Source organism: Dendrobates tinctorius, unplaced genomic scaffold (genome assembly GCF_039654945.1).
Source record: "Dendrobates tinctorius isolate UK_male_01 unplaced genomic scaffold, ASM3965494v1 ptg000256l, whole genome shotgun sequence".
NCBI lineage: Eukaryota > Metazoa > Chordata > Amphibia > Anura > Dendrobatidae > Dendrobates > Dendrobates tinctorius.
In genome coordinates this window covers 307,826-452,004 of record NW_027361923.1, presented here as the reverse complement: position 1 = coordinate 452,004, position 144,179 = coordinate 307,826, and the positions used below count along the sequence as shown (strand labels likewise).

General features: G+C 45.2%; 1 protein-coding gene across 1 annotated transcript; it reads left to right on the top strand.

Moving 5' to 3' along the window:
- The first annotated feature begins 61,929 nt into the window (after nt 1–61,929).
- Nucleotides 61,930–134,570, top strand: LOC141069055 (collagenase 3-like). The gene is made up of 10 exons (XM_073558354.1): nt 61,930–62,055; nt 65,198–65,427; nt 68,736–68,884; nt 68,963–69,088; nt 82,062–82,232; nt 101,142–101,681; nt 110,943–111,074; nt 114,691–114,850; nt 130,528–130,631; nt 133,537–134,570. The coding sequence occupies exons 1-10, from the start codon at nt 61,930–61,932 to the stop codon at nt 133,638–133,640; spliced, it is 1,842 nt and encodes a 613-aa protein (XP_073414455.1). The 3' UTR covers nt 133,641–134,570.
- Nucleotides 134,571–144,179: the final 9,609 nt, after the last annotated feature.

Genomic DNA, 144,179 nt, shown 5'->3' with positions numbered 1-144,179 from the left:
GCTACTGCCCTTATAACCAAGTGTATGGAGCTATGGGGCACTTACAAACCACAAGTCAATGGCTACCTGTAGTGCCGCCACAATGACATTTCAGAGCTAATCTACTTTTACTATCTTAAATTCATAATGGCTTCCTTTATACTAAGAGGAATTTTTTCTGTAACCTGCATTGGTTTTCTGTGCAAATGCAATAATAAAATAAATTGATAAAATATTCCTTTGAAACTCTCGAATCTGTATCTACACTTTAGTACTCCTGGGTCTCACCATCTGGCATGACGTGATGCTTCTGTACGCCGGCAGGTCCAAGTGTACCACAACAGTGTTGAGCTTGATAGGCTCCTTTAACCACCCAAGGTGCAGGATGTTCTCGCCACACTGGAAGGCCTAACCTAACCTCACAAGACAAGAGAAGCGATCACATTTTTTTGTGACAGCCTCAGCATTCTCAGAGCCCGCACTACACATAACACAGTGGGGGCGACGTACTGATCCTGTCTATTATTTATACAGTGTAAACTAATGAGCACTAAATGTTTCTGTGATTCATGCTGAATAATACGTAAATTGTCTCTTCAGGGAGGAACAGTACTAGAACTCTAGTCCCATCTAGTCCTCTGCATATTTAATTTCCCAGAGGAGCACGCAAGGCTTATAAGTCTGACATTAACCCCACAAATATTATCCCACTTGCCACCGCACCAGGGCAAGTGGGAAAAGCTGAGCAAAGAGCCAGAATTCTACTTCAGGACCAAGCAGAAACTATCAGAATTTCTCCTAAACGCTACAGAATTGTGAGTGTGACACCGGTGTTCTACTGTGTTAGGGAGTAGAGCAGGATTCTTTAGCTAGGATGCTATAGCAGCATGGCCTGATTATCGGAAGCCAGATAGGAAGTTAGAAGAGAGTAGTTTATAGGAATTTTTTATACTGTCTGTATTGAACTTTGCATTGCCATAGCTGGAGCACAGGTTGTGTAAAACACTCTAGCTACTCCTTCCTGTATCTATTATTGTATTATCATTGCAAGTCTTATTTTCTGACATAAAATCATTTGCCTTTTTAATAAAGCCGGTGTTTTGCTTCTGCTTCTTCGTCCACTGTAATGTATTTGAATCCTGCCTGGCGGTGTCGTTCAGTCACCGCTACACAGTGTAAGACCAAGATCAGATGGCCGTATTCCATGGTCCTTGTATGGAGCACAAAGCCCAGACTGATCGCCAGCCTCCTGACCTAGACTAAACCTCTTAGGCTGCTTTCACATCTGTCTTTTTTAATCCGGCACGATGCGGCGAAAAGTGTGAAAACCGGATCCGGAATTGGATCCATTTTTTTCACATAGAATGTAATGATCGCCGCATCGTGCCGGATAGACATACGGCACCTCCGTTTTTTGCCGGATATGGCAAACATGCGCCGTCCGGCGTCTGCAAAAAATGTTGCCTGCAACTTTTTTTGCAGCGCCGGAACGGCTTTTTAAACAGTGCATGCCCGGACACTGTGAGTTTTAACCCCACAAGTGCCCGGCGAATGCGCGTCTCTCTCTATCTCTTTCAGCGGCTGACTCTCTCGTCCCCCGGTGCTGTGCTGCAGCTCCTTTAAATGTTGTCCAAGACGGTCCAGCTTTTCGCCGCACACCGCTGGACCCAAGACACCGGATGTGTGAATGTAGCCTAAGTCATACACGAGACTGAAGAGCTGAGGTCAGGAGATCTGTGGATGATCCGGTTATTATACTCTGTACATGGACTGTGTAATGCTCTGTCAAAACCTGTGGTGTTATCAGGGGCTATTTTATTTTTCTTCTCATGGGGCTAAGATCTTACAGACAGGTACTTGCTAACTACTTGCCTGTTCTACCCGGCACTGTCTCTGAACATTCATTGACCGCTCTTGCCAGCAATTCAGCTGCTTCACATAAAAGAGCTGCTCTTTTTCTTCTAGGCTGCTCTTTGGGCGGTGTGTGACCACTGATGTCATGCTGATTAGCAGCCAGCTCCCCACAGTTAGGCCCCCTTTACATGTCTCATATTTCCGGTGCTAAAAAAAAGCACAAGTGAGGTCCGTGGTCTGTATCCATGTGTCAGTGTGACACCATCTGTGTGGCATTCATATGTCTGTGTGAACATGTCAGTGTGTATACATGTGTACCATCTTGGTGCTGTCCATGTGCTGCCCGTGTGCACCATCAGTGTGACAAGTACTGGAATAAAATGAAAATTACAAATGACAAATGTTTAGGTATTAGATATGCAAAGATAAAGATGATAGATAGATAGATAGATAGATAAATAGATAGATAGTGTGACAGGGACACTGGTGTCATACGTGAGGGTAGATGTGTGTCACAAAGGTTGCTTTCCTGCATGATGTGAAAGCCATAAGTTTTTTCTCCAGCATGCTATGTGCTGAGAGCATTCCAGTAGCTATATGGGTCTGTCTTTCATGGTGGGTAGGTCAGAGATGGGTGGGATGCCTACCCACCATATCTCCACCTGGAGGGTGTGGCTGGAGGGAGTTAAAGGGAATCTGTCACTTATTTTTTGGGCTATGAGATGCGGCCACCGCTATGAGGGGCTTATTTACAGTATTCTGTAATGCTGTAGATAAGCCTCCGATGTAACCTGAAAGAGAAGAAAAACGAGTTACATTATACTCACCCAGGGGCGGTCCGGGTCCGGTTCGAGTCCGGAGGGTGTCGCGGTCCGGTCCAGCGCCTCCCATATTGTAGCGATGATGTTCTCTTCTTTGCTTCCCAGCACAGGCGCACTGCTTTGCCCTGTTGAGGGCAGAGCAGAGTACTGCAGTGCGCAGGCGCTGGACCTCTTCCGGCTACATCGGGGGCTTTTATACAGCATTACAGAATGCTGCAGATAAGCCCCTGATGGCGGTAGCCATATCTCATAGCCCAAAAAATAGGTGACAGATTCAACTTTAAATGTCCAGCTAGTTTTTTTTTCTCAGTCTGTGCTGTGTGGAGGAAAGGAAGCCTCCATATTGAAGCTCCTGAGAGAGCTGCCACATGTGATGTCCCAGAAGTTACTGGGCAGGACTGTGTATGAACTGTTTACTTTGTTTTGAGCCAGAAAGGTGTTTTTCTGTTACCAGTTTGGGTTTTTTTGGTTTATGAAGTAATAAACCACCCATAGACTTTAACCAAACGTGGTGTTTCGGATACAGGCAACGTTCCAGAACACAGGTAGCAGCGGTAGATGAACCATGTGTCCTGGGTGAAAGTGGCTGCAGGATTGGAACAGCGGTCGGACAAAATGAAGGACCTACTCAAGCACCTGATCCTGAGCCAACAGCAGCAGCACCAGGTACAGCAGGAGACTAATAAACTCCTGATGTAGCAGATTCAACAACTACAAATGCAGATGGAACTCCTGGTGTGAGATGTCAGCAGCAGAGAAACCGGCCCTCCCCCTCATCAAGGTGATGACTCCTGCGTCTGGAAAGCGGCAAGACAAGTCATGTGACAGATGACCCAAGAGGATGCTAAAGAGGCATTTTTGACTGTGTTCGAGCGGGTGGCGGAGCGTGAGATCTACCACCAGAGCAGTGGGCAGAGGTACTGGCCCCGTATTTGACTAGTGAACCCCAGAAGGCCTATTATGATTTGACATTACAGGATGCCAAGTTGGAAACGGTGATATTGGCATGCTCAGGTGTCACTATATCTGTCGGAGCCCTAAGGGTTCATCACTGGCTGTATTATGGTGATAAACCTCCCCACTAACAAATGTTTGACTTGTTGCATTTGGTCCAGAAATGGTTTCAGCCGGAGTCCTCCACTCCAGCCCAGATGATCGAGCAGGTCGTCATAGACCGGTTTATTCACTCCCTCCCTTGGTTGCTGCAGACGTGGGTTGCCCAGGGAGACCCCCGGAATGTGGATGACCTGGTGGGCCTCGTAGAAAGGTACCAGGTGGTCAAGAGGTCCCTAAGGAAGCCAGGAGTGGTACATCTCCATACTGGGGTATCCAGCAGGAACCCAAGTCCCAAAAGAGTGGTAACAGAGCCACCACTGGGGGGAGTCCGAGGTCCCCAGGAGCCGCTGAGGGGCTACCAAAAGCTGCTGGTAAAGACCTAATCTTCTGGCGGTATGACAGTCCAGGATACATAGCGGCCTGTTGTCCTATGTCTTCCGAGCAGATGGACTGTAGCCTAAGCAGTCGTTGTTCGTATTATGCCTTCCCAGCCTGCAGTGTGGGCTTTCAGCCCAGAGAGAGGCCGCAGTCATGTCCCGTGACCATAAACGGAGTTCTGGTGTCAGGACTCTTGGACTCCAGGAGTTTGGTGACCCTGACAAGGGCCAAGCTTCCCCACCAGTTCATCACAGGGACACATGTGGGCATTTGCTGTATCCACAGGGATGCCAAAGACTACCCTGTTGCCAGAGTATTGATTAAAACGAGCCATGCTACGGGGTTCCATGAGGTTGGGGTAGTCAGAGACTTACTACACCCCATGATAATCAGGCGGGACTTCAGCCTGTTCTGGGACTTGTGGGGAAAAGCAGGGGTGCCCAGTGTATCAGGTAGGAGCCAGTGCAACCCTGATGAGTCCCCGTAGCAGTAGAGGATGAAGGAGTTCCCTTTGTGTGTCCTAGCTGGTGTTGAGGACAAACTGGTGACCAGTGAGGCCGAGGTTCCTGAGCTGGGAGTTTCTGGGAAAATTTCAGGATTGCTCAAATGAGAGATCTTACCCTAAAGGGGGCCTTTGAAAATGTGTCTGTGATTGATGGGGTTACTCAAGAGTCAGGGGCTGACACCCACACTTTGCAGTCAATAGCGAATTGTTGTATCGAGTGACTACACTGAGATGAGGTGAAATAGTGGAGCAGCTGTTGGTTCCAGGGCCATACCAGTGGAAGGTTCTAGACATGGCCCATTGGCATGTTTTGGGGGGACATCTGGGGGTGGAGAAAACACAGGAGAGAATATTGCAGAGGTTCTATTGGCTGGGATGTTAACAGGAGATCTTGAATTATTATAGGTCCTGCCCCACCTGCCAGATAACTGCTCCCTCATCTCACTTTCAAAGTCCTCTGGTCCCGTTACCGGTAACTCAGATCCAACTAGAGCAAATTGCTATGGATCTAGTAGGTCTTTTAGCAGTAACTAGAACTGATTGGGCCCCATAGCAAACTTTTAAATGGGGCTCCCTCAAAGACACACCCCCTTCAAGACATTCCCAGAGGTCCATGCGGCAGGCAGCTCTGCAGAGAGCTAATAGTCAGCGAGGGCTCAGGGAAGGGGCAGGACTGAACTAGTCTGAAGCAATACACTCTGTGACTGGCTGCAGGCAGGGAGGTGGGCCCAATATGTGCTTTGCTCCGCACAGCAGGCACAGAAATGCAGCGTAGGCTGCGAAATCATCGTGTACATTTTCCACCAGGGCTCCAGATCCTCTACACTACACGCACCGGGCCGGCAGACCCCCAAGACAGCGTTGGCCACCCACAGCACCTGCCGGAGCGCCGCAGTAATGTACTTAATTAAATTGCACTACTGGGTAGCGCAGGGGGCGGACACTGACAGCTTGGGGCCCCTGTGCAAGAAATGTGTCTGGGCCCCTCTCCTTTTATGGCGTCAAAGCTATAAATATATATATATATATTAATATTATATAGCCACACACATACATGTATATATATTACATAGTCTCCTTTATTATGTATATTGCTGTCCCTTACACAGTGCCCTCTCTTTTGTACAGTACCATCCCTTACATGTTGAATTATATAGAGCCCTGTTTTTTATTACATACCGTCCTGTCTTGTTTGCTGTATAATGCAATGATGGCTGATTGAGCATGGGAAAGCTTCCTTTATAATGGAGGAGCTTCCGTTTGGAAGCGGTGAATACCGCGTTCAGCCCTGCACACTTGCAACACTTCTATAAGCCCCATATTAGCCTTAGGCTGCCGGTCTCACCTGCACACCTGCAAGCTACTATTATATGCCCCATACGGGCCTTTTGCTACCAGTCTCAGTACAGACATTTTCTACAGGTATATTTTTACACTGGTCTCAGTACAGACATCTTCCACAGGCAAATTGCTTCAGCAATCCAGCGGGAACCTCTCCTCATTTCCTTATGGAAAATATTGCATCTAATTGAATTACCAGCACAGCACACCTTAAGGGTAGCTGGAAGCCTGCTATATGCCTACACCATATTTGGAAGCAGGAACTTAAAAAAAAATTTTTTTGCTCGTGGACATACGTTTGTTCATACTATATAGAGAGCATTCGGCCTGACGAAGGCCAAGTGTAGACCGAAACGTCTTTTTGTAGGACTGCACATAAATAAAAACTTCACTTAAAAAAGACAATTCAGTTGAGTGCCAAGTTACTTTATTATTACACAGGATCAGTGGGTCAGTGCAACAACAGAGGTAGCAGTGACAGCAGTAGTGGGAACTGGAACTGCAGGAAAAGACACAGCAGTTTAGACGGGCAGGTCGCTCATCATGTGGCAGATCATCGCATGGGCTGATGCCCTCAAATCCAGGGTGAAATGGCTGAGGGAACCCCCAAGCGCAGAGATTCTGAACAAGGAGGATGCTGAGGAACCGTATGATACAGTCCTACCCGGGAATGTGCTGAATAACCAGGAGAGAGGTACAAGGAAAGAGGAGGAGAAGCACTATGCAAAAGCTGATGTTGATGCTGTAATGAATATGGATGTGCTGTTTATGAAGAACAGTAAGGTTATGCATTTAAAAGTTGAAATGGACTGTGTCTCAATTTATGCAACACCAGACAGCGGGAGCTTCCAGCTGCTAAGAGGAGACCCCAACAATGCAGAAAGTGAAGCCACAGGTATGCTGAGTAATGGACATTGTTTCTATGTGACGGGAACCCAGGGCGTGAATACACAACCAGCCTCTGTCATGACTATGGCCCTGGCATTCCCTGACACTGCAATCGCTTCGGCGGTATCCTAATCCTGAAACCGTGTCAGCGGTACCTGTACCTATACCTGGTCTCTTGTCCTGGGGTGACCAGTCCTATGCCCACTGTCCCTACTCCTAGTGCAGCCAGCTCCAGAACTGTTTCCTGATATCTATGTGTGTGAACAAGAACCTCTCTTCAACATCGAAGTTGTCCATACAGTCTGGCAGTCTCCATATCTTGCTAGCCAGTGACCTTGGTCATGTCTCCCCGCCTCAGTGAACCTGGGATAAGCAGCTGCAGTATTGGTGCCTGCCCAGTAGTGGTACTTAATGACTACCTGCAGCACAGTCTGTCTCCACATCAGGAGCTCCAGAGAACACCAGGTAGCCGCTTAGTTACATCCCTTCGTAGGCAGATCCGGCCTTGTGGCACAGTGGGTCCACGAACCATGTGCGCCATCTGCGAGCATGACACTGAGTAAGATGAATGTAATATATATACCATTGATAGAGGCTTGCAAAGATGGGAGTGGAGATGAAGGCTTTAAAATGGGTGCTGATGGTAATTCCAGAGGAGGTCTAAACTGGTTATGGAGTCAGTAGAACATTGGTGACTTTTCTGCCCTCTGCTCCTAAGCACTTGGTGATCCCATTTTGTAGTTATGGGGTCTCCATTTTGTGGCTGAGTTGCTGCGATTCATTTCACCTCTTAAAAATATCACTTACAGGTGATGAAGGAAGATTTAAGAAGCAAGAAATGTCATGAATGGACTTGTTACACCGGTGGCTCCTATTACAGGACCACGCTGGTATCAGGGAGTTCTGCACCACCAGCCATTATGTCCCATGTTAATAAAGGTGGAAGGCATGTCGGGGGGCCAGACATTACACACCGGGGAACTGGATTTTATAAAACCTGAATTCAGTGAAGCTCTGTTGCGCTTCTCTAATGGACCTCAGTCCTGGTTCAAGAAGGATTCTTTTCTGTGTTTTCTCAGACTTTTTAAAGCTCTAATTGACTTTACCTTTTCTTTTACCGTATGGGAAGCAGTCTTAACAATGGTAGTCAAGGGCCAGCACATGCCACTATATGTCTTAACTTTCTGCTTTCATATCTGAATTAATTAAATTAACATGTAATTTCTTTAGTTTAGTTACTATTGTATTGTGTCCTTATAATGTACTAATTTAGCATTACTGTAATATAGTTTAGAAATGCAGAAGAAAGTGGAAGATGTATTGTCCATTGTACAGTTTACTTTTATTCCACTAGATGGCAAAATTGTGACTTAAAAGGGCTTTCTTCCGGAATAGAAAAAAAATCACAAAAGGAAATATCATTCTAAATAATATCCTAAATACATTTAAGTAGAAAATCAAAATTGTTTTGTCTTGAGAGGTAATCACTATTGAATTAAAATGGCCGGAAACATATACTGTATAAATTAAAACCTAAGTGCTAGCTCAGACCCAACGAGTGAGACAAACAATCCCTGCAGTTTATGTAAAATAGTGTAACTTTATTGAAGATAATTAAATGAAATGTCAGTACATGTACAACACATATTCTTGAAAAGTTGGGATGCTGTGTTAAATGTAAAGAAAATAAGAATATAATGATTAAATCTCTTATAGCCATATTTTATTCTCAACAGAACATAGGACACAAATCCCAAGGTGGACGTTGGACATTTCTTCATTTCATTTGGAAAAAAAGTACTTATTTGTTAGTGTTGTTTAACATGTTTAACATTTTTATAAATGATCTAGGTAAGGGAACTGAAGGCAAACTAATCTAATTGTAGGCGATGCATAGCTAGGAGGAATAGGTAACACTAGAGAAAGCAGAGAAAGGATTCAGAAGGATCTATATAAGCTTGAACAATGGGCAGTCACTAACAGAATGGTATCTAACATGGAGAAATGCCAGATTCTACATCTGGGCAAGGAATACAAAAATTACATCTATAGAATGGGAGGAATAGAACTAAGCAACAGCACGTGTGGAAAAGTCTTGGGTATACTAGTAGATCACAGACTGCACATGAGCCAACAGTGTGATTGTCACCGTCCCCGCTGGTACTTACCAGCACGATCCTGTGCCCAAGCACTTCCCGACTCCTCTGCGCGCCTCTGGGCACGCTCCTGCTCCCCAGCACGTCCCTGCTCCTGACATCCGGGGCTCCCGGCGTGTCGGTCCTGCGCGCTTGCGCACTGGCATCTCCTCCGGCGCACGAAATCCTGGGAGCTGTGACCCGGTGGCCCCGCCCCCAACATGGCGGCACCCACCGGGTATTTCTGCGCAGCGTCGGGCCAGGTAAGACGCCTGATTTTCGCACGCGGTGGCGCTGGGGTCCTTTGCTAGCGCTCGCCCTGCCCTCAGGCCCCAGTGCTTCTACCTTGTGCTCTCTGTCTGAGCTACTACTGTTTAACTCTTATGTCCCTGTCCTTCCTGCCTTGCTCTGTGTCCCTGCCATTTCCCCTGCATCTCACCCTCTTGTCCTGTCACCTCTGGCTGTCAGTTGGGTGGCTCCTGCTGTCCCATGTCTGTGTTGGCACCTGTCCTGCCATCCTGAGTCCTCTGTGTCCTCTGTATTATTACTACCTTCTGCATCTCTCTTGCAGCCTCCAGCTCCGCAATCCCTGAAGTCGTCTGTTCTTTAGTGGCACGGATTCCTCTCCGCTGCCTCTCCAGTGCTTAGCCCTAAGTCACCCCTTTGGCTACAGACGTTGCCGTTCCATCTCCCTTGGGCCTGCCCGTAACACTCCCTGTATAGGGGTGGTTCCACGTGGTCTGCTAGCCCTCGGGGGCTCTGGAGCCGTGACCCAGAGGGTCCACTTTCGGGTTCCCCCTAGCATCAAACACCGTAACAGTGATGCAGCAACAAAAAAGGCAAACACAGTTCTAGGATGTATTAAGAGACAAGAATAGAGTCTAGATCACGTAAAGTAATTATCTCCCTCTACTCCTCCTTGGTCAGGCCGCATCTGGAATACTGAGTCCAGTTCTGGTCTCCACCTTTTAAAAAAGACATTGAAAAGCTGGAGCAAGTTCAGAGAAGAGCTACCAGGATGGTGAGCTGACTGCAAAGTATTCTCTTTTAGGATCCATTAGAGGATTTGGGAATGTTTCGCTTGCAAAAAAAAAAAAAAGATTAAGAGGAGACTTAATAGCTGTCTACACATATCTGAAGGGAAGTCACAGTGATCGTCCTTATTCTCATTTGCACATGGAAACATGAGAAGCAATGGAATGAAACTGAAAGGGGGAAGACACACATTAGAAAACATTTTTTTACAGTGAGGGTGATCAATTAGTGGAACAGGCTGCCACAAGAGGTGGTGAGTTCTCCTTGAATGGAAGTCTTCAAACAGAGGCTGGACAAACATCTGTCTGAGCAGGTTTGGTGAATCCTGCATTGAGTATGGGGTTGGACACGATGACCCTGGAGGTCCCTTCTAACTCTAACATTCTATGATTCTATTTTGAAAAACAATGATGACAGCATATAACCTTATCCCATTTTTTTTTACAAAAACATGGAATAGTAAGTGGTACTAATGAAAAACAACTGGAGGGTCAGTTGTAATTTTACTATGAGGAACATTTTTCTGAAATTGATGACCTCTTACCATATGACAGATTGGTGATCTCTGACCATCTTTTCTTCTGAGAGACTCTGCCTCTCCAACATGTTGTTATTATGTAGGGTTGGTGGGCCGGACTGGGGGTGGTCCCTCTTTTACCACGCAGAGACGTAACAGAGACAATTTGGAGGCAAGTTTCGGGTGCAACAGGTCCAAGTTTTATTCTCCCGCCGTCCACCTGACGGCCTCTCAGCACACCGCAATTCTCTTCAAGGCCCTCCGATTACAATGCACATTACACACCGTACTCTTCACCAGAAACGTATATGTACGTACCGTCCCTGTCCCTGTCTGTTTAACGCTCCTGACAGGTCCGTCACTGTGGCCGCCTTAGGCTCGTAAACCAACAGTAATTTTACTGGTCAGACGTCTTCCTCAATGCGGTATGTTTTATCTCTGTGCCTCGTCTATATTGCGGTCTTCGTGTCAGGCCCACCCCCCTGACTTTCTCTCTCCTCAGTCCCCCTGGTTGGGTTTTCCTCACAGTACCACAACTGTCACAGTGTCATCGTCACTTGAGCTCCCCCTGGGGACTGAAACTTTCTGGAACCCTCCAGTCCAATTTATATCTTTCCCGGTTCCCTCTAACTCCGCCCCCCCATGACCAACGGTTTCTTAAGCCCTAAGCTGATGTCAAGTCCTGTGCTCACACTCCTCCCTGCCCTCTAATGGTCAATCAAAGGTAGTGCATGTCCACTACACTTTCCTAGCTGTTTCCCTACTGTAATAACTGACACCTGTCTAAACTGTGCAAACCTTCCTTTTGTGATGTGAGACTATGATAGATCTCCTGGAGTGGACCCGCTGGACCGTGGCAACGAACCCCCCACGGGCGAGCTGGCCAGGTGGACCACCCCCTATACAGGGAGTGTTTGGGGCAGGCCCGCAGGTAACTATCACCACGGCAGCTGGTACCTAGAGAGAGTACAGGAGGGCCGACAAGAGACCGGAGATGCAGGCGGGAGACCTCCTCTGGAACAGGAACACGGTTGGCGGGCAGATCGGGAGCACGGCCGAGACGGAAGGACGAGGACACCAACTAGACAACACAACCAGGGGACCGGGACAGACCGGAACGTGACCTTGACCTCCAGAACCTAGGAGAGAGGACAGGGGTAAGATGGGACAGCTTAGCGGCAGGAAGGAGACAGGAGTGCGCACAGGGACAGGGGCCAGAATCACTAAGCAGGGCATCAGTGATAATCAGGCACTGCCAGTAGGAAGAGGCGGCCTGATATAGGGTGTCGTAGCAGGACTTCCGGGTCATGGCCCCTCCCAGAGCTAGGAGGGGAGTGCACGCGACCTTAGGAGAGATAGGGAGCGCGCGTGCGCCTGACAACAGTGTGCGCGCGCCCCCGCTGCAGAGCAGGAAGCTGGCCTGGGGTGCGCGCCCGAAGAGACGCAGGAGATCGGGCAGAAGCAGGTGCCGGGTCCGTGCGATGGAGGAGGGAGGACCACTGACAGGATCGTGGGAGCCGGGACCATGGCGTGGAGACCACACGAGAGTGCGGCAGAGAAGCAGGTACAGGCGGGGGCCGCGGCGGTAGCAGCGTGACAGTACCTCCCTCCTTACGTGCCCCCCTCCGCAGAATGGAAAAAAACTTAGCCAAAATACGAGGAGCCTGAATATTCTCCTGAGGCTCCCAGGATCTCTCCTCGGGACCAAAGCCCTTCCAATCGACCAGAAAAAAGGTCCTCCCCTTTCGCTTCTTCATGGCCAAAATGTCTTTAACCTCAAACTCATCGTTCGCGGAGACAGGCGGCGACGACTGAGTGGCAGAGGTTTGGAAGCGATTGAGAATGACCGGCTTTAGAAGGGAGACATGAAAGGCATTAGGGATATGGAGTGAGGCGGGAAGTCATAGTTTGTAGGAGACGTCGTTAATACGAGCCAAGACCTTGAAGGGACCAATATAGCGAGGACCCAGTTTATGGGACGGGGTTGTGAGACGAATGAACCTGGAGGACAACCAAACCCTATCAACAGGGTGATATGGCGGAGAGTCCAAGCGCCTTTTGTCTGCATGTCTTTTTACCCTGTCGCGTGCTAACTCGAGAGCGGCCTTGGTCTCCTGCCAGATCCTGGAGAAATCCCCGGACAGAAGGTCAGCCGCCGGTACACCCGAGGCAGAGGGAACCGGAAGCGGTACACCAGGATGCTGCCCGTAGACGACAAAAAAAGTAGATTTACCAGAAGACTCGCTGACGTGATTGTTGTAGGCGAATTCTGCCCATGGGAGTAAGTCTGACCAGTCGTCCTGGTGGGCATTAGAAAAATGCCGGAGATAATTCACCAAATTCTGGTTAGTCTGCTCTGCTTGTCCATTGGACTGTGGATGATACGAAGAAGAGAAGTCAAGTGTGACATCCATAGACCTGCAAAGGGCTCTCCAGAAGCGAGAGGTAAATTGGACTCCTCTGTCCGAGACAATATGTTGGGGTAGACCATGGAGACGGAAGATGTGGTGAATGAAAACTTTTGCCAAGTCTGGTGCTGAAGGTAACCCGGGAAGAGAGATGAAATGTGCCATCTTTGAGAATCTGTCGACCACCACAAGGATGACGGTACAATCTGCAGACGTGGGTAAATCGGTAATAAAATCCATGGCAATGTGTCGCCAGGGGGACGATGGAACTGGAAGCGGATGTAAAAGACCGGAAGGCAACTGCTTGGGCACCTTGGTTTTAGCACAGGACCGACAGGAAGCGACGTAGTCTCGGACATCCAGGAGAAGAGTCGGCCACCAGTAGTAGCGGGAGACAAGGACACGTGTCTTCTTAAGGCCGGCATGGCCCGCAAGTTTGGAAGCGTGTCCCCAACGTAGGATGCGTCTTTGGTCCCTCTCTGGTACAAATGTCTTACCAGGTGGCGGCGACACGAGAGAGAGGGGTGCCACCGTGATGAGCCTGGATGGATCCAAGATATGCGTGGGTTCCTCCTCCACATCCACAGAAAGGAAGGACCTGGACAAAGCATCAGCCTTGAGGTTCTTGTCGCCGGGACGAAAGTGCAGCTCAAAATCGAATCGGCCGAAGAACAGGGACCACCTGGCCTGCCGAGGATTGAGTCTCTGTGCTGAACGAAGGTAAGCCAGGTTTTTATGATCCGTAAAGATTGTAAATGGATGTACGGCTCCCTCCAACAGGTGCCTCCATTCTTCCAGTGCTAACTTGATGGCAAGCAGTTCGCGATCTCCGATGGAGTAGTTTCGCTCCGAAGTGGAGAAGGACTTGGAGAAGAAACCGCAAGTAACCAGCCTACCAGAGGAAGATTTTTGAGACAGAACTGCTCCCGCCCCGGTTGCGGAGGCGTCCACATCGAGGATGAAAGGTTTGTTGGCCTCGGGGCGATGGAGCACGGGTGCCGTGGCAAAAGCTTGCTTCAGAGACATGAAGGCGTTCTCGGCTTCAGGAGACCAGACGTGCGGATTAGCTCCCTTACGGATCAAGGAGGAGATGGGACCAGTCAAAGAGGAAAAATGAGGAATAAACTGCCGATAGTAATTTGCGAAGCCCAGGAATCGCTGAATGGCCTTTACCCCATGGAGACGCGGCCAGTTAAGGACGGCAGATACCTTCTCCGGGTCCATGCGCAAGCCAGAGTCGGAGATGACGTATCCTAAGAACGGAAGTGAGGACTGTTCAAAGGCGCACTTCTTCAACTTAGCATACAGGCGATTCTCCCTTAAACGTAACAGTACTCGACGGACATCTCTCCTGTGGGAGGGCAGATCGGGAGAGAAGACAAGAATATCGTCCAGATATACGACCACACAGGAGTACAGAAGGTCTCAGAAGATGTCATTTACAAATTCTTGAAAGACTGCGGGGGCGTTGCACAATCCGAACGGCATGACAAGATACTCGTAGTGCCCATCCCAGGTGTTGAACGCGGTCTTCCATTCATCTCCGGAGCGAATGCGGATGAGATTGTAGGCTCCACGGATATCCAATTTGGAAAAGATCCGCGCCCCTCGCAGCCGATCGAATAACTCAGGGATGAGAGGTAGGGGGTATTTGTTCTTGATGGTGATCTCATTAAGACCCCAATAGTCGATACACGGGCGGAGGGACCCGTCCTTCTTCTTGACAAAAAAGAAACCTGCTCCAGCGGGTGAAGATGACTTCCGAATGAAGCCCCTGGCCAAATTCTCCTGCACGTATTCCGACATGGCTTGGGATTCGAGCGGACTCAACGGATAAATCCGCCCTCGGGGCGGGGTGGAACCTGGAACAAGCTCGATCGGGCAATCATATGGCCGGTGCGGAGGGAGAGTCTCTGCTTCCTTCTTGTCAAAGACGTCAGCAAAGGCCGCATAGGCCGGAGGCAGGTCCACAGGGCCCGAGGCAGGTAGCGAAGTCTTGAGAGGTTGTACTGGGAGAAGACATTTGGTCTGGCAAGGACGGCCCCAGCGAAGAAAGTCCCCAGAACGCCAATCCAGGATAGGTTCATGTGTCCTCAACCACGGAAGACCCAGGAGCAAGGTGTGGGACAGTGGCGGCAGCACGAAGAAAGCTATCCTCTCACGGTGCAGAGCCCCGATCTGTAAGTCAACTTCTTCGGTGACCAAAGTGACGGTCTCGCGCAGGGGAACACCGTCGACTGACGCTAACTGCTGAGGAACCTCCAAGGACCTGACAGGTATCCGCAATCTTTTTACCACCTCGAGTTGTATGAAGTTCCCTGCAGCCCCTGAGTCGATATAGGCCACCTCAGAAAAACGTTGAGAACCCAGGACAAACAAGACAGAGAGGGTCAAGGGTGGAGAGGTATCACAGACACCTAGGGAGGCCTCTCTTACCTGTCATAGGCGGAGGCGTTTCCCGGCCTCACTGGAGAGGAACGCCGAAGATGGGAGGCGCTGCCACAATAGAGACAAAGACCATGCGTTAGTCTCTCCTGGCGACGCAGCTCCGCTGGTCCGAGTCGATCCACCTGCATGGGCTCCGGAGCAGACGCCGTGGAGGAAGGACGCAGGTGAGGAGGACTGCGTGCGGAAGGGGAAAAACGAGAAGGCCTTCTCTCCCTGGCGGCTTCGCGGGAGCGCTCCTGGAAATGCAGGTCAATTCACGTTGCCAGAGAGATGAGGTCCTCCAAAGACGTCAGTGTGTCTCGCCCAGCCAACTCGTCTTTGATTCGAGCCGACAAGCCGCGCCAGAAAGCCCCCACCAGGGCCTCGTTGTTCCATCCAAGCTCAGAGGCCAACGTACGGAACTGGATGGCGTACTGCCCCACAGAGAGGGCACCCTGACGGAGGTTAAATAGGGACTCGGTAGCAGAAACCAGGCGGCCGGGCTCATCAAAGACTCTACGAAAAGTCTCTAAGAAGGTCGCAAGCTGGGAGACTATCAGGTCGTCACGCTCCCACAAGGGCTTTACCCAAGCCAGCGCCTCACCCTCCAAATGGGATACCACAAAGGCCACCTTGGCCCGGTCGGTAGGGTACTGCAGGGGCGTCAATTCAAAATGCAGCAGGCATTGATTAATGAACCCCCGACACAATTTGGGATCACCGCCATAATGCGGAGGTATGGCCAAACGGGGAGACGGGTGCGGAACTGCCGCCTGAGCAGGGGCTGCAGCAGCGGTCTGGAGAGCTGATAGGCAGTTATCCACCAAGGCTATATAGTTCAGAATGTGGGCCTGAGTGTCGCGCTGCTGGGCAATCTCCTGCTGGAGACCGGAGATCTGAGAGGCCATTCCTGGATCGGAGGTTTGCAAAGAGGAAAGACGGGACTCCATGGTTTTGAGGAATGACATGATCCTCGCCTGATTTTCTCGGAGGAACAAAAGTTCCTTCTGGGTCGGGGTCGGGGTACCAGCGGGATCCATGGCCTGATTATTCTGTGATGTGAGACTATGATAGATCTCCTGGAGTGGACCCGCTGGACCGTGGCAACGAACCCTCCACGGGCGAGCTGGCCAGGTGGACCACCCCCTATACAGGGAGTGTTTGGGGCAGGCCCGCAGGTAACTATCACCACGGCAGCTGGTACCCAGAGAGAGTACAGGAGGGCCGACAAGAGACCGGAGATGCAGGCGGGAGACCTCCTCTGGAACAGGAACACGGTTGGCGGGCAGATCGGGAGCACGGCCGAGACGGAAGGACGAGGACACCAACTAGACAACACAACCAGGGGACCGGGACAGACCGGAACGCGACCTTGACCTCCAGAACCTAGGAGAGAGGACAGGGGTAAGATGGGACAGCTTAGCGGCAGGAAGGAGACAGGAGTGCGCACAGGGACAGGGGCCAGAATCACTAAGCAGGGCATCAGTAATAATCAGGCACCGCCAGTAGGAAGAGGCGGCCTGATATAGGGTGTCGTAGCAGGACTTCCGGGTCATGGCCCCTCCCAGAGCTAGGAGGGGAGCGCGCGCGACTTTAGGAGAGATAGGGAGTGCGCGTGCGCCTGACAACAGTGTGCGCGCGCCCCCGCTGCGGAGCAGGAAGCTGGCCTGGGGTGCGCGCCCGACGAGGCGCAGGAGATCGGGCAGAAGTAGGCGCCGGGTCTGTGTGACGGAGGAGGGAGGACCGCCGACAGGATCGTGGGAGCCGGGACCGTGGCGTGGAGACCGCCCGAGAGTGTGGCAGAGGAGCAGGTACAGGCGGGGGCCGCGGCGGTAGCAGCGTGACACCTTTCTCTATTCTGACAAGTCCGTCCGTCTGTCAGGTCACCTTCCCTACACTCACCCTTCCTTTGTCTATTGTCGTCTTTGACAATCGTAATCCCTGCCTTCGCCGTTCTGAAGCTTACCCTACCTTCTGTTGTCGGACCAGCTGTTGGGCCAAACCCACCATCCGCAGGGGCCGAACCAAACCGAGAGCACCATGCTCCGAGCAGCCTACTGCTTCTCGCCGGCGCACACGCCACATGATAGCGTCTTTCAAATTGGCTAGGTACTCCAGGATTCTCTTTCCGGCGTGTACCTTCCCCTACGCTCCCCTTCTGTCACCTTCCACTATCCGGTACGCCATGATCGAGGTCTTACACCTACCAGATCATTGTCAGCATCTGCCTTCTTCCTTCAGGGGTGTCCGTGGTGTCAGGGACCTGACCTAGGACGACTGTCTTTCTCATGTCTTCCATCTCTTTGCCTTTCTTTTGGTTACACATCATGGTCGGCGTCTCGGTCTCCCAGACCTTCTCAACACATAGACCCCTTTGGATCTCACACTTCCCTTTGGTCGCTCAGACCAGGGGTGGAATTCAGCGGGTTCTCCCCGGTTCGGTGGAACCGGTTGTTATAAAAGCAGCCGGTTCCCCGAAACGGGGAGATCCAGAGCCGAGGTCCGGTCCTCTGATGTTGCTGGCGGTACTGCCTGCAGGCAAGGAGCAGAGGAGGACTCTTGCTCTGCTTCCTGCCGGATACCGCACGTGCATTGATACTTGACGTGCTGCTCTCTGTCTGCTAACTACTGGACAGAGCAGCACAGCACACCCCGGCGGCCCCCGGTGCCCGTGCACTGATTCCTGCGGCGCAGTGCGGCTTTAATTGGCGGGTAACTAGACTCTGGAGCTTTCTGGACTTGACTCGGGAGTTACTCGCCGCTGCGGCTGCCCAGTGAGCTGAGCGCCTGAGCCTGAGCCTGGACAGGAGGACACTAGTCTGTGTGTGGTGACCGTGGCACGCCGCCTGCCTGCCTCACCACGGGATTATTTACTCCAGTCTTCAGTTCAACTTCAGCCTGTGGTACACACAGGCCAACACCAGGTCAGTTGTATATGTGCAGTGCTGCTGCTTAATGGGGACCTGTGCTGTGCAGTGCTGCCTATTAGGGACCTGTGTGCCTGCCTATTGGGGGCCTGTGCTGTGCTGCCTACTAGGGACCTGTGCCTGCCTAATGGGGACCTGTGCTGCCTATTGGGGACCTGTGCCTGCCTATTGGGGACCTGTGCAGCACTGTGCTGCCTATTGGGGACCTGTGCCTGCCTTTTGGGGACCTGTGCTGCCTATTGGGGACGTGTGCTGCCTATAGGGAACAATGCTGCCTATTGGGGACCTGTGCTAGCTATTAGGGAACAATGCTGCCTATTGGGGACCTGTGCCTGCCTTTTGGGGACCTGTGCTGCCTATTGGGGACGTGTGCTGCCTATAGGGAACAAAGCTGCCTATTGGGGACCTGTGACTGCCTTTTGGGGACCTGTGCTGCCTATTGGGGACGTGTGCTGCCTATAGGGAACAATACTGCCCATTGGGGACCTGTGCCTGCCTATTAGGGAACAATGCTGCCTATTGGGGACCTGTGCTGCCTATTAGGGAACAATGCTGCCTATTGGGGACCTGTGCCTGCCTATTGGGGATTTGGCACTTTGTAGCTCTGATGTGATTTTGTAAGTACTATACATTAATAAATTATTATTACTCTGTCAATTATACTTGTGGTTGTGATATTTTCATGAACCATTCTTTTTGTGGTGTTCTAGTTGTGGAAATATGCCAATTTAACCCTGCAATTAAAATCATCATTGTTTGACATAGATGGGACTTGAGTAACACCAGTTTGCAGGAAGGGTATGGTGATTTTTACTTTTAATTTCCATTAGGACGCAGACATGTAGTGCACAGCCTGGCCAGCCAGACAGTCAAGTGAGACAGCTGCATAGAAATATATGCAGCTGTCACACTCGGGTCAGGAGAGCCGCTGGCCAGAATGTGCACTGTTCTGATCTCATTCCAATTTATTTTTTTTTCAACTGTTTGACTGCGCCCCTACTTGTATATGTTTGAGGAAAAGGTGCGTGTAAATGGGTTTGGCTTAATAATGGGTGTGGCTTAAAATGGGGGTGGCTTAAAATGGGGGTGGTTTTCCTACACACAAACACAGAAGCTGTTGTTAAAAATTTGAATCCCACCACTGGCTCCGACCCTCTCTTACCCATTTTTTTTTCTTTTTACTAGTGATTTAAAACCAACATATAATAAAACATAAACAAAGCAGATTTTCTCCCCCTTCCTTTGACCTGGACACTCCCTCTCTTCTTCATATCCCCGCTCTGTCAGGCTAACAAGTAAACGTAGACTATTCTGTAAGAGGAACATAGAAAAACAAAAATAGAAACCACAGATAAACAACATTTTTTTTTTTTAAATCTGAACGCGAACTGTCCTTATGACCTGCACAACGGTGTAACAAACTGCCGACAGTCCAATTCACTTTCCGGTGACTGGTAGCAAGGAATCCCCACAGCCGTGGAGCTCCTGGGATACAGAGAGTGTCCTACAGTTCTTCCTACCGGGGCTCGTGTTCTTCAGGCTCCGCGAGCACGGCTACTGCATAGTAGCCGCGGGGACAATGCTCCTTATAATAGGATACTAAGTCCCCCTCCAGCAAGGCCCGGCCATGATGGACAGAAGCAACGTTATATAAACCTTCTGGCTGGTCACACTGGCGTAGCGTGGGGGGGGCGGTGGGGCGGTCCGCCCCAGGCGGCATGTGTGTGGGGGCGGCGCGGCAGCAGCAATTCCACCCTGCAGTGCAGTGCAGCGGCGGGCAGGGAGCGATGCGATCACGGCAGCTCCGCTGCCTGCAAGAGTGAATAGCAGGAACGGAGCGGCAAGGGTCCGTCCTGCTTCCTGCCCGGAGGCCGCGCTTCCTGTTTCACACAGAGGAGCGCCGCTGAATGACGTCATCATTCAGCGGCCGCTGCTGTGTGAGGGAGGAAGCGCTGGCGATGCTGCGGACAGGTGAGAGGAGAGAGGTGGTGTCTTGTGTGTATGTATGTGTGTATGTATGTATGTATGTCTCTGTGTGTGTATGTCTGTGTGTATGATGGAGCAGGCAGTGATGGGAGTGATGGTCTAGAAGGCAGTGATGGGGTGAAGGAGCAGACAATGATGGGGGTGATGGAGAAGGCAGTGATGGGGTGATGGAGCAGACAATGATGGGGTGATGGAGCAGGCAGTGATGGGGTGATAGAGCAGACAATGATGGGGTGATGGAGCAGGCAATGATGGGGTGATGGAGCAGACAATTATGGGAGTGATGGAGCAGGCAGTGATGGGGTGATGGAGAAGGCAGTGATGGGGTGATGGTGAAGGCAATGATGGGAGTGATGGCGTGATGGAGCAGGCAATGATGGGGGTGATGGAGCAGGCAATGATGGGGTGATGGAGCAGACAATGATGGGAGTGATGGGGTGATGGAGCAGGCAATGATGGGAGTGATGGGGAGAAGGCAGTGATGGGGTGATGGAGAAGGCAGTGATGGGGAGAAGACAATGATGGGGTGATGGTCGAGAGGGCAATGATGGGGTTGTGGGTGAGAATGCAATGATGGTGGTGGTGGAAAGGGCAATAAATGGGGGTGGTGGAGGAGGAGGAAATGATGGAGGTGGTGGAATGGGCAATGATGGGAGTGGTGGGGGAGAAAGCAAAGATAGTGGTGGAGAAGAAAATGATGGAGGTGGGGGAGAGGACAATAATGGGATGCGAGGGGAGGAGGACAATGAGGGGTGTGGGGGATTGGGATATACATAATAAAGGAGACTATGTAATATATACCTGTATGTGTGTGTGTGTGGCTATATAACATCAATAATCTATATATATATGTATATATACACACACGTAGCTTTGACGCCATAAAAGGAGGGGGGCCCGGACACATTTCTTGCACAGGGACCCCAAGCTGTCAGTGTCCGCCCCCTGTCCGCCAAAATAATTTGTACTTTCTGGTTTTTTTTCTGTCACATTATTAAAAATTAGTATTAAAAAAAGCCATTAGGTCTTCATCCAGCATCATCAAGCTAATACATACATATAGAGAACTGCAAGAAGTTGAAAGTCTAGAAATTTAGAAATAATAGCAGAGTTAGTAGCAGACTAAAAATTAGATCTTTGAGTGTAGTGTGGGCTCTTCGGATGCTTCCGAATTATCAACGACCAAAGGGGTGGCAAATTTTTCGACCGCCCCGGGCGCCACAAACAGTTGCTACGCCACTGGCCGGTCATAAGATCTCGTATGAACCCGTATCCTCTGGGTATGTTCGTATACACGAGCCGTTCCAGGGATCGTGTGGCTGCCATGCCAGCCTCTCCTTTGGTATGAAGCAAGTTCCACACCTCCTGCTCCCGAGCTTTCTTTTTCTTTATAACCTCCGTGACCCAAACGGAGGGTCCGGCGTAGGCCCCAGAGTTCGATGGGCGGGACTTAACCGAGGGTGCCGGAGGAGCAGAGGAGGCGGATGATGCCTGTGGCCCAGCAGCCGCTGGGACCCGATGGCAAGCAGGGACAGCCGTATTCCTCGCCGAACGGGCCACAGGAACCGACACATAGGCCGCAGCCGGCTCCAACGTCGGCATAGCTGCGGCCGCAGGGTGGGCCGCAGCCGGGGCTTCAGCCGGAGCCGGTATAGCAGAAGTAACGGCCGGCTTCGGGGGATGTCACTTCTGGGAGGGGGGAAGCAACAGCGTCTTCTGGCGACAGGTTCCGCACCAGCGACACCTAGCATGGCGTCGCCAGGCGGGGTGGCTCTGGATTAGGGGCGGAGGCCCCGCTCAGCTCCGTGTAGACCGTAGGGCCTTCCCTGACCAGGCTCTCCGGGACACAGGATGCCGCGGGCTGCGGCTGAATGGTGGGGGCCGCTTGCGGAGCCACTGATGGGACCAGGGGAACTCTCACCTTCCCCGGCACCGTGGCCTCCGTCACGTTATCACGCGGCTCCTCCCGCAGTCTCCGCTCTTCACCCCGCCATCCGACAAGGCTAGCCTCCAGGCTCAAGAGCTCCATGGGCAGGTTCCCTGCTGGTATCTTCAGTGGCTGCTCTCGCTGGCTCCACAAAGGTTCCACTTCTCCGCTCAGCATCCAGCTTCCTGCCCGTGACTCTGAGGAAGACGTTTTCTGACATGACTCGACCTCCCGACGCCACCGCCACTCCAGGCGCCCGATGTCCCGACATCCACAGCGCCACATATCGTCCGATGGGCAGCACTCGAATGGCGCCAGACAGCCGCAGCCAAAATTTTCCTCTATGCAACTCCTTCTGCGGGGTGGGGCGTCAGCAGGCCTTTCCACCCACCTGTCAGGGTTCAGTATGTGGGGGCGTCGGCCTCCTGGTACATATTGCTATCCCCAGGGATACGTAGGAGGGGGCCCCAGTCCATTGGGGACAACAGCAAACACCTGGATCTCTCCTCTGCGCTGAAGTAGCACCGCCATCTTGCTCCGGACCTGGTCCTGCCCCGGATCCTCTGCTGGCAACGCAGATGCGCCACAGCGCTCCCAATTTGTAAACCACAGGTTGATAATTTGTAATACACAGGTGTTTATAATCCAAACAGTGCAGTCCAAGTCCGTGTCCATTCCTCAGAGGCACGCCTGCTGCAGAAGATATTGTATTAGCGGCGTTGATCCTGCCGACTACGCCAAGTGTAGGGTTGGTGGGCCGGACTGGGGGTTGGTCCCTCTTTTACCGCGTAGAGACGTAATATAGACAATTTGGAGGCAGGTTTCGGGTGCAACAGGTCCAAGTTTTATTCTCTCGCCGTCCACCTGACGGCCTCTCAGCACACCGCAATTCTCTTCAAGGCCCTCCGATTACAATACACATTACACACCGTACTCTTCACCAGAGATGTATATGTACGTACCGTCCCTTTCCGCTTATTGACGCCCCTGACAGGTCCGTCACTGTGGCCGCCTTAGGCCCGTAAACCAACAGTAATTTCAGACGTCTTCCTCAATACGGTATGTTTTATCTCTGTGCCTCGTCTATATTGCAGTCTTCCTGTCAGGACCACCCCCCTGACTTTCTCTCTCCTCAGTCCCCCTGGCTGGGTTTTCCTCACAGTGCCACAACTGTCACAGTGTCCTCGTCACTTGAGCTCGCCCTGGGGACTGGAACTTTCTGGAACCCTCCTATCCAATTTATATCTTTCCCGATTCCCTCTAACTCCGCCCCCCATGACCAACGGTTTCTTAAGCCCTAAGCTGATGTCAAGTCCTGTGCTCACACTCCTCCCTGCCCTCTAATGGTCAACCAAAGGTACTGCATGTCCACTACACTTTCCTAGCTGTTTCCCCACTGTAATAACTGACACCTGTCTAAACTGTGCAAACCTTCCTTTCTCTATTCTGACAAGTCCGTCCATCCGTCAGGTCACCTTCCTTACACTTATATACAGCCATGTTACTTAATTGAAAACGGACCCTCCAGTTGTTTATCATTAGTACTGCTTACTTTTCCAGTCTTTTGTTAACCGTATTCCAATTTTTTTATGTGCTGTCTTCAACTTTTACATAAGTTTATTTTTTTTAAATGAAATGACGAAAGGTCCAACGTTCACCTTCGAATCTGTTTTATATGTTCTATGGTGAATAAAATATGACTATAAGAATTGTACAAATCGTTGCATTCTTGTTTTCTTCACAGTGCCCCGACTTTTTTGGAGTTGAGGTTGTACATAAAAAAGAGCAAGATAAAGTAGCTAAAGCAATGGGACATTTTGTAGAACAGAAAAAGTTTAGCAGCAGAATAAAAAATGAATATGTAATTGCAATATGGTTATCAATCAATTCCACAGGGTATAATAATATTAAGGCCATAAATATACCAAATAGTACCATAATACAGAGTAAATTGTAGTATATTAACTAGCTTCATGTAAACAACAGGCTATATACTTAGCTGCTGCTGTGTAACTCTTGCCCAGTGCAAGTTTCGCCCTGCTTAATCAGGGGGTGTGCCAGGCGGGGGAAATATATAACTATTTTATAGTGTATTTTATCAAATGGAGAGAATTCAAGAGGATCATATGGACCCCAAATAGAATGCCTGCCTACCAGATTAAAAGAGGCAGAAAGATAGGCAGCTTGCAATACTGCTGCACATGTGTCATGTCGGACGCTGTTCACACCACTGCGTCCGGCAGGCAGAGGTAGTTCCACCTCCAGCCACTATAGCCTCAGTGGCGCCGGCTTGATCTTCAGGCTCTCGGGGGTTAATCCTGCTGGAGACCAGGCTGGATGGTTAGTCACGCCCACGGTCTTTAAATCGTCATGCTGGCCTATAGGCGTCGCCGATTATAGCTTGTGTTTCATACCAAGTGGTTCCGGTCTGGAGTGGAGGTGTTGCAGAGAGAGAGATTCGGATCTGGTGGCATATGATCCATTGTTATCCTTTCTCCTTCCCATATTTGTGTTTAGTTGTGCCCTGTTCACATTACTGTATAGTCCTGTGTGTATGCGGCGCAGTGCAGTTTAAGTTCTCCCTGTCTGTCATATTTGTGTGGGGGCTTTGGTGTTGTGACTCCTCACTGGGTGGAGGGTGGAGGGTTAAGTGCAGGGCTGAGCAGGAGATAAGGAAAGGGTGGAGGCTCAGGCATTTGCACCATCAGCAAAAACCCTGGGTTGAGGGTCAGACAGGGTTTCCCCTAGTTATAGGGACAGCACAGGGGCCCTGGGAGTTACAGCCTTAGTTGAACTAAGCCCCCCGTGACATTATAATCGGCCCACATTTTTTCAGGAGTCCATCGATCCATTAGAGTCCATAACCCGCCAGTTGGCGGCGCTGTCCATACAGGTCTCCGAGTTGAAAGGGGCAGTTCAGCAGCAGGCCCTGGTAGTAGCGAAGGTGCAAACGGCATCTGCAGGTATCGGTGCAGAGCCGAAGTTTCCGCTGCCAGAACGATTTTCAGGGGATCGCAGCAAATTTGTCGTATTTCGGGAGGCCTGCAAGTTATACTTCCGCATGCGGCCAATCTCCTCAGGTAATGAGGCCCAGCGGGTAGGGCTAGTGTTGTCATTACTGAGTGGTGACCCCCAAGCATGGGCATTTTCGTTACCAGCTGACTCTGCTACATTTCATTCTGTTGATAATGTTTTTTCTGCCCTCGGGCTCATTTACGATGATCCTGACCGACTAGCTCTAGCGGAATCTAAAATCCGCGCCCTCCGCCAGGGGAAGCGCTTGGCAGAGGACTATTGTTCGGAATTTCGCCGCTGGGCCGTAGACACACAGTGGAATGACCCAGCCCTGCGGAGCCAGTTTATTCATGGGGTATCAGGGAGGGTTAAACAAGCCCTCCTGATGTATGAGACTCCGGCATCGTTGGAGTCTGCCATGAGTTTGGTGATACGTATTGATCGCCGTTTTCGTCAGGGGGCACAGGAGACGCTACCTCTGGGGGAAAGCAGAGGTGCAAGTGTGGTTGAAGTTGATGAGTTCCCTGAACCTATGCAGATTGCTGGCATGGCACAGGTTAAGCGTCGCGCTCCGGGATTCCGGAAGCCCGGAGCATGTTTCTACTGTGGTAAAAGTGGTCATTATGTTAACGTTTGCCCGGTACTACCTAAGAGGGTCACATCGGCGGAAAACTGTTAAGCTCAGTGGGTATGGAGGAGACCCAACTGAGCGTATGCATATCCTCCATGATGGTATCTCAATGTATGCTCCCTGCCAAGGTTATTATCGCGGGCAGAGAGCTACCAATATCAGTATTTGTGGATAGCGGCTCCGCCACCAATCTCATAGATGAGAAGTTTGCACACACCGCCGGGTTTAAGATCGAAAAACTTCCTCACCCCATACAGGTGGTGACCATTAATGCTGTTCCCCTCCCTCAAGGGGAGATTACGGAGTTTGTGGCAGAGGTGAAACTCCACATTGGGGTCCTACATTCTGAGTCGGTTACATGTAGGGTCCTCCGTAATCTCCCAGCACAAATGGTCCTGGGTTTTCCATGGTTGTTCAGGCACAACCCGGTAATTGATTGGACAACTCAGGACATAGTACAATGGAGTGGTTTCTGCCAAGACAATTGCTTGGCCACATGTGTGTCCGCCGTGACGCCCAGCCTGCCGGAGGCTTTGCAGGATTTCGCGGATGTTTTCTCTGAGAAGGGTTGCTCAGAACTGCCTCCACATAGAGCCTATGACTGTGCGATTAGGTTAAAACCCGGGGCCAAATTACCTAAGGCCAGGATGTTTAATATTTCTGGTCCTGAGAGACAAGCTCTGAAAGACTACATCGCAGAGAGTCTGAGCAAAGGACACATCCGGCCTTCGTCCTCGCCTGTAGCCGCGGGGTTTTTCTTCATTAAGAAGAAAGATGGGGGGTTACGCCCGTGTCTGGATTTCCGAGAGTTAAACCAGATTACGATCCGTGATCCCTACCCAATGCCGTTAATCCCGGATTTGTTCAACCAGGTAGCGGGGGCGAAATGGTTTTCCAAGCTGGACCTCAGGGGGGCGTATAACCTCATAAGGGTCCGTCAGGGGGATGAGTGGAAGACGGCGTTTAACACTCCTGAGGGTCATTTTGAGAGTCTGGTTATGCCGTTTGGGTTGACCACCGCGCCTGCCGTTTTCCAACATTTTATTAATTATGTATTTGCTCATATCCTGGGGAGATTTGTGATTGTATACCTGGATGATACCCTCATTTATTCTAGCGATCGGGACACTCATTTGGAGCATGTCAGGCAGGTGTTACAGTTGCTCCGGGAGAACCAGCTCTACAGCTCTATGCTAAGCTGGAAAAATGTTTATTTTTTGTCCAGGAGTTGCCCTTTTTAGGATATATTGTGTCCGCAGCCGGGTTTAAAATGGACACCGCTAAGGTGCAAGCGGTGCTGCAATGGGAGAGGCCGGAGAGTCTGAAAGCACTCCAGCGGTTCCTTGGGTTTGCCAATTATTATAGGAAATTTATAAAACACTTTTCGACTATCGCCAAACCGCTCACGGACATGACAAAAAAGGGTGCCGATCTAGCGAACTGGCCTGAGGTGGCTATACGTGCATTTGAGCGTCTGAAGAATAGTTTTGCTTCAGCCCCCATTCTGGTGCAACCAGACGTGTCTAAACCTTTTGTGGTGGAGGTTGATGCGTCGGAGGTGGGAGTGGGGGCAGTACTGTCTCAAGGCTCGTCCTTGAGCGAGATGCATCCATGCGCCTACTTCTCCAAGAAGCTGTCGCCGGCCGAACGGAATTATGATATCGGCAACAGGGAGTTGTTGGCCATCAAATTGGCTTTTGAGGAATGGCGACACTTCTTGGAGGGGGCGGCTCACCAGGTCACAGTCATCACCGACCATAAGAATCTGCTATATCTGGAGTCGGCCAAGCGTCTGTCTCATAGGCAGGCCCGCTGGGCATTGTTTTTTACTCGTTTCAATTTTCTTGCGACTTACCATCCCGGGGCTAAAAACACCAAGGCGGATGCTTTGTCTAGGTGTTTTCCGGGGGGAGAACCTCGGGAAGAGCCGGTACCCATCCTCCAGAAAGGGGTAGTGGTCTCTGCTCTCACAACGGAGGTAGAGGCGGAGATTGCCGAGGCCCAAGAGGAGATACCACCAGGACTTCCTGCCAACAAATCATTTGTACCCCTGCATCTTCGGCTTAAGCTGTTGAAGGAACACCACGACTCGGTACTGGCTGGTCATCCAGGGGTGAGGGGCACCTTAGAGCTGGTATCGCGTCGTTTCTGGTGGCCCAAAATCCGGCAGGACGTGGTCTCATACGTGGCAGCTTGCATCACGTGCGCTAGGGCTAAGTCACCCCGTACCCGTCCTGCTGGCACGCTACAGCCTCTGGGGGTACCCAATAGGCCATGGACAGAAATCTCCATGGATTTCATCACTGACTTGCCAGCCTCGGCGGGGAACACGGTCATCCTGGTGGTGGTTGACCGTTTTTCAAAGATGGCGCATTTTGTGGCGTTGTCTTCATTGCCCAATGCTAAGACATTGGCTCAGGTATTTGTGAAGGAGGTGGTCAGACTCCACGGAGTACCGTCGGACATAGTATCTGATAGGGGTACGCAATTTGTGGCGAGGTTTTGGAAAGCTTTTTGCTCACGTTTGGGGATCAAGTTGTCACATTCATCGGCGTTTCATCCACAGTCTAATGGACAAACTGAGCGCATGAACCAAAATCTAGAACAGTATTTACGATGCTTTGTGTCCGACAACCAGGAGGAGTGGTCTACTTTCCTTCCTCTGGCCGAATTCGCGTTAAATAATCACCGCCAAGAGTCATCGGGAGAGTCTCCATTCTTTTGTGTGTACGGTGAACATCCTCAGTTTTATACCTTACGTCAGGGTGACTCGGGGGGTGTCCCGGAGGAGGATCAGCTAGGAGCCCAATTGTTGTCAGTCTGGAGGCGGGTGAAACAGCGTTTGTTGAGCATGAGTGCCAGGTACAAACGGGTGGCTGACAGTAGACGCATGCCAGGTCAGGACCTGTGTGTGGGTGAATGGGTGTGGTTAGCTACGAAGAACATAAAACTCAAAATTCCATCTTTAAAACTGGGTCCAAGGTTTATTGGGCCTTTTAGGATTTCTGCCATCATTAACCCAGTGGCTTATCGGTTGGAACTTCCCGCGGTGTACAAGATACACAACGTGTTTCACAGGGCTTTATTGAAAAAGGTGGTAGGCTTGGTGGACACGACGCCGATGCCATCTCCAGTCATGGTGGATGGCGATTTAGAGTTTGAGGTCGCCAAGGTAGTGGACTCTCGAGTAGTACGCCGTACTCTTCAGTATTTGGTGCACTGGCAGGGGTATGGTCCGGAGGAGAGGTCTTGGGTTCCAGCCTCAGACATACATGCGGATCGGCTGGTCAGTTCTTTTCACCGTCGTCATCCGGACAAGCCAGGTCCTATGAGTCTTGAGGGTCCGGAGGTCCCTCGTAGAAGACGGGGTAATGTCATGTCGGACGCTGTTCACACCACTGCGTCCGGCAGGCAGAGGTAGTTCCACCTCCAGCCACTATAGCCTCAGTGGCGCCGGCTTGATCTTCAGGCTCTCGGGGGTTAATCCTGCTGGAGACCAGGTTGGATGGTTAGTCACGCCCACGGTCTTTAAATAGTCATGCTGGCCTATGGGCGTCGCCGATTATAGCTTGTGTTTCATACCAAGTGGTTCTGGTCTGGAGTGGAGGTGTTGCAGAGAGAGAGATTCATATCTGGTGGCATATGATCCGTTGTTATCCTTTCTCCTTCCCATATTTGTGTTTAGTTGTGCCCTGTTCACATTACTGTATAGTCCTGTGTGTATGCGGCGCAGTGCAGTTTAAGTTCTCCCTGTCTGTCTGTTAAGTGCAGGGCTGAGCAGGAGATAAGGAAAGGGTGGAGGCTCAGGCATTTGCACCATCAGCAAAAACCCTGGGTTGAGGGTCAGACAGGGTTTCCCCTAGTTATAGGGACATCACAGGGGCCCCGGGAGTTACTGCCTTAGTTGAACTAAGCCCCCGGTGACAACATGTGACATCATGGCTTTTTCCTTCACTTCCCGTTTCCAGCCAGTGGAACGCAACCACGCCAGTAAAAATGACGTTGAAGTGGTGCATGCGTGGGTGCACCACAATGCTGTACTGCCATAATACCAGGAGGCTTAACAAATGTAAATGTGGTCAAAGAGGGTCACATCTGTGAACAAAGGCAAAGTACAAAGCGTACAATAGAATGAATGAATAATAAAACTAAAAGGTAGACCAATCAATACATTACAAATAAAACATAACAGACAATACATTTATAGAAAAGAATTACTATGTTAACATCGATATAGAAAAATCAAAATCATGAAAATAATACACTAAAATCTAACACAAACTGTAGATGCAAGGCTTATGTAAAACAACTAATTGATAAGCAAATATTGATTACAAAATATACGGTGATCAAATCCAAATGTTATACATTGATGTATTATGAACTAATAAAATGAAACATCAGTGATCAGCATTTTAACTTTACAGCGCTGGGGTCCTCGATTCAAATCCCACCAAGGACAACATCTGTAAGGAGTTTGTATGTTCTCTCCATGTTTGTATGGGTTTCCTCCTGTTTCCTCCCAGATTCCAAAGACTTACTGATAGGGAATTGAATTATTTTTTTGTATACTCAGAGATCCGCTTTAAAGAATCCCTCCTCCAATCAAAGTTTGTATCCTCTTAATATATTGCAGTCATCATATTATACAGCACTGTGTAATGACAACTGCTCATTTTACCTTTCTACCCAGATAATTATTCTCTTTACTCTGCTCTATGTAGAAACAGGAAGTCTCGTGCCTACATTTATCATTTCTCTCCTCAGTTTCTGATCCAGCTGCTTCCTTTTCTCCCCGCCATAGACTTTTGCAGTAACTGATGACTTGTGCAAACCAAATTGACCTCCTGTTTCCACATAGAGCTTAGAAGGATTCAGCTAGTCAGTTTATAATCACGTATTGTCATAAACCTAATGGAAAAGACAAGAATTATTTGAGTAGAAAGCAATTGTAAGTACATAGTGCTGTAAAATATGATGACTGCACTATATTTGGAGGATACAAACTTTGATGGGAGCAGGGGGGCTTCTTTAACATAATTTCTAATATAACTAGTTGACATTCTGTAGACACCCCGGCCCCTTGTACATCTTGGATGGATTCAGCCTTTCCCCCAAACAGAGTTACCTTCTCTCGTCGGGCCACAGCAGTCCAGGCAATTAAGAGTCCAGAGATGCAGCTGTATACCAACAGGGAAAATGTAACTTTTTAATGAACAGAGGATTATTTATTACTATTATTATTATTTATTTATATAGCAGGATGAAGGATGGACATAAAAGACAACTTTGTACACTGGACCTCCTTTTCTCGCCCTATTTGCTGCAATCTTACCCACAGCGGCCGCAGCAGACGAGGATCACAGTCGTCCATCCGCTGGAATCTGGGCGCCTGAGACACCTTCAGCAAAAGCCCCCCTAAGTCCAAAGGCCTTTGTTGCAGTTAGTCCCTTGGTGGTCTTTAGCCCGGAGCAACAGACCTCTCCTATCTGGGGTGTCTGGCAGTGCACCGTGTGTCTGCACGTGTGCACTGGTCAAAGATCTGGGCAGTTCTGGGGAAGCAACAGCTTCTTCCTTCCTTGTGGCTGCAGACTCAGCTCCTTGTTAACCATTGCTATCCCTAGCTCTTATGGCATTTAAAGGAGAACAGTACATTAAAATATAAGACAATTTGATTCACATGACATGACATAACACATTATAAAACATTACAGGATGTAAGTTGGGTACATAGAAAGTGCGCAGGGGGACCTGAGGGGACCTGCCTCCTCCTTACACCCTCACTAGTCTAATCCTACAGACAGGATCTCATTCATCTTGCCAATGGTTTGGTTTACATGAATCGAGTGACAGGTTCCCTTTAAAATTAATCTGTCACCAGATTTTACAATACAAAACTGTATATATTATTATATATAAGATGGAAATCAAAGACACAAAAATATAACATATATAAACCTATATATTTAGTACAATGAAGTACAAACGAAGATGGATCCAATGTGGTAAATCTATTATGAGTCAATATAAAGTCATAGACAGTATAGTGTACCCTCTTAAAGTATAAAAGAGGATGTGTATCAATGTATAAAGAAGCATATGTACCTGGAATAATATGGGTATCCGTATCCCTGATATGTGCCCACCCCGACGCGCATTTCGGTTTACCTTCATCAAGGGGTAGAGTGATCTAGGGTAAGCTGGAATAAATACACAGTCCCAGCCAATGAGAGGTGGTTAGGGTGTGTGGGTGGCATATGCGCCAAAAGACCCCGTGACACACGACCTGCGATGTCATAGTCAGATGATGCCGGGGCAACAGGAAAAGCAGGCAACAAAAGCCACCAAGGTGCAGTGAGCCCATGTACTGGACTCTACCCTACCAGATTCATTGGGGAGGAACAAATAAATGAGAATGTTCTATATAGATGAAGACAGACATTGTTGTGTTCCAAAAGCAACCACAAGATGGCTTTCGATCACAATGTATGAAGAGAGATATATAAATCTTTCAGACAGCACAGCATGAATTATATAATTATTTATAAATATAATGAAATGCAATGAGCTAAAGAAACTCATATAAAGAAATATAATAAATATGTGTGTGTGTGTTAATACGTGAATCATGAGATCTGATGGGGTGAATGAATATATGAGTATGTATAAATGAGAAACCGGTGAAAAAACGGTAAGATGTGTATACAAACACTATTGTGTGAAGTGGTAAGAGTGAATGGATAACCCAAATAAAATCCAGAGAAAACAAGAAAAATAATGATGATAAAAAGGTTTAAAATACTAATAATTATATTAAATATGAAAAACAAAGCAAAGTGTGACTGGGGAAAATCTGGTTTGAAAGCCAAGTCAATCTGTAAACACATGTTAATCTTTATATATATACAGGAAATAGCAGAAAAAAACTCCAGATGTATGAAAAAAAGAAAGAAATACATATGGGTGAATGCATACAGTATATAGAACATATTACACCAATAGCAGTAACACAAATTATATATAAAATAAATACAAACATGTAGGATGCAAGCACCAATGTGCCAGAAACGGGAAAAGTGCAAAAATATTCATAAGTGAAAATGGAGTACAGATAAATTGCAAAAACGTGCATATAAAGTGCATATGTACAATAATATAAAGAGGAGTGTGAACTAAGATTACAGAAAGTAAAAACAAAAAGTAAAAAAAAAGTAGAGAGTGTACAAAGTGTCTCTCTGAAAGCACAACAAGCGTGAGTGTGCATTTTCCCAATGAGTATGAAAAAAAACACAGAAGAGAAAAAGTAATGATACTCAGAAATGCACACAAGATGCAATATTACAAACCATGTATAAATGTGTAAGGTATCACAGAGGATACTACAAGACTGAATGTGCAATATCACTCAATAAATATGAATTATTTTTTAATAACCAAACAACAACCATATACACCTAATGGGGAAAACTTCCAAAAATGTAATGATACCCAAAAACAGAGGAAGTGCAAAACCCAAGTAAAATGGAAAAGTTTATTAATTCATTCGTTTATCATGTACGAGGGGCTGCTGATAAGTCTTTATAATAATAATAATAATCTTTATTTATATAGCGCCAACATATTCTGCAGCGTTTTACAGTTTAACAGTTTCAAAAGACAAGTCATAAGTAACAACGCTAACAATACAATAATTAAAGCAAAATAAGACGAAATAAGACGACCCTGCTCGTGAGAGCTTACAATCTACAATGAGATGAGGGAGATACAAAGTACAGGTGTGTATTTACAATTGTATATTTACAATGAAGGTCCAGCCATCTTGAGGGAGTGAAGGATGGATGGAGATAGTGAATGGGCTACACACGCACACTTACACATAGAATGACTTTGATTAGTGAACGTGATAGGCCGCTCTGAACAAGTGTGTTTTGAGGGAGCGCCTAAAACTGTGCAAATTGTTGATAGTCCTGAATTCTTGGGGTAGAGCATTCCAGAGGATAGGAGCAGCATGGGAGAAGTCTTGGAGTCGGGAGTGGGAGGTACGGATTCGAGCAGAGGTTAGTCGAAAGTCGTTTGCAGAGCACAGCGATCGGCTAGGCCGATAGACAGAAATGAGGGAAGAGATGTAAGGGGGTGCCGCACTGTGGAGAGCTTTGTGGGTGAGAACAAGTACTTTGAATTGGATCCTATAATGAATGGGCAGCCAATGTAAGGACTGGCGAAGAGCGGACGCGTCCGAGTACCGATTAGCCAGATGGACGATCCTGGCCGCTGCATTAAGTATGGACTGGAGAGGGGATAGTCGAGTGACAGGGAGGCCAATTAATAGAGCGTTGCAGTAATCCAGGCGGGAGTGGATCAATGCAACAGTGCGGGTTTTTGTTGTGTCCATAGTGAGAAAAGGGTGGATTCTAGAGATGTTCTTTAGGTGTAAGCGGCAAGAGCGGGCAAGAGATTGTATATGGGATGTGAAGGAGAGATTGGTGTCAAACATAACACCCAGACAGCGTGCCTGCTGCCGGGGTGTTATTGTGGTACCACCCACTGAGAGGGAAATGTCAGATTTAGGGAGGTTAGTAGACGGCGGGAGCAGAGGAAGTTCAGTTTTAGAGAGATTGAGTTTCAGATAGAGAGTGGACATGATATTGGAGACTGCGGACAGTCACTGGCGTTCTGTAGTACAGCGGGGGTAAGGTCGGGGGAAGATGTATATAGTTGTGTGTCATCAGCATAAAGATGGTACTGACAGCCAAATCTGCTGATGGTATGTCCAATTGGGGACATGTAGAGAGAGAAAAGAAGGGGGCCAAGGACTGAGCCCTGAGGTACCCCGACAGCAAGAGGAAGAGGAGATGAGGTGGAGGCAGAGAACAAAACACTGAAGGAGCGGTCAGAGAGATAGGAAGAGAACCAGGAGAGTGCAGTGTCCTTAATGCCTAGTGACTGAAGCCTAGAGAGTAGGAGATGGTGGTCAACAGTATCGAAAGCTGCAGATAGGTCAAGAAAAATGAGCAGAGAGTGGTCACTGTTACGTTTTGCTGTCAGAAGGTCATTGGTCACTTTGATGAGTGCAGTTTCAGTCGAATGTAGGGGGCGGAAGCCGGACTGTGAAGGGTCTAGAAGGGAGTGAGTGGAGAGGTAACGGGTAAGGCGGGAGTAAACTAGGCGTTCCAAAAGTTTAGAGATGAAGGGGAGATTGGAGACTGGTCTGTAGTTGTTTGTGCAGGATGGGTCGAGAGCGGGTTTCTTTAGTAATGGAGTAACAATGGCGTGTTTGAATGAGGATGGGAAAATGCCCGAGGAGAGGGAGAGATTAAGGATTGTAGTTAGGTGGGTTGTGACGACTGGAGAGAGAGACTGGAGGAGATGTGAGGGCATGGGGTCGGTAGTGCATGTAGTCAGATGAGAAGAAGATAGGAGTCTGGAGACTTCTTCTGTGATGGGATCAAATGTGGAAAGTGAGCCAGGGGAGATGCAGGAAGGGATGGGAGTCACAGCACTTGGTGGTTGAGAGCAGATTTCTTGACGGATATTATCTATTTTTTCTGTAAAGTGGGAGGCCAGGTCATCAGCACAAATGTCTGTGATAGGGGCTTGTGCTTTTGGCCTGAGGAGGGAGTGAAAAGTATCAAAAAGTTTCTTGGGGTTGTTGGCTAGTGAGGAGATCAGGGTGGTGAAGTAGGTCTGTTTGGTGAGGAAGGTCAGTGTTATAGGTTCTTAACATAAATTTGAAGTGGATGAAGTCTTCTGGTGTGCGGGTTTTTCTCCATAGGCGTTCAGCACTCCTAGAGCATCGCTGGAGAAGATGAGTTTGCGAAGTGAGCCAGGGCTGTTTTACTCTGTGTTTGGAGGTTCTGAGGGTGAGGGGAGCTACTTGGTCAAGGGTGCTTCTAAGAGTGTCATTGTAGTGATGAACAGCCAGATTAGGACAGGAAAAAGAGGAGATTGGGGACATTGATGAGTGTAGGGAATCTGAAAGTGTCTGAGGGTTAATAGCTTGTAGATTTCTGACTGTGTGGTAGGTAGGAGTGAGCTGGAGTGGGCGAGGATTTGTGAGCATGAAGGAGAGAATGTTGTGGTCAGAGAGTGGAAGCGGTGAGTTATTTAGGTGGGAGATTGAACAGAGCCGGCCGAAGACCAGATCAAGGGTGTTACCGTCCTTGTGTGTCTCAGAGGTTGAAAGCTGTGAGAGGCCTAGAGAGGTGGTTAGTGATAGAAGCTGGGATGCAGATGTGGAAGTAGGGCTGTTAATGGGGATGTTGAAGCCTCCCAGGATGAGGGTTGGAAGTTCTGAGGACATGAAGTGCGGCAGCAAGGCTGAAAAGTGGTCAAGGAATTGGGTGGGTGAGCCTGGGGGCTGGTATATGACCGCTACCCTGAGGGAGAGGGGACGGAAGAGCCTGATGGTGTGGACCTCAAAAGAAGGGAATAAGAGTGATGGAACTGGGGGGATGACCTGGAAAGTGCATTGTGGGGACAGGAGTATGCCGACTCCACCACCATGTTTGTTTGTGGGTCTCGGGGAGTAAGAGAATTGTAAGCCACCGTAGGAAATGGCAGCAGGAGAGACAGTGTCAGAATCCTGAATCCAGGTTTCAGTGAGGGCCAACAGACTAAGAGAGTTGTTCAGAAAGTAGTTGTGTAGGAATGGAATCTTGTTACAAGCAGACCGTGGATTCCAGAGGGCACAATTAAAAGATGGAGATGAGAGAGTGCAAGTAATGTTAATAAGATTATTATGGTTTCGATATGAGGTAGGGTAGGGGTTGAGGTTGGGGGATGGTGGACCAGGGTTGGGGGAGATGTCCCCTGAAATCAGTAGGAGTAGGAAGATAAAGAGCAAATAGTTGTTGGAGTTGTAAGTAGTTTTTTTCTGCGATGTGTTTGGGCAAGATGGGCTGAGGTTTCTCAGGAAGGTAAGGAGTGCATGGGAGCTGTACATGGGAAAGGGAAGTATAGAGGGGCTGATGTGTACGAGTCGTGATGGAGGGGGGATAGGGTGGTGAATGTGGATGGCAAGGGAACACAGGAGGATAAAAATAAAGCACATGGTTAAAGGGGAGAGCAAAGTGTGGGTTACCTGACTCCTGCCCTAACTGCCATGTATAACTGCCGTTTTGCTGGATGCTTAGCTTCTGTGATGCTTTGCTTATGGGATGCTTGCGTCCTGCACCCCACACTGCCTGCTTCCCCTTAGGAACTACTACATATATAGGCCACACTACAGGGTCAGGAGAGAGGGGTTGTGGGAGCTGGCTGGGTATAATTTGGCAGCTGGGGCCAGCACACCAGGGGATGGTTAGATGATCAAAGGCACTAGACCAAGATGTGTCAATATGCTATAGCACCTTCCACCTGATAAGATCTAGAAAGGCCCCAGTCAGGGATCTAAAGCAGTAAGTATTACATACAGTGCAACAAATGAATTATACCAAAGCTTTAGCAAGCACATTAAAATATGCAGCAAAATGGTAAAGCAGCAGACGTATGGAGTTGTACCATTTGGATATATTGCAGCAGAGAATAGAGGCAGCAGAGGTGGGAAGTTGTATCATTCAGGCTGCTTGCTAAGTCTTTGGCTTTACCCAGAAAGAAACAAGATTGGAAGATGAAACTTTACATTTATTCCACTGATGTCAACACACTTCTTACATTGGTATTCCAAGTTCTGTAAGCCTTGCAAAAAGAAGGATTTCTGTTGTGCCTCAAACCAGGCATCCGTAACAGCCATGGCATTAGAAATGGTGGGAAATTTGGTACCCTTGATGTGTTTCTTCAGGTTTGGAAACAGATGATAGTCGGAGGGAGCTAGATCTGGTGAATAAGGTGGGTGGTCAACCAGTTGGAAGCGCAGCTCCGCCAGTTTTGCCTTGGTCGCTTGTGCAGTGTGAGCGCAGGTGTTGCCTTGCAGGAACAAGATTCCTTTAGACTGCTTGCCAAGCCTTTTGGCCTTCAGAGCTGCCTTCAATTGGTCTAAAAGTTCTATGTAATACATTGCATTGATGGTGCAAGCCTTTTGAAGGTAGTCCACTAGCAGCACGCCCTCCTTATCCCAGAACACAGACAACATCACTTTAGTGGCTGATTTTTGCACCCTGAACTTCTTTGGAGGAGGAGAACCACTGTGCCTCCACTCTTTTGACTGCTCCTTGGTTTCAGGGTCATACAAATAAATCCATGTCTCGTCCATAGTGACCAGTCGATCCAGGAAGTTCATATCAGTCTGGAAATGCTGACAAATGGACCGGGAAGTTTTCACTCGCATGCTTTTCTGATCTATTGTCAAACATTTGGGGACCCACTTTGCAGATAGCTTCTTCATGTCCAGATGTTCATGGATAATTAACCCCTTCCTGACATCCGACGTACTATCCCGTCCACGGTACCCGGGCCCGTATGACCGTGGATGGGATAGTACGTCTACCGCGATCAGCGGCGCCCACGTGGTGAGCGCCGCTGATCGCGGCCGGGTGTCAGCTGATTATCACAGCTGACACCCGGCACTATGTGTCAGGGGCGGTCACGGACCGCCCCCGACACGTTAACCCCTTGCACACCGCGATCAAACATGATCGCGGTGTACCGGGAGTTAAAGGGAAGCATCGGCAGGGAGGGGGCTCCCTCCGTGCTTCCCTGAGCCCCCCACGGCAGCGCAATGTGCAGCGCTGCTGCGGGGGGTTCCTATCCTCCAGGCCCCCGAATCCAAGATGGCGACGGGGGCCTTCGGGGACCTGAGGAAGCTGGCTTCCTCAGTGCCTGCAAAGCGCAGGCAAGAGCAAGTCTTCTTCAATGCCTGTGACAGATTGCTGATCTGTCACAGTGATCTGTGATGTGACAGATCAGCGATCTGTCACAGGACAGTGATGTCCCACCTGGGACTATGTAATAAAGTAAAAAAAAAATTAAAAAAATGTAAAAATAAATTTAAAAAAATCGCCAAATAAATTAGTAAAAAAAAAAAAAAAATATTCCCCAATAAATTCATTTTTTGAAAATAATACTAAAAAAAAACAATAAAAGTACACATATTAGGTATCGCCGCATCCGTAACGACCTGCCCTATAAAACTGTCCCATTAGTTAACCCCTTTAGCGAACCCCTTAAAAAATAAAAATAAAAAACGAAGCAGAAAATAATGATTTATTATCATACCGCCAAACAAAAAGTGTAATAACGCGCGATCAAAAAGACGCATATAAATATCCATGGTACCGCTGAAAACGTCATCTTGTCCCGCAAAAAACAAGCCACCACACAGCATCATCAGCGAAAAAATAAAAAAGTTATAGCTCGCAGAATAAAGCGATGCAAAAATAATTATTTTTTATATAAAATAGTTTTCATTGCATAAAACCGACAAAACATAAAAAAACTACATAAATGAGGTATCGCTGTAACCGTACTGACCCAAAAAATAAAACCGCTTTATCAATTTTACCGCACGCGGAACGGTGTAAACGCACCCCCCCAAAAGAAATTTATGAAACGCTGGTTTTTGTTCATTCTGCGTCCCAAAAATCGGAATAAAAAGCGATCAAAAAATGTCACGTGCCCGAAAATGGTACCGATAAGAACGTCAACTCGTCCCGCAAAAAATAAGACCTCACATGACTCGGTGGGTCAAAATACGGAAAAATTATAGCTCTCAATATGTGGTGATGCAAAAACTATTTTTACAATAAAAAGCGTCTTTTAGCATGCCACAGCTGCCAAACATAAAAACCGCCACAAATAGTAAATCAAACCCCCCGTTATCACCCCCTTAGTTAGGGAAAAATAATAAAATAAAAAAAATGTATTTATTTCCATTTTTCCATTAGAGCTAGGGTTAGGGCCAGGGTTAGGGCTAGGGTTAGGGCCAGGGTTAGGGCTAGGGTTAGGGCTAGGGCTAGGGTTAGGGCTAGGGTTAGGGTTAGGGTTAGGGCTAGGGTTAGGGCTAGGGTTAGGGCTAGGGCTGAGATTAGGGTTAGGGGTGTGTTGGGGTTCGGGTTGGAGTTAGAATTGGGGGTTTCCACTGTTTGGGCACATCAGGGGCTCTCCAAATGCAACATTGCGTCTGATCTCAATTTCAGCCAATTCTGAGTTGAAAAAGTCATATGGTGCTCCTTCCCTTCCAAGCTCTGCCATGCGCCCAAACAGTGTTTTACCCCCACATGTAGGGTATCAGCCTACTCAGGACAAATTGCAAAACAATTTTTGGGGTCCAATTTCTCCTGTTACCCTTAGGAAAATAAAAATTTGGGGGCAAAAATATCATTTTTGTGGAAAAAAATGATTTTTTTATTTTCACGTCCGAGCGTTATAAACTTCTGTGAAGCACTTGGGGGTTCAAAGTGCTCACCACACATCTAGATAAGTTCCGTGAGGGGGTCTAGTGTCCAAAATGGGGTCACTTGTGGGGAGTTTCAATAGTTTAGGTACATCAGGGGCTCTCCAAACGCACATGACACCCGCAGACCATTCCATCAAAGTCTGCATTCCAAAATGTCACTACTTCCCTTCCGAGCCCTGACGTGTGTCCATACAGTAGTTTTCTCCCATATATGGGGTGTCAGCGTACTCATGACAAATTGGACAACAACTTTTGGGGTCCAATTTCTCCTGTTACCCTTGGGAAAATGAAAAAATTGGGGACTGATTGATCATGTTTGTGGAAAAAATACGATTTTTTTATTTTCATGCCCGGGCATTATAAACTTCTGTGAAGCCCTTGGGGGTTCAAAGTGCTCACCTCACTTCTAGATAAGTTCCTTAGGGGGTCTAGTTTCCAAAATGGGGTCATTTGTGGGGGGTTTCCACTGTTTAGGTACATTAGGGGCTCTCCAAAGGCAACATGACACCCGCAGACCATTCCATCAATGTCTGCATTCCAAAACGTCACTACTTCCCTTCCGAGCCCTGACGTGTGTCCATACAGTAGTTTTCTCCCACATATGGGGTGTCAGCGTACTCATGACAAATTGGACAACAACTTTTGGGGTCCAATTTCTCCTGTTACCCTTGGGAAAATGAAAAAATTGGGGACTAATTGATCATGTTTGTGGAAAAAATACGATTTTTTTATTTTCATGCCCGGGCATTATAAACTTCTGTGAAGCCCTTGGGGGTTCAAAGTGCTCACCTCACATCTAGATAAGTTCCTTAGGGGGTCTAGTTTCCAAAATGGGGTCATTTGTGGGGGGTTTCCACTGTTTAGGTACATTAGGGGCTCTCCAAAGGCAACATGACACCCGCAGACCATTCCATCAATGTCTGCATTCCAAAACGTCACTACTTCCCTTCCGAGCCCTGACGTGTGTCCATACAGTAGTTTTCTCCCACATATGGGGTGTCAGCGTACTCAGGACAAATTGGACAACAACTTTTGGGGTTCAATTTCTCCTGTTACCCTTGGGAAAATAAAAAAAATGGTGACTAAAAGATCATGTTTGTGGAAAAAATACGAATTTTTTATTTTCACGCCCGGGCGTTATAAACTTCTGTGAAGCACTGGGGGGTTCAAAGTGCTCACCACACATCTAGATAAATTCCTTGGGGGGTCTAGTTTACAAAATGGTGTCATTTGTGGGGGGTTTCCACTGTTTAGGTTCATCAGGGGTTTTTCAATCGCGACATGGTGTCCGATCTCAATTCCAGCCAAAAACGTCAAATGGCGCTGCTTCCCTTCCGAGCTCTGCCATGCGCCCAAATAGTGGTTTACCCCCACATGTGGGGTATCAGCGTACTCAGGACAAATTGCACAATAACTTTTAGGGTGCTGTTACCCTTGGAAAAATAAGAATTGAGGGTGAAAAGATCATTTTTGTGGAAAAAATATGATTTTTTAATTGTACGGCTTTATGTTATAAACTTCTGTGAAGCCCTTGGGGGTTCAAAGTTCTTACCACACATCTAGATAAGTTTCTTATGGGGTCTAGTTTCCAAAATGGTGTCATTTGTGGGGGGTTTCCACTGTTTAGGTACATCAGGGGTTTTCCAATCGCGACATGGTGTCCGATCTCAATTCCAGCCAAAAACGTCAAATGGCGCTGCTTCCCTTCCGAGCTCTGCCATGCACCCAAATAGTGGTTTACCCCCACATGTGGGGTATCAGCGTACTCAGGACAAATTGCACAATAACTTTTAGGGTGCTGTTACCCTTGGAAAAATAAGAATTGAGGGTGAAAAGATCATTTTTGTGGAAAAAATATGATTTTTTAATTGTACGGCTTTATGTTATAAACTTCTGTGAAGCCCTTGGGGGTTCAAAGTTCTCACCACACATCTAGATAAGTTCCTTGGGGGGTCTAGTTTCCAAAATGGGGTCACTTGTAGGGGGTTTCCACTGTTTAGGTACATCAGGGACTCTCCAAACGTGACATGGCGTCCGATCTGAATTCCAGCCAATTTTGCATTGAAAAAGTCAAACGGCGCTCCTTCCATTCTGAGCTCTGCCATGCGCCGAAACAGTCGTTCCCCCGCACAAATCAGGTATCAGCGTACTCAGGACAAATTGCACAATAACTTTTGCAGTCCAATTTCTCCTGTTACCCTTGGTAAAATAAAAAAAATTGAACCTGAAGTATTTTTTTTGTGAAAAAAAGTTAGATGTTCATTTCTTTTTAAATATTCAAAAAAATTCCTGTGACGCACCTAATGGGTTAATAAACTTCTTGAATGTGGTTTTGAGCACCTTAAGTGGTGCAGTTTTTAGAATGGTGTCACTTTTGCGTATTTTCTATCATATAGACCCCTCAAAGTGGCTTCAAATGTGATGTGGTCCTAAAAATAAAATGGTGTTGTAAAAATGAGAAATCGCTGGTCAACTTGTAACCCTTATAACTTCCTAACAAAAAAAAATTTTGGTTCCAATATTGTGCTGATGTAAAGTAAACATGTGGGAAATGTTACTTATCAAGTTTTTTGTGTGCTGTATCTCTGTGATTTAAGGGCATAAAAATTCAAAGTTGGAAAATTGCGAAATTTTCTAAATTTTTGCCAAATTTCCATTTTTTTCACAAATAAACGCAAGTTATTTGAATGAAATTTTACCACTAACATGAAGTACAATATGTCACGAGAAAACAGTGTCAGAATCACCGGGATCAATGGAAGAGTTATGACCTCATAAAGGTACAGTGGTCAGAATTGTAAAAATTGGCCTGGTCATGAACGTGCAAACCACCCTTGGGGGTGAAGGGGTTAAACAAGCACATTCAAGGGAAATCCCCAGGATGTCTGCTATAGCTTTAGCTGAAATTCGACGATTCTCCAGTATGAGGTTGTGCACAGCATCGACGATCTCCGGAACAACAACCACCCTCTGTCGTCCAGGACGTTCCTCATCGTTGGTGCTAAAGTGGCCCATTTTAAATTTGGCAACCCAGTTCTTAACTGTAGAATATGAAGGGCATTGATCCCCCAATGTCTGCGACATATCATCATGAATATCCTTCGCGGACTTTCCTTGCAGAAACAAGAATTTTATCACTCCTCTACTCTTATTTGCTGTGAATATCGCATTACACTCCGCCATATTGTTTTCCCGCGTGCGTAGAATACTGTTGCCATAAGCTAAAAAAATAACATTTTGAAAACATATATTAGACATATAAGGCTTTCATGTGATGTAACATTCATTACCATAGAAGCAAAAAAAGATCACAAAGCCAAAGACTTATCAGCAGCCCCTCGTAAAACTGCCCCGAGTATGGAAAATTTTACAAGAAAATGAACAAGGAATTAAAAATTATATATCAAAAGAAATTGTTCCACAGCAATTGAAAGTGCAGTGTGCTAAAGTGCAAATGGATGGGAGGTGGGAACATTAGATAAATATGTGCAAAATGAGCATAAATTGGAGAAATGCAAAATGGCAAAGTCACAAGGCTGGATATAAGGGAATAAATGACAGCGAAATGCGCGTCGGGGTTTTTTTTCGCCTGAGCAACATCCTCACACAGGAGCATGTCATTCATTCCCTTATATCCAGCCTTGTGATTTTGCCATTTTGTACTTCTCTGTTTTATGCTCATTTATCTGCATTTTGCAACATTTGCACATATTTATCTAATTTATCTTGTGCATTTTCTTGCAAAATTTTCCATACTCAGGGCAGTTTTACATGATCATAGGCTTATTGGCATCATCTTTTATACTAATATACTGCCTTTGTACTAGCACAGGAGAGACCATGACTGTTGTGGAGGACCGAACAAATAGCTTGAAATTAATTGTTCTCAATATTAATTTATTAATATTAATTGTATCGCTTAATATTGAGCTGAATTAAGTATGCTGACACCCACCTATATATCTTTAAACCCCCCCACAGCCCCTTATTTACAGCATGAGCCTCACACAGCCTACTACATATGCGGCATTGAGGCCCCTCCTCCACCAATGCTGACTGTGGGGGACAATGGAGACAGTGAGTGGGCACAGTGCGGCCCGTGGACCTCAGGTTTCCAGCCCCATGGCTGTCTCGGTCCGCGGGCCGGACTGAGACAGCCAGAGGGCCGGATGTGGCCCGCAGGCCGCACTTTGCCCAGGTCTTTACTAGAACGTATACGTACTATTTTTGATTGTCACACATGTATATCAACTGTTCAGCACATTTGGCATCTACCTCATACCCATGCTGTGATTATCTTCACTGGTATATATTTGTACTTAGCTGTTACACATGTTTCATTTCTGATCTTGGTTGCCCAGGATTCACTCTACCTTGTTTCATACCCTCACCATTAACTTTTGTATTTTTTACAAAAAATCTTTTTAAATTTAATTAATTAATAAACTTTTCCATTTTACTCGGTTTTGAACTTCCTCTGTTTTGGAAATTTTTTTTAGTAGAATAAAATGAAACCACCATTTGTTAGGTTTTCAGATGGAGTCTCGATAATGAAATGAAAAAAATATGTGTTCAACCACATCTGATTTCACATAACTATATAACATATAAAACCTCTCAAATTGTAATTGTGATAGTGTGGGGAAAAGGAAAACTGAAAAAGTGTGGGGAAAAGGAATACTGAAAAGGAAGAAAAGTAGGACATCTGATGTGGTAAAATTGTGATGGAACAACCAGAAAATACTGTATGTAGAGTACATAGAAGTGCAAAAGTAATGTAGTTATTCATAGACCTGGAGATGATCAGAATATTATCATGGTAATATAATGTAGTTATATTTATTTTATTCATTAATTCCAGAGCACTTAACAGACATTATTGGCACTGTCCCTGATGGGGCTCACAATCTAAATTCCCTATCAGTATGTCTTTGGAATGTGGGAGGAAACCAGAGAACCCGGAGGAAACCCACGCAAACACGGTTAGAACATACAAACTCCTTGCAGATGTTGTCCTGGGTGGGATTTGAACCCAGGACCCCAACACTGCAAGGCTGCAGTGCTAATCACTGAGCCACCAGCATACTGTTGATCAAGGGTCAAATCACACTATAGTCCAAAGATTTGGTAAAATGTTGTTCGATAGTCCCATATTTGAGGTAGAATAGTGTGTTATTCAGAATCCCTGACATATTTTGAAATTCAGACTTACGGTTGTATAGTTCTAACATCTCAGATGTGTTCAAGAAGGAACCCCACATTCAAGAATGGACTCAAATAATGAAGTATCCCAGGACCATCGATGGTGCATGAATGAAAGAATGGAAAAATGAATAAACAAATAAAATACCCAAGAGAAAGATTAAAAACAATTAAAACCACAATAAAAATATAACTTGATGACATAGTGGTCAGAGAAAAGGAACAAAGCTGTTGTTTTTGTTTAATAACCCCTTAACGACCGGCGATACGCCTTTTAACGGCGGTAATTAAGGGTACTAAAACCACAGCGCCGTTAATTCACGGCGCTGTGATTTAAGTGAATAGCGCCCCCCAGTGTCGGATTTTCTCCGGGGTCTCGGCTGCCAGGGGTAGCCGAGACCCCAGAGAACATGAATCGGTCGGTTTTTACCGACCCCCGCTTTTGCGATCGCCGTTATTAACCCTATAACAGCGACCGCAAAAAAAAAAAGCCGCGATTTTACATTTAATTTCTCTCTCCTCTGATGTGATCGCACATCAGAGGAGAGAGAAATAGGGTCCCCGATCCCCCCCCGGTACCTCTCCGTGGCCCTCCGTCCCCTCCCGGTGGTCCCACGTCCCGCCGGCATCCTCCGATGGGCGCCGCCATCTTGAAAATTGCGGGCGCATGCGCAGTGCGCCCGCCGGGAATCTGCCGGCTCCGGCTGGCAGATTCCATTCATTATTTTGATCACTATGATAAACGATCATAGTGATCAAAATAAAAAAAATAGTACATAACCCCCCCCCGGTTTATCACTCCCTTATATAGGCCAATATAATGAAATAAAGAAACTATTTTTTTTTTCAGTTTTCCATTAGGGTTAGGGTTAGGGTTGGGCTAGGGTTAGGGTTAGGGTTAGGGTAGGGTTAGGGCTAGGGTTAGGGTTAGGGTAGGGCTAGGGGTAGGGTTAGGGTAGGGTTAGGGCTAGGGTTAGGGTTAGGGTTAGGGTTAGGGTTGGGCTAGGGTTAGGGTTAGGGTTGGGCTAGGGTTAGGGTTAGGGTTGGGCTAGGGTTAGGGTTGGGCTAGGGTTAGGGTTGGGCTAGGGTTAGGGCTAGGGTTAGGCTAGGGTTAGGGTTAGGGTTGTGCTAGGGCTAGGGTTAGGGCTCGGGTCATGACTAGGGTTAGAATTAGGGTTAGGGCGAACTAGAATTAGGGTTAGAATTAGGATTAGGGATTAGGGTTGGGATTAGGGTTAGGGTTGGGATTAGGGTTAGGGGTGTGTTGGGGTTAGGGTTGGAGCAAGAATTGAGGGGTTTCCACTATTTGCCAACTTTGGGGGTCTAAAAATTGGGGTCTAAAAAATCACTTTTGTGCAAATAAAAAAAGACTTTATTTTCACGGCTCTGCGTTTATAAACTTTTGTGAAGCGCTTGGGGGTTCAAAGTGCTCACCAATAGAGTTGAGCGATACCGTCCGATACTTCAAAGTATCGGATCGGAATGGATCGGCCGATCTTAAAAAAAAGTATCGGTATCGCCGATTCCGATACCGGAAGTCCCATTCAAGTCTATGGGACTTCCGGTATCGGAATAAGAAAAATCCTGTTTTTCCCTTGTACAGCCTCTCTGGGGTCTGTACGGGCCTTTCGGGGGGCTGTGCCGGCCTGCCAGGGGGTCTGTGCAGGCTCCGGTGGTCTGTGCCGGCCTGCCGGGGGGCTGTGCCGGCCTGCCAGGGGGGCTGTGCAGGCTCCGGTGGGCTGTGCCGGCCTGCCGGGGGGCTGTGCCGGCCTGCCGGGGGGCTGTGCAGGCTCCGGGGGGCTGTGCCGGCCTGCCGGGGGGCTGTGCAGGCTTCGGGGGTCTGTGAAGGCATCGTCCGATGGGACTACAAGTCCCATCGGGCGATGCCTGCTACCATGACAGTGATTGATACATTAGCCAATGATGGGACAGTAGTAGTCCCATCATCCGGCTAATGTGTTGAATGTAAAAAAAAAAAAAAAAAAAAAAAAATTACATGCTACATACATACAACATGCATACTACATACATGCTACATTCATACTACATACTACATACATGCTACATTCATACTACATATATACTACATGCAACATACATACTACATACATACTACATGCATGCAACATGCATACTACATATATACTACATGCATGCAACATGCATACTACATATATACTACATGCTACATACATACTACATATATGCTACATACATACTACATATATACTACATGCATGCTACATACATACTACATACATACTACATATATGCTACATACATACTACATGCTACATACATACTACATATATACTACATGCATGTTACATACATACTACATGCTACATACATACTACATATATACTACATACATACCACATACATACTACATACATACTACATGCTACATACATACTACATATATACTACATGCATGCTACATACATACTACATGCTACATACATACTACATATATACTACATGCATGCTACATACATACTACATGCTACATACATACTACATATTTACTACATACATACTACATACATACTACATGCATGCTACATACATACTACATGCTACATACATACTACATATATACTACATGCATGCTACATACATACTACATGCTACATACATACTACATATATACTACATGCATGCTACATACATACTGCATGCTACATGCATGCTACATACATACTACATACATACTACATGCTACATACATACCACATATATACTACATACATACTACATACAATACATTCATACAATACATACATAGACATACAGTACATATAACATAGAGTAACATACTTACCAATACTTGTCACATTGTTCCCCGAAGCCATTGTCTTTTACGGAATAAATATTAACATAACAAACCACAAAAATACTCACCCACGATCCGAAGCAGTCCACGAGTGTGTCCCACGACGATCTTGGGTAGAGAACTGCAGCATCAGCTGTTGCTGCCGTTCTCTACGGGCTGCAGGAATCCAATGACGGAAGGTAGGTATCCTTCCGCACTGTATTCCTCCGCCACTTAAAAAAAAAAAAAAGTCCCTAGTCTCACTTTATGCCATGTGGGAAATTCCCACGCAGCAATGGCATAAAGTGAGACTAGGGACTTTTTTTTTTTTTTAAGTGGCAGAGGAATACAGTGCGGAAGGATACCTACCTTCCGTCATTGGATTCCTGTAGCCCGTAGAGAACGGCAGCAACAGCTGATGCTGCAGTTCTCTACCCAAGATCGTCGTGGGACACACTCGTGGACTGCTTCGGATCATGGGTGAGTATTTTTGTGGTTTGTTATGTTAATATTTATTCCGTAAAAGACAATGGCTTCGGGGAACAATGTGACAAGTATTGGTAAGTATGTTACTCTATGTTATATGTACTGTATGTCTATGTATGTATTGTATGAATGTATTGTATGTAGTATGTATGTAGTATATATGTGGTATGTATGTAGCATGTAGTATGTATGTAGTATGTATGTAGCATGCATGTAGCATGCAGTATGTATGTAGCATGCATGTAGTATATATGTAGTATGTATGTAGCATGTAGTATGTATGTAGCATGTATGTAGTATGTATGTAGTATGTATGTAGTATATATGTAGTATGTATGTAGCATGTAGTATGTATGTAGCATGCATGTAGTATGTATGTAGTATGTATGTAGTATATATGTAGTATGTATGTAGCATGTAGTATGTATGTAGCATGCATGTAGTATATATGTAGTATGTATGTAGCATGTAGTATGTATGTAGCATGCATGTAGTATGTATGTAGTATGTATGTAGCATGTAGTATGTATGTAGCATGAATGTAGTATATATGTAGTATGTATGTAGTATGTATGTAGTATGTATGTAGTATATATGTGTTATGTATGTAGTATGTATGTTACATGTAGTATATATGTAGTATGTATGTAGTATGTATGTAGTATGTATGTAGTATATATGTGTTATGTATGTAGTATGTATGTAGTATATATGTGGTATGTATGTAGTATGTATGTATGTAGTATGTATGTAGCATGTAGTATGTATGTAGCATGCATGTAGTATGTATGTAGTATTTTTTTTTTTTTATTTTTTTTTAACATTTAACACATTAGCCGGATGATGGGACTACTACTGTCCCATCATTGGCTAATGTGTCAATCACTGTCATGGTAGCAGGCATCGCCAGATGGGACTTGTAGTCCCATCGGACGATGCTTGCACAGACCCCCGGACATCAGCACAGCCCCCCGGCAGGCCGGCACAGCCCCCCGGCAGGCCGGTACAGACCCCCACAGGGTGCACAGACCACCGGCAGGCCGGCACAGCCCCCCGGCAGGCCGGTACAGACCCCCACAGGGTGCACAGACCACCGGCAGGCCGGCACAGCCCCCCGGCAGGCCGGTACAGACCCCGGGCAGTCCACACAGCCCCCCGGCAGGCCGGTACAGACCCCGGGCAGTCCACACAGCCCCCCCGGCAGGCCGGCACAGCCCCCCGGCAGGCCGGCAGAGACCCCCGGAAGGCCCGAAATGACGGCGCATCATGATGCGCACACACCGCGCATCATGATGACGTCAGGCTGTCAATCAACTTTGAACTTCTGATTCCGATGCCGACTTCCGATATTGAAAAAATATCGGAAGTCGGTATCGGAATTCCGATACAGCAAGTATCGGCCGATACCCGATACTTGCGGTATCGGAATGCTCAACACTACTCACCAAACATCTAGATAAGTTCATTAGGGGGTCTAATTTCCAAAATGGGGTCACTTGTGGGGGGTTTCCACTGTTTAGGCCCATCAGGGGCTCTGCAAGCGCAACATGATGCCCGCAGACCATTCCATCAAAGTCTGCATTCCAAAATGGCACTCCTTCCCTTCCGAGCTCTCCCATTCGCCCAAACAGTGGTTCCCCCCCACATATGGGGTATTGGCGTACTCAGGACAAAGGGAAAGGAAGCAGCGCCATTTAACGTTTTTGGCTGGAATTGAGATCGGACACCATGTCGCGATTGGAAAACTCCTGATGTACCAAAACAGTGGAAACCCCCCACAAATGACACCATTTTGTAAACTAGACCCCCCAAGGAACTTATCTAGATGTGTGGTGAGCACTTTGAACCCCCCAGTGCTTCACAGAAGTTTATAACGCCCGGGCGTGAAAATAAAAAATTCGTATTTTTTCCACAAGCATGATCTTTTAGTCACCATTTTTTTTATTTTCCCAAGGGTAACAGGAGAAATTAGACCCCAAAAGTTGTTGTCCAATTTGTCCTGAGTATGCTGATACCCCATATGTGGGAGAAAACTGCTGTATGGGCACACGTCGGGGATCGGAAGGGAAGTAGTGACGTTTTGGAATGCAGACATTGATGGAATGGTCTGTGGGTGTCATGTTGCCTTTGGAGAGCCCCTAATGTACCTAAACAGTGGAAACCCCCCACAAGTGACCCCATTTTGAAAACTAGACCCCCTAAGGAACTTATCTAGATGTGAGGTGAGCACTTTGAACCCCCAAGGGCTTCACAGAAGTTTATAATGCCCGGGCATGAAAATAAAAAAATCGTATTTTTTCCACAAACATGATCAATTAGTCCCCAATTTTTTTATTTTCCCAAGGGTAACTGGAGAAATTGAACCCCAAAAGTTGTTGTCCAATTTGTCCTGAGTACGCTGACACCCCATATCTGGGAGAAAACTACTGTATGGGGACACGTCGGGGCTCGGAAGGGAAGTAGTGACGTTTTGGAATGCAGACTTTGATGGAATGGTCTGCGGGTGTCATGTTGCCTTTGGAGAGCCCCTAATGTACCTAAACAGTGGAAACACCCACAAATGACCCCATTTTGGAAACGAGAACCCCTAAGGAACTTATCTAGATGTGTGGTGAGCACTTTGAACCCCCAAGGGCTTCACAGAAGTTTATAATGCCCGGGCATGAAAATAAAAAAATCGTATTTTTTCCACAAACATGATCAATTAGTCCCCAATTTTTTCATTTTCCCAAGGGTAACAGGAGAAATTGGACCCCAAAAGTTGTTGTCCAATTTGGCATGAGTACGCTGACACCCCATATGTGGGAGAAAACTACTGTATGGACACACGTCGGGGCTCGGAAGGGAAGCAGTGCCATTTTGGAATACAGACTTTGATGGAATGGTCTGCGGGTGTCATGTGCGTTTGGAGAGCCCCTGATGTACCTAAACTATTGAAACTCCCCACAAGTGACCCCATTTTGGACACTAGACCCCCCCCACGGAACTTATCTAGATGTGTGGTGAGCACTTTGAACCCCCAAGTGCTTCACAGAAGTTTATAACGCTCGGACGTGAAAATAAAAAAATCATTTTTTTCCACAAAAAATGATATTTTTGCCCCCAATTTTTTATTTTCCTAAGGGTAACAGGAGAAATTGGACCCCAAAAATTGTTTTGCAATTTGTCCTGAGTAGGCTGATACCCTACATGTGGGGGTAAAACACTGTTTGGGCGCATGGCAGAGCTTGGAAGGGAAGAGGCACCATATGACTTTTTCAACTCAGAATTGGCTGGAATTGAGATCAGACGCAATGTTGCATTTGGAGAGCCCCTGATGTGCCCAAACAGTGGAAACCCCCAATTCTAACTCCAACCCAAACCCCAACACACCCCTAACCCTAATCTCAGCCCTAACCCTAGCCCTAACCCAAGCCCTAACCCTAGCCCTAACCCTAACCCTAGCCCTAACCCTAACCCTAGCCCTAACCCTAATGGAAAAATGGAAATAAATACATTTTTTTAATTTTATTATTTTTCCCTAGCTAAGGGGGTGATAACGGGGGGTTTGATTTACTATTTATGGCGGTTTTTATTTTTGGCAGCTGTCGCACGCTGAAAGACGCTTTTTATTGTAAAAATAGTTTTTGCATCACCACATATTGAGAGCTATAATTTTTCCGTATTTTGACCCACCGAGTCATGTGAGGTCTTATTTTTTGCGGGACGAGTTGACATTTTTATTGGTACCATTTTCGGGCACGTGACATTTTTTGATCGCTTTTTATTCCGATTTTTGGGACGCAGAATGAACAAAAACCAGCGTTTCATGAATTTCTTTTGGGGGGGTGCGTTTACACCGTTCCGCGTGCGGTAAAATTGATAAAGCGGTTTTATTCTTCGGGTCAGTACGCTTACAGCGATCCCTCATTTAGGTCGTTTTTTTATGTTTTGTCGGTTTTATGCAATGAAAACTATTTTATATAAAAAATAATTATTTTTGCATCGCTTTATTCTGCGAGCTATAACTTTTTTATTTTTTCGCTGATGATGCTGTGTGGTGGCTCATTTTTTGCGGGACAAGATGACGTTTTCAGCGGTACCATGGATATTTATATGCGCCTTTTTGATCGCGCGTTATTACACTTTTTGTTTGGCGGTATGATAATAAATCATTATTTTTTGCTTCGTTTTTTATTTTTATTTTTTAAGGGGTTCGCTAAAGGGGTTAACTAATGGGACAGTTTTATAGGGCGGGTCGTTACGGACGCGGCGATACCTAATATGTGTACTTTTATTGTTTTGGGGTTTTTTTATTTTCAAAAAATGAATTTATTGGGGAATATTTTTTTTTTTTTTTACTAATTTATTTGGCGATTTTTTTTAAATTATTTTTACACTTTTTTTATATTTTTTACTTTATTACATAGTCCCAGGTGGGACATCACTGTCCTGTGACAGATCGCTGATCTGTCACATCACAGATCACTGTGACAGATCAACAATCTGTCACAGGCATTGAAGAAGACTTCCTCTTGCCTGCGCTTTGCCCGAAGGCCCCCGTCGCCATCTTGGATTCGGGGGCCTGGAGGAAAGGAGCCCCCCGCAGCAGCGCTGCATATTGGGACTCTGTTACTAAGCAGCAGCAACTGGTGGTGGACTCTGCTCCAAGGCTGCACTATGGTGAAAGATCCTGTTATGGTGATGGATCCGGGTGGAGGAGAAGATGCACGCAGGTGGAGGGCTCTGTTGCAGGAGCATAAGCACAGAGCATAAAGCTAAGTGGTGTCCCCCTGTATTGTCTCTTTCCCTCATGTGTTTTATTAGTGCAGTGGTGGGATTAGTCTCCGCACCGCCCAATTCCCTAGTGAGGGTTTAGGGTCAGGGCGAGCAAGGGTTTAAGGTTCGCGTGCGGCGACAGGTGCGGAGCCTGTATAGGTAACGTAAGGAGTGCAGGGACGCTGGCTCAGGGGAGCTTAGGAGGTCTCCACGTCCCCATTCCCTATCGCAGGGCCCACCATTGTTAATGTTTCCCAGGTCCCCCTTATTATTTAATTTGCCTTACTGGAGGCGAGGTTTCCAGAATGAATGTATAACGTGTAATTCTTAAATTCGCCAGGTGGAGGCGGTGTATCCATCTGCACGTTTTATTATTTAAATTCGCCCCACTGGAGGCGCTGTATCCAGGGTCACGTGTGTTATGGGTTCGCCTTGCGGTAACCGCTGCGTCCAGACACACGTGGCCATGACAATATGATTCTCAAACAATTGAGTTTATGGTCTTTAAAATTAAGAGAGATCCTATGAACATGCTGCAGACAACATTTGCAGAAAATCTACTTCTGTAAATGTACTTCTGCATTCTTCTTCATCCCATCCAGTTCCCCTGAAAAGATCGATTCCCGTGGTCAATTCCCACACCTTTGGAGATTGTGCTCAGCAGATGCGGATTTTGAAACTCGGGCTCAAGATCTGAGAATTAGATTTCATCAATGTAGCTGCAGCCATAAATGCATCAAAGGAGCATATTATAGAGCCAATAATAGATACAGTCAGCAGTTACTGTATACCCCTCATATACCCCCCCATTAATCCATGCCTTCTAAAAGTATGTGACATGGTTGGGAATTGAATTTAAACCTTCCAATAGGATTATACAGCCATTCTGACATGGATTTTCACAGTGAAGACACCAGCCTCATAAGTTCTAAAATATATATTTAATCATGTACTGTATGCAGTTTGATTTGTAAAATCAGGTGACCTATCCTTTTTAAGTGTGATTGGTCACCAGTTGTTGCAGGCTCACAGTCAATCTGGAGTCTATGCATGCACATTCAAAGTCATGCAAAGCCAAAATTCAAATATGTGTACGCACAACCTATTCAGGACTTTGGAACCCCCGAGAACCAGGCCTTGCAGCCTAATTTTTAATGTAGTTCAGGTGTGCATGTGCGGACTCTGCTCCATTCATTGTCTATGGAACATCCAAATACAGCTTTCCTGCACTCCCATAGAAAATGAATGGACAGGGATGCAGAGCCCCGTTTTCGGGTATTCAATCCCCATCTCAGGATCACTGGAGGTCCCAGTGGGCCCTTACGACCAGCAAGTTATCCCTTATCCTATGGATAAGTGGTGACTTACTTTGTAGGGAATAACCCTCTAATAGGTAATATCACAACAGTTAAAAAGTTCACAACTCAATAAGATGGAGAAGACGCATGCAAGATCTCCAATACCAGATCCCAGCCACGTTGGTTACCGCCATTAGCATATAGTTAAAACCAATCAGTAGGGAAGACCCAACATTCAGCACACCAAATTTGCCATATATTAAATGTGGCTTTCAATAAAAAAATGTATTAATATTTTATCTTTAAGATAGGATATCACAAAAGGATCAGCATTGGCAATGGGTACAACAAAGGGATCAGTCAATGTTCATCTAGGCAGAGCAACGTGTCCACATGGGCAGCTGTTGTAGCTCACCACCTTCTCATGAGTATGATTGGGATATAGTAGAAGCATGGCCACTTCACCATGATCCAACTGTTTAAAAATGTTGCTAAAAATTCTACAAAAACCCATATAATATAAGTGTCTGTTATGAAAGTGAAGCTACTCACTCGGGATAAAAAGTAAAATACTGCAACTGACCCTGACGGTTCCTGTACAGACTAGAGATCCTCACTCCGCAGTCCCTAGAGGTTCGTGCTTGAGCTGAGATAGCCCTAACCACAGACTAGATGATGGTAACTTGGATCTATACTTCTTAAAAAGCCTTCAAGCACTTCGCGTTCCTCCTAAAGAACTGAAGAGCAGAGCAGAGTGTGAATTACCTACAAAAGAGAAAGTGTGCCAAAAAAAGTAAAGATCCAAGAGTGAGTAAAATAAATCACGAAATACAAACTAAAGCTTAACCCCTTCCTGACATCCGACGTACTATCCCGTCCACGGTACCCGGGCCCGTATGACCGTGGACGGGATAGTACGTCTACCGCGATCAGCGGCGCCCACGTGGTGAGCGCCGCTGATCGCGGCCGGGTGTCAGCTGATTATCACAGCTGACACCCGGCACAATGTGTCAGGGGCGGTCACGGACCGCCCCCGACACGTTAACCCGTTGCACACCGCGATCAAACATGATTGCGGTGTACCGGGGGTTAAAGGGAAGCATCGGCAGGGAGGGGGCTCCCTCCGTGCTTCCCTGAGCCTCCCACGGCAGCGCAATGTGCAGCGCTGCTGCGGGGGGCTCCTTTCCTCCAGGCCCCCGAATCCAAGATGGCGACGGGGGCCTTCGGGGGCCTGAGGAAGCTGGCTTCCTCAGTGCAGTGCCTGCAAAGCGCAGGCATGAGGAAGCCTTTTGCACTGCCTGTGTCAGATCGCTGATCTGTCACAGTGATCTGTGATGTGACAGATCAGCGATCTGTCACAGGACAGTGATGTCCCACCTGGGACTATTTAATAAAGTAAAAAAAAAAATAAAAAAAAGTGTTAAAATAATTTTAAAAAAATCGCCAAATAAATTAGAAAAAAAAAATATTCCCCCAATAAATCCATTTTTTGGAAATAATAAAAAAAAAAAACAATAAAAGTACACATATTAGGTATCGCCGCGTCCGTAATGACCCGCCCTATAAAACTTTCCCATTAGTTAACCCCTTTAGCGAACCCCTTAAAAACTAAAAATAAAAAACGAAGCAAAAAATAATGATTTATTATCATATCGCCAAACAAAAAGTGTAATAACGCGCGATCAAAAAGACGCATATAAATATCCATGGTACCGCTGAAAACGTCATCTTGTCCCGCAAAAAACGAGCCACCACACAGCATCATCAGCAAAAAAATAAAAAAGTTATAGCTCGCAGAATAAAGCGACGCAAAAATAATTATTTTTTATATAAAATAGTTTTCATTGCATAAAACCGACAAAAACATAAAAAAAGACCTAAATGAGGTATCGCTGTAACCGTACTGACCCGAAGAATAAAACCGCTTTATCAATTTTACCGCACGCGGAACGGTGTAAACGCACCCCCCCAAAAGAAATTCATGAAACGCTGGTTTTTGTTCATTCTGCGTCCCAAAAATAGGAATAAAAAGCGATCAAAAAATGTCACTTGCCCGAAAATGGTACCAATAAAAACGTCAACTCGTCCCGCAAAAAATAAGACCTCACATGACTCAGTGGGTCAAAATACGGAAAAATTATGGCTCTCAAAATGTGGTGATGCAAAAACTATTTTACAATAAAAAGCGTCTTTTAGCGTACGACAGCTGCCAAATATAAAAACCGCCATAAATAGTAAATCAAACTCCCCGTTATCACCCCCTTAGGTAGGGAAAAATAATAAAATTTAAAAAAAAGTATTTATCTCCATTTTCCCGTTAGGGTAAGGCTGTGTGCACACGCTGCGGATTAGGTGCGGATTCATCCGCGCGGATTTTGTAAAATCCGCAGGTGAAACCGCAGGTCAAAAGACCTGCGGTTTTACCTGCGGATTGCTCTGCGGTTTTGTCCTGCGGTTTTTCATCTCCTCAATAGAGGAGATGGCAAACCGCAGGAGAATCCGCAGAAAGAATTGACATGTCAATTCTTTCTGCGGATTGAAAACCGCAGATAATCCGCGCGGAAAATTCCGCACCGTCTGCACTGCGGTTTTTGATTCCCATAGGGAATCATGGTACTGTACACCGCAGCAGAAACTGCTGCGGGTCCGCAGCAGCCAAAACCGCTGCGGAACCGCAGCAAAATCCGCAGCGTGTGCACACAGCCTTAGGGTTAGGGCTAGGGTTAGGGCTAGGGTTAGGGTTAGGGTTAGGGCTAGGATTAGGGCTAGGGTTAGGGCTAGGGTTAGGGCTAGGGTTAGGGCTCAGATTAGGTTTAGGGGTGTGTTGGGGTTAGGGTTGGAGTTATAATTGGGGGTTTCCACTGTTTGGGCACATCAGGGGCTCTCCAAATGCAACATGGCGTCTGATCTCAATTCCAGCCAATTCTGAGTTGAAAAAGTCAAATGGTGCTCCTTCCCTTCCAAGCTCTGCCATGCGCCCAAACAGTGTTTTACCCCCACATGTAGGGTATCAGCCTACTCAGGACAAATTGCAAAACAATTTTTGGGGTGCAATTTCTCCTGTTACCCTTAGGAAAATAAAAAATTGGGGGCAAAAATATCATTTTTGTGGAAAAAAATGATTTTTTTATTTTCACGTCCGAGTGTTATAAACTTCTGTGAAGCACTTGGGGGTTCAAAGTGCTCACCACACATCTAGATAAGTTCCGTGGGGGGTCTAGTGTCCAAAATGGGGTCACTTGTGGGGAGTTTCAATAGTTTAGGTACATCAGGGGCTCTCCAAACGCACATGACACCCGCAGACCATTCCATCAAAGTCTGCATTCCAAAACGTCACTGCTTCCCTTCCGAGCCCCGACGTGTGTCCATACAGTAGTTTTCTCCCACATATGGGGTGTCAGCGTACTCAGGCTAAATTGGACAACAACTTTTGGGGGTCCAATTTCTCCTGTTACCCTTGGGAAAATGAAAAAATTGGGGACTAATTGATCATGTTTCTGGAAAAAATACGATTTTTTTATTTTCATGCCCTGGCATTATAAACTTCAGTGAAGCCCTTGGGGGTTCAAAGTGCTCACCTCACATCTAGATAAGTTCCTTAGGGGGTCTAGTTTTCAAAATGGGGTCATTTGTGGGGGGTTTCCACTGTTTAGGTACATTAGGGGCTCTCCAAAGGCAACATGACACCCGCAGACCATTCCATCAAAGTCTGCATTCCAAAACGTCACTACTTCCCTTCCGAGCCCCGACGTGTGCCCATACAGTAGTTTTCTCCCACATATGGGGTATCAGCATACTCAGGACAAATTGGACAACAACTTTTGGGGTCCAATTTCTCCTGGTACCCTTGGGAAAATAAAAAAATGGTGACTAAAAGATCATGTTTGTGGAAAAAAATACAAATTTTTTATTTTCACGCCCGGGCGTTATAAACTTCTGTGAAGCACTGGGGGGTTCAAATTGCTCACCACACATCTAGATAAGTTCCTTTGGGGGTCTAGTTTACAAAATGGTGTCATTTGTGGGGGGTTTCCACTGTTTAGGTACATTAGGGGCTCTCCAAAGGCAACATGACACCCGCAGACCATTCCATCAAAGTCTGCATTCCAAAACGTCACTACTTCCCTTCCGATCCCCGACGTGTGCCCATACAGTAGTTTTCTCCCACATATGGGGTATCAGCATACTCAGGACAAATTGGACAACAACTTTTGGGGTCCAATTTCTCCTGTTACCCTTGGGAAAATAAAAAAATGGTGACTAAAAGATCATGTTTGTGGAAAAAATACAAATTATTTATTTTCACGCCCGGGCATTATAAACTTCTGTGAAGCACTGGGGGGGTCAAAGTGCTCACCACACATCTAGATAAGTTCCTTAGGGGGTCTAGTTTCCAAAATGGTGTCATTTGTGGGGGGTTTCCACTGTTTTGGTACATCAGGAGTTTTCCAAACGCGACATGGTGTACGATCTCAATTCCAGCCAAAAACGTCAAATGGCGCTGCTTCCCTTCCGAGCTCTACCATGCGCCCAAATAGTGGTTTACCCCCACATGTGGGGTATCAGTGTACTCAGAACAAATTGTACAATAACTTTTATGGTCCTGTTACCCTTGGAAAAATAAGAATTGAGGGTGAAAAGATCATTTTTGTGGAAAAAATATGATTTTTTAATTGTATGGCTTTATGTTATAAACTTCTGTGAAGCCCATGGGGGTTCAAAGTTCTCACCACACATCTAGATAAGTTCCTTAGGGGGTCTAGTTTCCAAAATGGTGTCATTTGTGGGGGGTTTCCACTGTTTTGGTACATCAGGGGTTTTCCAAACGCGACATGGTGTCCGATCTCAATTCCAGCCAAAAACGTCAAATGGCGCTGCTTCCCTTCCGAGCTCTGCCATGCGCCCAAATAGTGGTTTACCCCCACATGTGGGGTATCAGCGTACTCAGGACAAATTGCACAATAACTTTTAGGGTCCTGTTACCCTTGGAAAAATAAGAATTGAGGGTGAAAAGATCATTTTTGTGGAAAAAATATGATTTTTTAATTGTATGGCTTTATGTTATAAACTTCTGTGAAGTCCATGGGGGTTCAAAGTTCTCACCACACATCTAGATAAGTTCCTTAGGGGGTCTAGTTTCCAAAATGGTGTCATTTGTGGGGGGATTCCACTGTTTTGGTACATCAGGGGTTTTCCAAACGCGACATGGTGTCCGATCTCAATTCCAGCCAAAAATGTCAAATGGCGCTGCTTCCCTTCCGAGCTCTGCCATGCGCCCAAATAGTGGTTTACCCCCACATGTGGGGTATCAGCGTACTCAGGACAAATTGCACAATAACTTTTAGGGTCCTGTTACCCTTGGGAAAATAAAAATCGGGGTGAAAAGATCATTTTTGTGGAAAAAATATGATTTTTTAATTGTACCGCTGTACGTTATAAACTTTTGTAAAGCCCTTGTGGGTTCAAAGTTCTCACCACATATCTAGATAAGTTCCTTGGGGGGGTCTAGTTTCCAAAATGGGGTCACTTGTAGGGGGTTTCCACTGTTTAGGTACATCAGGGACTCTCCAAACGTGACATGGCATCCAATCTGAATTCCTGCCAATTTTGCATTGAAAATGTCAAACGGCGCTCCTTCCATTCTGAGCTCTGCCATGCACCGAAACAGTGGTTCCCCCCACATATCAGGTATCTGTGTACTCAGGACAAATTGCACAATAACTTTTGCAGTCCAATTTCTCCTGTTACCCTTGGTAAAATAAAAAAAATTGAACCTGAAGTATTTTTTTTATGAAAAAAAGTTAGATGTTCATTTTTTTTTAAATATTCAAAAAAATTCCTGTGACGCACCTAAAGGGTTAATAAACTTCTTGAATGTGGTTTTGAGCACCTTAAGGGGTGCAGTTTTTAGAATGGTGTCACTGTTGGGTATTTTCTATCATATAGACCCCTCAAAGTGGCTTCAAATGTGATGTGGTCCTAAAAATAAAATGGTGTTGTAAAAATGAGAAATCGCTGGTCAACTTTTAACCCTTATAACTTCCTAACAAAAAAAAATTTTGGTTCCAAAATTGTGCTGATGTAAAGTAAACATGTGGGAAATGTTAGATATCAAGTTTTTTGTGTGCTGTATCTGTGATGTAAGTTCATAAAAATTCAAAGTTGGAAAATTGCGAAATTTTCAAAATTTTTGCCAAATTTCCATTTTTCTCACAAATAAACGCAAGTTATTTGAATGAATTTTTACTACTAACATGAAGTACAATATGTCACGAGAAAACAATGTCAGAATCACCGGGATCCATGGAAGCGTTCCAGAGTTATGACCTCATAAAGGTACAGTGGTCAGAATTGTAAAAATTGGCCCGGTCATAAACGTGCAAACCACCCTTGGGGGTGAAGGGGTTAAACTACGTACTGTTAAAAAATATGCTGTCTACGTCCTAAAAAAAAAAACAGAATATAGATGCAGAAACAGCAAAGAGACAAACCCTAGCTGGAAATTCACTTTCTGACTTTATGTTATAGCAGAATGGTAGAAAATTCACATGAACCTATCACCAGCAGGAAATGCTAGCAGGGGAACAGAATATAAAGCTGCACCCGAAAGGTGATAGGGCAGACAAATGAAAACACTGATGTTATGCTAAACAGACTGCAGCCAGAATAGCAGAATCTAAACACCTGGAAAAAGGTGTGTATGCTGTGGCTTGGGGGACAAGCTGACCACAAACCACAGGCTGAAGGATATGAACTCAGGAATATGACAGTGTCACAATAAACGTGCCATTGTTTTTTTCGTCTTTTTAATTTCAAGAAAATATTATCTTCAAGGGTTTAGGGTTTAAATATTTGCATTACAACCACCATACACAAGTCAGCTCATGCTCTGGGTAATATTGTCAACTCTCGTGTCCTACAATTAACCTGCATGCTCCTCTAGTTTAATGATAAGGTTCATGTACAAGAATGTTTGCCTGAGGGGCCTCTGCAATTCGGAGACAAAAGAACACAAAAATGTAGCCTGCAGGCTTGTGTCATTCCAACATGTCATTCCGACAGGAAGAGAATTGTGCAAACCCTCCACTAATATTTACATTTAACTTGAAGAATGAGACATTTACAGTAAGCCAGGAATTAAAACCACTGTGACGAAAAAAGAAAAATAGAAATGTTAATGCAAAAACGGACATTAATGAGAAGGCAGCATGGGTCTTCTGTGGTTCTTCATACCATGTCTCCTAGTGAAGTTCTGCATTGTTGAGCTGGTACCTGTTACAGAAGGAGGCCATGAAGGTGAAGGCATCACCAAGACGGACTTGATAAAGGCTCAGGTATGTGCCTGATGAATTGTTTATGTTTATGAATAGTTATTATAGACTATTATATTGGTCTGCAATTGCTTTCTCCAGAAAACAACCCAAAACATTGGTCCTCACCTAAAAAGCTCTCCACAGCATTGCACCATCTTATATCCTTGACTTATATCAATTAACCCTTTTTCATTATTGAGCTTGACTCTAGAGTTCATCCAAATGACTTCTGCACAAGACCGATTTTATAGAATAAGGGTACGTGCACACGCTGCGGATTCCGCTGCGGATTAATCCGCACGGATTTGGCAAAAACCGCAGATAATCCGCAGGTCCAAAGACCTGCGGATTATCTGCGGTTTAGCCTGCGGTTTGGTCCTGCGGATTCACTATCTCCACAATGGTGGAGATAAGAACCCGCAGCGGTTTCCGCAGAAAGAATTGACATGCAATTCTTTCTGCGGATTCAAAACCGCAGCAAATCCGAGCGGATTTTTCCGCAGCGTCGGCACAGCGGGTTTTTTTTACCATTCATTTGAATGGTACTGTACAACGCAGCGGAATCCTCAGCGTGTGCACACAGCCTAAGTGTTATCAGTGGTTTTCGCTTACACATATGATATTCTTTGGGGCTGTGCACATGTCCAACTTTTTCCTTGGACTATGTGGTCCACTAAAGAAATCGGAGACATGTCCAAGTTTGATCCAAGTGTCACATCAAGATCGGCATTGCAAGTCTACCGGCCGGTGAGAAAAATCAGACCGGACTCGGATGACATCCGAGTCCAGTCTGATTTCTGCGTAATTGTGAAAAATGAGGATGAATGAACTCATGGAGATCAACATCCAACATTGCGGAGACACCATCACATGTTTCTCAATGCAGTGATTCTAGAGCAAAGCCCCCATCCCTTATGGGAAATATGCAAAACACAAGCCGCGGTGTCTGATACTTCACCCAAGTCGTAGTCTCATTTTTCTAAGGCTACTTTCACACTTGCGTTTGTTTGCAATGAGCTGTGTGCGCAGTGCAAACATGCATAAAAAAACGCATCATGCGTTTTTATGCGTTTTCTTGTTTTTTGCGCATGGTTTTTACAAAAAAACACATGCTTTTTTTGCGCTGATGTGCGCATGACCATTTTTTGAGACAGTTCGGGCACACAAAAAATGCAACAGGATGCATTTTGTGCGCCCAGGCGCACACTACAAAAAAAAACGCATGCGCATACAAACGCGTACAAACGCATAACTATGCGCACCCATGTTAAGTATAGAGAAATGCAGAGCAAAAAAGCAAGCGTGAAACCAGCCTAACACATCACATACCCAGACACTAGAGAAAGCAAATCCGATAGGTCAGAGTGATACATTTTAGAATTGTATTAACAACTGTAAGCAACTTGTAGAATCTGTTAGGGTACGTGCACACGCTGCGGATTCCGCTGCGTTTCTGCAGCAGTTTTGGCCGCTGCGGACCCGCAGCAGCTTTAGCTGCGGTGTACAGTACCATTCTAATCAATGGGAAATAAAAACCGCTGTACCGACGCTGCGGAAAAATCCGCGCGGATTTGCTGCGGTTTTGAATCCACAGAAAGAATTGCATGTCAATTCTTTCTGCGGAAACCGCTGCGGGTTCCTATCTCCACCATTGTGGAGATAGTGAATCCGCAGGACCAAACCGCAGGCAAAACCGCAGGATTATCTGCGGTTTTTGCAAAATCCGTGCGGATTAATCCGCAGCGGAATCCGCAGCGTGTGCACGTACCCTTAAAGGGATTGTCCAAGCGGTTAAGGAATGTAATTAGTAGCAGGAAATGCTCTAAAAAGTGAACAAACATTACTCACTTGTAAAAACTAAGTTTGCACATCTTAACCCATTAGTGGCATAACCAACCTAGTCCTATAGATCACTCATTGCTCATCCCTGCCCACTAGGGTTACAGTGGTCATAACTTTTTTTAACCTTTTCTTCAATCTAACTTTATTCTAGACCTCTTATTTTAAGAGACAAGTTGAAGTTTATACAGGAAACATTTTGGGGTGCGTATAATGGGAAACATTTCTCCTTGTGGAGAGTGGCATGCCTGGCATGCCAATGTAAGGGGACTTATAGGCCATGAAATGCTCCTCTGGGAAATTAAACACGCAAATTGCCACTTCAGGGAGGAAGAGAACTTGATCTCTAGCGCCAACTATTGGAACTAGCAATCCTAAAAGTCAATATCAACGAGTCTTGGAGTATGGTTTAAGATAAAAGTCAAACCAGAATATCAATTTGCAGACACGTGTTTCGGGGTGTCGACCCTCCTCAGTGCCAAGCTTGAGATCTGATTTGGCTGCATGAGTGGCTTCTGACTGGGATCTAAGTGGTAACGTTTTTCCTTGGTGAGAGTTACATGCCAGTGTAAGGAGGCTTATAAGCCATGTAATGCTCTTCTGGGAATTTAAATATGTAATCTTCAAACTGGTCAACTGACCTTTTATTATTATTGTTTGGGGGGATGGAAAAATAAAAAGCAATTTGTACTGATTTTTTCCAAGATTTATTTTAACAGCGTTCACCAAGTGGTATAAATAATATATCTCCTTTCTTATATGGGCCATTATGATTAGAGCGATACCAAATTTACAATGCTTTTTTATATTTTATATCATTGCACAATGGTAACACGTTTTGGTGCATTCTGCAGACCTATTAGGTCTTTTCATTACTTTTGATTAATTTTAATTCTTGTTTTTGGAAGGGAAACTGAACAGAAGTGTATGTACCCAACAGGAAATAAGAGTCGTACATTAGGCTTAGTGGACAAACTGAAAACTGCAATTTTTTAATAAATAGCATAAAATAAAAAAATGATTTAATATAAAAACCTTAATCTCTTTTTTTTACCCTCTCACCCTGCTAAATCAGATCTTATACTTTTCACTGACGAGGGGCAATACCCCCGAAACACCATGTCTGCATATTGAGAATCTGGTTTGGCTGTAAGTCTCCTCAGTCTGATGCCAGGCCTGGCTTGTCACGCTCCACAAGGAGAAATGTTACCCCTTAGATACCTTTTTTGTAACATAATTTTTAGTTCCACTAGGGAACCTGACCCTTTAATGTGCTAAATGTAATATTTTTGTATAATGTCATTTATCTGTTACTCTATATCAGGAATACTTAGATCGATTCTACAATGCATTTACTGTGTCGAGAAGACTTGCCAATCCAATGGAAGAGAAAATCAAGGCCATGCAAACTTTTTTTGGTCTTAATATCACTGGGAAAATAAACACGGAAACTCTACACGTTATGAAGAAACCCAGATGTGGGGTCCCTGATGTCCAGAGATTCAGCCATTTTCCTGGGAAACCTAAATGGGAAAAAACATCTTTGACCTACAGGTAGATTTTGCGCATTTCAGAACAGAAGAAGACACTTTTTTATTGCAAATTTATTTGAAACTTAACAATGTAGAATATTACCATTTTTCATGCTCAGGTTTCACGTAGTGGGGTTTCCGTGATTTTCTTGGTTTGATAAATACGCCACCTACCCACATAAAATAGATTTTAAAAAAATACACTACCTGTAAAAACTACTTTTTGGTCCTGCTCTTGGACCTCTGAGCTCTGGTGTGATGACTGTGCTGTGACAATGTATCCACAGTAATACAATGAAGAAAAATCACGGCACTCCTGGATAGGTGCTCAAGTAGGGTTCAAAACTAATTATCTATATTAAAAACTTTGCACTCAAAGAATTTTGGAACAAATTTCTTGATTTTAATTGCAGTCCATAAATATGTATTATTCTTATTTTATTATAGCACCTCCCCTGAAATGCTCAGGGGAGGCGCTGGAAAAAAATAATAAAAAAAATATTTATGGACTGCAACTAAATTCAAGAAATTTGTTCCAAAGTTCCCTTGAGTGCCAAATTTTTTTCTTTTAAATCTGTTCCAGAGATTGAGACTTTTTATTTAGTGCTAATTATTATGATCTTTACAAGGGTGCGTCGCTCACTGGATCCTCTGGGGTGTATCTTCAGGCTGCTCTATGCCTCTTCCTGAAGAGTATAAAAAATATTACTAAATAAAAAGGCCCATATGTCTGGAACAGTATTTAAAAAAAACACAAAAAACTCCAGAATATTCAGTGGAGCAGCGGGAAGAAAATGAACATAAAAAGTGCCACGTTTAACTTGGTGACAGGTCCCCCTTAAATACAATCTATATATATTTAAGACAGAGATACATATCTCCTATGCTTCTCTGTGAAGCAGCCTTGGGTCATTAGTAGCAAAGTTGTACAGTTGTGCTCAAAAGTTTACATACCCCGACAGAATTTTTGTTTTCTCGCCCTTTTTTCAGAGAATATGTATGATAACACCAAAACTTTTTCTCCACTCATGATTAATGGTTGGGTGAAGCCATTTATTGTCAAACTACTGTGTTTTGTCTTTTTAATTCATAATGACAACCCAAAACATCCAAAGGACCCTGATCAAAAGTTCACATATCCTGGTGATTTTGGCCTGATAACATGCACAGAAGTTGACACAAATGGGTTTAACTGGCTACTAAAGGTAACATCCTCACCTGTGACCTGTTTGCTTGTAATCAGCGTGTGTGCTTGCAAGTTGTGTGAGTTTCTGGGATCCAGACAGACTCTTGCATCTTTCATCCAACCACTGACGTTTCTGGATTGTGAGTCATGGGGAAAGAAAAAGAATTGTCAACGGATCTACGGGAAATGTACTGTAATTGACCTGTATAAAACAGGAAAGGGATACAAAAAGATATCCAAAGAATTGATAATACCAGTATCAGGATCCTGTCAGTGCCGGCGAACTGCCACGGCTGAGCAGGGTGACTCACCCACACTGCGTGAGGGCCCGGGGTCAGATGCTGCGGGGAAGTTCAGGCAGACGGGACCTGAGCAGCGTGGTGAGAGGGGATGATGAAGGTAGCAGGAAGCAAAAGGACCTACGATCATGTGACCACAGGGGGTGGGGCTTAGCGTCCTGCTGCTGGAGATGAGTGCAGGATGCTACAGGGACCCTGGAGTGGAGGAGAGGGGAACTCAAGTCGGACAAATGGGGGTCATACACGGAGAGGGCAGCGCGGTACAGGAGGGGCGAGAAGAGAATAGTCAGAACGTATGCAAGGAGTCATACACGGAGATAGCAGCGCAGTACAGGAGGGACAGGCAGAACTCGTAACAGGGACAGAACCAGATCAAAACCAAACAAGCATAAAGTAGCACAGGCACAAAGCACAGGCACAACAGGGTCACACACACTTGGCCAAGGGTCAAATTATAAATGACGAGGACAATGAGGCTATAAGAAGCCTCCCAGAATCCCAGAGTGAGGCCTCAAAACTTCTGGAACAAGGCAATTTGGACTGATGAGACCAAAATTGAACTATTTGGCAACAACCATAAATGTTACATTTGGAGAGAGGTCAACAAGGCCTATGATGAAAGGAACACCATTCCTACTGTAAAGCACGGAGGTGGATCGCTGATGTTTTGGGGATGTGTGAGCTACATAGGCACAGGAAACTTGGTCAAAGTTGAAGGAAAGATGAATGCAGCATGTTGTCAGCAAATACTGGAGGCAAATTTGCAATTATCAGCCCGAAAGCTACGCATGGGATGTACTAGGATGTTCCAACATGACAACAATCCAAAACACAAGACCAAGTCGACCTGTCATTGTCTACAGCAGAACAAAGTGAAAGTTCTGGAGTGGCCATCTTAGTCTCCTGACCTCAATATCACCTCTGGGGAGATCTCAAGCATACAGTTCATGCTAGGCAACCCAGGAATTTACAGGAACTGGAGGCTTTTTGTCAAAAATAATGGGCAGCTTTTCCATCTGAGAAGATAAAGAACCTCATCCACAACTACCACAAAAGACTTCAAGCTGTCATTGATGTTAGAGAGGGCAATACACGGTATTAACAAATGGGGTATGTGAACTTTTGATCAGGATCATTTGGATGTTTAGGGGTTGTCATTATGATTTAAAAAGAGAAAATACAGTAGTTTGAAAATAAATGACTTCACCCAACCACTAACCATAAGTGGAGAAAAAGTTTTTTTGTTATCATTCATATTCTCTGAAAAAAGAGAATTCCGGTTGCAAGGAGAAACTGCCAATTTTCTCTATTCCACTGTATAGGTGATAACTGGTAAATTGGTGGGGTTTAGACCCTAAATTTTTGCAAAAATGTGAATCCAAAGTCCTTTGTGTGAGAGGAGCAATGTGGCTTTCTTTGATAGTGCCATGATCAGTGAATGGAGTGGTAGGGTGCATGCCAGACCACAGCTTCGATTTAAAACTCTTGTTCTAGTGATCAGTGGGAATCCTCGAGCTCAGACCTCATCGATCTACCAGTTGTAGGAGCAGTAGCTTGCTGAGGTGTTGACATGAGCAATCAGCCAGACCCTTTTACACACAGTACTGGTCACGTCGACACAGGAAATAATATCCCATGTCAGGCTCAAATTTGAGGAGGACCAGCCAGAATCCAGGACTAGTCTCATACTATAGTCTTGTGTTATTTCTTTTCATTTGACCCCTACTTACCAACTTATATCTAGAGAAGTGAGCAGATTTGTAATCTACAACCATGAAAACATATAGGTCTACATACAGAAAATGGCACAATGTTTTTAATTAAGTTTTTATACCCTTTTTACAGAGTTGTTAACTACACTCCAGATATCACCGACTCAGAAGTAGATTACGCCATTGCACAAGCTCTCAGGCTCTGGAGTGAGGTTACTCCCTTGAATTTCCATCAGATTTATACTGGTGAAGGTGATATTATGATTTCTTTTGGATACAAAGGTAAGTATAAATGCAAATTACATTCGTTTTGTGTAAAGTACCACTGATTGTTAAACGTGGATTGTATTTCTTGCCCAGACCATGGGGATTTCTTTCCATTTGATGGACCACTTGGAATTTTGGCACATGCTTTCTCACCAAGCAATGGAATTGGTGGAGATACTCACTTTGATGAAGATGAAACATGGACACTGGGCCGCCAAGGTAAGGATATCACTGCAACAATGATATGGTTTCCAAGGACCCATGGAATGGGAGGCCCAACCATCCGGCATTTCCCACGCTTTCATCTTTGTGACAGCGCGGTAAACACAGTCAGAGCAATGCAGATCTCACGCTGTCATCTGTGTGAACCAGCAGCTCTGACAGGCAGTGAAGAGGTTACCGCCGGTCAAGTGTCGGCTGATGAGAGTACTACAAATACTAACCCCTTGACTTGATTTCAGCGGACATAAAACAGCTGACCTCAATCTCAAAACTATTACCCCACTTGCCACCACACCAGGGCAAGGGGGATGAGCCGGCAAAAGCAGCAACACATCTAATATATGTGTCACGATCCATTTTTGGATCTGTCAGACTCTGGATTCTCTGATATAACCTTTTTTCCTTTCAGGCCGTGGGGAGTTAATATTAGTTTTTGCCCCCGGTGGCCGCTGGTGTTACTACAACTGTAGTTGCTCTGCTGCTGGTTTCCCCCCGGTGGCCGCTGGTGTTACTACAAGTTTAATTAGCCAGCAGGTGGTGAGCACCCCCTCCTTCCACCTATAAAAGGTCATCAGGTGCTGTAGCTCATTGCTGGTAATACTGGTCATTCACTAACCAACCTTGCTGAAGAGAGGAGCTATCTGGAGCAGTTCTGTTGCAGCTTATCTGGAGCCTTGCTGTTTCTGTTGGAAGCTGTGTTCGGGTGCCTTACTTTGCGGTCCGGTGCATGACTGCAGAGCAAGCTAAGTGTTGTTCATTTTTCCCTGTCTGTTAATTTCCCTGGTGTTTTATTAGTACAGCGGTGAGGACCAGTGTCCGCACTTGCCAGTTCCCTAGTAAGGGATAGGTGCAGGGCAAGTGAGGGATTGAGGTATCCTGGTCGGCGACAAGTTGAAAGAACCTGTATAGGGAACGTGAGGCGAGTTCAGGGCTCTTCCTTAGGAGATTGCAGGAGGTGTCCACTTCCCCGTTCCCTATTATAGGGCCCACTGTTGTAATTGATTCCCCGGTGTCCCCTTGTCTGTCTTGTTGTTTTGTGAGCGACCGATCGCCGGGTCGCGTCACGCAGAGCCAGACATACCGTGACATTATTACCAACCTACCCATTTTTTCTGGTGAGCCGTGACCCAAATACAGGCCTTTGCCCAACTGCTTCAGTCCCTCATTGATGAGCTCATCATGGAGAGTCCCTGTCATGCTACATCTTGGGGGGAATGCCATCACCTATCGTTTTAGGCCTCCCTTGGTTGGAAAAACACAACTCGGTCATAGATTGGCGGTCTAGGGAAGTAGTCAGCTGGGATCAGTCGTGTGAGGGCTGCTGCCTGGGGGCTACTGTATCTGCCGTCTTTCTACAACCGTCCCCTTCTTCTCCATTGGGGGCAGCAGAGGTGCTGCCAGGGAGTAGGGGCAAGTCTCAACCCTCACCATTAGCCAACCCTGAGAGGTGGAGTCCTCATAGGAGGAGGGGTCGGAGGAGGGTGGTGGTTTCCTCTGTGAATTGCGGGGGTGTGAGTGTGGTGACACAGGGGAACGCCTCTGTTGTCAGTTCCTGGAAGAGTTCACCATCTTGTGGCAAACGTGTGTGTGGCAATAAACGTTCCACCAAAAACATCCAGTGGAAGTGTGCTGCTGGGTTCTGGAGTTCTCGGATGATCAGGCTGTATCGGGTGTCAGCCATCCTTGGCCCAGGAACTTACCAGCTGGAGCTACCCCCAATACTGCCCATACACAACTCATTCCCCAGGTCAGCACTCTGGAGATTTGTGGTGCCTCCGGAGCATACTGTTACGCCCACAGGGCGTGAAGATATATAGTGGACTCACTAGACCACTTATGGTGCAATGGTAGCTGTATACCCGATACACAAGAGACAGGAGAATGAGCTTCAAAAAACCAAGGATGTTTATTACAGGAAGCAAACAAATGGAAAAGGTGCCTGAGGGAAGAACCCTCTGGACCACGACACAAAATCACGTAGTGGAGCACCGGGCAAGGTGTACCCCTATACAGGGGCTCCCCCGTCACAACACCAGGTGACCTTAATGCCATGATACCCGCACCAGAGGGACGACCCATACAGACCGTATTGAGGAGGTGGCGAGAATCCCAGAAGTTCTGTGTAATCTCAGAGAGGCTGATCTAGCCGGCAATGGTATCTGGATGGTTCCGACAGGAAAGCCTTGGTCAGTCTGGGGTAGAAACCGGAGAGTCCAGAAGGATCCAAGAGAGGGAACTGCCAGCAGAGGATTCTGAGGAGACAGAGGTATTTAGAATAAAGCTAACAACAGCCTTCAGAACACAAAGCACAGCAGAGTGTGGCCTGAGTGGGAGGCAGAGATCCCACAGAATGAACACGTTGTTCAGGCACCTCCCTCAAGAGGAGGATGCCTTTTATGCACAGAACATCACAGCACAGACAGCCCTAATAGAGAATAGGTGCCCTGCTGTTTTAAGTATGTGCAGGAAGCGGGGCGCGCCTCCTAAGAGCATTACCAGGAGACCTGCCAAGAAGATGCAGGTTCTTAGCAGAGAAAGGAGCCGCTGATTGTCTGGAGCCACGGACAGGGTGAGTAGTAGCAGTGGAGCTGCGAGATAGGCGCTGGTCTCCCTGTGCAGAGGAGACCGGGCCTGCGGCTGAGGGCATGACAGTATCCTCCCCCTTACGCCCCCCTTCTTCAAACCTGCCAGGAACTTTCTGAGAAGTACCAGGGCATTAATGTTCTCCTCAGGCTCCCAGGATCTCTCCTCAGGACTGTATCCCTTCCAGTCAACCAGAAAGAGCGACCTGCCCCCTCTCTCTACATGGCCAGGATGTCTTTCACTTCATAGACATCCTCGGAACTGACAGGAGAAGGAAATTTACCTGGATCCTGGGTGAAGCGACTGAGAACAACTGGCTTCAGTAGGGAGACATGGAAGGAGTTATGGATCCGTACGGAGGCTGGCAACTTCAAACAATAGCACACATCATTGATCCGGGGGAGCACTTCAAAGGGACCAATGAAACAAGGAGCCAGTTTATAAGAAGGGACCTTAAGACGGATGTGCCTGGAAGACACCCATACCTTATCTCCGGGTTGGTAATGTGGCGGATCCAGACATCTCTTATCCGCATGCTCCTTGGTTCGAACCGATGCCTGCTCAAGTGAGGTCCTGGTCTCTGTCCAGTCCTTTGAGAAGTCCTTTGCCAGGGACTCAGCTGCAGGATTTCTGGAAGCAAGAGGCAGGGGAGTCGGGATCCTAGGATGCTGTTCATAAGCAATGAAAAGCGGAGAGTTAGAGGAGGACTCACCGACATGATTGAAGTATGAAAACTCCGCCCACGGCAGCAGGTTAGCCCAGTCGCTGTGGTGACCATTCACAAAGTGTCGCAGATAGTTTGTGAGGACTTGATTCACTCTCTCCACTTGGCTGTTAGATTGTGGGTGATAGGCCGAGGAGAAGTCCAGGGTGGCATCCAACAACTTACAGAGGGACCGCCAGAAGTGGGAAATGAACTGAACTCCCCTGTCAATGTGGAGTGGAAGTCCGTGAAGCCGAAGGACATGCTGAATGAAGAGCTCTGCGAGTTTAGGAGCGGAAGGAAGACCGGAGAGTGGAGTGAAGGGTCCCATCTTGGAGAATCGGTCAACAACAACCCAGATTACTCTACAACTGGATGATGCTGGCAGTTCCGTGATGAAGTCCATGGCAATGTGTTGCCAGGGAGCAGACGGAATCGGGAGCGGAAAGAGGCGACCGGCTGGCAGTTTCTTGGGTGTTTTATTACGAGCACAGGAGGGACAGGCTGCAACAAAGTCCAGAACATCTTGGCGCAAGGTGGACCACCAGTAGTGTCGAGATATTAGTTGTAATGTCTTCTTTTGATTGGTGTGTCTGGCAAGCTTAGAAGAATGACCCCAGCATAGAACTCTCCTCTTGTCTCTTTCAGTTACAAGTGTCTTACCGGGTGGGATCTGCGATAGTCTGACTGGAGCCACCGTGATCATCTTGGAGGGTTCAATGATATGCTGAGGCTCCTCTTCAAGGTCGTCTGACAGGAAGGACCTGGAAAGTGCATCGGCTTTGATATTCTTCTCTGCAGGACGGAAATGGAGAGAGAAATTGAAACAAGCAAAAAATGAAGACCAACGAGCCTGGCGAGGGTTGAGTCTTTGAGCTGACTTGAGGTAGGACAGGTTTTTATGATCTGTGTAAATGATGACAGGATGAACTGCGCCTTCAAGCAGATATCGCCATTCTTCTAAGGCTAACTTAATTGCCAGTAATTCTCTATCCCCAATTGAGTAGTTACGTTTGCAGGGCGAGAATGCTTTGGAAAAGAAACCACAGGTCACCATCTTACCAGTAGACAGTTTCTGTGTAAGGACAGCTCCGGCTCCAAATGACGGAGCGTCCACTTCCAGGAAAAACTGCTTGTTGATCATTGGTCTGTGAAGAGCCAGGGCAGTAGAGAAGGCTTGTTTAAGGGAAGTAAAAGCTGACTCGGCCTCAGGAGTCCAATCCCTTGGTTTGGCACCTTTACAAGTCAAGGCGGTGAGTGGTCTTACCAGGGAGGAGAAGTGAGGAATGAATTGCCGATAGTAATTGGTGAATCCCAGGAACCGCTGTATGGCCTTGATTCCCTCAGGTCGGGGCCTCTTAAGCACATCGGAAACCTTCTCTGGATCCATCTCGAGACCTGTATCAGAAATGATAAAGCCAAGAAAGGGTAAAGATCTCTGTTCAGACATTTCTCAAACTTCGCGTAGAGGCGATTCTCAATCGTTGAAGAACGAGACAAACATTCCTCCTGTGAGATGGTAAGTCAGGAGAAAATACAAGGATGTCGTCCAGATGCATCACCACACAAACATAGAGCAGGTCACGGAATACATCATTGACAAGCTCCTGGAAGAAGGCGGGCGCATTGCTTAATCCGAAGGGCATCACCCGATATTCGTAGTGACCATCTCGCGTGTTGAAGGCGGTTTTCCTCTCATCTCCAGATCGTATCCTGATGAGGTAGTAAGCCCCACGGAGATCCAACTTGGTAAAAATCCTGGAACCTCGAAGACGATCAAAGAGCTCTGGAATTAAGGGAAGAGGGTATCTGTTCTTTATTGTTATTAGATTGAGACCACGGTAGTATACACAAAGAGATCCATCTTTCTGCTTGACGAAGAATCCAGCTCCAGCTGGAGAAACCCTCGAGCCAAATTCTCCTTGATGTAATCAGACATGGCTTGAGTCTCAGTGGGAGAAAGAGGGTAGATCCTACCTCGAGGCGGAGATGATCTGGGGATTAGGTCGATGGGACAATCGTAAGGCCTGTGAGGGGGAAGAGTTTTGGCCTCCTTCTTGTCGAATACATCTGCGAAGGAGCAGTAGGCAGCGGGTAACCCGGCTAAGGCTGCAGGAGGATGCGAGGTTGAACCAGGCCGTACGAGTATGAGGCAGTGATTGTGACAAGACTGACCCCATTGAAGGACATCTCCTGACAGCCAATCCAGGACGGGTTCATGATGGCGCAGCCACGGAAGACCTAATTGAAACGGTGGAGACAGATTCGGTAACACAAAGAAGGCAATTCTCTCCTTGTGGAGTGCTCCGATTTGAAGCTCCACCTCTTCGGTGATACCAAGAATAGGATCTTTCAGGGGTCTTCCATCTACAGAAATGATATGCTGGGACTGCTGCAGAGGAGTGATAGGGATCCCGAACCGCCTGGCCACTGCTTGCTGGATGAAGTTTCCACCAGATCCAGAGTCCAGATAGGCCATCTCGGAGAACCGCACCTTTCCGAAGATCACCTGTATGGATATAGTTAGTGGAGGGGAGGAATCATTCTGACCTAGGGAGGCCTCTCTTACCTGTCCCAGGTGGAAGAGTTTCTCCGGCCTCTCCGTTCCACTGCATTGACTAGGAGCAGGGCGTCCACCATAACGATGCGGATTCCTAGCTGACATTTTCTCTTGCCTATTCCTCTCCACCTTAACGCGATCAAGCTCCATGAGTTCCTTCTTAGAGACTGGGGCAGGACAAGGCTGAAACCAAGGTTTCGGTGAAGAAGATGCAGGACGAGGAAATCGCTTCTCAGAATCCTCTCTCTGGAGCGCTCCTGGAGACGCAGGTCAATTCAAATGGTGAGGGATATGAGATCATCCAGTGTCTCAGGTAGGTCCCTGACTGCCAATTCATCCTTAATTCTTCCGGAGAATCCTCACCGGAAGGCTCCGACCAAAGGCTCATTGGTTCACTGGAGCTCTGAAGGCAGGGAATGAAAACGGATGGCATACTGACCGACAGAGAGCGAGCCCTGTTGCAAATTGAAGAGAGACTCCATGGCAGATGTGGCACGACCAGGCTCATCGAATATCTTGCGCAAGGTGTCCAGGAATACCTGCAGATCAGACATGATGGGATCATTCCGCTCCATTAGGGGGTTGAACCAGGCTAAAGCCTCTCCCTCCAGGTGTGAGGCAAAAAACAAAAATGTAACAAGCATTGGTTGAGAAATCCTATGCACAACTTGGGGTCACCATTGTAACAAGGAGGTTTGCAGAGACGAGGACTGGGTCCTGTAGTGGGCACAACCATAGGATGCAGTACTGGATGCTGAAGGACTGGGGAAGCAGCAACCAGCAGTACTTTAGTTAACTGGTCCTCCACAGAGGTCATGTAGTCCAACAAGCGGGTCTGCATCTCTAGTTGATGAGTGAGTTCCAGATGGAGCTCTGTTAGCTGGGAGGCGTTGTTGGGCTCGGCTGCCTGTAGAGTAGACAGGTGGGTATCCAAGGTTTGCATAAAGGCCACTAGCTGATCCTGACTCTGTCGAAGCACAGCCAGCTCTCCCTGGGCTGAGTATCGGGTATCAGTGGAGTCCATGGCCTGAACAAACTGTTATGCCCACAGGGCGTGAAGATATATAGTGGACTCACTAGACCCCTTTTGGTGCAGTGTTAACTGTATACCCAATACACAAGAGACAGGAGAATGAGCTTCAAAAAACCAAGGATGTTTATTACAAGAAGCAAATGAATGGAAAAGGTGCCTGAGGGAAGAACCCTCTGGACCACGACACAGAATCACGTAGTGGAGCACCGGGCAAGGTGTACCCCTATACAGGGGCTCCCCTGTCACAACACCAGGTGACCTTAATGCCGCGATACCCGGACCAGAGGGACGACCCATACAGACCGTATTGAGGAGATGGCGAGAATCCCGGAAGTTCTGTGTAATCTCAGAGAGGCTGATCTAGCCGGCAATGGTATCTGGATGGTTCTGACAGGAGAGCCTTGGTCAGTCTGGGGTAGAAACCGGAGTGTCCAGAAGGATCCAAGAGAGGGAACTGACAGCAGATGATTCTGAGGAGACAGAGGTATTTAAAATAAAGCTAACAACAGCCTTCAGAACACAGAGCACAGCAGAGTGTGGCCTGAGTGGGAGGCAGAGATCCCACAGAATGAACACGTTGTTCAGGCACCTCCCTCAAGAGAAGGATGCCTTTTATGCACAGAACATCACAGCACAGACAGCCCTAATAGAGAATAGGTGCCCTGCTGTTTTAAGTATGTGCAGGAAGCGGGGGGGGCCTCCTAAGAGCATTACCAGGAGACCTGCTAAGAGGATGCAGGTTCTTAGCAGAGAAAGGAGCCGCTGATTGTCTGGAGCCACGGACAGGATGAGTAGTAGCAGTGGAGCTGCGAGATAGGCACCGGTCTCCCTGCGCAGCAGAGACCGGGCCTGAGGCTGAGGGCATGACACATATGTTGCCACTTCCATCTGCCCACGTTTGCCATAAACCTGAGAGTCAGGTGGTTGCTGAGCTGAACTCTGGTGGATCTAGGCATCCTCACCGTAGGTGGTTTTCTGGTGAGGTGTAGTGTTGAGGGTCCAGAGGCCCCTCATTGAAGGAGGGATACTGTCACGATCCATTTTTAGATCTGTCAGACTCTGGATTCTCTGATATAACCTTTTTTCCTTTCAGGCCATGGGGGGTTAATATTAGTTTTTCCCCTGGTGGCCGGTGGTGTTACTACAACTGTAGTTGCTCTGCTGCTGGCTTCCTCCCGGTGGCCGCCGGTGTTACTACATGTTTAATTAGCCAGCAGGTGATGAGCACCCCCCTTCTTCCTGTAAAAGGTCGCCAGGTGCTGTAGCTCATTGTTGGTAATACTGGTCATTCACTAACCAACCTTGCTGAAGAGAGGAGCTATCTGGAGCAGTTCTGTTGCAGCTTATCTGCAGCCTTGGTGTTTCTGCTGGAAGCTGTGTTCGGGTGCCTTACTCTGCAGTCCGGTGCATGACTGCAGTGCAAGCTAAGTGTTGGTCATTTTTCCCTGTCTGTTAATTTCCCTGGTGTTTTAATAGTACAGCGGTGAGGACCAGTGTCCGCACTTGCCAGTTCCCTAGTAAGGGATTGGTGCAGGGCAAGTGAGGGACTGAGGTATCCTGGTCGGCAACAGGTTAAAAGAACCTGTATAGGGAACGTGAGAGTTCAGGGCTCTTCCTTAGGAGATTGCAGGAGGTGTCCACTTCCCCGTTCCCTATTATAGGGCCCACCGTTGTAATTCTTTCCCCGATGTCCCCTTGTCTGTCTTGTTGTTTTGTGACCGACCGATCGTCGGGTCGCATCACGCAGAGCCAGACATACCGTGATAATATGCTGCTTTTCTGGAGTGGCTGCCAGCTGCTATTTGGGATGATTTAGCGAATCCTGCTTTGAGCAGGGGGTTGGACCAGACGGCCCAGGAGGTCCCTTCCAACTCTACGATTCTATGATTCTATGATTCTATTTGTAGGCTGGGAAGGGCCAATATTCATGGCCCTTTCCCAGTCTGAAAATACTAACCATCAGCTGTCTGCTTTAGCTTGGCTGGTTATCAAAAATGGGAGGGATTTCACACCTTTTTTAATTATTTATTTTTGATAACCAGCCAAGATAAAGCTGACAGCTTAAGGTTGCAGCTCATAGCTGTCAGCTTTACCTGTGCTAGTTATCAACAATGTATTTTTGCTTTTTGTGTTTTTACATAATGCTCCAGAGCTTACTTTACATGTATTTTTGGAATCAATATATACATAATTGAAAAACAATGGGGTGGGATCCACCTTAATTTTCCTAACCAGCTGTGGGAAAACCGACAGCTGGGGGCTAGTGTTGGTGTGGCCAATATCCATTAAGCTTCCCAGGCTATTAATATCAGTATATTTGGCTGTATATTTGCTAAGAGTACTTGCTTTAGTCTTTGTTTGGTATTTAGTTATTTACTTTACTCACTCTGTGATCTATTTTTTGTTCAGCACACTTCATCTCTTGTGGGTAATTCATACTCTGCGCTGCCTTCCGATTCTTTAGAAGCAACTTGATGGCCATTTAGGCATTCTAGATCTAAGTTGCCATCTCCTAGTCTATGGTTAGGGCTCTCCTGCACCCAGAGGCAACACTAGGAACCGCAGATTCAGGATATCTAGTCTGTACAGGACCTGGCAGGGTCATTTGCAGTTTTTATTGTACAGTAGTGTTCAAAATAATAGCATTGTATTCAAAAAATGAGTTAATCACAAAATCTTTATACTAGTTTTTATTTCCATGCATTGGGAACATTGCGCACTGTTTTCTAATTCAAACATGGAGAGAATTGTATATAATTTTTGACTACTTTACAGAAAATAACAAATAATGTCCATTGTGCTGTTCTAAAAAATAGCAGTGTCTGCATTTGTCTTTACAAGCTCACAATATTTACTATTTTTTGAGGACTTCGCATTCCTGTGACTCACTAACCTAATATTCAGTTGCATACCCACAGTTTTTTAGAACTGCTTCACATCTATGTTGCATAGAGTCAACCAACTTCTGGCACCTGTCAATTGTTATTCCAGCACAGGATGGTTTGACTACACTCCACAATATTTTGTAATTTGTTGGCTTTTCCTCAGAAACAGGATTATTACTGTCACATGACAAGTATTCTATTGGATTAAGGTTTGGGGATTGGGCTGGTCACTCCATAGCCTCAATTTTGTTGGACTGGAACCAAGATTTTGCTCTTATACTGGTGTGTTTAAGGTCGTTGTCATGTTGAAACACACATTTCAAGTGCACATCCTCTTCAGCATAACGCAACACGACCTCTTCAAGCATTTTAGTATATGCAAACTGGTTCATGATCCCTGACATGTGGTAAATAGGTCCGACACCAAAGTAAGAGAAACATGTCCATATCATGATGCTGGCACCACCATGCTTCACTGTCTTCAGAGTGTACTGTGGCTTGAATGCAGAGTTTGGGGGTCATCTAATGAACTGTCTGCGGCCTTTGGACCCGAAAAGAACAATTTTACTTACATTAGTCCACAAAATGTTTCTCCATTTCTCTTTAGGCTAGTTGCTGTGTTCTTCCGCAAATTGTATCCGCTTCAGTACATGTCTATGTTTTAGGCCTCTTTCACACTTCCGTTTTTCACAATCAGTCAAGATCCGCCAATTTTGAAAAAAAACAGATCCGCCATTTTTCTTTGCGGATCTGTTTTTTCCCCATTGACTTTCATTATTGGCGGATCCTGACTGATTGCCATCCGTTGCATCCGTCTTTTTGAGAGTCCGCCACAATGTTAGTGTCCGTCAACATCCTCAAAGATGTCCAAACGGAGCTTGCAACGTTTTTTTGGCTGGCGGATCCTCCAGACACTGAATTAACCCTAAAATCTGTCTGGGTGCCGGACAAAAAAAAATATTCTCTCTCTCTTCCCCCCTCCCGGCCAGCGACATTTTCAGGATCCGTCTAAAAACGGATCCTGTGCCGTCCGTTCACATCAGTTGAGAATGGATCCGCTTGTCTACCTTTTTGGCGGATTGTAACTGATGCAAATAACTGAAGTGTGAAAGAGGCCTTAACAGTTGGACTTTGCAGGTTCTTTATGCTAAGAGATTAGCGTCACACTGGCGTCTTCTAACTGTTACAGTCCTCACAGGTCACTTGAGACTGTTTTTGATCATCCTGGAGCCGATCATTGGCTGAGCCTTTGCCATTCTGGCTATTCTTCCATCCATTCGAACGGTAGTCTTCTGTTTTCTTCCACTTCTCTCAAGTTTGGCTTTCCATTTTAAAGCATTGGAGATCATTTTAGCTGAACAGCCGATCATTGTCTGAACTTCTTTAAGTTTTACCCTCTTCAATCAACTTTTAATCAAAGTATGCTGTTCTTCTGAACAAGGTTTCGAACGACCCACATTTCTCAGGCTTTCAAGGAGAAATGCATGTACAACATGTCCAGGCTTCACCCTTAAAAAAGGGCCACGTGATTCACGCCTGTTTCTTCACAGAATGATTGACCTCACTATATGAACTCCACACTGCTATTATATTGAACACCCCCCTTTCAATTAATACGGTAATTCTAATACACAGACTCAAAAACATGCAGATCATGAATGCAGAGTCTGGGGGGTTTCTTAGAATGTACTGCACTAATTGGTAAATTGTTTGACATGTGGTAATATAATTTATACCAAAAACAGTGATTAACCTGGTTAGTCATAGCGGAGTGTTATTATTTTGAACACTTGTGGCGCCCCCAGGAGTACGGTCGCCACACTGGCTTTGCCTTCCTCCAGGGGAGGGTAATGCCAGGCTTGGAGGCAATGATGGGACTCTCTCACAGTCAATCCATGCATACAACACAGTTTCACTACTGACCAGCAGGGGGAGCTCTGACCCAGGTTTGAGGGGAGGAGTGATCCCTGAGGGCCAGGAGGAAGTAGAGTTAGTTAGTCTGCGGAGGGTAAAGTGTGCAGACGGGAGAATACGAAGCTGGAGGTTGAGCTGCACCAGGCGAGCTCCCTCAGCTTGAGAACGCACAGAACTGGAGTCGGGTCTCCACGGTGGTACGGGTACTAACGGTCCTGCCACAGATACCCGAGGGGTAGGAGGCTGTAGATGCCCTGCTCCCACCAAAGACTTGAGGCACAACAGCGAAACGGATAGAGAGCCGGGGATTCAGAGAGTGAGAGGAGTCCCAGAGAGAGAGGCTACAGCTGTCTGCCATGCAAGGAGAGTTCTAGGAACATCTGATAGGAGGAACTTCAGAGTAACTAAGTACTGGAGTACTTCACACACACAGCGCTATTAAGGAGACTGCACAGCCCGTCTGTGAGAGAGAATTCCTGAGTTGCTTCCAGGCTAGCCTGCTCAATACCATCTGTAATCAGGACCCTTGTCTGCAGGTACCAAGTAAAGGTACTGAAATTGCACCCCGCTGTGCTGTGTCTGCTTCCTAACCTGTCGGCACTGCTACATCACCGTGCCCATCACTTATACACTGCCCTAGGGTTACAGCTTCACTTGTGGGGAGCTACACCATCTAAGCTGCAACACACCATCAGCCCCAGAGGATCTGCATGCAGCGTTGGCTAACATCTCACTTGCCAAATACCACGGCTGGCGTCACGAACTTTACATTACAAACAAACACCACCACCATTGATATTGGGCGCCCAGGGCCACGGACCGGGTCACCGCTGCTGTGACACATTCCCCTGACACCGGCCCGGTACCGAGTACCCCACAGCCCTGGGAGGGCGACCCACACTACTTTATAGCCTATTTTCCCGAGTGAGTTGGTATAGCAGCTCATTAGTGCAGAACTGACCAAATTTTTACTGAAAAAAATCACTTGTATTGATTGATGCAAAGCTTGTTGAAATGACAGTGACCATTTAAGAATAAATTGACAAGTGAATGTTACTAGGTGGAGATGGGTCTTATAGAGTAAGACATAAGAAGTAACAGTGTAAGGACATGGTGGAGATATACATTTTGACAAGGAAATTGTAATACCCAGTTGTCAATTTATTCTGACTTATTTTCATATTTTCTAGACGAATGGAAAGAAGTAGGTTCGTCCAGATTGCTATTTCAAATAGAATGCGATTATTTGCTGTCAGGAGAGCTACAAGCAACTTGTCTTTGTCTTTTTTCAGGTATCAACATTTTCTTGGTTGCCCTTCATGAACTGGGCCATGCTCTAGGACTGGAGCATTCAAGATACGTGCAAGCCATAATGTATCCAACTCTATCAGAGAATGTATTTGTGGACCCCACCAAGTTTAAACTATTTAAAGATGATGTTGACGGCATCCAAGCTCTGTATGGTAATTTTTTTCTTACATATTTGGATGGTTCAGTTTTGCAGACATGTACATTTTTCAAGTGCCCCAGCAAGCTTTAATGCTTTCTCAAGTCCACAGTTAACAATCTTCATTGTTCATTCCACTTGACGGAGAAAGAGGACTTGACCTCATGCGTCACCTATTGGAAGTAAAGGAAAACGAACGGTATCACTTATGCGCTGCTGAGATGGAATATTCTTTAAAAAGGATTTTAAGGATTATTCCATCTCAGCAGCGCATAAGTGATCCCTCCATTTGTAAGTATGAGATCTAAAATTGACTTTTTGAGAGGCCTCTGACTGGGGTCTAAAGGGTAACATTTCTCAACATAGAGACAGACATGGCTTTCTGAAGAGATAATTTACGTATTTAATTTCCAAGAGGTGCATTGCACGGCCTTATAAGCCTCCTTACTCTAGCATATCAGGCATGACAATCTCCATGTGGAGAAACATTACCCCTTAGACTCCACTTGAGAGATTACACAGAGACTGCACCAGCAGCCTCTTACAACTTAGAATACTAGGGCTATTGCTATCTTATATCACCTGGGATTTTAGTATAAACCCTCCAGCAATATGAACATTAGGAATTAATTGCTAGGGATAATTAGCTCAGATTATAAACTAATCTAGATACAATTTTACACTATCTGGCATATTAAAGGGAATCTGTCACCTCCCTGGGATTTGTATAACCAATTAATATGGGCATACAGGTGACAGAAATGTTACACTAGTCCTACCTGTATGCCTCATATTAGCAGTATTTTTGTTGAGAAAGCTTATTTTCTTTCCTTATGCTAATGATTTCTTCGAGGCTCTGGGGTGTGCGATGCCTGGAAGAAATCCCTGCCTCCTGTCTTCATTGTAATATCATCCCCTTCCCATGCACGTCCATACAATTTCATCTATGGGCAGTGTATTCAGGCATGTCACACATGGTTCCTAGCAGTGACTATGCATGGAGGAAGTGGGAAGAGCACCTTATCATTGCACACTCCAGAGGTCACTGGAGCGGAAGTCGCCGGCGCCTGCGCAGAAAACTACTGAATACACTGCCCATTGAAGGATAGAAAGGGTACATATTGTGGAGGGAGTGCAGGGCACAGGTGTGGGATTCCGGCGCCACAACTGCATGTCACAGGGCACTATGACGCTTATGGGAGGGGGGATGTTATAATGTTATAATGTAGACCGGAAGCAGAGATTTTTTCCAGGCACCGTATGTCCCAGAGTCTGGAAGAAATCATTAACACAACTAAATAAAATATGTTTTCTCATTAACAAGACTGCTAATATGAGGGATACAGGTAGGACTAGCTTAACTTTCCTATTAACTGTATGCCCATTTTAATAGCTAAGACACATCTCAGGGGGTGACAGATTCCTTTTAGAAAATCTCCACCGATCTGGTACTGGCGACCTATCCAAAGGATAGGTCATTAATGTTATAAAGCTAGACAAGACCTTTAAACACTAAAGGAATGGGGATTTTGTTTGAAGGATGAGGAAGAAAAACATATTGAATTATTGCTTAAGTTAACAAAAAACATAGCTTACCCTTTGGCTAAATACTGTTGACACTATAGTAATGTGAATGCTATAGAGATTAATAGTAACCAAATAGCAAATTAATAACTTTAACTTTTATACAGCTCTTCCTCTTCAAGGCTGCACTGTCAACTGGGTTTGACTGCCAACGTCATGCTGATTGATAGCTGGCACCCCGCAGTTAGGCAGCAGCAAGACTGCTGTCAATCAGCATAACAACAGCAGTCATGTCCTGTCAACAGATCAGAGCAGAAGAGAAGTCGTTACCCTGTTGATATGATGTAAGTGGAAGCTGCAGAGTCACTGGTAGGAGTGGTTCATGACCATAGTGTCCCTGCAAAGATTGGCGCATGGCACAACGTTCAGATAGGTAGCAACTACTTGAATGCTAGTTCTTTGGCCCATCGTAAAAAATAAAGTATCCAGGAAAACGCCTTTAAATGTTTAACCCCTTTCTGACATCTGATGTACTATCCCGTCCACGGTACCCGGGCCCGTATGAACGGGGACGGGATAGTACATCAGCGCAACCAGCGGCGCTCACGGGGAAGTGCCGCTGATCGTGGCCGGATGTCAGCTGAATATCACAGCTGACACCCAGCACTATGTGTCAGGGGCGGTCACGGACCGCCCCCGGCACATTAACCCCTGGCACACTGCGATCAAACATGATCACAGTGTACCGAGGGCACAGGAAGAATCACGCAGAGAGGGGGCTTCCTGTGTGCTTCCCTGAGACCCTCAGAACAGCGCAATGTGATCGCACTGTTCCGGGGTCCTTCTCCCTGCAGGCTGATCTGACACAGTGCACAATCATGTGTAAAAATATTTTATAAAAAATCCCTAAATAAATTTAAAAAATATATTCCCTAATAAATTCTTTATTTTTGTAAATAAAGAAAAAAAAGTACACAAATTTAGTATCGCCACATCTGTAACGACCCGCCCTATAAAACTGTCCCGCTAGTGAACCACTTTAGTGAACCCCTTAAAAAAATAAATAAATAAAAAACAAAGCAAAAAACAATGCTTTATCATCATACCACTGAACAAAAAGTGAAATAATGCGTGATTAAAAAGACAGATATAAATAACCATGGTACCGCTGAAAACGTCATCTTGTCCTACAGAAAATGAGCCGACATACAGCGTCATCAGTGAAAAAATAAAAAAGTTATAGCTCGCAGAATAAAGCGATGCAAAAATAATTATTTTTTATATAAAGTTGTTTTTATTGTATAAAAGCGCCAAAACATAAAAAAATATAAATGAGATATCGCTGTAATCGTACTGACCCGAAGAATAAAACCGCTTTATTTATTTTACCGCATGCGGAACGGTGTAAACGCCCCCCCATTCTGCATCCCAAAAATCGGAATAAAAAGCGATCAAAAAATGTCACGTGCCCGAAAATGGTACCAATAAAAACGACAACTCGTCCCGCAAAAAATAAGACCTCACATGACTCTTTGAGTCAAAATACGGAAAAATTATTGCTCTCAAATGTGGTGATGCAAAAACTATTTTTACAATATAAAGCGTCTTTTAGCATGCGACAGCTGCCAAACATAAAAACCCGCCATAAATAGTAAATCAAACCCCCCCCCCGTTATCACACCCTTAGTTAGGGAAAAATAATAAAATGAAAAGAAAATGTATTTATTTCCATTTTCCTATTAGGCTTAGGGTTAGGGCTGAGATTAGGTTTAGGGGTGTGTTGGGGTTAGGGTTGGAGTTAGACTGCTTTCACATTAGCGTTTTTGTGCGCCGCGTTTGCATGCTTTCGTATGCATTTTCCAGCGCATGCGTTGTCTGGGCGAGTGCGTCATGTGGCGCCAAACGCTACATGCTGCATTTTTCTGGCGCCAATTTTCAGACAAAAAACGCATGCGCAGTCTTGCGCATGGATTGCGCCAAAAAAACGCATCAAAGTCTATGGGAGCGCTTCTGTGCGCAGTGACATGCGCACGACTGCTTTAGCGTGCGCATGCTTTGTCTGAGCAGGGACTGTCTAGACAAGCTCCTGACAAACCACCAAAACAAGATAAATAAATATAGGGGGTGGGCATTGTTTTACTTCACAATTCTACAGACTCTGGAGAGGACAGCACAGCTTTGGGACATGTAAGTATACCAGCTAATGTTTGTTTGTTTTTTTGTTTTGTTTTTAGCCCTGCAGTGTGTCATTTTTTTCGCTGTATTTCTTCTTGCAAAATTCATTAACAGGAGGATAATGCCATCAAGCAGTGAGAATTCCCACAGTGGACAACCCAGTGAAGTGAGTACATTATCAACTGTTCGCAAGTATTCACTGTCACTTCTACACATGTGTAAAATGTTTACTTTTTCTTCTCAGAGCTCTTCAAGTTGTGATGAACAACAGGAGCAGCCAACTCGGGGCCGAGTAGTGGTGACAACACAGCGTGTAAGTTTTTTTTTTTTTTTTACTTTTATATCTTTCAAAAATTAATTTCTTTCTTTCAATTCTAGGTTCCACAGCGGAACGATGAGGAGGAGGTGAATAACGACCTCCTCATTACATCTGTCCAGGAGTGAGTTCCGTTGTGGGACACCCGTGATTGGGTCGCCCTCCCAGGCCTGTGGGGTACTCGGTACCGGGCCGGTCTCTCAGAGGGGAATGTCACAGCAGCGGTGACCCGGTCCGTGGCCCTGGGCGCCCATGTAAAAGGGGTTAAGTGATGGAATAAAGTGTATGAGTGAATGATTCGTGACGCCACCTGTGGTGTTCGGCAAGGGAGATGTTAAGCCAACGCTGCAAGCAGATCCTCTGGGAAAGATGGTGTAGTGCAGCAATGATGGTGTGGCCCTCCACAGGTAGGGCTCTAGTCCCAGGGCAGAGTTGGTGAAGTGACGGTGAGGGGAGACGTGGATGGTGCAGTGTTAGGCTCAAAGATGTAGCAGTGCTGAGTGGGTTGGCGCAGGAATAAGTGGAGGACACCAGGGCATGTAGTTCCAAAGCTTTACTCACAGTCTGTTGTGCATACAGGTGCTCGCATCCATGCCGTGTCCTCCGGGTCAGGGGCTCAGCCAACCTCCAGGCAAGATGAAGTGCTCCCTTCCAACACTCTGCCAACATATGTGGCTTTTCTGAACGTCTCCCTTCTTGCGCCTATAGTGAAGTACTCACAGTACTGAGTTACACTGGAGTGCCTCCTGTCAGATGTTCCTATGAACTCTACTTGTACAGCAGACAGCTGTAGCCTGCTTCGGGAACGCCTTACTACCTAGTCCCGGCTCACTCACGTTGCTGTTGTGCCCCCTAGTCTTGTGTGGGAATAAAGTGGTGACAACTTCTATTCCTCCGGTGTCTGTCGCAGGACCATTAGTATCCATACAACCTCGGGGACAGGACCCCGGCCTTGCGCTGTGAACTTGGCAAGGGTTCTGATCTAACCCTAATCCTTAGTCCTCCTCTCCTTACGTTCCATACTAATCCTTCCTTCTTATCGAGAGAGTCAGGCTTTCCATCAATGTTCCTTTCCTGTGCCAGCGGACCCAGGTCACTGAGGTCGGCTGCAGCACTTCCTTCATCCATCCCACTCAGGGGATCTTCACTCTTCCACTGACTCTGTCAGACTGACCAAATCCTAAACTCCTCCCGCTCTTTTGGTGCCAACTAAACTCCACCCCCCTCCCAGCATTCTTCGTGTTCCAAGCAGGGAGCCACCAAAGGGTGCTTTGCTACACTACTGTGTTGTGTGGGATGCAGGTGTTGGAGTGTGGTCAGGTGTCTCCATCTTACCTGAATGGTGGGGTACCACACCTCAGGAGGAGGTGCAGTACCTCTGTGGCGACTAAACTCTCAGGGGCGCCACATGATCTCCTGCATTCCAACGCAGTGGTGATACGGCGGCTGTGGAACGAGGTGGCCAAATCGCTGTGGGATGGATGGGACAATGCCTCAGCTAGAGGTCAAAAGGACTTTCGTAAGTATTGCAACAACGCGGCAGTGAAAGAGTTGGCCGTGATCACACAACCGTGTGTGATGTGATGAACTCCTGCGAGTTTATTGCATCACATACGGTTGTTTTATCACGGCCAATAGTGCAATTGTTAAAATTGTTTTTTTTCCTTTCACAGTGAAGAAAGTAAAAACTAGATGGCATTCCATGAAGGATCGCTTCAATAGGGACCTGTTGCAGGAGGGCCAGGTTCGAAGCGGTGCTGCTGCTGCATGGACCAAGTACAAGTATCATCGTCTGCTCAGCTTCCTGAGACGGGTCCTTTCACGCCGAGCGTAAGTATTTTGTTGTTGTATTCCATTGTGTTGTGTTTACCTTATCTGAATTTTTATATTCCACAGGAGTTGGCGAATGTAAAATTTAAATTTAAGTATACTGTTTTCCTTTTCTTTTCACAGAACCCATAGCAGCACCATAGAACTTGGACCGGCATCAGGAGCGGTCCTTCATGCAACGCCATCGGACCCATCCCAGCCATCACACAGCGAAGCGGTAAATAGGCCTACAGCACAGTCTGGAGAACAGGCAGCCGGTCCATCCGGTCTTCCCCTGTCCGAGTCCTCTGCCCCTCCTTTTTTTGGCTCTTTCCGCCAGCGGCAGCAGGGCTCGGACAGGCCACTCATGCCCGAGCTTTTACATTTGGGCACAGTCTTCCAGAATTGTTTCAAGTCGCTGGGTGACAGAGTGGAAACTGGTTTTTCCAATGTCACCCGACACCTTGACCAACTGGAAGTCGAGCTCCAGAGACCGGCAAGACATTTCTTTAGTGCCATAGAGAAGGGCATGTCGGAAAACCTAACACCAGAACTCCAGCTTGCTGTGATGCAGGCCTGCAATGCTCCATATGTCAATGCTATGCAGCAGACTCGGTTCATGCAGCCACCACCAGCGGCTGCCTTTCCACCAGTACCACAGCTGACAAGTCTAACCATACCGAGTTCTGCTGCATATCATTGTGCGGCCACCACCATGACCACAGCCACCCAACACCACTAATCCATGCCAGGTGCTGGGGACCGCCACTACACCGCTCCGCTGAGTCATGCACATGCAAGGACGTCCACCACCACCAGGCCAGCCCACCACACAGAGCAGACGCCGGGTCCTGCTCATGCAAGGAGCTCCACCACCACCAGGCCTGCCCACCACACAGAGCAGACGCCGGGTCCTGGTCATGCAAGGAGGTCCACCACCACCAGGCCAGCCCACCACACAGAGCAGTCGCCGAGTCTTGCTCATGCAAGGACATCCACCACCACCAGGCCGGCCCACCACACAGAGCAGATGCCGGGTCCATTGACCACACCCACCACCAGGCTGTGTACAAGCACCCAAAGACAGCAGAGTCACCGGTCCAAAAAAAGAAAAAGGAGAAATGTCCATGTGTCTCCACCATCACCTCCTCCAGCATCACCTACCCCTTTGTCTTTACCTTCCCATGTTTCACCTGCCAATGTGTCCACCTCCAGTATCCCTGATCTTCCATCAAGCTTACTTGGCACCTCCCCTTCGCCCAACCCAAACGAATCTCCAAAGTACCAATCCCCCTTTGCCCATAATTATTCACCTTTTTATCAGCCACCAACTTAATTTTTGAAAATAAATGTGTTTTTTTCCAAACCAGGTCTTTGACTACTGTCGCCGGCAACACACCGTGTGCCATATACACAAAAGGTTTTTGACACCTCATATCTCCATGTCAGTTCCAATGTACAATGTACTTCTACTTTTCTTTGTTTGCTCTGCAGCTTTAGGTATCTTTCATTGAGCTATGAGGTGTCCAAAACAACACAAAGAGGAGGGGGTCAGGTCACCTTGCCAGTTGTCGGCATTATTGGCCTCAGGATAGTTAATAGCATTTGTGAACTGATAATCACCTTATTCTTTATTTATTTTTTTAAATAGGTTATCAAAATTTCACATGTGGAGGTCACTTTCACCAGGTGTAATGAAACATAAAATGGACATTTTGTAAAAACAAAATAAAGGTGTATTTATTGGTTGCAACATTACAAAAAATAAAGGTACTAGGTGTTTTATTAACAGCACAGGAAAGTAATTAATAAGCACACAAACACTAAACCATTTGATCTTGCCATGACAAATGGCCAACATCGGAAACAAAATAGGCCGCAAATCTATCCCTCATTTGTCCTGTTTCCACAGTTGTCCTAAGAGGGTGTTGCTGGTAATCTGGCAATGGGTTAGAAATAGGTTCATCAAGTTGAACGTTGGGTTGCTCTTAAGCCATTATGTAATTGTGGAGAACCACACACGCCTTGACCACCTCATCCACTGTTTTAATTTTTAGATTAATTGATGTTTGCAAAATGCGCCATTTTGAGACCAGGATACCAAAGGTGCACTCCACAGTTCATCTTGCCCTGGACAGTCTGTAGTTAAAAATCCTTTTAGTATGGTCCAAGTACCGACTAGAATATGGTTTAAGGAGGTTGGCACACATCTGAAAGGCCTCATCCCCAACCACAACAAACGGCATTGCAGGTCCTTTAGTGTTGGGAAGAGGTTGTGGCTGTGGGAAATTGAAATTACTCAGATATAATCGTTGGCCCAGTTCCGAGTCTTTAAATGTTCTCGAATCATTAGCATGTCCAAATGATCCATTGTCCATGGCCACAAAGCTGCAGTCCACATCGGCAATGGCCATGAGCACTGTTGAAAAATATTTTTTATAATTGAAGTACTCAGATCCAGTTCTTGCCGGTTTTGTAATTCAGATATGTTTGCCATCCACTGCTCCAATACAGTTGGGAAAATCACAAACTTCCTGGAATTTTGCAGCTTTGTCCTTCCATATTTCCGTGGTGGGTATTGGTAAAAATTCCCCACGAAGAACGTCCCACAAAGCCCGGCAGGTGTCTGCAACAATCCCAGAAAGTGTTGAAATTCCAAACCGGTACTGAAAATGGAGCGATGTTAATGTCTCTCCAGTAGCCAGGAATCTAATAAAAAGAGAAATAATAAAAAAAATAAAATAAGTACATTGCCGAACAATAATAATTATGAGAGGCATTTAGTTTGAAATATTACGTACCGTAGTGTCACCAACAGACGTTCCTCAGCAGGAATCGCTCTCCAGAGCTGGGTATCCTGCCTGGTGATGACTCCTTCAACGCGTCGAATCAAATAACGGAAAGTGTCTTGACACATCCTCGTATAGTCGTAATATTTGTTCGGATTGTTATTTAGCTCGGTGAATAAAGAGTGGTAAGCTCCAAAGCTCTCCCGGACATCCACAATAGGGTGTCGCCAAAATCGCCGACGCCGGTTTCTCCGTCTTTCTCTCTTCCGTTCTTCGTCACAAGCTACAACAAAAGCAAAAAACAAGCCGAGATCCAAATCAAGATCGCGGCACCAACTGTCCATTTGAAGATCCATCTTGATGCAGGATACAGGAGCAAAATGGGAGGATTTCATCTCTGCAATGGTATATATACAGTAATCCCATGAGACACGCCCACTTGTGTCCCATTGGTGGTGTTTATCATTGAATTTCTTCTGTACTTTTTTTTTCCTCGATCGCATGCGCATAAAAATGCAAAGGCATGCAAAAAACGCATACGAACGTGTGTAAACGCTGCGCTTTTAAGTGCATGCATTAAGCGCATGCGTCGGGAAAAGGGTGCGTTGTCATGCGATTTTAGGTGCGCATGAAATGCTGCGCACAAAAATGCTAATGTGAAAGCACCCTTAGAATTGGGGGGTTTCCACTGTTTAGGCACATCAGGGGCTCTCCAAACGCAACATGGCATCTGATCTCAATTTCAGCCAACTCTGCATTGAAAAAGTCAAACGGTGTTCTTCCCTTCCAAGCTCTGCCATGCGCCCAAACAGTGGTTTACCCCCACATATGGGGTATCAGCCTACTCTGGACAAATTGCACAACAGCTTTTGGGGTCCAATTTATCCTGTTACTCTTGGGAAAATAAAAAATTGGGGGCAAATTTGTGGAAAAAAATATGATTTTTTTTATTTTTATGGCTCTATGTTATAAACTTCTGTGAAGCACTTGGGGGTTCAAAGTGCTCACCACACATCTAGATAAGTTCCTTGGGTGGTCTAGTTTCCAAAATGGGGTCAAGTGTGGGGGCTTCCACAGTTTAGGCACATCAGGGGCTCTCCAAAGGCGAGAGGACACCCGCAGACCATTCCATCAAAGTCTGCATTCCAAAACATCACTACTTCCTGTTATGAGTTCATTTTCCCCTTCACCATTGAGGTCTGATGAACTCCCTCTTCTGGTGAAGGAAGGTAGTGAGGCTGATTACCAAGCACCTGAGCTGAGAGAGGATGACTGGGCGACGGGGATCTCTGACTGGATACAAGGCAGCCGATGCCCTTCTGCCTCGCTGGTGATTTCTCTGTGGAATTCTAGGAGACCAGTCTGATTCCTGCTCCTCAAAAGCTAAGTTTTCTGCTTTGCCTTTTTGCATTTGTGTTTTGGTTTTAGTTTGCCTTGCTTTTCTGGATTCTGCCATTCCCTGCTGGGGTGAGCTGAATTCCTTTTTTGTCGGTTTGCTCTGTCTTCAGAAAATACCTGAGTACTGACATAGTCTTTTTGAAGCCTAGCGTCTTCAGGGCCTTTTTTCCTGTCAGTCTGTTGGCTCTTATTTTGATAGGGTTTTTCGCGGATTGCAGACAGCAGCTTTCCTATCCTGTCCTATCTAGTTAGCTTGGGCCCCATCATTTGCTCAGTCTATCTTTCTATCTGTGTTAGTGTTTTTCCTTCTTGCTTCACCGTCATTATATGTTGGGGGCTGCCTATTGCTTTAGGGTCTGCTCTGGGGCAGTTTAGATTTCCCTTTCTGTCTTTAGGCTAGGCAGTTCTCCGGCTGTGATCGAGGGGTCTAGGGCATCGTAGGAACCCCCATGGCTACTGCTAGTTGTTGTTGATAGGTTCAGGGGTCTGCAATCCGATAGCTGCCAACTTCTCTGGTTTTCTGGACTTAGCTAGCATTTCTGTTTTTGCCTCCTACGGTGACTCATCATAACAGAATCACCAGCCATACCGCAGATCCTAGGGTACTCAAAAGCAGGAAAGAATTAAAAAAAAAAGGGTGTATATTTTTTCCTCTATATCTCTGAGGCCATAGGGGGAATTTTTTTTTTTCCTCTCAATGGAGATAAAGCAATTGTCTGATCGTGTGGAGCAGCTCGCTGCGGAAGTGCGGGGAATTTCCGCCTACCTTGCTCATTCACATGCTGCTGAACCAAAGATCCCTACTCCTGATGTGTTTTTTGGGGATCGGTCTAAATTTTTGAATTTCAAAAATAATTGTAAATTATTTTTTGCCTTGAAGCCTAACTCGTCAGGGAGCTCCGCGCAGCAGGTTAAAATTGTCATCTCTTTGCTGCGTGGCGATCCCCAGAATTGGGTGTTTTCTTTGAAACCAGATGATCCTAGTCTGACTAATGTGAACGCATTTTTTCAAGCCTTGGGATTGTTGTATGATGAACCTAATGCTATTGATCAGGCTGAAATGACATTGTTGGCATTGAGCCAGGGTCGAGATTCTGCAGAATTGTACTGTCAAAAATTCAGAAAGTGGGCGGTCCTTACTGCCTGGAATGATAATGCCTTGGCAGCTCTCTTTCGGAAGGGTTTGTCAGAAGCTGTAAAAGATACTATGGTGGGATTTCCTGTTCCCTCTGGTCTGGACGATTCTATGTCATTAGCCATTCAGGTTGATCGGCGTTTACGTGAACGCAGGACTGCACGAGAGATGTTGTCACCTGTTGAACAAGTGTCTGAACCTATGCAATGTGATAGAGTTTTGTCCAGGGAGCAACGTCAGGAGTTCAGAAAGCGAGAGAAAGGTTTTGCACACACGTTTTCTGTGGGTGGTGTTCAACCTAAGTTTCTTCTGGCAATTACTCTGATCTGCTCCCTGTCCACATTTTCCGCCAAGGCTTTTGTGGATTCGGGAGCAGCCCTGAACCTAATGGACTTGGATTTTGCTAAACGTTGTGGATTTCCTATGACACCTCTGCGGACGCCTATCCCTTTGAGGGGGATTGATGCTACTCCTTTGGCGAAAAATAAACCTCAGTTTTGGACCCAGGTGGTAATGTGGGTTGCCCCAAACCATCAAGAAAATTGCAGATTTTTGGTGTTGCATAATTTGCATGATACCATTGTTCTGGGGTTTCCCTGGTTGCAAATTCATAATCCAGTTTTGGACTGGAAATCTGTGTCTGTGGTGAGTTGGGGTTGTCGGTGTGCCCTTAGTGAGGCTCCGGTTTTTTCCACCTCTCCTCAGTCGCATGATGTTCCTGACTATTTGGCGGACTTTTATGATGTATTTAGTGAGAATGAGTCTGCATCTTTGCCTCCTCATAGGAGTTATGACTGTGCAATTGAACTGAGCCCTGGGTGTAAATTTCCCAAGGGTCAGCTCTTCAATTTATCTGTACCCGAGCACGAGGCTATGCGATCCTATATTAAGGAGGCGTTGGAGAAGGGTCATATTAGACCATCCTCTTCACCATTAGGTGCTGGGTTTTTTTTCGTGGCCAAAAAGGATGGTTCATTAAGGCCTTGTATTGATTATCGTGCCCTCAACAAAATTACTATTAAATATCAGTATCCGTTACCCCTGATTTCGGATCTATTCTCCAGAGTTAAAGGTGCTTGCTGGTTTACCAAGCTTGACCTCAGGGGGGCATATAATCTTATCCGCATTAAGCATGGGGATCAATGGAAGACGGCGTTTAATACTCCAGAGGGACATTTTGAGTACCTGGTGATGCCTTTTGGGCTCACTAATGCCCCTTCTGTCTTCCAGTGCTTCATGAACGACATTTTCCGAGACTTTGTGGATACATTTTTGATTATCTATCTGGATGATATTTTGATCTTCTCCAAGGATTGGGATTCTCATGTGGAACATGTTCGGACTGTGTTCCGGATCTTGAGGGAGAATTCCCTGTATGTCAAAGGATCGAAATGCCTTTTTGGGGTACAGAGGATTTCATTTTTGGGATTTATTTTGTCTCCGTCAACTATTGAAATGGATCCGGCCAAGGTACAGGCCATTTATGATTGGGTTCAGCCCACTTCTTTGAAGGCCCTCCAGAAGTTTTTGGGTTTTGCTAATTTTTATCGGAAATTTATAGAAAAATTTTCTAGTATTGCCAAGCCATTGACTGATCTGACTAAGAAGGGTGCTGATGTGTTGAATTGGTCTCTGGAGGCTGTGTCTTCCTTTCAGGAGCTGAAGCAAAGATTCACTTCTGCCCCGGTTTTGCGGCAACCTGATGTCTCACTCCCGTTCCAGGTAGAGGTGGACGCTTCTGAGATTGGTGCAGGAGCTGTTTTGTCCCAAAAGGATCCTGTAACATCTAAAATGAATCCCTGTGCTTTCTTTTCCCGAAAGTTCTCCCCATCTGAACGTAACTATGATGTGGGGAATCGGAAACTGTTGGCCATGAAATGGGCATTTGAGGAGTGGAGACATTGGTTGGAGGGAGCTAAAAATCAAGTCGTGGTCCTCACTGACCACAAGAATTTGATTTACATGGAGTCGGCCAAACGCTTGAACCCTAGACAGGCTAGATGGGCCTTGTTTTTTACACGTTTTGATTTTGTGGTCTCTTTTCTTCCTGGCACTAAGACTGTCAAGGCTGACGCTCTTTCTAGGAGCTTCTTTGCTGATTCTCCCGTGGTGACCAAGCCTGCTACCATCTTAGGCGAAGGGGTAGTTCTTTCTGCCATCTCGCCCGATTTGAGACGTGCTCTGGAAGAGTTCCAGGAGGACAAACCTGACCGTTGTCCCAGTGGAAAGTTGTATGTTCCTGACCAGTGGAAGAAGAGAGTGATGTCTGAAGTTCATTGCTCTGCATTAGCTGGTCATCTAGGTATTTTTGGTACTAAAGATCTGGTGAGTCGGTCTTTTTGGTGGCCCGCCTTGTCTCGTGATGTCAGGAATTTTGTGCAGTCCTGTGGGACTTGCTCCCGGTCTAAACCTTGTTCTTGCTCTAGTGGGTTGTTGATGCCTTTGCCGGTCCCCAGGAGGCCATGGACCCATATTTCGATGGATTTCATCTCTGATATGCCTGTCTCTCAGAGAATGACTGTTATTTGGGTGATTTGTGATAGGTTCTCTAAGATGGTTCATCTTGTACCACTTCCTAAGTTGCCATCTTCTTCTGAGTTGGTGCCCCTGTTTTTGCAACAGGTGGTTCGCTTGCACGGGATTCCTCAGAACATTGTATCTGACAGAGGAGTTCAGTTTGTGTCCAGATTTTGGAGGACGTTCTGTTCCAAGCTGGGAATTCAGTTGTCCTTCTCCTCTGCGTTTCACCCTCAGACCAATGGGCAGACGGAGAGAACAAACCAGACCTTGGAGTCGTATTTGAGATGTTTTATTTCCGCTGATCAGGATGACTGGGTTTCATTTTTGTCCTTGGCCGAATTTGCTTTAAATAATAGAGCTAGTTCGGCCACTTTGATGTCACCTTTTTTTTGTAACTTTGGGTTTCATCCTCGATTTTCTTCAGGGCAGGTGGAGCCTTCTGCCTGCCCAGGTGTTGACACTGTGGTGGAGAGAATGCACCAGATCTGAGACCAAGTGGTGGATAAGTTATCTCTCTCCCAGGAAAAGGCCCAGCAGTTTTCCAACTGACATAGGACCATAGGTCCCCAGTTTAAGGTGGGTGATATGGTTTGGTTATCATCAAAAAATATCGCTATGAAGGTAGCTTCTCCTAAGTTTAAGCCTAGATTTATTGGGCCTTACAAGATTTTGGAGATCATTAATCCGGTCTCTTTTCGGTTGGCTCTTCCTGTCACATTTAAAATCCATAATGTGTTTCATAAGTCCTTGTTGAAGAGGTTTGTTGAACCAGTAGTTCCTGGGGTGGCACCTCCAGACCCTGTATTGGTTGAAGGTAACATGGAATATGAGGTAGAGAAGATACTGGATTCCCGTCTGGCTAGACGGAGACTCCAGTATTTGGTTAAGTGGAAGGGTTATGGTCAGGAGGATAATTCCTGGGTCTCTGCCTCTGATATTCATGCCAAAAGATTGGTGCGTGCCTTTCATCGGGCTCACCCTGATCGCCCTGGTGGCGTGGATGAGGGTTCGGTGACCCCTCCTGAAGGGGGAGGTACTGTTATGAGTTCATTTTCCCCTTCACCATTGAGGTCTGATGAACTCCCTCTTCTGGTGAAGGAAGGTAGTGAGGCTGATTACCAAGCACCTGAGCTGGGAGAGGATGACTGGGCGACGGGGATCTCTGACTGGATACAAGGCAGCCGACGCCCTTCTGCCTCGCTGGTGATTTCTCTGTGGAATTCAAGGAGACCAGTCTGATTCCTGCTCCTCAAAAGCTAAGTTTTCTGCTTTGCCTTTTTGCATTTGTGTTTTGGTTTTAGTTTGCCTTGCTTTTCTGGATTCTGCCATTCCCTGCTGGGGTGAGCTGAATTCCTTTTTTGTCGGTTTGCTCTGTCTTCAGAAAATACCTGAGTACTGACATAGTCTTTTTGAAGCCTAGCGTCTTCAGGGCCTTTTTTCCTGTCAGTCTGTTGGCTCTTATTTTGATAGGGTTTTTCGCGGATTGCAGACAGCAGCTTTCCTATCCTGTCCTATCTAGTTAGCTTGGGCCCCATCATTTGCTCAGTCTATCTTTCTATCTGTGTTAGTGTTTTTCCTTCTTACTTCACCGTCATTATATGTTGGGGGCTGCCTATTGCTTTGGGGTCTGCTCTGGGGCAGTTTAGATTTCCCTTTCTGTCTTTAGGCTAGGCAGTTCTCCGGCTGTGATCGAGGGATCTAGGGCATCGTAGGAACCCCCCACGGCTACTGCTAGTTGTTGTTGATAGGTTCAGGGTCTGCAATCCGATAGCTGCCAACTTCTCTGGTTTTCTGGACTTAGCTAGCATTTCTGTTTTTGCCTCCTACGGTGACTCATTCATATCAACTTCCCTTCCGAGCCCCGACGTGTGCCCTTTCAGTAGTTTTCTCCCACATATGAGATATCAGCGTACTCAGGACAAATTGGACAACAACTTTTGGGGTCCAATTTCTCCTGCTACCCTTGGGAAAATAAAAAAAATTGGGGACTAAAAGATCACGTTTGTGGAAAAAATATGATTTTTTTATTTTCACGCCCGGGCGTTATAAACTTCTATGAAGCATTTAGGGGTTCAAAGTGCTCACCACACATCTAGATAAGTTCCTTGGGGGTCTAGTGTCATTTGTGGGGGTTTTCCACTGTTTAGGCACATGAGGGGCTCTCCAAACGCGACATGGCGTCCGATCACAATTCCAGCCAAAAAAATCAAAATGGCACTACTTCCCTTCCGAGCTGTGCCATGCGCCCAAATAGTAGTTTACCCCCACATATGGGGTATCAGCGTACTGAGGACAAATTGCACAATAACTTTTGGGGTCCTGTGACCTTTGGCAAAATAAAAATTGGGGGTGAAAAGATCATTTTTGTGGAAAAAATATGATTTTTTAATTTTATGACTGTACGTTATAAACTTCTGTGAAGCACTTGGGGGTTCAAAGTTCTCACCACACATCTAGATAAGTTCCTTGGGGGGTCTAGTTTCCAAAATGGTGTCATTTATGGGGGTTTCCACTGTTTAGGCACATCAGGGGCTCTCCAAACGTGACATGGCGTCCGATCTCAATTCCAGCCAATTTTGCGTTGAATAAGTCAAATGGCACTCCTTCCCTTTTGAGCTCTGCCATGCGCCGAAACAGTGGTTCCTCCCCACATATCAGATATTAGCGTACTCAGGACAAATGGCACAATAACTGTTGCAGTCCAATTTCTCCTGTTACCCTTGATAAAATAAAAAAAATTGGACCTAAAGTAATTTTTTTGTGAAAAAAGTTAAAGGGAATCTGTCACACCTTTTTTTGACTATGAGCTGCCGGCACCTACATCAGCGGCTTATCCACAGCATTCTGTAATGCTGTAGATAAGCCCCCGATGTAACCTGAAAGATAAGAAAAATGAGTTAGATTATACTCACCCGGGGTCCAGCCTGTCCGATGGTTGTCGTCGTCCGGTCCGGCAACTCCCATCTTCTAACGGTGACGTCCTCTTCTTTGCTGCCTGTCATGGTTCCGGCGCAGGTGCACTGCTCTGCCCTATTGAGGGCAGAGCAGAGTCATGCAGTGAGAAGGCGTCACCGTTAGAAGATGGGAGGCGCCAGACGACAACACCCATCGGACCAAGACCGGACCGCCCCTCCAGTGAGTATAATCTAACTCACTTTTCTTATCTTTCAGGTTACATTGGGGGCTTATCTACAGCATTATAGAATGCTGTAGATAAGCCCCTGATGGCGATGGCAGCAGCTCATAATCGAAAAAAGGGGTGACAGATTCCCTTTAAATGTTCATTTTTTTAAACATTCAGAAAATTCCTGTAAAGCACCTGAAGGGTTAATGAACTTCTTGAATGTGGTTTTGAGTATCGCCAGGGGTGCAGTTTTTAGAATGGTGTCACTTTTGGGTATTTTCTATCATATAGACCCCTCAAAGTGACTTCAAATGTGATGTGGTCCCTAAAAAAAATGGTGTTGTAAAAAATGAGAAATCGCTGGTCAACTTTTAACCCTTATAACTTCCTAACAAAAAAAAATGTTTCTACCAAAATTGTGCTGATGTAAAGTAAACATGTGGGAAATGTTACTTATTAAGTTTTTTGTGTGCCATATCTCTGTGATTTAAGGGCATTAAAATGCAAAGTTGGAAAATGCCAAATTTCCATTTTTTTTCACAAATAAATGCAAGTTATATGAATGAAATTTTACCACTAACATGAAGTACAATATGTCACGAGAAAAACAATGTCAGAATCACCAGGATCCATGGAAGCGTTCCAGAGTTATTACCTCATAAATGAACAGTAGTCAGAATAGTAAAAATTAGCCCGGTCATTAACGTGAAAACCACCCTTGGGCGTTAATGATGAATGACGGTAGAGTGGGGAAAAAAGTATTTAGTCAGCCACCAATTGTGCAAGTTCTCCCACTTAAAAAGATGAGAGAGGCCTGTAATTGACATCATAAGTAGACCACAACTATAAGAGTCAAAATTAGAAAACAAATCCAGAAAATCACCTTGTGTGATAGCAGCCAAACATAAAAAAACTGACATAAATCTGGTATCACTGTAATCGCACTGACCCGAAGAATAAAATCATATAATCACTTATACCACATGAGGAATGGCATAAAAGTAAATAGAACTAATTCTTGACATGCTGTTGATTTGTTCATTCTGCCTCCCCAAAGATCACTGTAAGGCTTAGCTGATATTTATCCTGCACTCTACGCTGAGCATTTACCCTGGGGTTTCCATGTAAATCTATGAAATATGTGTTTCAGATGGAACCCCCAACGGAATATTCCCAAAAATAAGGCAGATGGAGGCACTGTGGACTCTGTCTGGTCTATGAACCTTCGGTGTCTGTCTTTTTAAGTGTGCATAAAAGTGTGGTCAGCCACAGTTTTGTGCACCCCTGAAAAGAATGACATCGCTGAACAGAGGTCAGACAGCATCCAGAGTAACTCTGCTGCTTCGTTATAGTGAAAGGAAATGCAGCAAATTCTGCTCTCCCAAATCCAAATGCCCCCATCCACTTTTGAAAATTGAAAACTTGGGCCAAAGCAAGATTTTTGTGGAAAAATTGGTAATTTTCCATTGACTAGCCTTATGTTATACAATTCTGTGAATCACCTGAAGCTTACTACACCCCTAGATGAATTACTCGACAAGTGTTTGGGGCTAAAGCAACATTTTTTTGTGGGGAAAATTTGATTTTTTTTCATTTACACGGCTCAATATTATAAAATTCTGTGATGCATATGCCGGTTCAAAGTGCTCAGCACACTTCTAGATTAATTCCTTGAGGAGTTTAGTTTCCAAAATGGGGTCATTTGTAGGTGGTTTCCATTGTTTAGCCACATCAAGATCTCTGCAAATGCTCCATGGCGTCTGCTATTATTCCAGCCAATTTTGAGCTCCAAAAGTCAAATGGTGCTCCTTCTCTTCTGGAGCTCATTTATAATGATTATTTATTTAACTATTTGGCACAAAGATTCAAAGTTTGAAAATTGCGGAATTTTCACATTTTCGATATTTTCAATAATAAACACAAACCATATCGACCAAAATTTACCACTGACATGAAGTAACATGTCACGAAAAACAATCTCTGGAATATGTTGAAGCATTCCAGAGTTATTACTTCATAAAGTGATATTGGTGAGAATTGAAAATATTGACCTGGTCAAAAAGATGAAAACAGGCTGGGGGGTGAAGGGGTTAAAGCAAAACAGAATTTTTTTAATACATTTATTTTACAAACAGGACCAAGAATTCCTAATGAGCCAAAATCAACAATGAAACCTCAACCTAAACCACCAAAAGAACCTCCACCTAAGCCACCTAAGGAACCCCAGCCTAAACCACCAAAGGAACCTCCAGCTAAACCTCAAAAGGAGCCTCAGCCTAAACCACCCAAGGAACCTCAACCTAAACCACCTAAGGAACCTCTACCTAAACCACCTAAGGAACCTCCACCAAAACCTCCAAAGGAACCTCAGCCTAAACCACCCAAGGAACCTCAGCCGAAACCACCAAAGAAACCTCAGCCTAAACCACCAAAGCAACCTCAGCCTAAACCAACAAAGAAACCTCAGCCAACACCACCAAAAAAACCTGTACCTAAACCAACAAGCAAACTTCAATCTAGACCAACGTGGAAACCAGAGGCAAAGCCAAAACCAACAAAGGAATCAAAACCTGCAGATGTCCCGAAAAAACCAACAGCTCCAAGAAAATGTGACAAAGACTTAAAATTTGATGCAATAACTAGCATGAGAGGAGATATGCTATTCTTTAAGGAAGAATTGAAACTGCAAGGAAAAAAAGCGCAATAGGGTCTTATCTGAGAAAACCAAGATATCAAATAGTAATTTATACTCACCGTATATAGGAGAGTAACAAGCATAAAGAAATGCGGTCAGCTTGCTGCACATCCAAATGACCACGCTGTGGCCATAAATCTTCAGATTCACTAGTAGGACTTTTATGGATTAAAACGTGCGCTGCCAGACCATCAATCCTCACAAGTTGTGTACTTAATATATTTATTTCCCAACGCGTTTCGAGGTCATAAACCTCTTCCTCAGGGGATGACATGTACAGGCAGGTAAAGACATTGCCGGTTTTATACATACACAGTTCAAATATTGGCGCCAAGAGTCACATGTTGGGAAGGGGATAAAGGTCAGAGATCATCAGTGTAAATGTTTAAAAACAGTACATCCAACAGAATTAATTCATTTGGTGTGTTCCCAGGTAAAAGATAGAAAAGAGAAAGAAAGTGAAGAAAAATAAAGAAGAAATAAAAGAAAAAAAGAAAAAAAGAAGAAAAAAAAGCGCTACACGAACCCGCAGAAAAGGAACGAAAGAAAGTGATAGCCACTGTATAATCCGCTACTCCAAGTGAGCAGAGGAGAAGTTGCTGAAAGAGAGGAAGAAAAAGAATAAGAATGGGAGCCATTATGGGAAAATATCTGATAGTAAAAATGATGTGAATATTATTAGAAGTGAATGTGTTAAAATCTTTATTAGTATATAAAATGCAGTAAAAATTGGATGAATAAAAATATATGAATAAAAAATATATATGAATAAAAATTATATATGACTGAAATATGAATAAAAACGAGTCTGACCCAATGTAAGAATAAAAAATTAATAAAAATACAAATGGTGAGAAATTAAGATGGATGTCTGATAAACTAATTGAAATCGCTGGAAAAAGAGCGTTTCTATAGACAGTCCTGAGGGCAGAGGCACACAGAAGAGGGAGCAGATTCAGGGAGGGAAATATGCACGGAGGATCAGAAGGAGAAAGATCGCGTCCAGAGGAAGAAGGGAAAAGAAGCAGGAACAGGAGAGTCCCGCATCCTGAAAGTGTAAAACAAATAAAGCAAGTGCAATAAAATTATATTATTATACAAGCAGTAACTTACACACAATAAAACAACAGGAAATAAAACCAGAAATAGTAAAAGAGGCATGACAAGTTCAGAGAGCGGTGGCCAGAGTTGAAACATAAAAACGCAATCTTAAAAATATGTTGTACAAAAAAATATATAAGAATAAACTTTATTAAACTCAATATCTATTTAAAAAAATTATTCAGACAAGGGGATGAGCAGTAAATTTATTTTTATAGGAAGACTTCAGTGATTTCGTTAAGACCATTAGGTCTTAAAGTATTCAGCCTATAAATCCAAAAAACTTCCTTTCTGTTAAGTGACCCCATTCTGTCAGTAATATTATTTGGAATATGTTCAATGGGGCTGATTTTCAAACCATTTGGATTTTTATTATGCTCAACTGTACAATGCCTAGAAAGACCATGCTTTAAAAACCCTTTTTTGATATTGTGTCTGTGAGAGTTAATTCTCAAATGCAGTGGTTGGGTTGTCCTCCCCACATACTGCTTACCGCATTCGCACTCAATCAAATAAATCACAAAGTCAGTGGTGCAGGAAAGAAACTCCTTAATAGGGAAAACTTCGTTTGTACTAGTTGATTTAAAGTTCTTATCTTTATGTGCGATACAAGTACAACATAGACAGTTCCTCTTGCCGCATTTAAAAATACCCTTAAGAGGGGTTTTATAGACAGATAAAAATTCACTACTACTTTTAACATTTTTTAACCGGCTAGGAGCCACTGTGCTCTTAATGGTGGGGGCTCTTCTAAACGTTACACCAGGGTTACTTGGGAGGAATTTCTGCAGTACGGGGTCATTCAATAAAATGTGCCAGTTACTCCTCAGAATTTTCCTAATTTCTGTGTGTTCAGAACAGAATTGCGTGATAAAATTAGTCATAAACTTGTTGCTTTTGGGTTTAACCGTTTTAATGCCATTAATAAGGCTATCTTGAGATAGATTAATGCATTTGTTGAAGGCATTTGTAAGTAAATTATCAGGGTAATTTTTATCGATAAACCTATTTTTTAATAATTCTGCCTGGTCCTTAAAAACTTTCGTGTCAGTACAGTTTTTCCTTATTCTTCTATATTGATTAGTAGGGATGTTCCTCAACCATTTCCCAAAGTGACCACTACTAAAAGGGATATAGCTATTTGTATCCACATTTTTAAAAAAAGTTTTTGTTAGAATTCTATTGTTCTCAATATAGATGGTTAGATCTAAAAAATTAATATTTTCTTTGTCATAGATTGCTGATAAACTTAAACCCCAAATATTGTTATTAATGTCCCGAATAAAATCACCAATATTATTACCAGAGTTGTCCCATATAAAGAACAAATCATCTATATATCTTTTGTAAAAAATACAGTTACTGCACCATCTAGATTTAAAAATATAAAACTCTTCAAATACCCCCATAAAAATATTAGCGTAAGTGGGTGCTACTTTTGAACCCATCGCGGTCCCGAGTTGCTGGTGATATAAAATTCCATTGAAAGTGAATGAAATTAGAGTCCTCTCAAAAGGATTGAATTTCTGCCCCACTTACAAAACAAACGATTTTGATCTTTTTTTAGACCTTCAATTGTTCATTAGAAAACTTACATTAAAAAGACATTTTGCAATTAAAGAAATGAATAACACTACTTGTAATGGTACAAATGAAGATACACAAATTAATAGTGAAGTAGATTATGAATCTTTTCATTTAAATGTCCCAATTAAATCTAAATTTTATCCATTAGAAGATAGAGGCCACTATCTAAAAGTCTTCAGCGATGTTGTACAAAGGAAATTCAAAGAGATTTTTTCTACTAAAGCTACTTATGGTTATAAATGCAATCTAACTAAAAATGAAAAAATCGCTCTGAAAACATTGAAATCTAATACCGAAATAATAATTCGATCTGCTGACAAGGGTGGAGGGATCGTAATCCAGAATAGAGATGAATACTGCAACGAAGCTCTCAATATATTATCAGATGATAAATATTATATTAAAGTCCCTTTTGACACCTTAATCAGGTCCAGAGTTGCTTATGACAATTTAATCTTGGAAGGAAAAAATAATAATATATTTGATAAAAATGAATTGAAATTTCTTCATGTAACGGACCCAAGGACCCCTTTCTTTTATCACTTGCCAAAAATTCATAAAAGCTTGGTTAATCCTCCAGGGAGACCTATTATCTCTGGCATCAACTCACTAACCAGTAATTTATCTCATTACATCGACAGAATAATGGTTTCTCATGTCCCCATATTAAAAAGTTTTATTAAAGACTCTACTCAACTAATCCAATTTTTACAACATATTGATTGGAAGCCACAGTATATACTGGTAACCATGGACGTATCTTCGTTGTATTCGAACATCCCACACAATTTGGGTTTAGCTTGTTTTAATAAAGTCCTATTGAAAGATGTTAGACTGAGTAAAGGACAAAAAAACTTTTTATTAAAGGGTATGGATTTTATATTGAATAATAATTATTTCACTTTCAATGGAATTTTATATCACCAGCAACTCGGGACCGCGATGGGTTCAAAAGTAGCACCCACTTACGCTAATATTTTTATGGGGGTATTTGAAGAGTTTTATATTTTTAAATCTAGATGGTGCAGTAACTGTATTTTTTACAAAAGATATATAGATGATTTGTTCTTTATATGGGACAACTCTGGTAATAATATTGGTGATTTTATTCGGGACATTAATAACAATATTTGGGGTTTAAGTTTATCAGCAATCTATGACAAAGAAAATATTAATTTTTTAGATCTAACTATCTATATTGAGAACAATAGAATTCTAACAAAAACTTTTTTTTAAAATGTGGATACAAATAGCTATATCCCTTTTAGTAGTGGTCACTTTGGGAAATGGTTGAGGAACATCCCTACTAATCAATATAGAAGAATAAGGAAAAACTGTACTGACACGAAAGTTTTTAAGGACCAGGCAGAATTATTAAAAAATAGGTTTATCGATAAAAATTACCCTGATAATTTACTTACAAATGCCTTCAACAAATGCATTAATCTATCTCAAGATAGCCTTATTAATGGCATTAAAACGGTTAAACCCAAAAGCAACAAGTTTATGACTAATTTTATCACGCAATTCTGTTCTGAACACACAGAAATTAGGAAAATTCTGAGGAGTAACTGGCACATTTTATTGAATGACCCCGTACTGCAGAAATTCCTCCCAAGTAACCCTGGTGTAACGTTTAGAAGAGCCCCCACCATTAAGAGCACAGTGGCTCCTAGCCGGTTAAAAAATGTTAAAAGTAGTAGTGAATTTTTATCTGTCTATAAAACCCCTCTTAAGGGTATTTTTAAATGCGGCAAGAGGAACTGTCTATGTTGTACTTGTATCGCACATAAAGATAAGAACTTTAAATCAACTAGTACAAACGAAGTTTTCCCTATTAAGGAGTTTCTTTCCTGCACCACTGACTTTGTGATTTATTTGATTGAGTGCGAATGCGGTAAGCAGTATGTGGGGAGGACAACCCAACCACTGCATTTGAGAATTAACTCTCACAGACACAATATCAAAAAAGGGTTTTTAAAGCATGGTCTTTCTAGGCATTGTACAGTTGAGCATAATAAAAATCCAAATGGTTTGAAAATCAGCCCCATTGAACATATTCCAAATAATATTACTGACAGAATGGGGTCACTTAACAGAAAGGAAGTTTTTTGGATTTATAGGCTGAATACTTTAAGACCTAATGGTCTTAACGAAATCACTGAAGTCTTCCTATAAAAATAAATTTACTGCTCATCCCCTTGTCTGAATAATTTTTTTAAATAGATATTGAGTTTAATAAAGTTTATTCTTATATATTTTTTTGTACAACATATTTTTAAGATTGCGTTTTTATGTTTCAACTCTGGCCACCGCTCTCTGAACTTGTCATGCCTCTTTTACTATTTCTGGTTTTATTTCCTGTTGTTTTATTGTGTGTAAGTTACTGCTTGTATAATAATATAATTTTATTGCACTTGCTTTATTTGTTTTACACTTTCAGGATGCGGGACTCTCCTGTTCCTGCTTCTTTTCCCTTCTTCCTCTGGACGCGATCTTTCTCCTTCTGATCCTCCGTGCATATTTCCCTCCCTGAATCTGCTCCCTCTTCTGTGTGCCTCTGCCCTCAGGACTGTCTATAGAAACGCTCTTTTTCCAGCGATTTCAATTAGTTTATCAGACATCCATCTTAATTTCTCACCATTTGTATTTTTATTAATTTTTTATTCTTACATTGGGTCAGACTCGTTTTTATTCATATTTCAGTCATATATAATTTTTATTCATATATATTTTTTATTCATATATTTTTATTCATCCAATTTTTACTGCATTTTATATACTAATAAAGATTTTAACACATTCACTTCTAATAATATTCACATCATTTTACTATCAGATATTTTCCCATAATGGCTCCCATTCTTATTCTTTTTCTTCCTCTCTTTCAGCAACTTCTCCTCTGCTCACTTGGAGTAGCGGATTATACAGTGGCTATCACTTTCTTTCGTTCCTTTTCTGCGGGTTCGTGTAGCGCTTTTTTTTCTTCTTTTTTTCTTTTTTTCTTTTATTTCTTCTTTATTTTTCTTCACTTTCTTTCTCTTTTCTATCTTTTACCTGGGAACACACCAAATGAATTAATTCTGTTGGATGTACTGTTTTTAAACATTTACACTGATGATCTCTGACCTTTATCCCCTTCCCAACATGTGACTCTTGGCGCCAATATTTGAACTGTGTATGTATAAAACCGGCAATGTCTTTACCTGCCTGTACATGTCATCCCCTGAGGAAGAGGTTTATGACCTCGAAACGCGTTGGGAAATAAATATATTAAGTACACAACTTGTGAGGATTGATGGTCTGGCAGCGCACGTTTTAATCCATAAAAGTCCTACTAGTGATTCTTTAAGGAAGGGTACTTCTAAACTGATACATTACTTTATATTTTAATATTGATTTGTTGCAAGACAGTATTAGCTGAAAGGTAGATTATCCTTTATGTAAATGAAGATTCTCTGCTGATTAGCCGGTCACTGTGGATCTGGCAGGAAAAGGGTAGCAAGTTGAGCCCGGAATGGAATAATAATACATGTGATCAAGTCAGATTGTGCATGGATCTTAGTTATGTAACATAGGTAGGCCTCTGTTGCATGCCTTAGGATATAAGGGCAATGCAAAGAAAACATGTGTTCTTGCTGGAATCGTGGCAAAATCTTACTCAGGGCAACCATTAATTTTAATTCTTCACAGTAGAGTGGAGGTAACAGTTTACAGGCACACAGCTAAGACACAGTTCTGAGCTGAAGTTGATCACAGGGGTTTTATTTATGCTTCTTTTCATCACACAGTATAATTTCTCTTGATGCACTGCTTCATCAACATATATGAAAGTCTCTTCTTCACTGATAACTTCTCTTTACTCACAGTGTCTTAATAACCTAAGTAGAACTGAACCTTGCTTATGCAGTGAGGTGGGTGGAGGGGGATGAGTTCGGTGCTGTTGCTCTCTCACTTCCATCTTGAGATAATAAAGATGCTCCTTGCTGTCCTGACTGCTTCTATGATTACTGCAATCGCTTCTCTAGAAGAACTGGTCTATACAGCTTGTCTGATTTCAGTCTGACAGGTGACTTTCTAGCGCACACCTTACTCTTTGATGTCCAGGACACAATAACAACTTTCTCAGTATCTCCTGGGGATGAGCAAACCACTCACTGTCTGGTATAACAGTGCAGCTTCTATCTGTCACACCTCCTTAGAGAAATACATTGTCAAACCACACCACTTAAAAATGGATGTACTGGGCAGCACGGTGGCTCAGTGGTTACCAAGGACAACATCTGCAAGGAGTTTGTATGTTCTCCCCGTATTTGCGTGGGTTTCCTCCGGGCACTCCGGTTTCCTCCCACACTCCAAAGACATACTGATAGGGAATATAGATTGTGAGCCCCACCCGGGACAGTGATGAAAATGTGTGCAAACTGTAAAGCGCTGCGGAATATGTTAGCGCTATATAAAGATTTATTTATTTATTTATTTTAGTGTGACAATCCGGGCTGCGAATTCCACAAATGGGCACTGCACGGGAAAAGTTATGAAAACTAGTCGGTGTGTGAGTAGGATGAGAGTCATTAACCATTTAGATGTAGATGGTAGATGAAGAAGAGTGTAGTCTGTATAGGTGTATAACAGTGATAAGTTTAGCAAGAAACAGGCAGAATTAGCAATGAGCGACATGAACAGGGGCATAAGTATACAGTTGTGGCCAATAGTATTGACACCCCTGCAAGTCTGTCAGATAATACTCAGTTTCTAACTGAAAATGATTGCAAACACAAATTCTTTGGTATTATTATCTTCATTTAATTTGTCTTAAATGAAAAAACACAAAAAGAGTGAAGCAAAAAGCAAAACACTGATCATTTGACACAAAACTCCAAAAATGGGCCAGACAAAAGTATTGGCACCCTCAGCCTAATACTTGGTTGCACAACCTTTAGCCAAAATAACTGCGACCAACCGCTTCCGGTAACCATCAATGAGTTTCTTACAATGCTCTGCTGGAATTTTAGACCATTCTTCTTTGGCAAACTGCTCCAGGTCTCTGATATTAGAAGAGTGCCTTCTCCAAACTGCCATTTTTAGATCTCTCCACAGGTGTTCTATGGGATTCAGGTCTGGACTCATTGCTGGCCACCTTAGAAGTCTCCAGTGCTTTCTCTCAAACCATTTTCTAGTGCTTTTTGAAGTGTGTTTTGGGTCATTGTCCTGTTGGAAGACCCATGACCTCAGAGGGAGACCCAGCTTTCTCACACTGGGCCCTACATTATGCTGCAAAATTTGTTGGTAGTCTTCAGACGTCATAATGCCATGCACACGGTCAAACAGTCCAGTTCCAGAGGCAGCAAAGCAACCCCAAAACATCAGGGAACCTCCGCCATGTTTGACTGTAGGGACCGTGTTCTTTTCTTTGAATGCCTCTTTTTTTCTCCTGTAAACTCTATGTTGATGCCTTTGCCCAAAAAGCTCTACTTTTGTCTCATCTGACCAGAGAACATTCTTCCAAAACGTTTTAGGCTTTATGAGGTAAGTTTTGGCAAACTCCAGCCTGGCTTTTTTATGTCTCGGGGTAAGAAGTGGGGTCTTCCTGGGTCTCCTACCATACAGTCCCTTTTCATTCAGACGCCGACGGATAGTACGGGTTGACACTGTTGTACCCTCGGACTGCAGAGCAGCTTGAACTTGTTTGTATGTTAGTCGAGGTTCTTTATCCAACATCCGCACAATCTTGCGTTGAAATCTCTTGTCAATTTTTCCTTTCTGTCCACATCTAGGGAGGTTAGCCACAGTGCCATGGGCTTTAAACTTCTTGATGACACTGCGCACGGTAGACACAGGAACATTCAGGTCTTTGGAGATGGACTTGTAGCCTTGAGATTGCTCATACTTCCTCACAATTTGGTTTCTCGAGTCCTCAGACAGTTCTTTGGTCTTCTTTCTTTTCTCCATGCTCAATGTGGTATACACAAGGACACAGGACAGAGGTTGAGTCAACTTTAATCCATGTCAACTGGCTGCAAGTGTGATTTAGTTATTGCCAACACCTGTTCGGTGCCACAGGTAAGTTACAGGTGCTGATAATTACACAAATTAGAGAAGCATCACATGATTTTTCGAACAGTGCCAATACTTTTGTCCACCCTCTTTTTTATGTTTGGTGTGGAATTATATCCAATTTGGCTTTAGGACAATTCTTTTTGTGTTTTTTCATTTAAGACAAATTAAATGAAGATAATAATACCAAAGAATTTGTGTTTGCAATCATTTTCAGGAAGAAACTGAGTATTATCTGACAGAATTGCAGGGGTGTCAATACTTTTCGCCACAACTGTAACTGCTATATAGACAGATGAACCTGGCTGCTTCATTCATGATGGCCAGGATGAGAACTAGAATGAGTAGTGGAATGTCAATTAGAAGCGAGGTCTTGGATTAGTGTTTGAAGAGCGTCAGTGTTTGGGCAGAGACATTTATAATGGATGAAGACAAATGTTAATGAGTATATATTTTAAATTGTTTAATAATATTATTCTACATTTTGTCTTACTAAGGATAATCTGGAGGAAAAGGGGAACAAAAAACAATATTGATACCGTCTTACTTAGCGCCACTTGGCCAAAACTTCAAAACATTGATGCAGCTTATGAAGTTCCACAGAGAGACATTGTCTACCTGTTCAAAGGTTAGCAATAAGTAATAAAAAATATTTCAATTATAAGTTTAAAGCGTAATTAAATGGGTTGTCCACTACTAGTACAACCCCTTCTCGATCTGAATGTTCATCTCCGCGAAAATTATAAGCTTAGACTCACCTCCGGTGCCAGCAGTGTCGGCACTCGAGTTTCCAATGCTCACGTGAGGTTGTTATGACACATGAGCCCTACACCCAATCTGCAGTGGCGTCAAGATGAAGTTGGTGCTGTGACTCAATTCTTCTTCATTACTTATACATCTGAAGGCGTTGGCAGTGACGCCAGAGCCGATTGGGCGGGGACTCGAACAGAACATACGAGTACGCCCAAGATACTCGGATAACTCCCCGAGCGTACACAGATAAGACATTATCCGAGCCCGCTCGCTCACCACAAATCTCCACTAAATCAGAATCGAACACACAATGGCATTATATCAGTGGAGGATGACAGTCACAGTTTGTGAAATGGCTACATATACATATTATTTACAGCACTGCAGGAATGTGCCGCATCTGTTCTATAATAATCAGGTGGACATAATGACATGTATTGTTCAGAGATCGAGAGTAGTCATAATAAAGGGAATAATCAGCCATATAACAAATAAGGGAGAAAAGTCATCTTATTATATCCGCCTGATTATTATCGAACAGATGTAGCATATTCCTGCAGTGCTGTAAATCATATCTATATGTAGTCATTTGACACTCTATGACTGTCATCCTCCACTGATATATCCCTATTTTTTCTGACTGATTTCCCGGATAGATTTTCTGTGGATATAACTCTGCATGGTACCGTTGATGTGAGATTTATTGTTTAGGTTTTGGTCCACCTGTACAATAACTGATAACACCTCTATATACAGTAGATAACAAAGGATACGCCATTCACAATCGGTGATATCACAGCTCACCTCCTCCTGTACAATGACTGATAACACCTCTATATACAGTAGACACCACAAGATCCAGATTTCACAATAGGTGATGTCACAGCTCACCTCCTCCTCCTGTACAATGACTGATAACACCTCTATATACAGTAGATAACAAAGGATACGCCATTAACAATAAGTGATAACACAGATCACCTCCTCCCCCTCCTGTACAATGACTGATAAAACCATTGCATACAGTATATAAAATAGGATCCACCATTCACAATAGGTGATGTCACAGCTCACCTCCTCATCCTCCTTTCACGATGACCTTTTCCTGGATTAGAGCATACTTACATAATGCTGTAATACAAACAAATAGGGTCAGAGTTCAGTCTATTGCTGTTAATATCCACCTGATGAGCAGGAAGTAGGAGTCTAATATTAGGCTTGGTGGCCCATGTACAAAGTACAAGATTTTGTTTATACTGTATATGTATAAGTGATATGAAATGAAAAACATTATTTTTTAAAAAATACATTTAAAAAAAACCTGAATCTTGAACAACGGTTGTTTTTCTGATTAAAAATTCCCTTTAAGGCTGTGTGCCCTCGTAGCGATTTTTAAGCGTTTTTGCCGCTATTTTCGGCGCGAAAACGTAGCGAAAACGTTTAAAAATCGTGTACAGAACGCCCCCCATGCATTCCTATGGCATTCCGCACATGCTGTGCTAATGCTGCGCTTTTTTCCGCGGCGGAATTGCATCGCGGAAAAAATCGCAGCATGCTCATTCTTTTGTGCGGAATCGCAAAGAATTGCCGCGATTCCGCACCCAAAGGGATGCATGAGAATCGCTTACTTCCCGCATGTGGCTATGCCCACCATGCGGGAAGTTAAGCGTCTCATGTGCGGTTGGTACCCACGGTGTGGAGGAGAGGAGACTTTCCTCCAGGCCCTGGGTACCATACCCCTGTAAAAAAAAGAATAAAAAATAAAAAATCGGGGTATATTTACCTTCCGGCGTCCCGCGCTGCATTCCCGGCCTAAGCATTCCCAGTAATGCCTTGCGGCAAAGTCCTGTGATGATGTAGTCTCGCGTGACTCTAGCGGTCTCGCGAGATCGCTATAGCAACGCGAGACCAACGTCATCACAGGTCTCGCAAGGCATCGCTGGGAACGCTGAGGCCCGGGATGGCAGCGCGGGACGCCGGAAGGTAAATATACCCCGATTTTTTATTTTTTTATCATTTTTAATTTTCTATCTTTTACTATTGAGGCCGCATAGGCGGCCTCAATAGTAAAAAGCTGCTCACACTTGTCAAACACTATGTTCGACGAGTGTGACCAACCTGTCAATCACTTTCCAAGCGATGCTTCAAATCGCTTGGAAAGTGCTTGAATATCGCACGCGAAAATCGCGGCAAAATCGCGATCATAATCGCGGTGAAATCGCGCGGAAAAAAATGCGCGATTTCTGGGAAGGAGTCCGGTTTTTAGTGTCTGGAATAAAACGCTACGTGGGCACATAGCCTCAAGGAAATCTATCAGCAGGATTTTGATGCATCACTTAGTTTACTGGGTGCAGCAGTTGCAATAGAGTTATGGTTTTGCTGCAGATCTAGCTGTTGAATGCTGATCTCCGTATCACCAATGATTGGCAGATTTCTGTGTACACTGTATATTGACAGAAATCTACTAATCAGTTGTGGGGGGCGAGATTGGACCAGGAGTCACAAGACACCAATTCCTTTAGTGATAATCTCCTGCTGATAAAACATTGATGTTTTCGAAACAAAAGTGCACAGCCTAGTAATTGACACATCGCTGTAATCAGGGTCTCTGCTCCTACATCATGCTGCTCTCAGCTTACATAGTAAACACCTGCTGACAGACTCACTTTATATTTTTATACAGCCAATGTTATTTGAGTGTGATACAAATATACATATTCATAAGAATATACACAGATGTAACACGCATGGGGGATTTGTTACTGGATGTATCAGGGCTAAGAGCTGCAGGACGATTATCGGTGCATTCGGAAATGGGGGGGTCACATTCTGAAATGCCATAATGGGCACCGAGAAAGCATGACAACTGGAATCCAATATCCCAACCATAAACGGTGCTTGGAATCAGTGCCGGACTGGACTGCTAAGGTCCACCAGTAACCAACTCCAGGGCCTCACTTTTCAGCTACATGCAAATGTGACATTATCCTCAATCACAAATCTATATAACAATGAACTGGGTAGATTAATACATGAATAAGATGCTGCCTTTGTCTGTACACAGTGAGTCAAGTATATTGTGCCAAGTACGGCTCATATAAGAAAGTGGTGGCCCACCGGAGGATTCTCCTGTTCACCTGAGGGCCAGTCCTAGCTTGCTTGGAATGGAGAAGAGTTCAGTTGAAAGGGGTTGTGTTGCACTAGCGAGTGAAAAGAAATGCTGCAGAGATGTGAATGAGCTGAAAGATATGTGATTCTTTCTGATGATTAGTGGAGATCTCAGAGGTTGGCCCTCCACAGATCATCATAATATTATGACATATACTAATGATGGGCGCCACATTATAAGGTGAGGATACCTTTTAGAACATGCGATATTGCCTCTTTTATTAAGGAAGAAGGTGTGGATTCCACCCTCGTAGATCTCGACCATCATATCTAGAAGCAAATTTAACAAAGCATGTTAACACTGAATCGTTTGTCTCACACAGGCCGACACTTTTGGATCGCAAGAGGCTTCAGCTTGGTCCGGGACTATCCCCAAGATATCTCCCAATTTGGGTTCCCAAATTCTGTTAAAAGAATAGATGCAGCGTTGTTCTTGAAAGAGGAAAGGAAGGCAATTTTCTTTGTGCGAGATAAGTACTGGAGGTTGGTAGTTGCATGTGATAGACATTACTTCCACTTTAATAATATTAGCAAAATGAATTACACTCGTAGGAGTAACCGTAGACATTGCAGAGGAGCAGGGTCACTGGGATGGAGTTGGCTAATAGGCCACAAAAAAGACAGAAGTATAAAAAAGAAACAGAATGTAGAAGGGGCTTTTTTTTGACTGATTTTGCACGAATGCCTACTTAGAAACCCAGTAAATGTATCAGATGGTTATAACCCTAGAAGTAGTAAAAACTAAACTTTTTTTTTAATAAATTAATGATCAGACTTCGTAAAGTTAGGAATCTTTGTAATATCCTACATTTACTTATTTTGTTTCCTTCCATGGCTTGTCATTTTCTCTAAGTCGCTAACTCGTGTGTTAGCTTCTCTGGTCCCCTTTCTCAAGCTCAGAAAGCACAAGCCATCCCTTTCTGGCCTTAAATAATCCATTTGGCACATATCATCTTTTTAGGTTTAATGATAGACTTTATAAACTCCTAAAGCCAATACACATTTGAGGTTGATGGCGACAAACTGTAAGATGTAAATGACTTCAACCTACTCGGATCAACGATCACTCAAGATGCAAGAACGACACCAGACATTAATAGGAGAATAGATATGGGCGAATCAACAAATTAGTGGACAAGGGCTTCAAATCGAGGAACACTTCACTGATAACGAAAACACGGCTTGTACATAGTCTTGCCTTTAGTGGTAACATATGAATGCGAAACCTGGATGATAAAGAAATAAGGCAGAAGAAGAATTGACTCCTTCGAAATCTGGTGATGGAGAAGGGTGTTATCAATACCATGGATGGCAAGAAGAAATCAATTTTGGAACAAATCAAGCCAGACATGTCACTCGATGCAAGGATCAACAAGCTATGACTTGCCTACTTTAGACACATCATACGAAGAGAACAATCACTGGAGAAGGACATCATGGAATAGATGCAATCACTGGAGAAGGACATCATGGAATAGAGGCAATAACTGGAGAAGGACATCATAGTTGGAAAAATAGAAGGAACAAGGTGAAGAATAAGACTAGCAACCCGATGGCTTGATACAATCAAGATAATGGCGGAGAAGACCATGGTTTGCCTATCTAGACTTGCACAAGATCGATCTTCCTACAGATCGTTCATCCATTAAGTTGCCATGTCTCGAGATCAAACCGAAGACCATTAAAAAAGGGCCATTCCATGGAGTAAGGCATCAGATATCATAGAGATGAGCATTCTTCCACCACTTTAGTAAATCACTATTGTCCATTCAACCAAAAGTGATCCACCTCGAGTTGAGCAAGGGATAGCAAAGCATATGAAACCTATCTTTAGTATGTGCCTTATATGGCCCACTTAGACTCTCCAAAGCCACAGAGAGGCACAGATCTGCATTGGAGCTGGATATGTAAAACATTACTGACTTGGTATTTTTTTCTCATATGGTCATTTGATCCTGCCTGAGGCAGAACATTGGCCATCCATAAGTTGTCTGTTCACACCACATACCCATTCATTGAAATGTGAGAGTTTGGTCTGTGCAGCTGTGGGAGGAACGGCCCCCGTCGAGTGTCTGGGCCGGAACCAGAGGAGCCGTCATCTGGGTTCCGGGGGTAACTGTTCCCGGGGGACAGGATTCGAGGATGGACCGTTGTGACTGACAGGTGGGCTGGGGGAGGGACCGGTATAAAGGAGGCGGGGAATCCCCCAGACGAGGAGTCAGCAGACCAGGACAGGGAGAGCAGGAGAGCGTGGGAGCATCTGCCAGCTAGAGCAACTGACCAGCGCCTGGGAGGACGCCGACTGAATACTCCAAGGGGACGGTATCCAGAGAGCCGTCCGAGATTTGCTGTCCCTGCCCAGACCGCGGCCACTGCGGCCCCAGCACAGCTCACGGCTGCTGTTGCTACCCCTCTGTCCGCGGCTGCGGCCTACCTACGGTCGCCCGCAACTGCCTCCCCTGAGCCCGTGACCGCAGCTTGTTCCCTGCCACCCACGGCCTCCCCGCTCTCACCAGTGGCCACAGCCAGCACCACATCGTCGGCGGCCACGACTGGGAGCTGGGCCTCTCTTGATCGCGGACTCCCCGTCGCAGCCGTTAGCTGCGCAAGTGGCCTGTCACACGCCACTATACACCGCTGCCACCTGCACAGGTCCGGGCGCTGCGGCCCATCCGCCTAAGGACTCCGCCGGGGCCTGTGGGGCTCCCATGTCCTCAGCGCGCTGGAGAGCGCGAAGACTACATCACCGTCTCAGCAACTGGGCCCAGCAACTATTTTGCTGAAAGACCACCAGCTCGAACGGCGAGGGACATCTGGACGACTAAGTAGACTCTAGACTTAAGGACCCAAGTCGGCCAAACCGCGGCCCTATAGTGACCGGCCGTTGCCGGGAGTAGTTGTGTGCTGCGTTATTGTGTTTGCTTATTTAGAGCCCCTGCATGGGCAACCTGTGTTACCTCTGTTTTGGTGATCAGGCCGTGACTGGGGAAAGTCCCCTTAAGTCCCATAAACGTATTCTTTAAAAAGGCACCGTAGTTGTCTCGTGACTCGACACTGCATCCTGCGCACGTGCCGGTACTACATTTTGGCGTAGTCGGCAGGATGCAGTCTCCGAGTGCAGACGGCGGTGCGCCTGATCAGAGTGGGATTGCGGGCGCTGCGGATGACAGGGGTCCCCGCTCCAGCATCTCCCTGGGGGCTATGCTAAGCAACCTGCCCCGGTTCTCTGGCTCCGATACGCTGTTGTGGAGCTGGGCAGAACGGATGCGGGGCCTTTAACGTATGCACCCCATGACCCCCGATTTAGAGGCTGAGGTAGCCCTTATGGCGCTAGATGGAGAAGCTCGGAAGTCGGTAATGTTGAGACCCCTGGGGCGCCGTAACACCTTCGCAAGGGTCTTGCAAATCCTGGAAGAGACCCACGGGGATCCAACAGACTTGGGGGAGCTAAGAACCCGGTTGTTTAGTCGGATGCAGGGGGAGGGGGAGACCATCACCCAGTATATGAATGCCCGCCAGGAGTTACACACCGCCATAGAGAGGAAGGACGGAATGGGGGTGGGGCCCATCGACATTACTCTGCGTGACCTGCTAGTGACTGGGCTCCGGGACCCGTTAATCAAGCAGTCATTGTGGGAGCAGATCCGGGTGAACCCACATTTAGCTTTCTCTGAAGTGGGGAGTCAGGCCCAGGTGCGAGAGCAGGAGCAGGGGATGACGGCTCCGGTGGGGAAGGCCAGGAGCATGGAGGCTTCTGTAAGTGTTGTCGAAGAACCTCAAAGGATTGCGGAGATGAGACAAGAACTGAAAAGTATCCGGGGCGAGCTGGCCGAAGTAAAAAAGAGAACGGAGTCCGCGCCTGGCCGGCCTAGCTACAATACTGGGCCCTGGGGGCCTCGCAATGCCCGGGGTGGCCGAGCCTCGCCGCCCCGGTGTTATGAGTTTGGAGAACTGGGCCACTTCACCCGGGAGTGTCCGCGGCGTGGGAAGTGCCCACCCCGGCGGACATTAAACTAAAGGGCTCCGGGCATGGGGGATGCCGCTCGGAGCCGGAAGCCACAACAAGTGGTGGTGGAAGTCTCAAAGAACTGGTTGCTGAGTGCCCAATGGTGTGGGCTGAAGTCGAGGGCCGTGCGGTACGGTGCCTCGTAGATACAGGGTCGCAGGTGACGACCATGCCAACAACATACTTCCGGCAACATTTCCCAGAAGCGGCAAGGCCCCAGTGGGGGCCCATGATACGATTAGTGGCCGCGAACCAACTGCCGGTACCTGTCGTCGGAGTGGTGTGGCTTCAGATGACATTGTGTGGAAAATCCCTCGGCCACCGGGGAGTGGTCCTGACCCAAGGAGAGACTAACGACCGCCACCCAGTCATCTTAGGCATGAATATACTGCGGGAGTTCGGCAATCTACTCCTTAACGATTCCACACAGGAGACCCTTAGTCAGTGGGGTTCCCGCACGGCCCAGGGGCAGGTCTTCCAGCAGTTGATGCGGGAGGCACTAGTGCTACAGGAGTGTCAGGAGGGTGAGGCGCTAGGCAAGGTCATCGCGCCGGCGGGCCACCCGCTTGTGCTCCCTCCAGGGCAGACGGTGGTGGCTCTGCCAATCCACGCCCCGATACCACTGGAGGGCGTGGAGGTGAAGGTGGAACCTTATTACTCGGAACGCTTGCACCCTGGCATCCTGGTGGCCCGCTCCCAGGCCACAGTGCGGGGAGGGACCGTCTTGGTACGGTGTGTCAACCTGGAAGATCAAAACATCGCCCTGAAGCCCCGGGCCGAAGTGGCCAAGCTAGTCCGGCCATTGGGGGAGATGTTGCCGGACCCCGCATTACAGTTGTGGGTGCATCCCTGGGCCATCACAGTGCGAACCCAACAAGAAACCGCCCTTGCGGCCCAGGAAAAGGGTCGAGTCATCTTGGAGAAAATGCGGGCTGAACTCTCCGGTCTGGCACTGGCCCAGCTTCTCCAAGTGGAAACACTTCTTGGACAATTTTATAGTGTCTTCGCCAGCCACGAGGATGACTTCGGATGCACCAAGGCCATCACACATGGAATCCCCACGGCGGGGGCAGCCCCCATCCGGGAGCGATATCGGCAAATACCACCGCAGCTATATCAGAAAGTAAAAACTCTACTAGCCCAAATGCTCCGAAAGGGGGTACACGAGAAAGTCAAAGCCCTGGGCGGCCCCTATCGTCCTGGTACGGAAGAAAGATGGTACTTTACGTTTCTGTGTGGATTACCAGAAGTTGAACGCCTGCACCATCAAGGATTCGTATCCGCTGCCCAGTATAGAAGAGTCTCTGTCCGCCCTGGGGAACGCAATGTACTTTTCCACTCTTGACCTGGCCAGTGGGTACTGGCAGGTATCGATGTCGGAGGAGGACAGAGCTAAGACGGCATTCATCCTCCCCATGGGACTGTTCGAGTTCAATCGGATGCCATTTGGGCTAGCCAACGACCCTGGAACTTTTCAGCGGTTGATGGAGCGGTGTCTGGGAGACCTCAACTTCGAAGCCACGTTGATATACCTGGATGACATTATCATCTATTCCGCCACCTTTGAGGACCACCTGAGGCGGTTAGGGCAGGTGCTCGGCCGGCTGCAGAAGTACGGGTTGAAGGTGAAGCCCCAGAAATGCAATCTTTTCCGCACCCAGATTGAGTACCTGGGGCATACTGTCTCGGCAGAGGGCGTATGACCGTTCCTGGAAAAGGTCGCTGCCATCCAGGGGTGGCCTACCCCCGATATGGTGAAGGACGTGCGGGCCTACTACCGTCGGTTCGTGAAGAATTTTTGCACGCCGAGCCTGAGCCCTGCAAGACCTGCTGAAGGGGGCTCCCGCCGGGATGAATGGATGAAAGATCCAGTGGCAGCAACTGCAAGAGGATGCGTTTCAAGACCTCAAAGCTGCTCTCTCGGACGCCCCGGTATTGGTATATGCAGATTTTTCGCAACCATTTATCCTACATACCGACAGGAGCCTTCAGGGACTAGGAGCTGTGTTGTCACAGGTGCAGGATGGTCGGGAGAAAGTGATCGCCTATGGTAGCCGGTCGCTGCATAACTCGGAACGCAACCCGGACAATTACAGCTCCTTTAAGCTCGAGCTCCTCGCGGTAGTGTGGGTAATGACAGAGCGATTCGCAGAGTACCTGGCGGGCTCCAAAGTGGTAGTGCAGACCAATAACAACCCGTTAGCCCATTTGGAGAATGACAAGCTGGGAGCCCTCGAGCAGCGGTGGGTAGCACGGATGGCCAAATTCAGTTATAAGATCATCTACAAATGGGGAGCTGAAAACGTGCACCCCGATGTGCTCTCCAGAATCCGACACACCACCCCAGGGAAAAACCGAGACGACGAATTAGAAGCATATAAGACGACGTTCGCCCACACCACTGCCGCGCTTGCAGTCAGCACGCAGGAAGTGCCTAGTCCGAGACTCCCAAAGGGGATGCTGGAACAGCCCCGCGACCACTGGATCCAGCAGCAACAAGAAGATGCCGAAATTGGACTCCTGCACCGATGGGTGGCCACCGGTAAATTGCCCATGGGCTCACAGAGGCAGGCATTGACCCACGATATGTTACTGATGCTGCACCAGTGGGAAAAACTGGTCATCAAAAAAGGACTCATATTGTAAAGCCGTGTCACGAGCCACGTCAGCTACGATATGGCAGGTGATCGTGCCCGGAGACCATCTCAGCCAACTGGCCCGGGAAGCCCATGAAAAAGGGGCTCACTTTGGTGCTCAAAAGACATTACAGTGGTTACAGCAGATAGTGTACCACCCACGTTGACACACGACTGTAGAAGAAGTTTGTCGAACCTGCCGCCCGTGCGAGCTTGCTAAACCCCCTGCGCAACGAGCCCCGGTGCAGACTATTGTAACATTAGCCCCCCCTGGAGCGTCTGACAGTGGACTACCTGACCATCGGTCCTGCCTATCAGGGGTATGAACATTGTCTCGTAATGGTGGACCGTTTCACCAAGTTCGCCGTAGTCACCCCCACTCGAGACCAAACAGCGGAGTCGGCTGCTTACGCGATTTGTAAGAACTTTATTCAAGTATACGGCTGTCCACAATGAATACATTCGGATCAAGGAGTGTGCTTCCTAGGAAGAGTCATGGAGGAGCTTCACCATCTGTATGGAATCGATAAATCACAGACTACACCATACCATCCACAGGGAAACGGAGCCTGTGAGCGATTCAATCGTACGTTGATCCAAATGCTGCGCACCTTGGAGAGCGACCGCAAGGCCCGCTGGCCAGAATATGTCCCCGAGCTGATGTGGGTGTATAACAACCGAGTGCATCAAGTAACGGGTTACACCCCCTATTCATTGCAGTTCGGGCGAGAAGGCAAAGGAATTACGGAAGTGGAGTTAAACCCGGAAGAGCCACAACCCTGGACCGGGGTATCCTCATGGGTCCAAAATCATCGGCATCGGCTGCAGACCCTCCACCAGATCTTACATACGAAACTCTGGGAATTAGAACACCAAGGGGGAGCACTACCCCCACCAATTGATTTTCAGGCTGGGGATCGGGTACTTGTGCTTGATCAACGTCCCCAAAACAAGTTGGAGCCACGGTGGGAGGCAAACCCGTACCGAGTGTTGCGTCGGGTAAGCCCTGATGGACCTGTATACGAGATACAGTCTGAAGGAGATAACACACCTCCCACTCGGGTTGTGCACCGTAACATGCTACGACCTTGTACGTCTACTGATCCCCCGCGGCCCGAACCAACCCTCCAGGTCCCCGACCCGTGGCCCACGGTCTGGGACCTGGATGATGAAGGGGACTTCCCCATCACATCTACGGGGCGTCCCAGTAGTGGCACTACAGTCGACCCGGACACCCCACCAGAACCCACTGTAATATCCACACGTTATGATGAATTCAATGTATTAAACTTTAGATATGTTTTATTCTTCGTCCTCCAGCACACAGCATAACACTTGCATTCCCATGCTACCAGAAGTGAAACTGAAACTTTCCTTCTCATCCCTCTTGTCTCCACGCTCCAAGTCCCATAAGTCTGGCTTGCTTAAAGAGACAGATCTAATTATTATACATTACATCATCCCCCTTTTTTTTTTTTATAAATAATCTATATTACTGATAAATGCAACAACATGAAAACTTCCAAAGAAACCATATGTCCGTTTTGTCTTATTTGTTCAATTCTAAAACCAGAGAAACAAACAACAAAAAAAAACAAACAAACAAAACTGTAGTTACACTTCTTCAATAAGCCTCGATGGAGCTCTTCTCTCTCGTGTAGGATAACGTCTGGGCTCATTGAGAGAGTTCATTGTTGATGGACCAGCTACCTCTTGTTGGTCCTCTCCACCATCGGATACTAAATCTTCCACCAAAGAGAGTTCATTGTCATCATTCTGCGGTATGACTTTAAAATATGAAGAATTTTGCGTTATGGAGTGTCCATCTCGTTCAGCTGTGATCATGCTGCCTTTCCTTTTGGTAACATAATATTTTGCAGGACAATATACAGGTGAGGTCTTGTTGGTTGGTCTTTGACGTACCACCACGACATCCCCTCTTTCGATGGCACTTGACTGTGTTCTTCGCCATGCTATTTTAGAATTTTGGATTACTAGAGGTGGAAGACCTGTGAAGACTCAGACGTCAAGGTTAGATTTCAGAAAGGCAGATTTTAAGGGATTCAGAAAGAGAATTGGAGGGATCCAATGGCTGGATATCCTTAAAGACAAAAATGTCCAGGAAGGATGGGAAATCTTGAAAAATGAAATTCTCAAAGCACAGTTGTTAACAATTCCGAAAAGAGGGAAGAATAGGAAGCATTTAAGGAAACCAGGATGGATGAACACAGAACTTAAGCACATGCTAAAAAGGAAGAAAAAAATGTTTATAAAATGGAAAGAGGGAGGCATATCTAAAGAAGAATATAATGCTGTCTGCAGAACCTGCAGGGCACAAATCAGATTAGCTAAAGCTGAAAATGAACTGAGGCTTGCAAGAGATGTCAAAAGCAATAATAAAGGATTTTGGGGATATGTCAAAAGTAAAAGAAAAGTCAAAGATGCTATAGGATTTTTACAGGATGAAAATGATGAAATGGTAAGACAGGATGTTGAGAAGGCTGAACTTTTAAATTCCTATTTTGCATCTGTTTTCTCTCAGAAAGGAAATGCAACATCAACTGTTATTCACTGTCCTATTAAGGGAATAGAAGAATCCAGGATATCTATAAACAGAAAGATAGTGAGGAAACACTTAGCTAACCTAAATGAATTCAAGTCTCCAGGTCCAGATGAATTACACCCCAGAGTACTGAAGGAGATAGCAGAAGAAATTTTTGAACCCCTCTCCATAATCTTTGAAAATTCTTGGAGAACAGGAGAAGTGCCAGAAGACTGGAGAAGAGCAAATGTTGTTCCTATCTTCAAAAAGGGGAAGAAGGTGGACCCAGGCAACTATAGGCCGGTGAGTCTGACTTCTATACCAGGAAAGATCTTTGAACAAATTATTAAACAACATGTATGTCAATACCTGGATAAGAATGAAGTGATTAAACAGAGTCAGCATGGGTTTCTAACTAATAAGTCATGTCAGACTAACTTAATTTCCTTCTATGACGGTATCACTGATTGGGTGGATCAAGGAAATGCTGTAGATATAGTATATCTTGACTTCAGCAAAGCATTTGACAAAGTCTCTCATACAATCCTTATTGAAAAAATGAAATGGACAAGGCAACTGTTAGGTGGATTCATAACTGGCTTAGTGATCGGACCCAATGAGTGGTCGTAAATGGCTGCACATCCAGTTGGAAGAATGTCTCAAGTGGGGTACCACAGGGCTCTGTCCTGGGCCCTGTATTGTTCAACATCTTTATCAACGATTTAGATGAAGGAATTGAGGGTAAACTGATTAAATTTGCTGATGACACAAAGCTAGGAGGGATAGCTAATACTAGAGAAGAGAGAGAGAGGATTCAAAAAGATTTAAATAAACTGGAGAAGTGGGCAGCAACTAACAGAATGGTTTTTAACAGGGAGAAATGCAAAGTACTACATCTGGGCAATAAAAATGAAAAAAGCATATATAGAATGGGAGGAATAGGGCTAAGTGACAGCACATGTGAAAAAGACTTGGGTATACTAATAGATCACAGACTGAATATGAGTCAACAGTGTGATGCAGCAGCAAAAAAGGCAAATGCAATTCTAGGATGTATTAACAGAAGCATACAGTCTAGATCACGTGAAGTCATTATTTCCCTCTACTCCTCTTTGGTCAGACCTCATCTGGAATATTGTGTCCAGTTTTGGGCACCACATTTTAAAAAAGACATCAACAAACTGGAGCAAGTTCAGAAAAGAGCGACCAGAATGGTGACCGGTCTGCAAACCCTGTCTTATGAGGAAAGGTTGCAGGATTTGGGAATGTTTAGTTTGCAAAAGAGAAGACTGAGAGGAGACTTAATAGCTGTCTACAAATATCTAAAGGGCTGTCACATTGTAGAAGGATCAACTTTATTCTCATTTGCACAAGGAAAGACTAGAAGCAATGGGATGAAACTGAATGGGAAGAGACACAGATTAGATATTAGAAAAAACTTTTTGACAGTTAGAGTGATCAATGAGTGGAACAGGCTGCCACGAGAAGTGGTGAGTTCTCCTTCAATGGAAGTCTTCAAACAGAGGCTGGACAGACATCTGACTGGGATGATTTAGCGAATCCTGCTTTGAGCAGGGGGTTGGACCAGATGGCCCAGGAGGTCCCTTCCAACTCTACGATTCTATGATTCTATGATTCTATGATTCTGTCTGCATAACGTTTCATGGCTTGTTTGTTGGAGAAATCTGTGGATCTCACTGAGTCACTCGGTCGGGGATGGCTGGTCACATCAGGGAGACGTATACGCAGGGTTCTGCTGAACATTAAATGAGCTGGAGCAGCATTAGTAGTGGAGTGTGGCGTATTGCGGCAATTACGCATGAATTTGTATAATGACTGTTTCAGTGGGATGTGCTCCAGACTCGCTGCCTTGATACGTTTCCCCAGAGTGCGCATAAAACGTTCCACAATTCCATTGGCTTGCGGCCAGCAAGGTGTGATTTTCCTGTGATTGAATCCCAAGTATTCAGAAAATTGTGTAAACACATGTCCATTGAATGGAGGTCCATTGTCTGTTTTGACCACTTTTGGAATACCATATGCCGAGAAAATGTCGTCCAGCTCTGGTATGACATTATTAGCAGATGTTGAAGAGATAAATGAAATAACAGGGTATCGAGAATATTCATCAATTGTTACGAGAATGTATTGGCCATTTGGCAATGGTCCATATATATCGACTGCCACTTCCTCCCAGACAGCAGTGGGTAACGGAGACATTTGTAATGGCTCTAAGTTTGATGATGGAGTGATTAATTGACAAGTAGAACAGCGTCTAATCTTTTCTTCCACCAAGTGATCCATATTTGGGAACCACACTTTTTCTCTGAGTAACTTCTTTGTGCCAACAATTCCTAAGTGACCTTCATGTGCTATCTGTATGACTAAGTTACGCAAAGTCTTAGGTACGACTAGTTTGGTACCTCGAAGAATGAGGTGTTCTTCAGTGACTGATAATTCCTCACGTACGTTTGAGAATAGTTTTAACTCTTTCAGATCAATCTCAGAATCAGGAAATTTTTCTTTTTGAATTTCATGCCACCTTCGATTTTGGATGATTTGTATTAGGGCACAGAGTGTCTTGTCTTTTGTTGTTTCATTTATAAATTGATCAAGAGAAAGTGCTTTTGGCACGGCATGATCTGTAACAAAACGTAGGTATTCTTCAATGGAGGAATGCACAGGTATGTCATCATTAGTAGGATGTCTTGAAAGATAATCAGCCGGATTGCTGTATTTTCCAGGTTTGTGAACAATTTTATAGTTGTAGTCCTGTAGACGTAGGCCCCATCGTTCAATTCGTGCAGGCATTTTAGCTCTGGGATTTCCAAAAATTGTAAGAAGTGCTTGATGATCTGTGACAATGGTGAAGGGAGCTCCAGAGAGAAATAAGTGAAAGTGTTCACATCCCCAGACAACTGCCAAGCTTTCTTTTTCAGGTTGAGAATATTTTCTTTCAGTGTTTGTTAAGCTCTTACTTGCATAAGAAATGATGTGAGGATTTTGATTGTTATCCTTGTATTGCGCTAGAATAGCACCCAGTCCCACGGGACTGGCGTCCACAATCAGTTCAGTTCGAAGAGCTGGATAAAAATAAGCCATAGTGGTTGTCGAGCAGAGTTCATTTTTAATTGTTTCAAAAGAGGCCTGACAGCCTTGAGACCATTGAAAAATACAACTTTGTTTTGTAAGTTCCCGTAGTGGATTGCTGATTGTTGAAAAATTCGGAATATATCTAGCACAGTAACTTGCCATTCCAAGGAAAGAACGCACTTCACTGGCATCCTGTGGAATTGAGGCTGTTCTGATAGCTTCCACTTTCTTGGGGTCTGGTTGTACTCCTTTTGCCGAGAAGATGTGACCATAGAATTCTAATGAACCCTTGTCAAACTCGCACTAAGTGAGTCCAGCAGAAAGCAGGCATTCGAAGATAGCATATAGAGCATGATTATGCTCAGCTTGAGTTTTACCAAAAACCAATATGTCATCACTGTAATTAAAGGCATTTGGGATGTGTTGAATGACACTCCTTATTGCATCCTGAAAAATTTCTGCTGCTGAGCAGACTCCAAAAGTCAATCTTTTGTATCTTCTGAGGCCCACATGGGTGGAAAATGTAGTCAAATATCGGGACTCTGGACTCAGTTCTAATTGATGATATCCCTTATTGAGGTCGAGCTTTGAAAAGACGGTGGCTCCATTTAATAAATGAATAATGTCATCAATCGTAGGTGAGATATGTCTTTCCCTCTGGATAGCGGTGTTGGGCAGGCGCATGTCAACACACAGTCTCACTTGGTCAGGAGTCTTTGGTTTTGGAACTACCACAAGTGGAGAGACCCACGGAGTGGGACCAGTAACAGTTACAATAACGTCCTCATCCATGAGCAATTGGAGTTCCTTTTCTACCTTCTGTCTCAGGTGAAATGGAATACGCCTGTGAGGCTGGGCTACTGGACGAACATTGTCATCCACATGAAGGTGTACTTGAGAGTCCTTTAGTTTTCCCAAACCACTAAATAGGGAGGGAAAGCTGTTCACCATAGTTTGTACTTCCATATCCGCAGGGTCAGTTATGGTATGAATAATCTGGATGAGCCCTAGCTCCAAGGCAGTGTGATAGCTGAGAAGACAGCCTCCCGATCCTTGTAATGTGTGGAAAGTGGTTTTCTGCCTGTTTTCTTTATATCTAATTTCAGCATCAAATTGTCCCATTATAGCTAGAGGTGTTTTAGATCCATAAGGAAAGATTTTAGTCTGCACTTGTTGTAAGACTGGCCTTGTTTTCAATTGTTCATATGTAGTGCCATCTATGATATCCACTGAAGCTCCTGTATCTATTGTAAAGGTAATGTCAGTGTTGAAGATTGAGAGGGAGACTGTACTGAACCAGTGACAGAGGTAGTGAACACATACTGTAGTTCTCAGTCGCAGACATTTCTTCTGTGTCCTGATTTATCACTTTTACATCTGCAGATTTTGTCATAGGCAGCGGAGGCTTGTAGTGCGCTGATTTGCAAACAGCTGCAAAATGATTCCCTTTTCCACATTTACTGCAGGTTTGTCCCATAGCTGGACATTTGTTCTGGTGGTGAGGGAAATCCTGTCCACATCTATAGCATTTCTTCTGTTTCTGGGCTTGTTTGTCTGGTAAATTTTTCTGTTTGAGATTACGCACATGTAATTTATCCCCATTCTCCATTACGGTAGCCTGATGATCTGCTATTTCTATAGCACGGGCCATTTTGAGCAAATCATGTAGAGAGATATCCTGCTGCAGAGCCTTACGCCTTAGGTTATTAGACGAGCAGGTGACAATTATTTGAGTTAGGATTTCATCATCTACATCTGTAAAGGCACATCCATGTGCTAACTCTTTCAGCCGTGTGACATAAGTGTCTATGGACTCTTCTGGAAGCTGCTTGGCAATCCTGAATTTATATCTTTCATATCTGATATTCTGTTTGGGGTTGAAATAGCCAGTGAGAGCTTTAGCGCAGTTGCTGTATGTGTCTGTTTCTGCTGCAGGTAACGTACTGTATATGTCATAGACTCCTGGGCCTGCACAATGCAGGAGCAAAGCTCTCTTTCTTTTCTCCTCCTTTATGTCCATGGCTTCTAGGAAATTCTCAAATCTGTTTAGCCATTTTCTCCAGTTATGGGAGAGATTAATGACATCAGTCATATCAAACTGTGGGAATGTGTGCAAGTAGTCAGCCATGATAGAGTCTCTCAGTGGTGCTGGCGTGTGAAGCGGTAAAATAGAGTCCGTACTCACAGCAGTAGGTGATTATATCCCATCCTCGTCGCCAGTTGTAATATCCACACGTTATGACGAATTCAATGTATTAAACTTTAGATATGTTTTATTCTTCGTCCTCCAGCACACAGCATAACACTTGCATTCCCATGCTACACAGAAGTGAAACTGAAACTTTCCTTCTCATCCCTCTTGTCTCCACCCTCCAAGTCCCATAAGTCTGGCTTGCTTAAAGAGACAGATCTAATTATTATACATTACATCCACTATTCGATCACCCTCCACCACCCCAGAAGGCCCCACTACACCCAAGCTTCGACACTCGGAGCGGTCAACAGCTGGCAAACCCCCTGAACGCTACGAACAGGACCAGTTCATATGGCGACAAGGACTATCATCCCAAGGAACCAACACGAGTCTACAGAAACCCTCACCCGTGGACTGGCGAGCATACAGGGCGGGGGAGTGTGGGAGGAACGGCCCCCGTCGAGTGTCCGGGCCGGAACCAGAGGAGCCGTCATCTGGGTTCCGGGGGAAACTTCCCGGGGGACAGAATTTGAGGACGGACCGTTGTGACAGACAGGTGGGCTGGGGGAGGGACCGGTATAAAGAAGGCAGGGAATCCCCCAGACGAGGAGTCAGCAGACCAGGACAGGGAGAGCAGGAGAGCGTGGGAGCGTCTGCCAGCTAGAGCAACTGACCAGCGCCTGGGAGGACGCCGACTGAAGACTCCAGGGGGATGGTATCCAGAGAGCCGTCCGAGACTTGCTGTCCCTGCCCAGACCGCGGCCACTGCGGCCCCAGCACAGCTCGCGGCTGCGGCCTACCTACGGTCGCCCGCGGCCGCCTTCCCTGAGCCTGTGACCGCAGCCTGTTCCCTGCCACCCGCGGCCGCCCCGCTCTCACCAGTGACCACGGCCAGCACCGTCGGTGGCCACGACTGCCACTCTCCGGTCCGCAGCAGGAGCTGGGCCTCTCTTGATCGCGGACTCCCCGTTGCAGCCGTTAGCTGCGCAAGTGGCCTGTCAAACGCCACTATACACCGCTGCCACCTGCACAGGTCCGGGCGCTGCGGCCCATCCATCTAAGGACTCCGCCGGGGCCTGTGGGGCTCCCATGTCCTCAGTGCGCCGGAGAGCGCGAAGACTACATCACCGTCTCAACAACTTGGCCCAGCAACTATTTTGCCGAAAGACCACCAGCGAGGGACATCTGGACGGCTAAGTAGACTCTAGACTTAAGGACCCGTAGTCGGCCAAACCGCGGCCCTATAGTGACCGGCCGTTGCTGGGAGTAGTCGTGTGCTGCGTTATTGTGTTTGCTTGTTTAGAGCCCCTGCGTGGGCATCCTGTGTTACCCCTGTTTTGGTGATCAGGCCGTGACTGAGGAAAGTCCCCTCAAGTCCCATAAACGTATTCTTAAAAAAGGCACCGTAGTTGTCTCGTGACTCGACACTGCATCCTGCGCACCTGCCGGTACTACACAGCAAAGTGAATATGGGCATGTCTCCAATTTTTTTGGTGCCATCCATAGATCTGCAAATTAATAATTACATATGAAATGGGTGACCCACTGTAGTGTATCCGTGTCCCGTTTGTTAAATAAAAAAACGGATATCTCACATATATTAAAAACGGAATATGTGAATGAACCCTAAAGTACCGAGATATCCCAAGTCTTACATTATTACATATAATGTTAATATTTATTTTCCAGCTATGATCATGTAAGTCTCAAAATGGACCCCAAATCTCCAAGGAAAATAATAAATGGATTTCCTGGAATTGGGAAAAGAGTGGAGGCGGCTGTTCAAGATAATGGTGGGTACAATTTTCTGTTTCGTCCACAGCAAGAAGTTTCTCATTGAAATGTATAATTATAAATGTAACCACCTCATGCTCATACCAATATCTAACAAATTTATTGTGTATTTTGTGGTGTTTTTGTCTCTTGCATGAACCCAACAAATTCTGTAAAAATTAAAAGCATACTCCTATTTTGCACATTCTGACTGCCCGCCACTGACAGCGACAGGCGATTGACAGGGTACATGTTTCTTTTGTTTCTGTCTTACATTTTGTCTGTTTGATGGCCAGTATGAACACACTCCTAGTTTGTATGCATCGCATCTTATACTCTTATACTCCATTTAATTTTTTCAGTTAAGTTTTAGGTTTCTGCAGTTAGTGCAGGTAATGGTGCGTCCTCCCTTCCTTGTAGCCGGACATTACAATTAAACAGCTTCCCAATACCCATGTTGGGACCTGGTCCTCCTTGGCCCTTATTCACGCAGACGTCACTATGATAGCTGGAAAGGTTTTATTTCTAGAGATCAGGACCATCCCGAATTTGGGCTCACCTTGACGCTGTTGGCATGGCTTTTACGCTTTTTTTTAAATCAAAATTGAAGTTTAGTAAGTACCCAATGTTATTTCTAAGCACTGTTGCTTTTAGTCATTTACCTACAGCAGGGTATATGTTTATTTTGTCTCTATCTAAATTTTTCATGAGAACTTTTGTATATTTTTTTATTTTATTTTTTTTAACATTTTAATTAGCCTTACTAAAGGATGTTAAACTTGCAATTGCTTGTGTTATAATATTGCAGCGTGTTGTAAAACTACCGATTCCCTCAGTAGACCCTTGGCTGCTGAGATAATAACATCGCCACCCAATTTCCAATGTCTTAAAAATGTTGCTGTCGCAACTGAGAGCGTCATTTAGGCGGCACAGGAGACAAATGTAGCATGCCAAAACCGCCCCAAAAAATGCACAAAAAAAGCATAAAAAAACACCGCAAGAAAACGCAAGGAAAACATGCTTTTTTTCTGCAGATTCTTTCTTGCAAGGAGATCAAGTTTTGGTGCAGAAAAAAAAAATGCTGAAAAAACGCCTAGTGTGAACTTAGCCTTAAGGGGGTTAACTGCTGTTCCTGAGTCCGCTTAATACCTCCAGTGCACACAAGTCTTGAGTGGCGCCCCCAGCCCTGGCATCAGTGGGCTCCTGACATTTGTCCCGGGTTCGCCAGAGGGCATTGTGAACATGTGTAGCTGCCAAATGTGTGGACACCTGCTGCATTGTTTCCTGCAATCCCCTGCTGGCACATTTTACCTGGCGCTGATGCTGGATAGATGAAAGTGCCAGACAGAGGAGGAGGTAATCTGACTGTGCACTCATTGTTTTATTATCCTAAATTACAGGAACTTGTTATTTTTAATAAATATTTTTATTTCCACTGGCGTCTGTCTCCCTATCTAAATAGAATTTACCAGTCTTTTGGCAACTATTTAGGCTATAAAACTGTAAGTCTTTGTTTTCCAGCTTTTAACATCAATGACCTAACTTTAGGACAGACCAAAAAGTTTTTTTTTGTAAAAATTCACATTCCTGGGACCCCCAGTGATCAACAAAAAAAGGGGGGGGGGATTGGAGCTGTGTGTAGTAATGGAGCACATCCATTGATAGCTGTAGTACCAGGTTTAGCCACATACACTTGGATGGCACTGTTTCAGTCCAACTTGGTGTGCTGCTTGTTCGTTCTGTTGACCGTTCTACTTGGAGTGAGATCCTCATCAATCATGAGTATTGATGGCCTTTCCCAGAGATTGGTGCTCACTCATCATTAAAGCCTGGAAAGCTTTTTTGATGTAGTCTACGCACTTAACTTTTGTATTATTAGCGATCACTGATCAGTTTTGTCTCCTAAAACGACTTTTGAGTGCATGATCACACGTTAGGGATTTAATGAGTATATAGGTATAGATTCTCTGCCCAAATCATCTTAAAATTCTAAGGCTAATTTCACACTAGCGCATGGAGGAGCTGCGGCGGGATGCGGACTTCCTCTGTGAAGCTCCGCCCACGGCTGCACCTCCTCCGGTCAGCTCCGCCTCCGTCGGCATGCGGCCTTCGTACCCTATCTTTAGCATTAGGTATGCAGACCATACCGATGTATGCGGCTGCCTCCGCAGGCGTCGTTTTGAAGATGCAGCAACCTGTGCCGAACGCAACATGTTGCATTTTGGTGCGGTCGCTGCACCGTCAAAACGACGCATGCGGAGGCATCCGCATACAGTGGCACGGCCTGCGTACCTAATGCTAAAGATAGGGTACGCAGGCCGCATGCCAATGGAGGCGTAGCTGACTGGAGGAGGCGCAGCAGTGGGCGGAGCTTCACGGAGGAAGTCCGCAGCCCTCACCAGCTTCTCCATACGCTAGTGTGAAATTAGCCTAAGACATTCAACCACAATTATACGTTTGACACTGAAAAGCTATGGATTGTACGACCATTCTCAAGTAAATCTAGCACATCTTCAGAAGATATCGGAGTGACCACTTTAACATTTCTGCCGAGAATTATTTGTAAAATCAGTATTTTCCATATGCGAGTGTGAAAATAGCCTTATAAATACCCTATTAGGGCACTCTGAGTTTATAGAAGGTGATCCTAATTTTTGGGAATTCCATAAGTTAGCTGTATGACAGAGTTGTCCTAGGTCTGGCAACTAACTGGTGACAGCCGGAACATACCATGGCTATGATAGACCAAAACCCAACATTTTCCCATCATGATATCATAGTGGTTGAGGTGGAAAGACATCGGCCGGACATTACATGCTCTGGTCCTGGGGGAACTGTTCTAGGGCAAATTTTATATTAACTATGGAGTCTATTGCACATATGAATGATGGGAATTGATTTTCTCTCTCTGTTTTTGTGCATCAGATTACTTGTATTTCTCCAATGGAGCCAACCAGATTGAATATAACCCTAGGAGAAACCGTGTCATCCACAAGATCCCTAATTATCAAAAGCAGAACTGCAAGTGAAGATGAACAATGCTCTAACGTGTGATACCAAATGCAGGCATACATGCAAATGTTATAATAAAACTATATACAGCGTTACCAGAGACGTGCCATAAATGTATACATTGCAGATATTGGCTTGCAATGCCCTCACACAAGTACTTCTTTATGTTTTATAGTAATAAAAGAATATACATCGTTCAGCTCAGACTTTTACTTGAGATCACTGAAGATTTTGCAATTCAAATTTGACAGTTTCAAACTAATTTTTCCCCCAAAATTAGAGTTAGAGTTGGAAGGGACCTTGCTTGCCTTGTGATCAGACAGTCCTCTAACGTAGGCGCCACATGATCACCAGTAACACATTGTTGCAATTCCGAATTTCGGAGATACCTGTTGGTTGTGTTTACTAGTTGTTATTTGATGCACCTGTGTTTGAGTGTCATGTTTGTTTCTGATTGGCTGCCTGTGCTTTAAATTGTTGGGCCAAATAACTCACCAGACAACCCTGACGAAGCAACTGTGAAACGCGCGTCGGGTCCCTGGTGGGTGAGCACACCCCATTAATGTCTATACTGCATATCTGATTTACTTTACAATGTACTGGGGCATCTATACCCTTTTCATTATGATCTCTACACTTCATGTACTCAGTAATGTGATACATTGTTATTTGCATTTTTGTGGGTGGGATGTATTCTATACTCTTTGATGATTTATAGTCTACTCTCATGGTGACTATAGGGTTAGCTATATTGGAGACTTTTCTTTATATAAAATATTATACTCTTCTGTTACTGAATAATGTTGCAACTTAGAATTTTCAGGGTACCCACAATTTAGTTGGGTTTTTCGCCCACCGGGCTTTTCCTTGTGTGTCTGTAATCTTTGGAATCTCGATATGTTTTTTATGTGTGTTTTGCATTCAATAAAATAATTTTTTACATTTTATTATTTTGCTCCTGGCACATTTCTGTTTCGGTATTGCCATTTTTATGAGTGCACTGCGGGACATATTACTCATATGGGGACTTACAAGCTTTGATGCCTGTGTAACCGATTGCAAAACTGAAAACCATGTGCGAGTGTTCACCAACTGTCTGTGAAGGGATGTGCAATGGCACTGCGGTCATATCTGTTCCCCACCTGTCAGTGTCGAAGGCCCATCTGCTTATTTATGGCTAACTGTAAAGGAAACTATGGAAGTCATTAAGTTTTATACTGCAAAATCAGTTCTGTAAAGATTAGATAAAACAGCAGATTAGAAAGCAATAAATAGGCAGAAAAAAAGGAAAATGGCCATAGAAAGAGCTCTCACAGCAAAAACTCGCCCAATTGATTTTTTTGCCTATGAATATGAGTTGTGTAGGTGGCAGGTGGTTAAATAATAGCAAGTAAAGGAAAAGGTTTAATTTTTGCTTGAGCTTTTCTTAAATAAAACAAATAAAAATGAACTAGTACATAAAGTAAGACTAAAATAAAATAAGATCACATGCAAATGTTTACTTCCTACATCTGCCTCTAGAGGGCAATCCTGGGCTAAAAACATTCACGTTAGACCAATCCCTCTCCTGTAAAACATCAGAGGTAATGGAGGAGGGCATGTTTCAAGGTTTCTGTGACAGTTTTTTTTAGCTCCAAAAAAGCGGCAAATTTCAGGACACGTTATTTCTGTTAAAAAATATGGCTCTTTATGCAGTTTTATGCTGCGCTTGCAAATTTTTAGAAGTAATGGTGAACTTTGCCAATTTGGTTTTATCCAGATTTATGGACTGTAAGTTTTTCTAAAAAGTGGCAAACTTATTCCAGTAATGGTACAGTAAAAACGGCTGTATGAATTGGAAACGCAGTGCATGGACTGACCATCGGCTCTCCCGACCAATGGGATACAGCTTCATGTATTTCTATGCAGCCGTCACGCTCCGGTGGCGAGAGCCGCCGGCCAGTCCATGCGCTGCGTACCGATCTCCTTCCGGTTTATGCAGCATTCTGACTGTTCCCTGAGGGGGTGGCATTGGAAGGGGAGTATAATTTTTGGACAGAATCGTAATATAATAAGATCAGCCAGAATTATTAAATATCATGTGACCTGATAGTGGATTATATGACATTTTAAGAGACCAATTTATAGGGACATTCTGGGTGCAAAGAATGCAGTTAATAAAATCATCATTACTTACCCACTTCTGCTCCAGCGCTGCTACTTAGCTGCTCCCCGCCAATGACGTCATGTCCAAAGCACATGACTAACGCAGCCAATCAATGGGTTGAATAGTTTTGTCGAAGAAGGCGGTCTGAGATCGATTGAACCCAGTGACTGACTCCATCGGTCACGTGGAGTTCACATGACATCATTACTTCTTCCATGCTGACAAAGCTGGTAAGGAGTAATAGAAGAGTGGTGCAGGAATGGCAAGAGTAAGTAATGGGATTTTGTTAGTTGTGATCTAAGGAGTAGCATTTATCCTTGTGGGGAGTGACATGTTAGGTCTGGCATGCCAGTGTGAGGAGGCTTATAAGACTCCTCTGGGAAATTAAATATGCAATTTGCATTTTTAGCTCGGAAGAGGACATGAACTCTAGCGCCACCTAGTGGAAGAAGCAATACTAAAAGATAATATCGACCCATTAATGAGCATTGCCACCTGACTTAGGATAAAAGCCAAACAAGAATCTCCTCAGTGCAAAGTATGAAATTTGACTTGGCTTTACAGGAGACTTTGACTGGTGTCTAAGGGGTAACGTTTCTCCTTGTGGAGAGTGACATGCCTGGTATGCCAGTATGAGGAGGCTTATAAGCCATGCAATGCTCCGCTGTGAAGTTATTTGGGCACAGATCAAGCAATAGACTTTGAAACATGACAAACCTTTAAGTGATAAAATACTTTTTGCTTTCACTAGAAGGAACTTTTCTGCATATGGATTTATTATACAACTTATAGCAGTAATGGACAACTCCTCCTTAAAGAGAACCTGTCAGCACGGTTTTGCTAAGTAAACTACAGGTATTGTCAGGTTTGCGCTGTTAAACTGATTAAAATAATACCTGGGTGAAGAAATCTGTCTTGTGGTTCTTGTATAATCAGTGTTAGAAGTTTTCAAATTAATGAGATTCTCATGCTCCGGGGCAGAACTGTCGGCAGAGTCTTATCTGCTCTAAGCCACATAAACCAAGGAGAGACCGGCACATAGGCCGCCCTGAAGCAAAAACAGGCTGTCTTTCTCAGTATCTATAATGAGGAACATGTTTGCTTGCACAATAGGATTTTTCTGTAGATTTTTTTTAAAGGGGATGTCCAGGACTTCAACATTGATGGTCTATCCTTAGTGTCGGTGGAGCACAGAACTGCTCTTGGTGTCGACAGAGCCTAGAACTGCACCAGATGTCGTCAGCACCCAGAACTCCTCAGTTACGGAGCTGCGCAGCTCCATCGACAGAATGGTGGTGGCAGTTGAGTACTGGACATCCACCCCCTATTGATTTAAACAGGGGGGCAGATATGCTATACCTAGCTACAGCCACTATTCAGTTGACAGAGCTGTGCAGCTCCATAGTTGTGTAGTTCTGGGCACCGCCGAACCCTGGAACAGCTGATCGGCGGGGGTATAAGAACAAGTGTACAAACACAACAGAGGAAGAGCTACCAAAAATTACAAGTGACATTGATGAATTATCATGGGATGCAGAAGTAGCAGTCACTCAAGATATGTCTGCAATATGGGAAGACAGTAGTTTTTCATTAAAGCTCAGGAGTTACAAGTTTCACTTCAACATGAAACTAGTAATACACCATAGAGATACTACTACTAACTAAGACTTGTGGTTTTCAGGATGCTCTTGTTTTGGGGTACTGTGCATGAACAAACTCTAGCAACAGTGAAATATTAAGCAAAGAATGATGCCGGATCTCCATATGTTTAGCTGCATGTTCCTGCTCAGTTATTCACCTCTGGCTAATCACAATAACTAATCCTCAAAAAGGAACTAGGTCCAGCACTGAAGGCAAAAGTAGCAAAGTTTTTTTCAAATGGGAACTGTACTCCACTGCATACTTTCTCCACTTATGAGACATTTTTTTCACTCCCACCCGCCTCCTGAACTCACCAGCCACTCTAAAAAAACCACAGCTCGAATCCATTTTTCTCTAGACAAGACAGGCTGACCGCTCGCTGTGATGTCGGGTAACAACTAGAGATGAGCGAATTTGTTCAGAAAATGATCGACAAACATAAATTCGGCACGAATATAGCACATTCGGATTCGTGATCGGAAATTCGAGCAAAATTGTATAAAATCGGAAACATTCGGTAAAAGTGCGGGAAAATATTTGCGTTGCCACAAAACCATTTTCCGCACTTTAGCAACGATAATGGTGGTGTATCATGGACAAAGGAAAAGTGACGGCACACCAAAAAGGTAAAAATAAAAAACTTTACTGCGGCAAATCAAGCCATATTAAGAACAAGTAACTGACGCGTTTCGAGTGCGTCTATTGCACTCTTCGTCATAGGATACAAAGCATAGAATGGGATAAACTTAAATACAAAAAGGAAACCAATCAGAACATGACAATCATGAATTATACATGCACAAGGTGTGATTGCAAAGCTCTTGGAACGAGACCAACTTTAGTAAATATAAAACAAATCATTTCTGGAATTCATGCCCAAGGGAAATTTGGTGTCCAATTTTAAAATCCAAAATGCTTCACGAGTGAATAGCATTTTTTGTCTGTTACCCCCTCGTATTGGATGAGGAATTTTATCAAAACCAAAAAACACAAAATGAGAAGTGTTTATCTGATGCACATTTACAAAGTGCTTTGTCGCACCTGATTAACTAGCATTTTTGTTTGAAATGTTAGTAAGGGGCTCTGCAATGCGTTTTTTTTTATTTTTCTGGTCATACAACCAATACACTGTTTCCTACATGCTGTACAACAAATGCAATAAACAACAAACTGAGAATTGCAATTACTAAAAGATGAATTTTTATGAGAAAAAACCAGGAGCAGAAAAAGAAAACACTTCTTTGGTTTTATCCAGAGCAAAGGCACATGCTGTACAACGGTTTCCAGCACATTTGTGAAAACACAAAGTGGACAACCAGGATTTAGGTGCAGAATCATCTTTAACCCCTTCACCCCCAAGGGTGGTTTGCACGTTCATGACCGGGCCAATTTTTACAATTCTGACCACTGTACCTTTATGAGGTCATAACTCTGGAACGCTTCCATGGATCCCGGTGATTCTGACATTGTTTTCTCGTGACATATTGTACTTCATGTTAGTGGTAAAATTTTATTCAAATAACTTGCGTTTATTTGTGAGAAAAACGGAAATTTGGCGAAAAGTTTGAAAATTTCGCAATTTTCCAACTTTGAATTTTTATGCCCTTAAATCACAGAGATACGGCACACAAAAAACTTGATAACTAACATTTCCCACATGTTTACTTTACATCAGCACAATTTTGGAACCAAAATTTTTTTTGTTAGGAAGTTATAAGGGTTAAAAGTTGACCAGCGATTTCTCATTTTTACAACACAATTTTATTTTTAGGACCACATCACATTTGAAGCCACTTTGAGGGGTCTATATGATAGAAAATACCCAAAAGTGACACCATTCTAAAAACTGCACCCCTTAAGGTGCTCAAAACCACATTCAAGAAGTTTATTAACCCTTTAGGTGCGTCACAGGAATTTTTTTGAATATTTAAAAAAAAATGAACATCTAACTTTTTTTCACAAAAAAAATACTTCAGGTTCAATTTCTTTTATTTTACCAAGGGTAACAGGAGAAATTGGACTGCAAAAGTTATTGTGCAATTTGTCCTGAGTACGCTGATACCTGATATGTGGGGGGGAACGACTGTTTCGGCGCATGGCAGAGCTCAGAATGGAAGGAGCGCCGTTTGACTTTTTCAATGCAAAATTGGCTGGAATTCAGATCGGACGCCATGTCATGTTTGGAGAGTCCCTGATGTAACTAAACAGTGGAAACCCCCTACAAGTGACCCCATTTTGGAAACTAGACCCCCCAAGGAACTTATCTAGATATGTGGTGCGAACTTTGAACCCACAAGGGCTTTACAGAAGTTTATAACGTACAGCGGTACAATTAAAAAATCATATTTTTTCCACAAAAATGATCTTTTCACCCCAATTTTTATTTTCCCAAGGGTAACAGGACCCTAAAAGTTATTGTGCAATTTGTCCTGAGTACGCTGATACCCAACATGTGGGGGTAAACCACTATTTGGGCGCATGGCAGAGCTCAGAAGGGAAGCAGTGCCATTTGACGTTTTTGGCGGGAATTGAGATCGGACATCATGTCGCGATTGGAAAACCCCTGATGTACCAAAACAGTGGAAACCCCCCACAAATGACACCATTTTGGAAACTAGACCCCCTAAGAAACTTATCTAGATGTGTGGTGAGAACTTTGAACCCCCAAAGGCTTCACAGAAGGTTATAACATACAGCTGTACAATTAAAAAATCATATTTTTTACACAAAAATGATCTTTTCACCCTCAATTCTTATTTTTCCAAGGGTAACAGGACCCTAAAAGTTATTGTGCAATTTGTCCTGAGTACGCTAATACCCCACATGTGGGGGTAAACCACTATTTGGGCGCATGGCAGAGCTCGGAAGGGAAGCAGCGCCATTTGAGATTTTTGGCTGGAATTGAGATCGGACACTATGTCGCGATTGGAAAACCCCTGATGTACCAAAACAGTGGAACCCCCCCACAAATGACACCATTTTGGAAACTAGACCCCCTAAGGAACTTATCTAGATGTGTGGTGAGAACTTTGAACCCCCAAGGGCTTCACAGAAGTTTATAACATAAAGCCGTACAATTAAAAAATCATATTTTTTACACAAAAATGATCTTTTCACCCTCAATTCTTATTTTTCCAAGGTAACAGGACCCTAAAAGTTATTGTGCAATTTGTCCTGAGTACGCTGATACCCCACATGTGGGGGTAAACCACTATTTGGGCGCATGGCAGAGCTCGGAAGGGAAGCAGCGCCATTTGACGTTTTTGGCTGGAACTGAGATCGGACACCATGTCGCGATTGGAAAACCCCTGATGTACCTAAACAGTGGAAACCCCCCACAAATGACACCATTTTGGAAACTAGACTCCCAAGGAACTTATCTAGATGTGTGGTGAGCACTTTGAACCCCCCAGTGCTTCACAGAAGTTTATAACGCCCGGGCGTGAAAATAAAAAATTCGTATTTTTTCCACAAACATGATCTTTTAGTCACCATTTTTTTATTTTTCCAAGGGTACCAGGAGAAATTGGACCCCAAAAGTTGTTGTCCAATTTGTCCTGAGTATGCTGATACCCCATATGTGGGAGAAAACTACTGTATGGGCACACGTCGGGGCTCGGAAGGGAAGTAGTGACGTTTTGGAATGCAGACTTTGATGGAATGGACTGCGGGTGTCAAGTTGCCTTTGGAGAGCCCCTAATGTACCTAAACAGTGGAAACTCCCACAAATGACCCCATTTTCGAAACGAGACCCCTAAGGAACTTATCTAGATGTGTGGTGAGCACTTTGAACCCCCAAGGGCTTCACAGAAGTTTATAATGCCCGGGCATGAAAATAAAAAAATCGTATTTTTTCCACAAACATGATCAATTAGTCCCCAATTTTTTTATTTTCCCAAGGGTAACAGGCGAAATTGAACCCCAAAAGTTGTTGTCCAATTTGTCCTGAGCACGCTGACGCCCCATATGTGGGAGAAAACTACTGTATGGACACACGTCGGGGCTCGGAAGGGAAGCAGTGACGTTTTGGAATGCAGACTTTGATGGAATGGTCTGCGGGTGTCATGTGCGTTTGGAGAGCCCCTGATGTACCTAAACTATTGAAACTTCCCACAAGTGACCCCATTTTGGACACTAGACCCCCCACGGAACTTATCTAGATGTGTGGTGAGCACCTTGAACCCCCAAGTGCTTCACAGAAGTTTATAACGCTCGGATGTGAAAATAAAAAAATCATTTTTTTCCACAAAAATGATATTTTTGCCCCCAATTTTTTATTTTCCTAAGGGTAACAGGAGAAATTGGACCCCAAAAATTGTTTAGCAATTTGTCCTGAGTAGGCTGATACCCTACATGTGGGGGTAAAACACTGTTTGGGTGCATGGCAGAGCTTGGAAGGGAAGGAGCACCATTTGACTTTTTCAACTCAGAATTGGCTGGAATTGAGATCAGATGCCATGTTGCATTTGGAGAGCCCCTGATGTGCCCAAACAGTGGAAACCCCCAATTCTAACTCCAACCCGAACCCCAACACACCCCTAACCCTAATCTCAGCCCTAACCCTAACCCTCGCCCTAACCGTAGCCCTAACCCTAACCCTAGCCCTAGCCCTAGCCCTAACCCTACCCTAACCTAACCCTAACCCTAGCCCTAACCCTAACCCTAATGGAAAAATGGAAATAAATACATTTTTTTAATTTTATTATTTTTCCCTAACTAAGGGGGTGATAACGGGGGGTTTGATTTACTATTTATGGCGGTTTTTATATTTGGCAGCTGTCGCACGCTAAAAGACGCTTTTTATTGTAAAAATAGTTTTTGCATCACCACATATTGAGAGCTATAATATTTCCGTATTTTGACCCACGGAGTCATGTGAGGTCTTATTTTTTGCGGGACGAGTTGACGTTTTTATTGGTACCATTTTCGGGCACGTGACTTTTTTGATCGTTTTTTATTCTGATTTTTGGGACGCAGAATGAACAAAAACCAGCGTTTCATGAATTTCTTTTGGGGGAGTGCGTTTACACCGTTCCGCGTGCGGTAAAATTGATAAAGTGGTTTTATTCTTCGGGTCAGTACGGTTACAGCGATACCTCATTTAGGTCTTTTTTTATGTTTTGTCGGTTTTATGCAATGAAAACTATTTTATTTAAAAAATAATTATTTTTGCATCGCTTTATTCTGCGAGCTATAACTTTTTTATTTTTTCGCTGATGATGCTGTGTGGCAGCTCGTTTTTTGCGGGACAAGATGACGTTTTCAGCGGTACCATGGATATTTATATGCGTCTTTTTGATCGCGCGTTATTACACTTTTTGTTTGGCGGTATGATAATAAATCATTATTTTTTGCTTCGTTTTTTATTTTTATTTTTTAAGGGGTTCGCTAAAGGGGTTAATGGGATAGTTTTATAGGGCGGGTCGTTACGGACGCGGCGATACCTAATATGTGCACTTTTATTGTTTTTTTTTTATTTCCAAAAAATGGATTTATTTGGGGAATATTTTTTTTTTTTCTAATTTATTTGGCGATTTTTTGAAAATTATTTTAACATTTTTTTTTCATTTTTTTTTAACTTTATTAAATAGTCCCAGGTGGGACATCACTGTCCTGTGACAGATCGCTGATCTGTCACATCACAGATCACTGTGACAGATCAGCGATCTGTCACAGGCAGAGCAGAAGGCTTCCTCATGCCTGCGCTTTGCAGGCACTGAGTAAGCCAGCTTCCTGCAGGCCCCTGTCACCATCTTGGATTCGGGGGCCTGCAGGAAAGGAGCCCCCCGCAGCAGCGCTGCACATTGCGCTGCCGTGGGGGGCTCAGGGAAGCACGGAGGGAGCCCCCTCCCTGCCGATGCTTCCCTTTAATGTTTGATCGCGGTGTGCAAGGGATTAACGTGTCGGGGGCGGTCCGTGACCGCCCCTGACACATAGTGCCGGGTGTCAGCTGTGATAATCAGCTGACACCCGGCCGCGATCAGCAGCGCTCACCACGTGGGCGCCGCTTATCGCTGAGACGTACTATCCCGTCCATGGGCATAGGGGCCCGGGTCCCATGGATGGGATAGTACGTCTGATGTCAGGAAGGGGTTAAAAAGACTAGGTGAAAGCGCATTACCAAGACTAAACCCCTTTCTCGCCACATAGCGACATTCATTATTCAAAATTGTTCTTAATTTATCATCCTGGGTTATCACCAGCAAATATTTTTTAACTATCACTTTAATAGAGTTGAACTGAGGGCTAAATGGGGTAGAAAAGATAACATGCGTGTTTGGATTATCAGAAGAGGCAGATTTACGGTACTTGAAAAAAATCTGGGTTGATTGGAAACCCTATCCAGTGCAAGCTTTATGGCATGCTGTTTAAATCCCCTGTCCATGAGACGCTGAGTTACAATGCGACTTTGTTTCAAAAAGGACTCATGGTCCAAACAAAGGCGTCTGATTCTATAAAACTCACCAAATGGAATGGCTCTGATAGTGTGTCTAGCATGTGATGATGAGGATAAAAGAAGCACGTTGCCGGAGACAATTTTTCTATACACCGAAGTGTGTAATTTTTGAGTAGAAAAATCACCTGCCAACCAAATATCCAAAAAAAGGTACTTCATCACCCATGTTACCGATGGTAAAAAAATAAATTTAAATTGTTTAAATTCAAAAACGCATGAAATAAATCCAATTCTACACAGGGGCCCTTCCAAATAAGGATCAGATCGTCCACATACCTGCCGAACCATTGGATGTATTGAGGAAAATGATTC

Excerpts from the sequence above, each read along its gene's own strand:
- LOC141069055 (XM_073558354.1), top strand. The coding sequence starts at position 61,930 with ATGGGTCTTCTGTGGTTCTTCATACCATGTCTCCTAGTGAAGTTCTGC. Across the intron at positions 68,885-68,962 it reads GATTTCTTTTGGATACAAAG|ACCATGGGGATTTCTTTCCA; the intron begins GTAAGTATAAAT and ends TTTCTTGCCCAG. Across the intron at positions 111,075-114,690 it reads CATTGTCTACCTGTTCAAAG|GCCGACACTTTTGGATCGCA; the intron begins GTTAGCAATAAG and ends TGTCTCACACAG.